At 36.6% G+C, this 144,179-nt stretch overlaps 1 protein-coding gene and 1 long non-coding RNA gene across 2 annotated transcripts; one reads left to right on the top strand and one right to left on the bottom strand.

Moving 5' to 3' along the window:
• Positions 1 to 72,501: 72,501 nt before the first annotated feature.
• MDFIC (MyoD family inhibitor domain containing) lies at positions 72,502 to 123,050 on the bottom strand. The gene is made up of 5 exons (XM_032106083.1): positions 122,663 to 123,050; positions 122,060 to 122,215; positions 110,670 to 110,801; positions 88,351 to 88,626; positions 72,502 to 76,001 (listed from the first exon to the last, which is right to left on the bottom strand). Exons 1-5 carry the CDS (start codon positions 123,033 to 123,035, stop codon positions 75,754 to 75,756), a joined length of 1,185 nt encoding a protein of 394 aa, XP_031961974.1. The 5' UTR covers positions 123,036 to 123,050; the 3' UTR covers positions 72,502 to 75,753.
• Positions 123,051 to 133,261: 10,211 nt separating this feature from the next.
• LOC116443603 lies at positions 133,262 to 143,686 on the top strand. Its single transcript, XR_004239998.1, has 2 exons — positions 133,262 to 133,396; positions 138,139 to 143,686. It is a non-coding gene; the product is annotated as an uncharacterized LOC116443603 (long non-coding RNA).
• Positions 143,687 to 144,179: the final 493 nt, after the last annotated feature.

Genomic DNA, 144,179 nt, shown 5'->3' with positions numbered 1-144,179 from the left:
TCTGGTGTGCAGTGTGCTGAGTATTCCCAGGTGCTGGTATATTTTTATGCCTTAGTCCCTATTTACAGTTTTTCTAAGGGTTGCTTTGAAGTCTGAACAATCGTGATGCAGTGCACTACAAAGTTCTTTCCACATCCAGCAATCTTTTCATGTTGCCTTAAGTTAAGCCATTTCTAAATGAGAAAATACAAAGATGAGCACTAATAAATTGCAAAAGAAAAGAGCCTATTTCTTGCATAAAATTAATAATTTCAGTGTACCAGAAGCTATGTGAGCAATCACAGCACAAGATTAATAACTTAAAATCATCATTCACTCCATCTTCCTAAAACTCTTTCACAATGGCTACTAATACAGTACTACTTTCAACTTTATAGCTCCCCTTTTTACCAGCCCTACTATTATAACACTTGACATGCTTGGCTGCCATGGTGTAATATAGAGGGGTAAAATGATGCATTAAAGGTCCCTGGTGCAAATCCTATTCAAAATTTTTCAGTCTGCAATAGGTGGTACAAAAAGGCAATACTGGGAGTTTAAGGGTCATAAAGTAGTACAGGCACTCAGCTCTCCAAGTTTCAGTTAACTTTCTAAAAGCCAAAGCAACAATAGCAAAAGCTGTAATGATACGTTCAACTTTCTTTTGGAGAACAGGCACCTAGAGAATTGTAAAGGAGGGCGAGCAGGGAAGCGGCCACATTATGCGGCAGTGTTAGCCAGCATCACTCATATGTGACTCTCGGCAGCTGTCTGATGCAAGTAACTGCTCAGTGCCTGGGCAAACAACATGGTATGGTAGCATGCTTCACACCGTGAGGCAAACAGCACTCTGTGGAACAAGAAAAATCAGAACAAAGCTCTGGAAAATCAATCCAGTGTTTTGGGGGTTTAGTGCATTCACTCCTCAAAATTAAATTCTAATTTCTTGCAGTTATTCTCACAGATTCTTTTCCTATTAAAAAAAATAAGTTTCTCAGTTTAGTGTATATTTTTTTCAATGCTTTATTCTAAAAATCCAAAAAAAATTAATTAAAAAACTCTATATAAGCATGTATTTGTGGCTCCAAAGTGGTTTAGTTACTTTGTAGAAAACACGTATACAAACTATAGGACTTTGGTCACCAGATATTAAATGTTTTTATACTCCAGTGGATTTGTGTTTTGGAAGGGGTGAAAAATTTGAGAAGGCAGCTCTGGTAAACCAAAGCACAGACAAGCCTATGGGTCTATGTCCAGGTACAGGGTTTCCAGCTATGGACAGACCTGAGACGCTTAGCAGGCTTTGCCTTACGTTTACCAGCTGATATGTTAAAGAACTGAAGAGGGCTCATATAAAGACAAATTATCTGTACAGTGTGATGTACATTATTATATTTTTGGGGAGAAATGTACTAGTGAGTAAACTGAGAAAGGGAACATGAGTGAGATTCAAAGCCCATTCAAGTTTCTAAAATGCTTCAGTTAACTTCTATAGTTTTCAGAGGAGACATGACACAATTTCTAACAGATAGTGGTGATGTATAAACTGAACAATACTTTCATCTGCCTCAAAAAGACATGGAGACTAAACCAGAGGAGAAATAACAGAGAATATGCTCTATTTTGCCATCACAGGAATGCATGTATAACAGATAAACATCCTCCCTTACACACTGGATCAAGAGCCAAGGGAGATCCTGCATACTCGAAGCCATCAACCACTTAAAACTGCTATTGTCAAAGCAATTTTTTACAGCAGACTGATTTGTATGCAGACCGTTTTTAATAGCACAGAAAGAGTTTGGGACCATGTGTTAGAGTACACAAGTGATTTCCAAAAGACATTTGAAATGTAAAAATTCTGGGGGCTGCCTCCTTCCTTTCTCCCCTTCCCTGCAACATGCATACACATGCACACACGCACCATCAACTTCCACTGACATTTCTTCATTACTATGAAGAAGCTCAGGCTCTCTTGAGGGATTTTGCAAAGCACTGCTCCTCTTTTTAAGTAAGGCTACACACTTACGTCTCTCAAAATGATTTCCATAAGTTTATATTCCATCAAAACACATGATTTCAGATCTTAAGGTGTAGAAGTAGTGTTAACAAGGTCCTCCTGTGAAGATTTTAAGCTCTTTTGAATGCAATTTCATTCTTTCTGGTGTCTTCTGCTTGTCAAATTTGCACAGGGCATTGGGAGATCCTTTGGCATCAGAAGGTGCAGCTGGGGAATAAAATGTCCTCAAATCCAGACTGCTGAACTGAAACCTTTGCTTCTTTGATCTAAGAAAAGGCCATACCCTGGGTTCAGTGTTATCAAATCATGATATCTGCAGGAGATGCTAACTTTCTGTACGAAGAGTAATGTTAAAATAAATTTAATTTAATTTAAAAACAACAACAAAAAAAAATACTGAAATGCTCCCCTCTGGTATCAAACCCTATCAACTATTTTAGGGTTCCATTTGGTCACCACAGTATTTGGGGTAGATGCAGTGATTTGTCTTTAAAAACTAGCATATTAAGACAGAGCCCCACTTCCCTAAATAGCTGAGCACTGACAGAGGGTTAATATTACAGTAGGTTAGGATTTTAGTGGGGATGAACAACATCTTTTTTTTTTCTACTGTAACGCTACTTAGAACCATGCAGTCCAGCTGTAAGCATGTTCATCAAAAGAGGAACCCAAGAAACCAGACACTTTGCAATTCCATTTCACTGCACTTTCAAGGTACAGTAGCAAAGGTAACAAAAGGATGTTTATTTCCTTTGTATAATAGACAAAGGAAGCTGCAGTAGCACTTACTGTTTAAGTTTCAAGATAAGCACAATACATTCACACCAGTGACAAGATAAAACAGAGATGCTGTGAATTGTAGGGTGGCCTGTACAAAAAAATCAATATTATGGTAATATGGAGTAATTCAGCATTTCTGCAACAAGCTACTATTTCAACTGTGGTATAAACTAATAAAATCTTAAAAATATTTTGTGAACCTTACTTGTTCCATCTACAGTCACACTTTGAAAAAAATTAATTTATAAAAAATCATCTTAGTTATTTTTAGGTAGCAGCATGGTAGGAAAGAAAAAATAGAAATTAGTTCATCTTCCCTTTATGTGGTGCTGTAAGACAGCAAAATCTAGTGGGATGAATAGAAGAATGGAAATTGGGACTTAGAAGTTTTATTTCTTGCTCTTAAAATGATACACAGTTTGTACCTCAGTGAACCGCTAAACTCTCTGTCTCATCTTCACCAACTGTATCAGGAGAATAATGATGGTATGGAGAAGTTCTGCAAAGCTTTGGACACGAGATCTGTAGTATAAGGCACTCCATACTGGGAAACAAGTCCTACTCTTGCCTGGCTCCACAGAACAGAGTCCCAGACTAGCACCATCAGGTAGCATTTGCCTAGGCTCTGCTAGTCCTCATATATATTCCTTATGGCCCTCATTTGCTGTGCAAAAACATGGGGTGCCAAAGCACCATGTGGTGAACATGAAACTAGAAATATGTGTGTAGCCCTGCTTCTTTGTTTCTTTTTGATTCTCTGAATTTACCTATTTTTATGCAGAATATTCTTTCAAATTTTCATCGTTTTCCAGGGTTTTAAACTCCACTTTTGCTATGGTTTTTAAGAGTAGAATTTTGTAATGGAAACGTATTTCTGTTTGGGGGACTAACTGAATTCCATTTAAACACATTTTCAATCTCTCCTGTTAAGCAAAAAATATCCTTTGCGAATAACAATATAATTTAAAAGAGTTAAATGCAGAAGCACCTTAAATATACACAGTATGCCCATTATGAAGATTTTAGAAAAGATGTCTTCATGTCTAAAAGACATGGTTTGAACACTGGAGCGTGTATATGAGTTCCAATGAATACAGACTGAAGCCACAAAAGTTTCTTAGCATTTAGGCATTATTTCCTAAAATTAAGTTGAAATTTTGAAAGAAAGAGATATGGTTTTGTGGTGGACTTAGCAGTGCTAGGTTAACAGTTGGACTTGGTGATCTTAAAGGTCTTTTCATACCTAAAGAATTCTATGAGTCTGTGAATCCTCCCTCCCTTGGGCTTGACCGTTTTGCAGGAAGAAAGAGTAGCTGCAGCAGCACCTTCCATATGACTACTCCAACATTCATTCACTCAACATGACTCCGTTTTTGATTTTTCTCCTGTCTCCACCACTTAATGAAGAGAGCACAATTCACAGTCACAAAAGATACAGAAACACTTCTACAAAAGGAACTTCAGTATTCTCTGAGTGCTCTACCATGGTTCATTAGGAAAAATGTTGTGGGATAACCACCCACTTCATGACAAATGCAATCAAACAACCAGTGTCTCCCTAAGCCTCCGTTCTCAAATATGCCCTAAATAGGTCTATTTACACACAAGGCACAGTAACATTGAGTAACTGCCATAAGCCAGGAAAAATATACTGAAAAAGAATTACCCTGTACTTGCATGTTTTGTAAGTCACAGATTTAATATATTCACACATCATTCTCAAATGACTCAGATATATTTCTGAAGAGTGGCCTAGATAACTAAAATAGGTCTTCACTGCAATAGAAACTAGAAAATCTGCTAATGTTTACAGATACAAAAAAATCAGGGTGCTGGGCTATTTGCAAAAATTTCCCCAGTTAAGCATGCTGGTCAGTCCTGTAAGATCATCTCAGAGAAGTGCCAAGCTGCCAGATGTAATTTAAAATACTAACTCTTCGACATTCAGATGCTGCAAACTGAGGTTTAACATAAAATCCTGGAGTTGTAGGAGAGGACCTTGTAAGGTGAAGTGGATTGCAGGATCAAAAAAGGGATTTAAGTGTCCTTCAGTAAACAAACAGATGTAATTCTTAAATGCATCTGCACTCTAAGCAATTTCCATCACATTTGAGGAAAAAGCTTCTTCTCTGCTGTCCTTGTCTCTCTTTGTTACTCATTGTCTCATCTTAAAAACATCTTTCTTCCCTCTGAATGTTGCTCAACCTATGCTTGTCTTCATATGAATAAACTGTATTACTGATAAGTTTTTACGGATGTAAATTCATCATGTAATCAAAGGATAGTGATTTAAAAAATTCTAATACCCATAAAAATAGTAAAAGTTGTCTTGAAACTATGTATTTAACAAAAAAACTTAATGGAAAATCAAAATTCTGTAATATTTTTCCACCCGGCTCTGTGTCAGACTGATGAGTTCTCTACATTAAATTCAGTTTTGCAATGTTTATGCCAACACTTTGTTAATAAACCTTGCATGTATATTCTACCATTTCAGATCAAGTTATATTCCCATGTTAACCGGAATTGTGAATTACAAACTTTCTTTCTTTTATTACACAAACTTCCTGAGCTTTGCCTCACTTAAATTCACAGCTACTCTTCCACTTTTTGTCTGGGGATAATTTACATTATTTTAAGATAGATGATATTTTAGAACTGAACACCGTTTCTCATTATTAAAGTAATATTCAAATTGACACTAAACATTACAGCCCACTCTCCAGTTAACACTGTATAGGCATAATGTCTTTTGGTGCTCTAAGTCAAGTTTTATCACTAAGCAATCCACATGAGGGGAAGAAAGAGATAAATGCCAATAGATTCAATTTCTGTGGTCCAGCTGGGCATTCTGACCACATTTCAGGATGAAATGCAGACGCTGATGGCTTCCTCTCCCTTCATCCTGACAGTGATTTCCATCATGAAAAGCTAAAGCTGTGGAGAAGGAGGCTCTGGTTCACCCCAGCTGGTCCTACAGCCCAGACCCTGACTACAGCAGTGCTTCTTGAGCTGTCATAGAGCTGACAGCCTGGGGGAGCTCCCTCTTTCACTTTGTTCTCCAAATTAACCTCTAAAAAAAAGCAAAACCAATATAAGTTTCCCTTTTTGCCACAGCAAATCTGTTTGATAGATACAATGGCAGGAGGAATTCAAAAAGCCCTGCTACCATAATTTAAAAATGTACTCTATAATATTCAAAGCTGTCTTGAACAGATGAAATCTCTTTGGAAACTGGATTGAGGAAATACTAGTGCTCAAGAGCTCAGTCCATCAGAGCACATAGCCATGCACACATTCTGTTCTCAGGCATGTGCTCCAATGCCATCCTGGATCAAGCCCTTTTATTCCTCATTTAGGACAAAATTTGAAAATACATGCCACCATGCAGTGTTATATAATTCAGCTCTATTTGAGAGGGCTAAGGCAAGAGAAAGTCATTGTTGGCAAAAAAAAGCAACTAGAAAAGAACAGAACAGCCTTTGTATTATCCTGTCCTGTCTATTTTATATTTTAGACTGAAATATACTTGTTTCTAAGATACTTTCAAACATATTCCTTTGGTTTCCTTTGATATGGCTACTGCAATCTGATGCAGCGTTTCATATGGAATACATATGGAAATCACTTGATTGGATCCTTGGTTTAGGGTTTTTTACTTTATTTTAAAAAAAAATAGGGAAGAAAATATTAAAAGACTAAAATCCTGGTAGCCAAACCTGATAGAAATATATGGATAGTCAAGTTGTACTTTCACTTAATGGCAGAAAAACAAGGCAACATAAAATATTAACTCATTCACTCAAAAAAATGAAATAATCTACTCAGCCATGATCAGTTGAAAAAATGGTTTTGCTTACTCATCTATTGTGTCTTAATGCTTAGAAAACTTTCCAAATGCCTTGCTGTACTTCTGCTCAAGGTAACATGTTTTACAAATCAACAAAAACCTTTCAGCAAGGAATGTGAGTATAAGTTGCTCTATCAGTTCATGTGAATTACCAAGACTAATTTAAAGATAATTCATCTAGTCTTTGATCTTGGCTTACCAGTGGCACCATTACCATAAAGCATGAGAAAGAGAAGGAACTTCTGTGCAATTAGCTGTGTGGGTACTACTTGGAGTAGCAAACTGAATCCTGCAGATCAGAAATTATCAGCAGAAACCTAACTCAGAGCAATTTAACCAGCTCCTTTTAGGTACCACAGCGTAAAGACATAAAATCATATACCATAGGAGCCAGCAGAGGGTGCTTCCATTGTAGGGCTGGAATAGGAGTGGATCTCAGGCACAGGAGCAAAAAAAGCCTTTGCCTATCTTTCATTTGCTATAATATTTGCCCCTACTTCAGGTACCCTTCATTTCTTTGTGAAAACAGAGTGGTTGCAGAGTCAATCGTATGCATATTTTAAAATGCACCACCTTTCCCAAATCTACATGTGTTGTGTCATAAGGTAAAGAGTGCAGAGTTTGCATGTAACTTTTTTGGCTTTTAGCGGAAACAATTTCCCTTGCTTAAATCAAGGCAAGCTTCATCTAGGCTATGTTTTCACTGCAGCAGCTCTCACTCTGAGAAGCAATATGAAATGTCACTGACATTCTTTAAACTGCTGTTTGCCTTTGAACAGTTTTTTCAGATTTCCTCAGGAACTCTCTATAATGAATATAACACTTTACCGTCTCTACATCACCACTAGGGATGCTTAGACCAGGTGACTGAGTAAACTCACCAGCAAAAAATCCCCAGAGCGATAAGGCTTCCAAAATAGCATATTGTCTAGTTCAAGGTGAGCTGCACAGATAAATACTATGACCTTAGACTTCCCAGTATGTGCCACTATTACCCCAGATTCCCTTCCCTAGGGAAGATCAATGTCTTTAATTAATAACAATAAAAAAAAAAAAAAAAAAAGCAGTCAAAGTTGAAATTTGTAAAAGCAGCTTTTATTTAGCAGCCTAAATGAAAATTTGCCTGGCAGTGCTGGCCCTGATAGCCTGACTGCCAGCTCTGAGAGCCTCATGTTGACAGGAATCACAGCTCTCAGAAGAGCAAACCACGAGTACTAGAAAGGATTAGAGGTTTGAGCCATGAAGCTATCTTCAAGATTTTTCTTTCCTCTTTATTTTCATGTTTGATAGCACGCTTAAATTAAATACTTGGAAGATTACATTTCACTAAATATGTTGCAAGCACCTACATTCTGCAATCCCATCATTCTTTCACCCAGGAACATTTATCTTGAAAAGGTAGCACATTTCCTTGGACAGAAGCCATTCCTGGCAGTAGATCTCAGCACTCAGTAGGAAACCCATGTCTTTGAGTTCTGAACTAGCCCATACTGGAATTAAAACACAACACTAACAGTCAGAGTCAGTTGTTCTTGGTGGGTAAGTGTTTTATAACTGCATGGGGATATAAGAGCAGAGCTTCGAGTTTAAATCCTTTTTTAGAAAATGCTGTGATTAACTGCATGACTTCACTTATTGTTAAGGTAACAGATGGAAGTGCCACAGTGAAATATTTCCTTTTTATTTACAAACAATAGAAAGTCTTTCTGCTGATAGGAATTAAACCATTACAGGAGCATTTGTTCCACAAGCTTAAATTCTTTCATGCTACCACATGCATTTTTCATGGAAAGTCAACATCTTTAACATTTTTGCACTGAATTTATCATCCATAACTTTTTTCTGATTCCTGTTCAAATGAATTTGCTTAAAGAATTATGTACCTACAGTATAATGAGCTAATTAACTAAAGAACAAAAGGTGCCTTCTGTTATATATGAGACATAACTAGGTCTCAGACTGAGGCAACACATTCTTTATTTTTAAAGGCAATCTGTATTGCTGATTTTGATGTCAGACACCCTGTATCATTTTGTATAGTGACACAAAAGGACTGATAAAACATTAAAATGAAAATTGGCTTTAAAAAAACCCACGAACCACATCTTACCACCAGTATTATGAATTTTGAGACGTTTGTAAAAGATGTGCACTTTGATCAATTGCAGGGCTTCTTAGAAAAAATCACTTTTATGCTCTTTGACTGGCAATAGCAACGAGCAATGGACAAAACTGACAGAGACAGAAGCTGCATAAACAAAATAAGTCAGGGATTTTATTAAATATTAATTCTATTAATTCACAGCAAAAATCTGTGTTTATTATTTTATATTAAAAATATATTTTCTTTATTCTAAATCATTTCTCCACAGACACAGTACAACTTGTCAATGCCTGTAAAGATCTCTTAGCTTGCTAGAAATGCCTCAAGCACGAAGAGCAATAAAATATTTTTAACACCATAGACTTAGATCTCACCACATTTAACAAAATATATTAAAATAATGATTTACAATGTGGTTAAAAGAGAATGGTAAAGAACACATTTACTTTTAACCAGCAGTAATTGTCACTGTACCATTGAAAGACATCCAAAGAATTAAAAACATTGTGCAAGGAAACTTGGCGGATTCTGTGAGCTGTTGTAAGAGGATATTACCTGTGCCCAGTGCTCACAAATAGGTATGTGAAGCAGAAGGATGCTGGAAATATACTTCTGCATACACAGAAATGGAAAACTCTCTTATTACAAGGTTCCTATAGGAATTACAATAATAATTGCATTGTCAGTATACAACTTGTGTGGATTAGAGTTGCAAACACAACAATGACCACACTACCCATGGCTTCCTGGCTCCTTTTTACACCCACTGTGTGAGGCACAGGGTTTGGGCTCATCTTCTGTGCTATGGGTCGGCTCAGCCCAAAGGACTGCAGTCAGCTGCACTGCAAAATCACAGACTGTAACTGTTTGTTGCTTTCTCTTCTAGGTGTCTCCAGAAATCAATAAAAAAAGTAATCTTCCTACTTTAGGGACATTCATCTCTAGCCATGTATTTCTATTAAACCTAATCTTTATACCTGCATCATCAAACATCTAAACAGATCCCATATAGTCAATAAGATACCATCCTCATGGGATAGACTTTCTGCTATCCCTAAGAAAAGCTCATATTTATGGTACCTCCTGCCTGTGTTGTGACAGCAAAAGGCTTGAACACCTCTTACATATAATTTCATAGTAATTCCCCCTTTTAAAGTTGTCTTGCAAAAGAGATCCAAGCATCACGCAGAGAGGTATTTGATTTTCAGCTGTGGGCATACGCTATTTTAAAAAATGTAAAATGGAAGCTATCCACCATTTTAATTTCTGATTGAAGAGGAACTAAAATGGTGATTAATACATACCATTAGAACTAAGGAAGAGTTTCCTATCATCATTAATAACTGCCTGCCTTCTCTATGGACACTCATTCACTTGGGGCAATACGAGTACACACACAGAACCAGAAACTCCCTTCCCACTGTCATCTAAGTTTCACAAAAGTTCTTATCCAAAGGTCAGCTGCCAATCAGTATATACATATATACACACATGGGTCCTTGGTGGGAATAAATTCCAAGTTAGTTGGCTACAAGAGCATATAGATACTACTACTTGAGGTAAAGAAGAATCAATCTTTTTTATTTGTTCTTTTGTCCTTCCTGGATGATGGGATGCTCATATATCCTGAGTGCCTGTACATTTCAACAATAAGTAGTGGCATATAAAAGATAGAGATAAATTTTCATCAGAATATCTAAAAATTATTAAAATGCCTCTGCATAGCAGTCACCAACCTCTATTATACCTTGACAGTCAGGTCTTCTGACAGGTCTTAAAATCAACCAAAGCAGTAAAAGAGGAGGTTTTGCAAGCTAACTTCAAAGCTATGAATCTGTGCTCCTTGGAAATCACCAGCAACCTCTTCATCTTTATGAAATCATCTCTAGAAGGTTGTGTTTGGCTGAGATAACAATTATACAAACTTTTTCTGCTGCTCCTTGTCCATACAGAAAGAACAAAATACAGTAAGTGCTTCATGGCCTTCATTACCAAGCTGGAACTGTTTTGAAAGGAGAAGCTGTACAATACTTCAGAAGAGTGGAAAGGCTGAGATGGGCAGCTATGAACGTCCCAAAGGCTGAAGGAACAAGCAAAGTGCACCTACTTGGGATCTGAGGCCATTGTTTAGGATGATTTCCCCTAAAGAATTTTGATTTTCTGTCTCAGGAAATTACAAATTTATTGGTAATTTTACAAATAATTTCTAATAAAAATCAGAAGCTGTTTCTCTTTTTCAGTGAATCTACAAAGTGGTGAAGGCTTTTTCTAGCAATGCTATAGTCTGCCCAGATTTTTCCAGGAAGATGTCTGAAAAAAAGAAAGAAGGTGGGGATTCAGTCCTTTTACAAAATCAGAGAGTACTGGTTTGGGAGCACTTGTAGAGAGTAACATCTGCTCTTGGAACAGGAAAGGAAAAGCATTCCAAATTAATAGTATGTCAATATCTTGGCTCTTATACCCTTATTATTCTTGCAGTGATTTCTGCAGGAGACTGCTTACAATAATGAGAAGATATTTATTCCCTTGAAAAAGCTGAAAGTACAAGAAATGGTTTCACTTGGTAAGCTTGCTATTCCTGTCCTAAAGAACATGTTTTCTGTGGAAACTTTTCCTGCTGCACAATCAATCTAAAAAAACCAAAATAAACAAAAATCTGTACAATCTTACATTTCAAGAGTCATATATAACCCAATTAATAATTTTCCAGCTGTAGAGACATATAATAAAGAAAGGTTGATGTTTCTCTCACTGGAGTGCATTAGGAACACCTATACAACAGACATCGAACATAAATATTCTATGAGAATAGAATCAGAAACTTTAATAATCTGGATTAAAAATCTGTCATTTTTTGCATTGCCACGCACTTCTATTAAGGGTATATGAAAGCATAGATTTTTACAAGCAAAATTATCTGAAAAATTCTTCTTTCTTAAGGAAGTTAAATAGCTGATCGATTTTTCTATTTATTACCAATTTTAGTATGCAGATTTTTTGTTAAATTAACATAAAATTACTTGAATCACGGTATAACTTAATGAAAAACCTTTTTTACCCATAATGATATTAAAAGGCATCTAATTATGTACTGGCAGCAGAATCGTATACTTCAGTCACCGATATCAGATTACTAATTTTAATAATCAGCAATGATTCTAACCCATTTAATGAATTCCTTAGTAGTAGATATAACAAAGTTTAATCCATGTTGCAACTACTTGAAAAATAAACCCAATAGTACTATAATTTGATATGACAGTCAGGACTGCAAGTGTAAGATCATTAACACTTCACAGGTTATACCCTGAAGTAAATCTTACAAGAAGTTCACATAAATAAGGACAGATTTACACAATTATGTAGTTATGAGTATCGCTGCATTTCTAACCATAAGTGAATTCTTCTCAATTTGCTGTTCATTTGACTTTGATATGCATAAAAAACGCAATCCAACAAAAAACAAGTCAACCCATTTTTCCTTTTTTCTTTTTTGGTTTCAGGACATTTATATATCAGGTAGAGGTATACGAACCCAGACGGTTTCATCTTAGAGAATTTTTGCTTGTGAAAGAATTCAGGAAAGTTTCATTTGTTCCACTTAGGTTTGCATTTTTGCCTATTGTTTGACTAGAATGATACAAAAGGCTTACAAGGAGTTAAAGAAAAATAAAATTTGGCAAATATAAGACCCCTCTCTGGAAAAAAAAAAAAGGAAAATAAAAAAGAATAAACTGCTGAGAGTAATGATAAAAAAATTTAGACAACCCCTGTGGTGGTAATGTCAGTATTTTGGAATGCTTTTAAAATAAAAAATGCAAAGACAAGGGACCTCTCTACTTTGTCAAGGAGCTTTTCATTGGTATTTGAAACTGAACAACTCAGAAATGATACAGTAGCACACCATACTGATGTTGTAATTTACATTAGCTTGTAAAATTTCTCACCTCTGTGGAACCACTGATGACATTGTTTGGTTTTTATCTGATAGGGAGAGAAGGGATTTGGAAAGATATTATTTCAGGATATTATAAATAACTCTCCATTAAAGACATAGCCTTGAAAGATGGAGGGGGGGGAAGTTAAATTTGCAGTGATACTGATTTTGTCACACTCAGACTTTGAGAACTAGTAGATTTCTTCTCATTTTCTTTGAAATACACACATACACACTCAAATAGTATTTTATACAACTGTTTTAATTCTTGTGGTTATCACCATTCTGAACTGTTTGACCTCACCATTTTTTAATACAGCTCTTTCTTATGAAATATAAGAGGAATAAATTGCTCAGAACTGCTGTATGTGAAACTGTGAGAGACTGTGTTTTTGCTAATCAGAACTGAAAGTTATTTATTTTTTACACTCTGCTTTCAGAGGGTTCACATCTAGAGCAGTTTGGTACAGTACACAAAACTACTTAAATACTGCTTTCAACATTTTGGAGCCTTTTGCTTTACAGACAAACTTCATGTTATTTCACTGCACAATATACTGAAGGCTAGTAATTATTAGGACATGTGGTAGGCGTTTATCACCACTAACATCACAAAATCCACTCTGTGATCAAGATAAAATAGGGCAAATGGTACAATTAGAGGCACATTCTTTGGTGCACAACAATAGAAGGCTCGTGACATGGAAAGATTAAGAAAAGACTCAAACATCTTTAAAACTACTCATTACCACCAGTTAAAACGTGCATGTCTGACCTTTATGGTAATCAGTAATACTCCATTTGCACACTATAGGACTAAATAAGCTTTATTTTAGATGCAGAGTTCTTTGTGCCGGCCTGCAGTTAACTTGGCTGATCTCGGAGCTGATGCTTGCAATGAATCAATGGCCATAATGATAGGCCATCATATTTATCAACCCGTTTATGATGACAGGCAGAAAACAGTACGGCAGATTTTCCTGACAAGTGGAGTAGTATTTAAATGTTGACTGCTACATACATCAGATTAACAAGGTTGCAAAGTTACTGAGAATCCCATTCCCTGAGGTACAGATTCACCCTGTGGTGCTATTATACCATAAGGTATATCAAAGATAATTGCTTAGTTTATTATCCTGTTGTCTTTTATGTCAACCCTTAATTGTGAATTCAGAAGCCTCTTGATCTCCCAGTTCCTTATGGACCTGTTATTAACCCCAATCATTTTCTTTAGGATTTATTACTGTTTTTATTATTAAAGTGCAGATTTTTTTTAAAATAATGTTTCAAAATAACCCACAACTCTTTCATATCACTTCAGTAAAAGAGAAATTGATGAGACATTCAGTCAGCATTGTAAATACAGGTCTCTCAAGCTCTTTTCCTTCCTCTGAAAAAATTTTGCCTATCAAAGTTCAGATTGTTTTATTCAGTTACTTCAGCATTCAGTTAAATAGCTTGTAAACATACAAAGATTTCTGTGGTAAAATCAGATTATTATAGTTCTATGTGACTTTATAGAATCCTCCCAACAGGAAAGCGCAAAGGTGGCAATGTCACTGCTGCTGTCTTTCCCCACAGTCCTGAAATATGGTGGTCAAGCTTTCATACTTCTTGTGCTGCACTTCCAGAGAACAATTTAAGCGCATTCCCATAAAATACCGCATGAAACCTACAGAACCTAGAAACAGTTAAAAAACTATGGCCTGGCTAGTACAGATAAGTAGTCATTCATAATTCCTCCTAATGTATACAATATTAATCTGTATGTACCTAGAAAATCTGACTACTTCCTATACTTCAAAGTCATTGCCTTTGCTACGAGGCCTAGAAAGTGCTTCAGGATTCATTATGACATGTGGAATATATAAGCAATAAGGCATGACAGGGAGTGTGGTTATCATAAGATAATCACACCCCTGGGTCATTACAAAGCATGAGGTGCAGCCGAGCACCTCTCATTCCCCCTGGGGTGTGATTATATCATGATAAGCACACTTCATGCAGTTACCTTATTGCTTTTATAAAAAGTCTTTGTTGGGAAGAAAAACTGTATTTTTTACTTAAAGATGATAAAGTTGGCAGTTTACAATGTTGAGCAGTACTTTCTGCTAAGCTCAATGGTTTATATGTATTCATCTACTCCTTTTTAATGTGCATCTGCCAAAGCTGATCCAATCTCATCAATCAAAGGGAGTCTCTGTAATTCAGTATGTGTTCGACTGATCCATCTGGAAAAGAACAACTGCAGGTCCCAGACAATCTCATAGTCATTGACTGTTCACTGGACACTTACTTCTTTTCTCAGAATATTAAACAAAAAAAAGAAAAAATAAAAAAACCAACAAAATTGCTTAATTGTCAGTTAAGTGATAATTTAAACACATACATTATAAGTAAGAGAGTTCAGCAACTGTAATACTTGAACCTGCAAAAGGAGAAAAAGTTTCTAACTTGTTTTTGCCCCTGGTAGATGTTATCCCACAAATTAAGGGTGACAACTTAATTTAGGGTCCTAGATAAACTACAAAATCCCACTGCTGTCATTCAGATGGTAGCCTAAGGGGTCTAATGTGATCTTTTGGATTTACAAACACCTGCCTTGCATTATGCCATATGTCTTCTGAGTGGCTCCAGGGGTGTGTGCTCTGTCCAGTACTCGGCTCATTTTGTGCTTTAAGAATGCATAACTGAACACAGAATATGAAGGTTTGCATCCATTTACAATTTATCAAGTGTGATGGCCATGTTCTGATTTTAGAGGCATTCAGTGGTCTGGAAAGGGGCATATGTATGGGCTGAATTTGGCCCTGGGCCATTTATGAATATAGGTAACACTTTTCACCTAACATGAGCAAGTCACAAATTCAACTGTTTAATTTAAATAGGTCGTTGTCACCACATCTTCCAGATTTAAGAGGCAGGACTAGGAACACTGTCAGTATCCTGCATGAAAAGGAAAAATTCCACTAGCCTTCTGTCTTCCAATATTTGGTTTGACACAGTGCTCTCACTACACAAAGATGCATAAAATTTTGCTTCTTCCAACAACTGTTTGAACTCTACCATTTTGCCGTTACATTTTAATCATATAGTGGTTCTTTTTTTTTTCTCTCTGAAATGTTGCTAGTTTGTCTTTCAACTAGAAATTTCTTTCTTTATGCAAAATGGTATGTTAAAAGTATTATATAAAAAAAATTTTAATATAAATATATGTAGATACATATATTAAGTTTATTACCAAAAAAGGGAAATTTAATCAAAATATGTATTTCTGATCCATTTCCTTAGAGGTCTATATACTTATAAAAAAGAAAGAGTCTAGTCTTTCAAAAAACAGTGATACTAATTACAAGTTAATTTAAAAACCATAACAGAAAGCAGTTTAAAAAAAAGAAGTATGGTTGCAAAAAAATAATATTAAGCTAGTAATTTTTTAGCCAACTTTACAATTTTCTCAGATGACACTTTTTATATAACAAATATGAAGTGATTTCACAAATAACTTTGGAAACGGGATGGGTTAAAGGTGAGAGTTGTGGCTACTCACTTCATTACAATTAAATGGAAAGAGTAAGATGTTAAAACAGTAAAGGAGAAGTAAACTTTAGCCACTTTGTCCTTATAGCTATTATTTTAAAAATTGCAGCTGGAAAAATTACTGTCTGATGGTTCCTAAAAGTATTCCTAGTATTTTCTAACACTAGAGGTACCAACATATAAATACTGACCTCTGTCAATATATCTGTGTTCAGAAAAGAAAATTTTCCTTCCAAAATGTTACTCCACGTTTTAGATTAATTCTTCATTAATTAAATGAGAACCTGAGTGTGCAAGGGATACCAACCTGGATCAGACTAATTTGGAGCAATACTGTTTAGGGGTTTCCAGTTTATTTGAAGATATAGAAAAGGTTATATGATGCTTATGTATGCAGAGTCAACCTTAATTGCACTAATGTCTACTTTGAGTTTTACTTATGGATTGTAAGTATATTAATATAGAATTATTGTGTATGGTATAAAATATACCATATGCACCTCAAAATATTATTCATAACAGTGTCATGAAGCTTGTGTTGATGAATTCCAGGATAGAAAGGATGGCATGAAGAAGGAAAATCAGGAGGTGGGAATTTGGGAAGAAACATGGTTTGTATTAATGAAGTACTACACAAAATAAATGCAGTACGAGTGAAATTTATTTATTAATGCACTTCTACATAATCAGTTTGCTCAAGTCCTTATCCGCAACAAGGACCTTCCATAGAGGAATGAAAATACTGGTATTACACAGCATAAGTGGAGGTACATGCAAGGAACTCTCAATGGATAGGTGAGTACCATCTTGGGAGAACTGGCTATTAGAATGCATTTGCCCAAAAGATTTCTCAGTAATTTCTGCATAAAAGCATCAGTGGGTATTAGCATATTTAAAATCTGTTCATTCCCTGGACTGGTAACCATGGCTGCACTTGCCCAGACTTTCTCTCCTCCTCTGCAGTTGGAGCCCAGAACAGCTGGGGGTAGGTAGGCTTAGAAGTGGCTAGTAATGGCTAGCCAGGGCATCCTTACTCCGAGGAGCCCAGGGAAGGCTTGTCAACTAGAAAGGATTTAGCAGGAACACAGGAAATGTCTTACTAGAGAATAGTTTGCCAAAAAATTCCCTTCATTTATTGTAGCAACTGCTACCCTGACACTTGTCAGCACTACAGGCCTCCTCAGAAAGTGGAGCAAGAAACTCCACTCTAGTGAGAAAGCAGACCATCTGTCCCCAGGAAAGCAGGCCAAAGTTTGGTATAATATCTGAATTTGAAGAGTTTATATTATTTCCAGGATTGGATTTTTTTCTGATGAGTGAGGTTCTGTGTTTCAGGGGTTTTTAAGTTCTTTTAGGATTATCTGGATACATTTGTTAATTTGATAAATTTCCATTCCCTACTGGATTTCTGTCAAACTTGTGAACTCCCTGACACCAGTTCCTTGGCTTAATCTATGTGTGAAGATATATTTCTATTTACAAGATTTGGATTCACTGCCCTTCAATTTTGGCCATCCTTCTCCATTGCAAGGCAAGAACAGATCATTGCCATCTGTTTTTCTTTTATCTGATTCTAAATTGGCCTTTGTTATTCTTTTCTCTAAAGCAAATAACACTAAATTCCCATTGCACAGTTTTAAGATGCCACTCTTGTTCCTTGGTGCTTTCCCCCACATCTCTCAAAGGGCAACAATGACCCTGCACAGTATCTTGTATGAAATCACAGCTTCATTTTATATCTTGACACTAGAAATTTTAAATTCTTTCTCAGTCTTGTTAATATATGAATATTTAATTCCCTTTTTAACAACAATCATACACTGAGTAGATAAGTTCTCTGAAGAGCCCATAAAGTTTTCAAGGTCTCTGAAATTATTATGTTTGTTTTGTTTGTCATGGTGTTTCCTATCACCTACTTTAAGCAGGTCCTCTTGAAATTCCTCACAAGCTTTACTAATTTTCTGCAAATTTTGATTACTTGCTTTACTCTACCCCCGAGCCAAACACATCCTGATTCTATAGTAGTCTTCTGTTCATTTATAATATATTTTCAAATGTAGTTTATTAAAAACTATATTACATTACAGGACCACAGATTAATCCATGAACCATTGCTAGCCTTTCTTACGGAAAAAAACCCCTCTATTTCTTCCTATCCCTTTTTCTTGTCGTGAAGGCTTTTTTTCCTAAAATAATTCTTGTCCGTTATCCAACAGCTACTTAAGAGACTTTAATAGCCTACCTCAAGGAAGGCTTGTAAAAGCCTTTTTAAATACAGAATTTAGAATATAAAAATTGGTTCTCCTTTTGAAAAATCTATGAGTTTTGCTTTGTAAAGCTTGCCCTACTAGAATCTTCTTACTATCTTCCAGTGACTTTGCTACTCTTTTCTACATTATGCCAAGCAATTAGGGTCATGAAACTTTTTCTGGCCTTTAATTATTTTTCTAAACACAAATATAACTTCTGATGCATTTCAAATTTTAGTCCCATACTTTCTTCCTAACAAGAAAAGAAGACAATATAAGCTCTAGCCATTTGTCCAGTTCATATTAAAACTCTTTCCAGCTTTAAAAGATTCCTCCAGATACAGGGCATGGCATTTACACATATGACAACTTCAGGTCTTCAAGATATTAACAGGTGTTGCACTTTTTGTAAGTAGAGACAATAGGTTCCACACATAGAACAAACGTAGCTGGAATAAAATGTCTAGAATGAGTAAATACTCATCTAGCAAGCAAATAAAAGATACATCAACAATTAAACAAACAAATAATAAATATATAAGTAAATTCAGGTTACTGGTTCAAATAAAAAATGTCTGGCTAGACCCCACTGTGGCCCACTTGCTCCCAGGGACAGAGTCCAGAGTCATTCTGTCTCACCAGCAATGTGACTGAGAACAAAATATTTTTTTCTTCTCTCTGACACAGTGTTGCTGACATATAAAATATATTCAGATTAGAGCAGAATTGTAATTAGGATAAATATTTGATGTCCAAAGTGCTATCATGCTGATATAGGTGGGGAAGATAGAGATTTGTACATAAGTAGTGTATTGTTGCAGTCTTACACATCTGCTGTGTTTTTAAAGATTAAACAGATAAGAAAGATGGACAGAAGCAGGCAATATCAAAACAGCTTTACTTGAGCTGAGTTGTTAAGAGAGTCTTTCAGAAAATGGAAGCAGCAAACCAAATAATTACACCTTGGAAACGATACAGTATTGCAATCTATCGGTAATGATGGAATTAGGCACAGTAGAAACAAATTCCTGCTTTTTTACTGAGATCTCATCTATTTGGAACATCTGGGCTTATTACAGGGGATGATGTAGAAAACATCAAAAGGCCAGAAAGGCTCCTGTAATGCTAGGGCTAATTTGATGTATCTTGCTTTAGTTTGAAAACTGAGCACTGCTTCTCTAACTCAATACTGGATCGGTTTGGCATTCCCTATATACTCAAATTTACATCTTAAATTAATAGCATCTTCAACTAAATGTGAAGAAAAGGTTTAGTAAACAAGTGAAGGTTATTTTTTTTCCTGAATATAGATATATTATCAAAAACATATATCTGTGCTTTTTCATGTCCATGATTATAAAATCTCAATAATGATTATATATAACACAATTATATAAGTGTTATTAGTGGTAATTTTAGAGGCAAAAGCCTGCAAAATAAAAGGGTATACATTTCTCTTTTTACAGGGATTTACAGTACTCATCAACTTGTATAGTTCACATTAGCATCCAGTGACATTGCTTTGTCTGTATATATTTCTAGCTGTCAACAGAATGTCCTGAGGCAATCGCATCCTGATTCTATAGCTATCTTCTATTCTTTTATAATACACAGGGGTCTAATTTTCCATCAGCAAAGCATGAAATCATGTAAGAATGCCACATAACCAGCATGTGCAAACAAGTAGCACTTTTTCTACACATAAAAATGCTTCATAAAATAACAAATAAATTAAATCTTCTTGTTCAAGTAAAGTGCTTGAAAACCTAGACCCTTTTTAGAAATTAGAGTACTCTGTGCATAATTGGCCATGCCACACTGTTTCTCTAAACATGTGCACCACCTTGCAGCATTATTTTTGTGGTAAAAATCATTTCACTCAGGCTGATGGAGGAGCTTTTTATTTCCTGGATACATCATACAGTTGCAAATATCAAGCATATTAATTAAATTAATATAAATATTAATCAGCTAGGAAGTTAAAAAAAGAAGTGCATTTCAATTTGATGATGCCAGCTTATTGTTCCAACAGTAACAGCCTTGCCCTATACCTCTGCAGGTTTCTACAGAGTGCTTTTAACAGAATTCACAGGAGCAAAATGGGTACAGTGACTCTGTCATTTGCTACTTCCAGCATATTTCTGTGGATTTGCCAGAGGAACCGCTAAAGCTCAGCATTTAAATGATTTTAAAAGGTACCAGAACATATGTGCATATACGGCAAGCGGACTCTAGCTCCCTGTCTGGAACTTATGCCTAGCTCTGCAGCACCGTCTGCCAACAGCAATGGCCTCTGTATCAGCTTGTGTTTGCAATATACTCAAATCACATTCAAGACATACGTCTTTTTTCTTAGAAGGACCATGTAAGCAAAGCTCAGTTCAGCCTCAATGTATTGACTGCAACTGCCAGAATCATATTCTTCTTCTTTGCCTCTCATATTTCTACAACTTCAGGGGATTTTTAACACCCTTCTCTACATAATGTACAGTTTATTTAGCACATGGCTTTCAGATGTCTGGCTGCAAAGTAATTTATTGTAATTTAAGTCAAACATGTTTTGAATAAAGCAGCTAGTGTTTTTAATCTCTACTTCATCTAGCACAATGGAAGCTTTCAGAAAAAGTGGATTTTTCAGGAGGAATAGAACCACATAGTCTCTCCTCATGAAAAGAACCAACCTAGAATTTACATACGTAACTTTCAATAAATTTGTCTTTGCCAACTCTTCACCTTTTTAGCAATACCTTTGAGAAATGAGCCTGCACGTGATAAAGTCAGACAACACACACCTGTTTTTCCAACACACTCTTCGTTTATGGAAACATTTCCTAAACAGTACAAAATAAAACAGGATTGATTTTATTTACCTCTTAAGTACAGGAGATAGGAACAAGGCTATCGGTTGCCAAAGCATAATGGCCACGACCGAAGGGCTCGCTGATGACTCACTGCAAGCAAACAGCACTAAGCTTGCAGGAAAAGTCTTGACCCCTCTCCACAGCTGGGCAGCCCTGCCCACACTGGAACTAATGAGCTTGTGAGGCTGCTGGCCCACACAGGTGCAAGGATTAGCTCTGAAATCAATCCTACAGAGCAGGAGTACTGAGAGTTGGCATCACCACAACCACAGTGAGACTATGTGCTCATTAATCAGGGACAGTTTTCAGCAAGTTTTTGCTGTTGCTGGTCCACAGAGGCCAAGGAAAAAAAGACCATCTGCAACATCTGAAAATCTGCCCCTCCAATGTTCCTCTCATTAAAAACAGAATTAAAGGAAATAATGATGTAGCACACAAATACCCTTCAGGAAAGAGAACTAGCCCCATAGAACTGAAATAATCTTGGATTTGAGTATATTCACTTCAGCACTAGATCTTTTCTAGGCTATATATGTGACTTTGTAGTCTACAGTGAGGGAGCATCTGTGTAAGCAGATGCTGGGCAAATAGTGAAGCTAGCCTGTGTCCCAGACACGTGCTGTTGCTGTGCATCAAGACAGTCCCCACTCAGTTCAGCTGTGCCTATCAGAACTGAGTCAGAGGGATACCTCTGTTTTCACAGTCATGTTGTCTGCACTGTAAAAAAAGACACTATAGTATCTCCCTTTCTCCCAGTAGTACTACAGGACCTGAAACATGGAAGCTGAAAAGTTCAGCCACTCTACCTGTAGCTTACCTACCTGAGATACAGATAAATCCTCCAAGTGTGGTAAGGCATGGTAACTCCTCCAAGCAAAGAAGAGACACCATGCCTTATATATGTTTAACTTTCCTGCAAGTTATAAATAATCTCAGCAACAACAGCTAATGTAACCCTCGTTCACGCAGATCAACAGCAAGAAAATCAGAAAACTTGTGGTAGTAATAAGTTGGAAAAAACAATCAAAGACAATATAATCACCTATGCAATCCTGCCTCTACTACTTTTCTATGGTTTAGCAGCTCTTGAATTATTTTACCTCAGTCTTTAGACTGTGTTGACGGGCATGCATATTCAGAATATGCTCCTTTTCAGGAGCAAGGTTTTCATCCATCTATCTATCTATCTATCTATCTATCTATTTATCTATCACATTGCTTCTGCAGCTAAATAAATCATAATAATGTAGAATTTTTATGGTTGGAAAAGACCTGTAAGATGACCAAGTTCAACTGTTAACCTAACACTTCAATCTTCACCACTAAACTGTGTCCCCAAGTGCCACATCTGGACGTTTTTTGAACACTTCCAGGGATGGTGATTCCACCATTCCCCGAAGAGGTTGTCCCAATGCCTAGCCACCCTTTCAATGAAGAAAAATATGATCTTAAAAGCACATAATCAAATTTTAAATTTCTCATTTAACCTACAATACAGATGATGACTCAACTGCATGATTTACATCACTGCTTGTGCTCTAATGGTGTCAACAGACCAGTTGAGCTTTAAGGCAATAGGCCAAATTGACTTGCTTCATATACTCTATAGCGCACATGTTACATTGAAGTTCTCCATATTCTAAACTTTCATGTAAAATCTTTCCCATGAAAAGGAAAATATTATTTCTTCCTTTTAAAGTTGTGAAGTAAACCTGCAATTGCTAACAGACCGTAAATGGATGCAATGCTTAAGGCTGGAAACAGATGGAAAACTGGGTTTGGGAAGGTGACAACACTACTTCTCTTATTAAGCTGCCCCAATGCTGATACTAAAACCTAATTATGTCTCTTTAAAACTTAACACTGTGTGTTTTGGTGAACATTCAAATACACAAGGAAAAAAGTGGAAATTAAGCCCTCTTAAGTCATAATGGCAAGCAGAAGAGATACAAGACTGGAAAAAGAGAAAAAAATATTGTGGGAATGCTTGTGTTTATGTAATGCATGAGGAGAAAATAAGAAATGAATTACACATTTTAAAAGTTAAAAGAATGACAGGATTGGGAAATACTATAATGAGGACAAATGGTAGCCATAAATTTACATCTCAAAATAAGAAACTTAAAATAGTTTAGATAAGCACATTATTTTAAAACATCTGATTTTAATTGTAGCTTCTTTTAAGAATATTCACTGAATAACCTATTTTTTTTAAATGGTGTTTGTTGAAATTGGCTATTTCTGACATATTTTCAATAAACAGGCTTCTAAAACAGTAGGATGGATAAGTTCACCCAAAAGCAAAGATCAGCTATACCTGTTGAAGGAGTGCACAACTTGGCAAGAGTGGATTTGTGGAATGACACCACTGATATGTGGAATCAATGTCAAATTCTTTGTGGTTTGGAGTTTTTATTCTGGCTGGCTGTAATGGGATCCCAGGGCCTGGATGCCTATTATCAGGTGAACAGAAGAACATCAGTTCCAGCATTGTTTATCTCAAAGGAGCAGAGACTGTGATCCCTGAGATATTCCACAAAGTGAATGAAAGCTCAGTAAAATGGGGTTATCAGGAAATTTGCTCTTTAGCTCAACTAAAACACAAGAGTAGGTATGTCTTTGATTTGGTTGTGCAATACTGTGCATGTCTGTACCAAAAGCTGGGTGGAAAGTAAGGGTTGTTGTGCTGTGTACTTGTGTGTGGTATTGCTACCAGCCAACTCTTCCCATCTGTTCTTTCCTGGCTGAGGAACTACTGGAAGAACCTTAGAAGGATGCCTAACCACTTGGCTTACCCAGATCTTCCTGGGGCAAAACTAGAGGGTGAAACTGAATGCAGATATTTACTGCCTTGCTGCAGCATGACTGGACAAAGCCATGCACCCTTGAAACACTAAGGCACATGGTTCTTCTGTGCATGCCTGCATCATTTAACATCCATTTACCCCTGCTTCGGTATCTTCTTTCACTCTTTTCCTGCACTGTCATCTGCTAAGACATAACTACACCTATGATAGTCTTTGCACTTCCACAGGAGACACCTGGGAGCAGCAAACTAGGGTTGCTGGACCTTCACTGACCTCTTTTCTCACAACTTTCCCTCTTTCTTTTTCTTTGGCTGCTGGATGCACCTCCCTGGCAGCAAGTCGGTACAGTGAGTGGCAAGGGAGGCTTCCCACTCAATTAGTACTAAAAGTGGTCTCTGGTAGGTAGGAGAAATCATGGTAAAACTTTATTAGATCCAAGTCTCCACATGTTTCTATATCTGTATCTCAGATAGATAGAGCTTGGGAGCAGAGGGTAAAGAATAAGGAACAAGTGTATAAACAAAGGGCAAAATGCTTGACAGGTATTTAGGGGTTAGCTGCCTCTCAGAAGAGCTCCTCAGCAGCCTCCTCAGCAAAGGCATGTTATCTGCTCACCTGAAGAAATCACATGTGCTACAAGAAAGGGAGAGGGAGTACAGTTAGATTCCCAGAAGAGCTGAAAGATTATAGACTCACTTCTTCATTTCAGTACAACATGCTCCCATCTCATCCTTTCCAGATGCGCCACCACACAGCTGGTGGTTTTGCAGGAGGAGAATAAACCTCTTCTCCTGTACATTTACTGGGACTCTGTCTGCTCAAACCACTCACACAGAAATTCTCAAGGGTAGAATATGCAGGCAGATGCAATTTTGAGAATTACTTAATTTTAGAATTAGATCTGGCCAGAAAACAGATTACATGTCCCAGGAAAATGATGGCATTTGAGACATTAAATTTTTTTTAAAAACCAAGAAACCCTCAGTGAAAACTAAGGCAGGAAAAAAGAGCTTTCAGCTTGCTCTCTAAGTATCATTACAAAGAATATGTTTTAATATTTTGAAATAAATTGAAATATCTTTTTAAAATTTGTATCTATTTCTCCAGAAAACCAAATTAAATTTCAAAACAAAACTTCTTGAAAGTAAATAATTGCTGAGTTGGGAAAGAGAAAAAGGTAGCTCCACCATTTCAAAAAGTTTTCCTTACTGTCCCTATCAGCCTGCATTCTTATAAGAAAATGATCTAAAATTTATTATGACATGAAAGCATTAGTCTGTGTGTCTACAAGTCTGTCTGTCTGTTTATGGCTATCCATCTATGTTTTTATTTGGCCCACAAGCTTTCTTAACATTTGCTTGCCTAACAAAAGTAAATGTGAACTGAAATCCAAACTAGCTAGTTATCACACCTCTAGTTTTGGGATAATCTAAAAAGGTTTCATTCAGTTGCAGGGATTATTAAGTCTCTTGAATATAACAGTAGCTGAGGACAATTCATAATTTCAAGCTGTTCGGGATTTTATATCAGAAAGGAGCACAACATATTTATAAACCAGCAGTGACAGGTTTCACTTGCTCTGAGTAATAATGTAATTAAGAGTGCTAATAAAGCCTAAGGAGAGTCTTTTCCCTAAAACCATCATATTTTCAAACAGCCTTAATGACTTTTTTATATTTGATTGTTATTATTATTCCTGAGACAGTCTGAAAGTTTATCAATACTTCCACCTTTTTAAGATATATAGCAAAAATTAGCACCATGCCACCTCCAAACAGATTTATTAAATGCAGTGCTAAGCTGACAAGACACCAACAATATAAGCAGATGTTCATTTCTCACCAGGCCTATCCCATTCAAACCATTCATCCAGAGCCAGAACAGCACCAGTTTTCAAGACAGAACCTTTTAAAGATATATTATGTACTTTTTCTCAGAATGGGCTAAAACCTCATTGCATGATTTTTTATTATATGCAAATAATCAGCATCTGATTAGGTCCTGAGGCAGCTTCACCTAGGTGTTCATGGGAACAGCAATGGGAGCGGGGGAAGAATATTTCATAACTGAAGTATATTTTCCCTTGGGGGACACCACTATTTGATTTTGACATTTATTTGTCCTGTGCTGTTAAGGACAAAACTACAATTACACTTTTTTTTCTACTGTGCAGTGGGCACAGTGTCAGAAAAAATTAAATCAAAGGTAATGTGTTCTCACAAAAAAAAAAAAAACAAGCTTTAAAACCAAATTTAAAGAACATATTCAGAGTTAAGTCACACTACATTAGAACAGCTTAAGTGATTGAAAATATGTCTCATAAATATATTTTACAAAATTCCAGTAAGCATAAAATTAATATATAGCCCTGCACTTGATTTTTCTTATTAATTAATATTAACCTGTTCAACATCTTACTTTATTAAAATTTTTCATTGACAGCTTTACAAACAAGACATAAAAAATAAATAGGTTGTTTGAGTTCATTTCTATTTTAATTGCTACAATCTTTTTCATGTTTGGAGAAAGTTGATGAAAATTAATTGAGTACAAGATTAATTGAATGATATACATTATGACTCTTGCATCCTGCATTTCAACTGTAGACAAATCTATTTTTATTATGTATATTTTCATACAAAAAATAGTTTTTCTTTTTTGAATTCCACTGGCAAAATTCACAGAACCTGCAAAGAAATTTGTTCATATTTCATACAGAGCATGCCTGGAATTTACCAATACTGAAAACAACTTATAAGTTACCATTGCATGTTTTACTTCAAGGGTTCCCAAACACATTGCACATAATTTTCCCAAATGAACCTAATGTTTCCAGAAAAATTATACAATAAAAGAGTTAGAGAGCTAGTCAGAAAGTAACACTTGATCCTCAAATTAGTAATATGTGCTTATTTGCAAATCTCATCTAAATCCCAGTCCAAAATAGAACAGTCAAACATGTCATCATTTCTTTCTTGCCACTGAATTTAAATGCAGTTGAACATGAAGAGTTCCTAACAGATCTCTAGTACGTGAAATTAACGTCTTATAATCTTATTGAACTCCATTAGTTGGAATAAATAACAACAAACAGGAAAAAAATAGATACCTCTTGGCAAAAATGTGAAAAGTAGCCCATTAAGCAAAATTTAGGAAAATGTAAACCTGCATTTGGGGTAGAGATAGGCTGAATTACAATAGCAAGATGTCTGCAAAAAGCAGACATGGTCACTTTGATCTGAATACAGATAAAATCTGATAGGAAAAATAGGATGAGTTGAAAAAAAAATACAATACATAAAAACTGGAAAGCTTTTTTTCCCATTTCATTTAATTTGGTTTTGAATCTTTCATCCACTGCTGATTTAAACAGTGGTGTTTGGTCAGTAGATCAGAGTGATGACTCATCTACTAGAACATTTGCTTTCCTCCTGCATTGGACTTAATTCAAGTAAGAATTGCAGAAAATCACTTTAAACACACAAATAGTCCTGTTACAGAAAGAATATTATTTGTATGCTTGCATTGCACACTCGCATTGCAGACACATAATTTAACCAGGTCACAAAAAAGAAAACAACTTATTAGTATGCAAGAATCTAAGATCTGGAATATGTGTTTTTTTATGAACTGCGTATACAAGAGACATTACATTCAAGTCATTCAAAGTGGATTCTCTCTATTTCTAGAAAGGATTTGTAGTAATAACCGTCCTGGAAGTTCTCTATGCCAGTTGTGTCTTTAGTCTGAAAAGAGGCCACCCCTCAAAAGGTGGAAGTCCAGGTGATCTTTATATCCACTTACTGCTTACCCTCTGACACTCACTCTGATGACATTGTTAATAGGAGCACTAACAGATTCTAAGGAAAAGCATTTTTTTGCAAAAGTTTTATCAGTGAAGTTCCTTATGTTTTGGTTGGATGCATGTTTAATTGGTTTGGTAATAAATAAGCAATTTTTGAAAGGCCATAAAAAAGTTCTTCTGATTAACATTAGCCTTAGTTTTTCTCTCAGCAGTGCAATAGTGTGGAAAGTTTCCTTACCTGGATAGCTCTAAGTATGGCACAACATACTGTGTGATAGATTGAAGTACAATCACCTTCAGTTCTGGAATTGGGGAGAGGGAATATTGCTTGTTATATACAATTATTTCTTTAAAATCTTGATACTGAAAGTATTATTATAATTTTTTTTTCCACAACAGTCCATGCTTTCTACTGAAGTTTTTGAAATTTCACTGGATCTCCTGAAAAGTGAAAGCTACATACTGATATGATTTTGTATCGCAAATTTTAATAAAATCCCCACACTGCTCTTTAAAATGCAGTGGTTTATAATAGTATATTATAATATTTAGGATTTTAATACCAATGCTTCAGTGTAATAAAACTTTTAGTGATTCCCTGGCATGTCTTGTTCAGACTTAAGTTCCTCATTTACATATCTGATGTCCCCCAAGAGACAGACAAGCTTCAAGTTAATTATCCATGTAGCTGTAAGAACTCCTGCTTCCTTGGTAAGAACTCTCTAAAAGAAAACTAACAGTTATTAAATATTACTTTGAGTTTTAAAAAGTAATCAATTTGCATTTAAAGAGACACTAAAGAGATACTTAAATTTAATACTCTTTGCAGACTAAATAATATATAAGCCATGTACAACTCTCACACAATTCACAAATAAAACAACTGTTAAAAACTAACAACAAGCCCAACCTTCAGTAATTTCAAGCACTACAAATACTTGGAAGCTAAAGGGCTCTTCAGCAGACCCCTCATTGCTCCATAACAGTCATTTTACATGAAGGCAAGACAGCACCTGTTGAAAGCAGTGACACATTCTTGACTTCTTCTAGTGGAGCAAGATTACATTACTAATAGTTCATAAAAATTATGAGCCAATTATGCTTTTTACAGAAAATAACAAGTGAGAGAATACATGCTTCTGAAATTAAATGAAACTATTGTAAATACACCAACATATCTTTTATCTCACCAAACTACAGTTACAGGGAGGAGTAGCAGAGAAATATTGTAGAGTGTATGTTGTCACTTGTGACCAAAAAGCATCTTTAAAAAACTAGTTTGATGTAGCATGGAAAAGAGGAACACAGTAACTGGCAAGCATAAAATGGGCTTTAATTCTAACTGTTCTACACTGCTTCCACTCATGTAGTACCAAATGCCTTCAGCAGAGTGTTAGACCACACCCAATATATGTCATCCATGACTCATTGTCATCCTCAGCTTCAGCTGGCAGTTTACAAGTACAGATATCAGGTGAAATAATTAATCTGAGTATTTTACAATAAATGAACATGTGCATCTATTTCCCAGAGTCCCGTGATGCCTTACATGAGAGGCAAATTCATTGACTGTCTCCAAATTATTACATGCATCCTATAATTAAGTTACAATAAATGAATAGAGTGTGGATGCTCTTCTGTACACAGAAGACAACAATCTCATTCCACAAAGACCTTGGAGGTCATTCAAGAAACAATTAGATGTCCTGCTACATATACTAAAAAGAAAGAAGGTTGAAGGCAGAATAGTCTTTCTTCTGTTTCCTACATCTTCAGTGCTTACACATTCAAATGAAGCCAAACAATATTAAGACACAGAGCAACACACACAGAATACAAATGCCTTGGAAAAAGTTTGTATTCTTCTCAGCAAAATGAGGTGGGAAGAATAATGTCTGACATTTTACAGAAAGGCATTTGTTAACAGATTTCTGTTATTTTAGTTTGTCAGCATTACTGAGTACAAAGTGAAAAACACTAAATAAAACTATTGTCATCATTCTGTTAGGTTAAGACAGAAGAGGATACATACTGATGTCAGCTGTGCATACATTCAGCTCTGGGGTAAAGGCATTATGAGAACAGAAAGAGGTAAGACCTAACTTTCACATGTCAACCAGGAGTCTTCTATAGTATGTAGAAAGCATATCTGATATTTTCTGGCACTTTACATTTGATCAGAGTTTTTATCTAATGTGATAAAGACAGTTAAAACTCAGTAATGCTCACAGACTTTGGGAATGCAAAATCTTTCAATCCTTAGGCAGACAGTGCTGCCACTGACTTCAAAGAAGACAAAAGAAGAAGACTTCAAACAGACAAAGTCTATTGTCACTCTGGGATGATGCCTTCTGGCTGAAACACAAAACAATATTGATAGACAACTGCAAAATAGCAATTTCCAGGTCTCCTCAGTCAAAAAGAGGGTCACTGAGTAGTAGACCTTTAAGGGTGCTTGCAGGACCATATGGAGCTGGTTCCTCCAGGAGCCTCTTCTGAATTGGGGAAATCTTAGCCTGTGAAGCTTGCTTCTGTAGGATTGAAATACAATGCAAAAATTTACAGAAAATACCTTGTAAGATACAAATGGTACACAACTCAATACCCTGAAATATTTCAACCTTTCCTTCCTTTTTTTTCAATTTTTTCCCTCAGCCTTCCTATTTCTAGTGGAACCAAGAAATAATTACAGGGTGAGTGGAGCAAGTATCAGTAATGAGGTAGGCTTTGCAGTTTGATCTGAACAGTTGCCTAGGTGAAGTTCAAAGAACAATGCAGACCACTAGAAGATTTGTCAGTAGAAGATTTGCCAGTAGAACATTTGTCTCAGAAATAATGGCTTGTTTAATGTACATCTTTAGATCAGAGATACACAAAATATTAAGAAGATGGAATAGTCCTGGACTCTCACTAGAGTGAGATTTTTGCGAAAAAACCCATAACTCTAACCACAGAAATAAACGAAATTAATAAAGAAAAATGCTTCCAGGTTGTCTTTTATTTTTCAAATGTAAGCATTAGCATTTCTTCTCTTTTCATATTCAAGTCCACTGATAAAAAGTCAAACTTTGCAGGACCTGAGTACTGAATTAACTAGGGAAACACAGAGAAATTGAACAATATAGAGCCATGTTAAGAGATGCTTTAAAACAAACAAAAAATATAGAAAAGGAAATTAAATTGCTACTCCTTAAAAGAAGGTATGAAATTAAGAGCCTTTTTTCTCCTGGTCTGGATGAGGACCAAGAGTGATTGCACCCAGCACTCCCATTATCTAGAATACAGATCCAGTGACTCGCAAGAGAGAATCCATGCTAAAGAGTAGATGGGAAATAATGTGCTTTTCAAAGAAGGTGAAGCTGCCTACTTTCTATGAAGATCGAAGCTGGATTTTCCCTCATCAGAACAGTGTGTAATTGCCTTTGGATTCTTGCCATTGTTTTCAGTCCATGCAGTAGTTATTTCACAAGAAGAAACTGAAGCTAAACAGAGCTCTCTCTGCTATTGATCCTATTTATGACAGTCTTGATCCTGCAGTGAAATGAGTTCAGACAGACAGAGCACATTCTTGGATCTGCAACTAAATATATATTATGAAGGCTCCTGATTAATAGGTGCTAGGTTCCATATTTGTACCCTTCCATCATTCTCAAGACCATATCCCATCACATCATTCACAGCAAAACAAGATTAAGATCTGAATTCATTCCACAGCACTGCATTTAGTATTTGCAACCTATTGAGTTTGTGTGGTACAGAATACCCAAATTTACTGTTTTGTACTTAACGAGAATTGGAACATTTTGTGTTGTATTTAAATTTACACAAGTGTTGATGGCATAAATTTTCTCACCCTTCATTATAGTAGATGAGATTATTTGGACATGCAAAAGGCAAAGAATATATCCTGTCTCCTCCTTGTGGCACAGAGAGAGGAGATCAATCAAAAAGGTGCTCAGAGTCAGACAAAATGGCCGTATGGTGCTTCAGTGTTCAAATTATGTGTGTTCTTTAAAAAATTGAATGCTGGATAATGATTTTCCACACTGCTATACTACAGGTAAGTTCAAAAGCAGTCATTGTCAGTATGCTGATTGATGTAAAGCTTTCAGTCTCTGGGGGGAAGAGTATAGCACTTCCTACTGCTTGATCCATAAAGCAGCATTTACTGCAGCCCACCTTCCTGGTCTGCGCTGCATAATACATTGCCAGATTATGGGAGTTAGGGAATTAAAAGGCAAAGAAAAGAATGGATGAAAAAGCCCTGACCCCCTCCTCCACAGGTGAAATATTTGAGTCCCTGCCTCAGGGTATTGGAAGTTGACACTAATTGCCATCCAGATACCCACTACTCACATTCACCTAAATATTTCCCACTTCTGGCTGATCAACCAATGTAAAATTTAATTGAAAAAGTTTTCATTTAACGTTTGCATCCTGTGATGACTAGCTGGGACTGGAAGCATTCACTATCAGAGTTACAGTATAAAAAGGGAGAATAGCGCTGTGTGAAGGAGCCCAAGTAAAAGGGAAGAAATGAGAAGGTGGGGAAAAAGGCTCTTAAGGATACACACTTCAAGTTTCTTTTACTACGAACCAACAACTTGCACTTCAAGTGATACTTCATGTGTGCCAGGTACTGTGCCAGTTGTTTGATTCTGTATTTGCTACTTGGTGATCACTATCTGGATTTTTGTTGGCATTTTCCTATGCCTGTTGAACAGAAACCTGCAACACTATCCACAGATAGGAAGGGGAAAGTATTATTGATCTGTGTCTGCTTTGATGTGCTGCTTTCTGGGAATGAAAACCAATCTGTTACAATCAGATGCTGCACAGCCTGAATTACATTGAGGTTCCCATCAATATATAGAATATGTGGGAGCAAATAAACAGTAGTCACAAAAGAAGGACTTGACCAGGTTATTAACCAACTCTGGGTGTTGAAAAAAAGAAATTCATGTGGAATCCAGACAGGTCTCATTCTTAAAGACCTTTTGGGGACAAAAGTACAAGAAAGGAAGTGTTTGATACGGGAGAACATGCAGAGAAGTCAAAGAAGAGGATTTGTGCTTTATGAAGCATTAAAGTTACTTCTGTAATGACAGTCTATTTGGAACAGAAATGCCCCATATAAAAAAAAAAGGGAATGAAAGCAACCGACATTTAGAACGTGCAAACCTTGTTGGCAGCCTTAGAGATATTTTCTATGTTAGATTTTTACCTAAAAGGGATAAATGGAGTACAGAGCACCAAACCCCCAAATCCTTGCTCAAAATTATTTACAATCCAAGAGAAGGAACATAAGCATAACCAGCCATCAGAAATACTCAAAGGCAATGATTGGAAACAAGGCGAACAAGATCTGAAAGAGAAAAGAGTAAAGAGATTGATAGCGTTGAGCAGATAACATTCTCTCTACCTCCTCAGAACTTGCCACCATCTGCATATCAGCCTCCAGGAAGGGCAAGCAGGCAAAAGGAAATATTGGTTACAAACAGGGATGGATGCCAAAATAATATTGGCCGGAGTAGGAGGAAGAAGTGACACAATGAAATTTTTTCAGAAACAAAGCATTCCTGGTAATGATTAACAGTTTAACAACAAAATTGAAACACAAGTGTGTATGTGTCTTACAGAAGTAAAATATGTTTGGATATGATTACACAATATTTTGCATTTTGTTTTCTTCCTTAAAAATCATCTGCAAATCAAAACAATATGAATTTTTGCAGAGATCTAACTACAAAAAGTTTAAGTGTTAGCCTTGTGCAGAAATAACTTTCAGCTGCCTCTCCACACAGAGATTTCTTGTAGGTATCTCGCTTCAAATGCAGAGATGTTAATGCTTTGCCAAGGCAAAAGTGTTCTTAACAGTGGTAAACTGTGGCATGAAGGCTGAATTCATCAGTGAAACAGGTAAAATGGCCAAATATGTTAATGACAATAGCTGAATAGAAGCAGAATTACATAGGCCTAAGGGAATGATGAAAATATTGGAGAATGGAGTCCAAGGGAGCTTAATGAATATCACTTGCATGGCAAGCATATGTACTAGAGCGACACAGTATTATAAGTAACAACCTTTCATTTTGCTTAACTCATTCGATGCGTTGTTTCAGTGTGCAACGGTAGAAAACACAGATAACTGGAAAAAACTTTAAAGGCAACTTAGGTACCCTAACTACTGCCAATGCATTACAATATCTGGGACAATGGGTCTTCTTCTATCAGAAGACTCCTAAGCTTGGAGCCAAACAGATTACCTTAGAATGAATAAAATGGCACTTGACATCTGCAATGAGGCACCAGAAATATTCTCAAAGAGCCAAAACCAAATATTTTATCCCCAGAAGTACCAGGTAAACATTTTTCTAAATACAACCACCAACACAAGATGCCTTTATTCTTTTTATTCCACCTATTTAACTCTATCAAAATATCTTTAAGTGGAGTTCTTAGAAGAAAAGACAGGTTCCAGAGATTGGGTTGATGCCTCTGTACACAGGTTATTTCTCCTGCAAATGTATGTGGTCATGACCTAATGACATGTAGAGCAATATACTGCATGATAAAGACAGAGAACTCTGAAACAGAATCTTAACTTTAATTATTTGGAGAAGTTTATGAGAATTTTCTATTCTTGGGGCTTCAATTTTTCTTTGAAAGAGTAAATAAAATTAACTCAATTTCCAGCTGTGGACAGATTGTGAGCAGATAAAAAATTACCCTGCCATACCTGTGGGTAGCCAACTTCCCCCATTGTCCAGTAGCATCTGAATTGTTTGCCTTATATCTCACTGGTTTGGACTTTGTTGAGAAGAATGCAGGGAACATTTATCTCTTAACGCAAACATATATTAGCAAGCTGTTTTTAGAGATGCAGTTTAAGTGAGGGACCATAAGGCACACATATGGGCAGACATAGTACAGCAATTTTAGTAACAACAAAGATCAGAAGAGAATTGTTACATTTGGAGAGAATGTGATTGAAAGTTTAAGGATAAATTCAGGTATGTGTCACTATTCTCTCAATGCTAAAAGAAAGCAGGAAAATAATGACCTGTAATTCCAACAGGGAGCAAAAAAGAATTAGACCTTCTACAGCCATTAGGGGTGCTTCACCCCATACTCCTCCTTTGATTTCCACATGAAGCCATACACTGTGTAAATTCCTGGCATAGTTCTGTCAAATTTCCTATCACTGTAGCCAGTTATTAAATACCTGGGCTCAACAAGAGAAGGTACAAATGACAATTACATGAAAAGGAAGTATTTTGGTAGTTTCTTGACACACCATCTATAACCAATAAGAGCCAGATTAATCCAGATGGCAATGACTTAATGTTAAGACTTTACATTAACACTTAAAGTGCTACAAAAATCAGGTAACTGATCCCAATCAGGAGATCCAGAATGTGTTACCCTGGTACCAAAGTGCTCTACAATCAACAGACAGAGTGAAAATACTCAGAAGAGAGATCAAAAAAACTCAGGGTTGGCTGGAGTTGGCCAGGATCAGGTCCGTGTCTGAACTTTGGCCCCTCACAAAAGCTCAGGTGTGGCTCCACCTTGAGCCTCCAGGCCCAGACCTGATGAATGCATTTTTGCAAAATATCCTAATGACCAGAGCACGCAGAGAAGCAATATCTGCGTTCCAGCTTCTCCTCAGCTTAAGGAGATTTGATCCCCAAAATGCCATGCCCAATAAGAGTGCCCTATGATCAACTAGAGCTAACTGTAAGACTAATAGAGGCTAATGAGAAGATTGTCTCTAACCTTTCTTTCCAGGCTGGGCCACTGTGCAGTCAAAAGGGAAAAAGTCTTGAAGTGACAAGACAACACAGAATTGAGAGTCTGTGGATAGGAGCAGATAGGTGCAGTCCACATGTGGATAGATAGGTAGAGTCTACTCCCTAGCCTTTTAACATGTAACATTTAAAGAAATTTATTTATGAGACATACCGTAGATAAAGACAGAAAAGATGATGTCCATTCTAGTAGCTTTCAATATTCTTCAAGATGGAAGATGACAGAAAGAAATGTATATGATTGGAAAGTTACTTAAACTGACTATTTTTTAATATTGAGTCATAAGTGATGATAGAAATCAACACCTGACATATTAATGCCTAGAGTTAGGGACAAATTCTTCTGAAAAATTCTTTGATTGCATTATAAATTCATAATATTTGGTAATTAAAAGGTTTTAAATTGTATAAAATTAGATAAAATTTCAGTATGCTATTTATACTTTTTTTTTTTTATTGTTTTCAATTGATAAATAACAGGGAGGCAAAAAAATGCCTTCACTCTCAACTCTAGACAAGAATATGGAGGTAGTTAAGAATGAATAGAGTAGAAAAATACCGTGACATCTGAGAACTGGTTTTGACAGAAATGTTTCTAGCATTAATTGGGGCATTGTAAGTAAAATGTGGCAGACTTTGCACAGATTCATAGTCAGTACCGCAGTAATAACCCTTGACACACATTATTTTTGAGCCACTGCTGCCCCGACGCAATGTGTTAAAAGGAACTTCCAAACCCAATCAGAAGATGTCACAAACATTACTGCTCCACTCCTCAGCACATGGTAGCGAGTCAGGGCAGGCCTCCGGGAGACTTGCAACGAGTGGTGAAGTACGGCAGCAAGGCAAGAGAGGCCCTCAGACATTTAAACTCTTACACTTCTGTAACTTGGTCTGACCTGGAACCAGTGAACACTGCAGCTGCTGCTCTTTCTCATACTCTCTGTAAACACATGTGCCCTGTGCATTTAGCAGGTTCTTGTTTAAATGAAAAAAATCCCATAACTAAACCCCCACATTTTTTTGTATTAGAAAAAACTATCTTTCTTGTATTCTTTTTTAACCACAAATTTTACTTCATCAGGCTTCTTTTTAAATTGCCTTACACTATTGTACTTCATCTCAGTTTAAAAGAAAGTGAAATTTTTATATATAAATATATATACATATACATATATATATATATATATATGTCCTATATGGACCACAGAATTTCTCTGCATGTGTTCTCTGCTACTCAGTTTACATGGGCAATAAGGATAATAGAATTTCCACAGCTTTTTCACCTTTCAGACCCATTCCAGATTCTTTAAGGGTCTCTGAGAGACTACTTTTAAGCATGCTATTTAATCATCCATAGAAAATACAAATCCACTAATCTGAATTCAAAAATGCCCACTTACTTTGGTACATAAAGCTATTTGAAAAGTATTTTTGTACCAGAACATATATAATACTATTTTGAATGATCACAGGGATTGTGAAAGCACAAATTCAGAATGTCTGTTGTGTATAAAATCCCTGAATAGATGGAGCCAGATATTGCTAACTGCTCCTTATTTAAAGTTGTCATTAACATAAACAAAAGGTAAATATTTTCCAATTACTCCATACCCCTTCTTTTCTTAGGGGGTCAGAGTCTGCAAGTACCTGATTCAGTTCCGGAGGGATACATTTTCCACCGGCACACAACTACAGCATCAAGTACTAGCACTGCAATATGTTGGATGGCTGAGGATGTCAAGGGGTGAGATTTAAGCCTGAAGCAAATCTCAATTTGCGGACTGAGTTCATCTCTAATATATGCTCAGGTTCAAATACTATTTATTTTAAAAATGGTTCCAGAGTAGATACACACTGAAAAAATCAAGGATGCACTGGTTTTGCTTTACCTGTCTTCTGAAGAATACAGTAGTGCTCTTCAATGGATGGGCATGTGGAGAGGATCAGTCATCTGTCTGATTACAGTTGCAAGGTATGGGGTGCCATAATCACAGTATATGAAATGCTGGACTGAAGAAAGTCCTGAATATATATCTGTGTATTAGTGGGCATTTATAACACAATATTATTTATCTCTAGTACAGTATTTCCTATATTTTAGTAAGAAAAACTACAAACATGATAGTAAACAAAATTAAATACAAGCCTCACTTTGTTGTTTTCATAAAAAAGGAGGTCCTAACAAATTAAACTTTTTGTGGTTCATTAGACCTAGACAACCACAACAAATCTTCAACAAGTGTTCTGTGGGCTAAAATCTGACGTAGTTACAGGCCCAAAAGTTTTATCACTTGCTGATTCATCTGAGGCTGAAACGATCATGACCAAATGTCTTGCTCTTCTACTGATGCCATGAAGATTTTTGCCTTTTCTTTTATACCCCTGTTATACCTTTTTACAACTTCTGTATTCCTAGTGCTTTTTGCCTACGTTCTTGGACTTGTTTGTCAAGCTAAGAGACTAAACATTTTAGAGGCTTCGTAGCTAGGGATCAGTGTGCCCCAGACCCCAAGGTCCTCTCCAGAACACACTCGGTAAACTAAGAACCATCCAGGGAAAGGTTCCTTGGGGAGGGGGGGCTCGCTTGAGCCTCTAACTGGGGAATCTTTGATAGATATGCTAATTAGTAAAACCTATAATGTTATACCCAATGTTGGGGGGAGGGAGAGACAGAGATAGACTCGGCAGGATGCATCTCGATGCATATGACTTGGACGTGTGCACCTAAGGATCCTTACAATAAATACCAAGGTAAAATCCCTTTTCCCCTTCTAACCGTGTATGACTCTTGATTTTAAGACCAGGAAAAGGCATCACTACCAGTCTCACCATAACTCAAAGGATCCGTTTTATACACTCAAAAAACCCCTCCTACCTTCAGAGGTCCAAACCCTTCAAGCCAACTCTTTTGACCTGGCCCTGATTGTCACAGATCAGGGCCAAATTGTGGACTTAAATTCAGGCATTCATAGTTTACGACAAAGCCATTCCTTGCTTCTCAGGGTGAGATTTGGGCAGAAACTATTTTATTCAAAACAAATCTGATAAAAGGGAGAATGACAGGAGTGAGACATGGCTCCTCCTTCCACAAAGGATGCTTCCTTACTAGCAGAATCCTCCTCTCCTTTTCCCTCCCTCAGTTTGACAATTGCAGAGTGCCAAGACACGGAAATCATCTTCCCACTGGTGACATCTGTCTCCCCAAAGAGCTCCGGAGGCAGTTATTGTGATAGCTTTGGAGTCTGTCATATGATTAGGTGAATATCGAACAATCTGGGACTTCATTTTCTTAATGCCAGTGGCTCACATTTGACTGTCTGGTGTCCTGATTTCAGCTGGGATAGATTTAATTTGCTTCCTAGTAGCTGGTACAGTGCTGTGTTTCGGATTTAGAATGAGAGTAATGTTGATAACACATTGATGTTTTAGTTGTTGCTAAGCAGTATTTATACTCAATCAAGGACTTACCTGCTTCTCACACCACCCCATCAATAAGGAGGCTGGGAGGGGACACAGCAGGGACGGATGACCCAAACTGGCCAAAGGGATACTTCAGATTATTTAACATTGTGCTCAGTGGAGGGGAGGGGAGGGGGTAGAGAGTGTCTGTGTGGTGTTTAGCTACCTGCTGAGTTAAAGTACAAGAGCTGGAATTAATACTATGTGTGATTTTGTTTTCATTTTTTGTGCTAAAAACAAGGAAATAAAAGCTTTTAAAGAAATGTATGTATTTATAGAGCTTGTAGTTTAGGAATGCCTTCTCTTTCATTTATTGTGTGGTATATATCTGTCATAACTATCAGTCAGCATTGTCCATTTATGCATCTACTAGAAATATTGAGTTCTCATTGTGGAAAGCATGATGCTTATGAACATGTTAGAAAGCTTTATCTGCCACTTCTTTGCAAACAGAGACTTCAGAACACTCTCATTAATGAAACGTAAGTGAAAAAGATTTTTTAAAGTAATAGCTCTCCTAAGAAATGGCATTTAAAAGGAGGAGTGATAAATATCAGAAACAAGTCAAAGAGTTGAAGAAGTTTTAAGCATTATCCTTTTCAGCATGTCTATCAATAGAAAGCTGACAATGGTATTATTGCTATTTACATATTGGTAACACACTGGTATGAATTTGCATAACGTATTGTAGTTCTGTGCTCTAGGGACTTGCATTGTAACATATTGGTGCTTAATGAACTCTGAAAAAATTGATTTTCCACAGAGTAAATTAAGGAATGCATTATAGCTGTTAAAGCAATCTTAAGGGAAATCTGAGGCTTCCACTGCAGCACCGTGCTTAGTAAGTAATAAATTACATGTTATACTTATTTGCCTTAATTCATGCTAATTTTGTCCAATTAATGTATCACAGTAATTCAGAAGCCTGTCACAGGAGAGCTAATTATTTATTGGATTTTGGTGTTCAGCTCCCTAGGAGTCTACTAGCAAACAAACTTGCGACTGTCTTTCTGTTAGGTCCACAATGACATTCTTATGTCTTACTGGGGAAAGAAAAAGAATGTTAATCTTTTTTTATTTCAGTTATATAAATGGATCATTATTCATTTAAGTTAGTTTTTTGTTTATAAATTGGTGTCACGTCATGACAGACTGCCATACTGTTAGAATGAAATCCAGTGTTTTTCCTCTTCCTGTAAATGCCTGAACATAACATAATTCTTCTTAAAGACCATGGCAGTACTTTTCACAATCTGAAAGCTTCTTCCTAGTGGTGTGTAAAGTTAAAGAAAAAAACGCTTCTCATTCTTTTCACTGCAACTTGCCTTTCAAAATCCACTGGCTTGAAAAATCACAACGTGCCTATAGCAATTGATACTGTTTCATAAAATTAGATTTTTAACTGTGGCAGAATGTTAATTCACAGCAAAAAATGAATTATTTATGAGATTAATTTGTGCAATTCATACCTATAAATAATATGGCAGTTGCTAAATAATTTGCACAGTGTGATAAGATGCAGACATCACAGTTAAACAATAAGAGAGTCACCAGCTGTGAAATACCCACTATCTGCTGGCATTCTGTCATGCACAAGCGTTTACAGAAAATTATTTGTTGGGGGTGGAAAGTATTAGATCTGATACTTGGCTTCTTCTCATGGGTAGCAGGAGAATACTTGTCAGTTGATTACTGTCTTCTACACTACGTGAAAAGAAGTGGTATTTCTTTAAATGTATAATGCAAAGTGATGTTACCAGCAGGCTACATAAAATCATGTGATGTAACCTGCCATAATATGATGCACATGACCGACTGTGTCACAAATTTAAAGAGACTTATTTTAGAAGAACTGTTGAGAAAAAAAATATTACCCCTTCTCCATTTCAGTCAGTTGCCATTGATCTGTGTTTGCCTATAGCCAAATGAATACCTGGTAGTTCAGTAAACGTCCCTGAGCAATATACAATCTTACATTGTAGCTATTATTATCACTTTAAAAGCATCTGTCAAGTACTTCATAGTTTTCTATCATTGTTCTTCAATCTCTGTCTTCTAGCAAGCACACAAAAGCTCATCAAGGAATTAATTATCCAGTCCCTGTTTCATGGAAAACAGTTGTTTAATTGTTTATGGCATTCAGAATTTGAAACTGTTTTCGTCATTTTCTTTCTTGATTTCTCCACTCTGGAAAATATAAAGCCTGCACTTAAGCACGTTTTAAGTCCCATCAAAGTCAGCAGAGACAATGACTGAGTTTTCCTCCTAACTAGGAGCTTTATTTTCAGACCTGCATTACTAGGACATTCTGGACAAGGGGACAGAGTATGTGCACACCTTCCAAGGGTGGGAGCACATGTGGCCAGCTGTACCATGCAAACATGATGGCTGCTCTACAAACGATTCAAAGGGGTGAACTATGCAAAAGAGTAGCAATCAATAAAGAAAACTCAAGAATCAGGAAGAAAAAAACCTTATGACAATGTCAGAAAATTCTTCCTGTCAGAAAATACATCAGTTTTGAAAGCACACTTGCCTGGAAGTGTTTATAACTTTTTTCACCTCTCAATCCTTTTCCCTTATGAGTAGTCTGCATCATTGCCTATATGGATAAGTGTAAATAGCCTCTTCTTGTGAGCCAAAACCCACACGATCTGACACTAAAAATCACCTTAAGCATTAATTATATGGAACAGGTGACAGAGGGTTTGCACTGTAAAGATGTCACACTGTGGATAGATAGAATAGGAAAAAGCCTAAAATTTAAAACAAGAACTGGAATCCCCAGCTGGGACGAAAGTTTAAAGTGCCCATGCTTATTTAAGCTACTATGTTTGCTCCTGCTAGATGTGGCAGAAGCTTATAAGCTAACTTTTGTGTTACTTTAACCTAGTATAGAAACTTCAAAAAAAACTCCCACAGTATCAAAAAACCCTTGGAGAGGGAAGGCTGGTGATGAGGAACTAGATATTCATTAGAAACACTGTCTGTAACAGAGACTATGTTTGCTCCTTCCTCCTCCAGGCCACCTTCCTGTAGAGCCCAGCTGCACAAGAAAGGTAGGGAGGAATCGTATTGTACTTTCCTTCTGCTTCTTTCTGGTTGTGCTGTCTAATAAGGACCTGTCTTTAGAATCCTCTTATTGCCATGGAGGCAGCTGCTTTTTTTCTAGCTATTTTGTTGGGTTCTTTCCTGGTCATTCAGAATATGACAAAAGAAATCAAATTTCAAACACCTTCTTGTACCTCAGAAATGTATGGGAATTTTGAGCCACACAGCAGCAAGCGGCAAGACTGCTGTGAACTTTAACAGCCCAAGAGCTCATCCACAGCCTCTGGTTACACCTGTAGATTCTGATTTTTGCATCTGTAATTTTCCCATTGGCAATGTATTTTTTCATTCCTCATGACACAAGACATTTCCTGACACACCATTTGTTTCCAATGCAAAGACAACACCTTCCTCTACACCTGGAATGTCTTTGTCTCCCTTCTTTTTCTCCCATGCTCTCCTGCCACCTCCGTAGCAAAGACCCATCAGCAAAGGGTTTCATATCTTTCTTTTCAGACTGCCAAGATTTCAGTGGTCTTTCATCATGCAACAAATTAAGAAAGGCTTCTCATGAAAGCATAAATATGTATTTAAGATAATGTTCACAGTGCAGATTATTTTTGTAATCAGTGCCTGTAGTGTTTCCTGCCACACAAAGTCTGTCATGTCAATAGGCTGTCTTTGTCAGAGCATAAAACATACCTTAAAAAAAATATTTTTTTACAAATTATAAATATTACTACAGATTATTAAAATAATTTTACAAATGATTGAGACCAAATCAGTCTTGGTCTCAGCGGTTTTAGCAAAGAGTGAAATGGTCCTTCAAAATAGCTGCATCATTCTAAGCCACAGCTGGATGCAGAGCATGCACAAAATGTCTTTTTGGCAGTTCATATTATCATGGACAAAATCAGTGCAAGTATCACTAGAGAGGGAGAAAGAAAGATGTGGATACTCTCATAAAACTGCAAGTTTATATAAACTGCTTTCATTTACTCACTGAGTTCAGAAACAGATTATTTAAAGAGATAAAGAACAATGACAGCAACACCTTTAAATTATAACTAAGCAGCACCTGGGCCTCAATTACAATACTAAATTAAAGCAGAAATCATATAAAGGAAAAGATGACCCAACTCAACATTAATTGTAGAATGACCAAACCATGCAGGCTAGAAGGAAGCTCCAGAACTCATCTGGTTTGACTTTCTGCTCAAAGCAGATCCAGTAAGTCAGGCTGCCCTCCTGGTGAATGATTATCTTACTGTGGCACAATGGAAATCAGAGATAGCTAGTCAAGTAAGGAAGTTAGTGGTTTGTTTTAGAGTGAATTGTAGCAATAGGGAAGACGAGAGAAAGGAACCTCAAAAGAAGATATAAAAATAAGGCAAACTATGGCTACAAATAGAAGTTGCAGGTGACCACACATCTACATCTTGCTTCCATGTTGCCTTACAATATAGGTGATGGAATGAATTGTGCTAAGAGACGCCCATTGCAGATCTTTGTTTTCCTGCCCACCAGCAGGAAAACAAGGTGAAGAATACCCAGAATCCTCCTTCCAGGACTCATTTATGACGGTATTCCTCATTCTGAGCACTATGAGCTCTTCAAGTTCCTATTGTGTATGAAACTATTGCATTCCTGTTTCATGTCCCCCAAAACACTATCAAAACAAACTATAATTATTTTTCTGTAATTTTAAAGGTGACTTTCCAACTATATACAGTTTGAAAACAAGGTTGTTTATTTCTTTCCTTTGATAAAATCAAGCTGGTTAGCAGAAACAGCAGGAATTCTGCTTGCTTATCAGGACTTTGTATTATTGTGGATTCCCTTTTTTCTATCTTGGCATTCTGGTATATATTTGAGTGCTTCCCCAAGAGAGAGGAGAGAAAACAGGCATTGATTCTACACTGCTTGCTGCTACAACTGCAATTGCCGACTTTCTACAAAACTGTTTCTTGCAAATGATGGTTCCATATGTAAATACAGGATGAGCAATAATCATCTTCAAAACTATAGTTCAATAAAACCACTTATGAAGAGGCCCATTACACAAGTCATGCCCCCTGATGTGCAGTTGACCCTGTAGTCTGTTGGAGGGTTGCACCTCACCTGCTGCTCATACAAAGCTCCTTTTTCCAGCATACTACTGCAGTTCACTGTTGTATTTTTAAAGTGCTTTATATTGTTCTGCTGGAATTAACAGAGGGACTGGCTTGAAATCTTCAGGTGAAATGTGTGATAGAAATGCAAATAAACTACTAGCTTACTATTTGATGCAGAGACTGCTATATAGCTCTACTTAGACATTACATTTACTTTCCATGCCTATCAGTATGCACTCAGAGATTGATATATGATGGTTTCATAATTCTTAAATACTTTTTTGATATCTTAAACCTATAGAGCCTTCAGACATTTTCTTCAGGAGATCTGGAATACTTTGCTACTTGAAATAAAGAGAGCTTCAATTGGCAGGGTTTTAAATCCAAACATTTAAGGCATTGATTTTACTTAGTTTTTCTAAAGTAACTCCTTTAGGAAATTGAGTGCTACATTGCTAATTTTAACTTTATTCATTTTAAAGTGCTCCGGGATACTAGCACAAAGGGCACTGTAAAAATTGCATTGTGCTGTATTAGGTTTGAATAGGATGAGTTATAGAACTGTTTGAGACTTTGAATTTCCCGAATGTAGTTATTACAATGCTTATAATACTAAAGGCTTCTTATGTGTGCATTTTATGTTTGGGGCTTTTTTTTTAAATAATCATAACTTCTAAGAAATGTCGACTATACATAGTCTGTAACTAAAGCTTTATAATAATTTCTATTGCAATACATCTATACAAGAGGATTTTATAGAACAGTTATTCACACCTACATAAATATAATTTAAAATGTAAATGTGCATGCTTAAATTACAGTGGAAATTTACTTTTTCATGCAATGAATCTTTACACTATTTCCAGTCTTGATTTATCTGCAATGGGATTTTTCTTTTGCAACACAATTAATATGCTCATGTTGTATAAATCTGAGTACAGCACACAAAAATCTATCTGAATATCACATAGTAAGTGATTGTGTATTCTGAATAAACAATGCAAAATGAAGCAAGTTGTAATGTATTTTGAATTCTAGGACATTTTTCCAAAAGAAGGTTAGGGGTTTATGACTTACAGCAGCACAATTAAATATACAATAAAAACAAAGATTGTATTCCTTTTCGTTTTATGATTATACAAATTTATTCTGAACTGTTTCATTGATTTCAGTAAAAACTGGTCCATAATACTTTAACTTTTAAAAGAATAATGTAATTTCATAGGTGTCTCTTTCCCATAAGAATTCCCTGAAAAAATAGATTATTATAAAAAATGTAAATGATGTTGCAGAGAGTCTCTTTTTTTCCAGGGATTCATCCCAATACATGTATAATCTAGCATTCACTGGAGGGGACAAATATCTAACACGAGAAAGCAAAAAATTACTTTAAAAGCAATGAAAAAAATCTGAAAAATACTGTGAGTTGAGAGAGAAAAATAAAAAATATCCAAACAGACAAATATTGGCTTTGGAAGAATAAATAAAACATCCCTTAATTGCTTTTTCAAGACCGGTGGAAAATATTTCTCACAGACACAGGATTTTTTTTTTTTCCTACTGCCTCTCAACGCTGGATAATTTGTGAAGGAATAACTTAGTGTAGAAAAACAAGGAAGATGAACTTAAGTAATGTTTTAATAGATATACCACCAAAGTTCAGCAGGTCATTGGGGAGACAGATCGATAGAATGTATGTTATCACTAACTTCAAAAAGAATAGATCTATCACAGAAAAAACACCCCAAACTATTTAAAAATTTAAAGCATTATCTATAGTATTTTTATTCAAAGGCTTTTTTGAACAACTGTGTTTCTTGCACACTTCTTTGACAATAGCAAGTTTCCACAAACCCTATCCTCATGGTCAAAATACCACATGGGGTTTTTAGATTTTGTGTGTAACTTGATTTGATAAGTACTTTAGTTCTGTTTAAAATATATATGCATTAGTGATTATAAGTTGTCTTTAAAAGAAAAGAGCTATACTGCTGTCATCCAACAGAAAAAAAAATACCCAAAACTAAACCAAAGTCAGAAAATGATAGACATTTTTGCTCTTATGTTCTCTATATTAAAATACATGTTTATCACAATAAATCATGTACTACATAGCATATTTTGTGTTATCTGCCTGAGTCATATCCAAAAGAGACTGAAATCCACAGGTACCTTCTCACTGGTCTTCATATTTCTTGGAGCATGTCTTTTGTGTATTTCAGTGTGTTCTTCATTCTGATACTATAGATCTGCCTTTATTCTTCCTCCCTGAGGCCCATGGATTTTGTGAGTATATCACTGCCCACTTGTTCAGTGCTGCAGTACAGTAGGCCCTTTCCTGATGAACTGAAAGTGCAGTGTTTGTGCTAAAAGGACCCATCGACTTGAATAGCACAGGGCCTCTAAAGACCTTCACCCTGCTACTCAGACATGGGGAAACACGGCCTCATAGGCCAAAGAGATTGTGGAGAAGAGCAGTCAGTAGCAACAAGGCAACACAAACAAGAAGCATCACCTGAAGGCATGAGCATGTGTGTAACATTCACATCCTCCTGGTAGGTTGGGGAGACCAGAGAATTCTCTTCCTCAGAGAAATAATAACTGCAAATTTGTTACAATGTTGTGAAAACCAGGAGGTGTGATTAAGATACGTGATGTGTTCTACAGCTTCTACTGCAAAATAGTCTGATTAATCTAAATTAATTTAATGTAATAAACTACTTACTTTTCCAGTGGTGAAATCTGCCTGGGGTTAGAGAAGAATAAAACAGTTTCACACTTCTCACAAGCTGTATAATGACTGCTATCTCATTTAGAAAATAGAAATTTACAAACAAGTGGGAAATGTTGCTCACCCCTGCAGAGAAAAATTTTCGTTAAAATATTCTGGGTGTGCAAATAAAACTCAAAACTTTGTCTGTCAAGCAGAAAATAAAGTTATTTTTTAAATGCCTTGCTTTTTCCATCAAATGAGTTTTAAGTAAGCATATTCAGTTTTATTTCTATGAGTTGCTCTGCTTGAACAAAATATTTGTACAAAACAATCAATGTTCAAAATAAAATCATTTATGTTGGCTGAATTCAGCATTTTTTTATGTCCTAGTTAGGCCTAAAGTTTCATTCATTGTGGTTATCTTGGACAACTCAAACTATTTTTCCCTTTGGGACTGGGAGAAAAAGTGGAATACTGGAACAAATTCATTGAAACATATTTGCAGTCAGAATTAACTGAAAATTTACCCCAAGGAAAATTTCAAATAGGAAGGAAAATGTAAGAAGTGGAAATATTTCCATATGGAAATCCTGCCATATTGCCTGCCAAGAGTTGTCCTCCAAGTCTCATTTGCCAGAGGAGTGTTGCACGATCAAGACATTATACATACAATAGTAGCCTTTCTTAGCTAATCTGACTGAAGAAAATCCCCAGAAGATGTAATGTAGCTAGGCAATCCAGCTATCCATTTATTAGTAGAGAGACAAGGAAGATGACCTACCACCCTTCTAAAAGTACTGGAGTAGCAGCCTTCCAGCTTTCTGACACATGGCTCTTACACTCTTTTTTAATACAAAAACCAGTTCTGATCCACGAATAAAGAAATGGGTTTAGGTCACAAACCCAGCTGGCCATTGAAAAAAACCCAAATAGTGAAATATAACTTCTCACGCTCCTCTGACCCAAGACTCTCTTAATAGTTAGTGGGAGCAGCAGACACCTCTGCGCCACAACTCCTCTAAAACAGGTCAGATAAATTTTACCCAAAAGTGCCTATTTCTCTCCATGGACTCCCAAAATTATTGAGTAACACATTCAGATATAGATCTACAGCACTAGGTGAGATTAGTCCTCATTCTGGTCTTCAGTCACATAGTGTTCTAGTGGAAGGAGAGAAAAGAAAGGGAAAAAAGACTTTACTTGAACTAGGAAGTTACTTTTACTGTCTTGTCTAAGCTCTTTTTGCCCAGGCCTTGATGCTATTTCACAGATCTCTTTCAGATGCCTTTTACACTTTGTCCTGAAGAATGGTGAAACAGAAATTTTCAGTCTCAGCTCCTCTCTGTACTTCCATGTAGCTCCCACAAAATTTCAGCAATCAAAACTACACTAATATTTTGTAAAAGAAAACAAAACCTCTTTGTTCTGAATAGCGTTTTTGGTTCAACTTCCCTATTCAGCTTAGTGAAGTAAATAATAACATTATGTATGTACCTTTTGATATATTTCTGCAATGCTAATTAATTTAACTGTATTAATATTTTGAATTAATAGTTTCAAGAAACGCCAGTTTTGTGGTCTGTATTCGCATCTCAAGAGGAATATTTTAAATTTCCATGGACTTCATTGAAGACAGTGAACTCAGTCCACTGTAAGTGACAACAAAGCCTACTCTGTGGCTGTAACTTTCTCCTAGTAGGACTCCATCTGTAATCATACTTTATGGCATATTACACTGGAGGACAAAACTTTGCTGCAGAAATCCAGTCTTGAACTTTGAATTTTTTCCCTTAAACTGCTAGCTTAATGGAAGAATTTAAGGATATTTTGCCAGCAAAGTATGGATAAAAGAGATGAATAAATAAAAAATAAAGAGCATAATGAGTGCATATATTTTAAATCCTTTCACCACTAATCAGCTATTCTTACACTTATACAATTAAAACAGAAAACAAGCATGAAGATCTGGAGAGGTTACTCAACTCATCCTCTACTCCAAAAGAGGGTCAGCATTTAGGAGGTTAACTAGGATATACAATATAGCCTTCTTTTTGCCTACCACAACATGAGGGTATCAAGAAAGTCAGATTTTCAATATTTTTCAGGAGTGCAGTCCAGGAGCCTAGACATATAAAGGCAAATGAAAAACTAGTTACCTCAATGTTTGTATATTCTAGTTCCAGTGGGCAATTATCTAAATCTGTGCATAAGGACTGACCTAACATCCATTGAAATCAATGTGGATTACTTTACCATTAACTTCCATGAACTTCAGAGCAAGCCCCTATCCAGGCCCCCACATGGAAAAATTACATGCACAACTGTAAATGTGCAATGTTTCAAACAAATTTGACTACTTAAAATTTTTTTTCTGGAAGTTTAATCCATAAACAAACACAAATCAGCTTGTTAGAAGAAAATCTTGCCTGCCAAATTGAAACATCATTTTTAAAATCAGAATAGATTAATTAATAAAATCACTAATGAATGTAAGGGTATTTTCCTCTCTTCTCACATATTTTTGCTGCATATGGCTTCATATACCTGAATAACTTGGAGTTTCTTCATGCAGCTCTAATAACAGCTCTTAGTAACAGCTCTTAACAAAGCAACAAAGACACTCACATGAAAAATTTAGATATCTACAGAGAACCTTTAAAAAACACTAAAGCTCTGTTTTACTTCGTGTTTCTTGAACAACAACCTTTTACTATTCTGAGTACTTGCTGTACAATGGAGATGTTAATAGTTACCCTCAGACTGTACCTTATCTTTTACTGTAAACCTCTTAGGCAGTGCATTCACATTTCATGTCCTTTCACAGTGCAGCTCACTTGGAGACAAAAGCAAGAGGAATTTGTTTCAGTTGAAATATTCCTTTTTAACAGACACTTTCCAGCTCCCTTGCAGAAGCTGCTAAAAGGAAAATCAAGGATTGGGATTAGCTTTTTTTTTCCTCAGGATCTGAAAGATCTGTAAAGTCATGGGGATTTTTAAAACTTATTTGTTATTGATTAAAATGTCATTAAAGTATTTGCTAGTTGATGGGCTGTCAACTATGAGAGTCCTACACCTCTAATACTCTAATTGTAGAGTCTTTTAAGATGTTATCCTCAAATCTTAAATTTGTCCAGTTGGAAACTGCTCCAAAGTTTTACACTTTTCCAAACACTGCTATTGATTTTTTTTTTTTCTACAAGAACAATAAAAGACTAATCATGTTGATCATATATTTGTCTCAGGCTGGGCATTCTAGACACAGTGCTGAACTTTCATTTGTTTACATGTTCAAATCTAATGCTATTACAGATGTGTATGAGTAGGAAATATTCTGTTCAGGTATTTTTAAATATACTACTAAAAATTACAATAGTAAATTTTTTATAAGCTTTTCTACTTTCATATGTATATTGCTTATACATAAAAAAGAATGAAGTCTCATTCATTCAGAATTTAACTGACTTAGAAGCATAAATTTTTGTTATTTATGTTACACAGAACATAACAGAAAAATATGTATTGCCTAAAGACTTTAAAGATGATTATGACCTTGTAATACAAAATATTATTCTAAGCAGAGGTGTACCCAGTCACTAATTCAAAGCTTCATTATAAGGGAACTTATTTCATTAAGAATTTGTGATGAACCTTTTGGCTACCACTTTCCTCTGCAGAAATGCTGGAAATCATATAATAATGCTCCTATCCATCTTTCTACTCTATTTGCAGACCCTGCACAAAAATCTCAAGAAAGAGGGACTGCTGGTGTTCATGGACCCTAAAGATTCAACAATTTTTCTTGTCTCTAAATGGAGAAGTGAAGGTTATCTCCAACATACGTCTTAGCACCAGGCAAGCAGTAGAAAAACCACTGTATCAACACCCAGAATGGTGCCACAGCTGTTTTCATGCTATGTGCTCTAAAGCTCCAACAGAGAGACCTGTCTCCAGCCCCCTTGATAACAAGATCTGGTGCCCTGGCTAAAAACTGCAGCAAGGTCATAACTAACAAAAGGACTTTAGTATTTCTTGTATTAAAACATACGACATAAATGTACAAAATTTTCAAAATTATTAAGCAACAGAAACAGCAGAAATAGAATATACTGTAAGTAACAAATACAGTATGTTTCAATAATTTATTTTAAGATTTGCAACCAGATCATGCAAGGTGGATTTCTTCAGTGTAAATACTATCATTTGGTATTTTCTATGTATCTTCTAAATTGGGGCGCTGGTTTTTTCTCCATCAGAGGTCTGCACTGAGAACTACTGTCAACATTCCCACCAAGAAAAATATGACCAAAACTGGTTCATAATGTCTAAGACCTACACAAGGGACATGGCTGCTTTTGGGAGTCTTTACCTTAATACAGGCATTGGACATAAGCCTTGATTTAAGTTCCCTGGCAACAGATCTATTAAAGCTATATTACTAAGGTTCACACTGCCCCTGAAAGCTTTATTAAATGATTATTTCATAGCATGGAGGGAAATGTATTGAAAATTAATATGCAGCATCAGCCAGTCATGGCTCATAGCTGAGATATGCTCTTTGTATCAAAAAGTAGGAATTTCCAAATAAGACAGGGTAAGTGAAATTCCTCTCATTAACTTTACTTTTCTAATCTGACTTCTAGGGCTACAGTGAGTGGGAGGAATGGCCATTTCTAGAGCTGATTCCATTTTTCTTCTGTCTTAGGAGCCCAATTTCATGTAGGATGCACTGCCCTCTTGGAGTGCCCCTCTGCTTCTGCATATCATAGAAGGAGCCCAGCTGCCTCACTTTAATGGCTGAAGTGAAACAACATGAACCTCAACTTGTATGAAAAGAGTAAGATTTGATGTATCCATCCAGCCCATGGGATTCTGACAGACTCAAAGACGCATCTTGAATATTTACAGAATTCAGTGCATTAGGCCATTCTTTTTGTAGAAAACAATCCGAGACAACTAATGCCAAGTAAAATCATGCCCACATACATCTCTTCAAAAGGATTTTTCAGAAAAAGCTAATTAGCTGAACTTCTACAGTGTTGCCACACTCAGAATATACATAATTTCTTCTATAAAAACACAATTACATGTTTTATGGAAGTGATTTTTAATGAATAGTAAGACCTCTAAATAATTTAAAGACACAATTTAAACCTAACAAAGTTTGTCATTTTACATTATTATATTGCTAAGAAATGTATTAACTCAGATCATGCAGTTCTAAAGCTGTGAACAATTAAGAAAATGGGCAAGTTCTCTTGTTGTCTTCAATTGATTTGGAAGGTGAGGGCTAGGAAAAGCCCAGGCAGGCAGCTCCTACCCTACGAGCACCAGGTGGCAGTCCAGCGTTGACTGACAGGTCTTCATGTTCTCCTGCACTCCCCAGGCCAAAGGCTTTCCTTGTTACAGTATTTGTCTGCCTAACCCAGTTCTGAAAGTCTTCCACGCTTTTCTATATGCTAAATAAGATACATTTACCCTGGGATTTAAGGGCAGAGAATAAGAATAATGTTTTTCATAAACTTGCCCATACTGCCTTACTGATGCTGAAACGCCAAGGAATTATTACTTACAGCGTATTTCCACAAATTGGGTTCTGAATTTTCCTGGTTGGACAGACCATACTAGTACACCCCAAAAGTTTAAACAACTATAAAACCATGTACAAGAAGTATGAGGCATATAAGTCTATTAGAGCATGATGTTTTTCCCAGAACATATAGCAAAGGTAATTTCAAATCTCCGTTACTCAAAGTAAAATAATAACAAAACCAGAAAATCTTCACATCTTCAAATTAACACTGAAAAATCTTGCAAAATTGTGCTCACATATACAGATAGCTGTAGTTTCTAAGATGGAACAATAGCAATAATAATTTAAGTAATTTCGATGTTTACTGGGATGGTCATACTCCTAAAATGCAAACCTGCACTGTCTTATGAGGACATAAATTTTGTAGGCTTTTCTTTCCTATTTTGAGATAAATACAAACAGACCTTTACCAGAGCTGTGAAATGGCTCTCGCTACACATTTCAGGGTCATGTTTACCTATCTGTTTTCAGGCATGTATAGTTTTTACTAGTTTAATTACAGTTTATCATTTGGTATCAACATACTCAAATACTATTCAATAAAGTTCAAATAAATTAAAAAAAAAAAAAAGGAAATAAAAGAAATTAAAGTCATACATTCTATAAAATATCACTAGTGATGACCAAAGGAATAAGAATTTGACAAGCTACACTGGCTAACATCAGTGAGCCACAGGAAAAATGGAGTAGTCCTGCACTTCTCAAGTCTTTTTTTTCTCTTCTATCCCAAAGTGGTACAATTTCTGAGTAATAATAGCATGGTTTTATTCCACAGAGCCAGTCCTTTTGAGCATTCTGAGCGGGATCTGCTGACTTCAGTAAGGAAAAAAAAGAAAGTTTTAATGCTTTTTAATGCAGCTAGACCTGCAAAACCATCACAGCTGAGAAAGATGGATTCTGTTCCTTCCTGTTCATCTTCAATAGAATTCTTTAAAATTACGATGAAAAAATGCCTGGTTGACATAGGTCATTAAATGTGGATGTTCCCAGTCATGAACTGTGCTAAAGAAGGAGGATTCTGTGCCTGCAAATAGGCTTGCAGGACAGGTGCCTCATAAATGACTTGGAAGCAATACATATTTTCTCTGAATCAAACAGAGAAGGGGACACACATGCTCTGAAAAACAGCTCACATTCCTAAAGTTACTTAAGGATAATCACAGAACTTTTCCAACCAGAATCCCACTGGCTCTGAAGCAGCTGAGGCAACCCCATATCAAGTCATGTATGCACCACTCTAGATCCGGCTTTTGTGTCCAGGCTGCCCCCACCATCTCCATACCAATCCTGTTTCTGTATAATCCAGAATGCTGACTCCCCTTAGTATCAAAGGGAGAGAACTGCTGGCAGAATGCTTTTTCCAAAGATATGTTGACACGGCAACATTTTGCTGCCAATCTGCCCCAGCCTTGAGTTCCTAACAAAGCCTGCTTTTCTCTTGGATCGTTTTTAGCACAACTCTCAGCTTCATTTGGAGGGATGGATTTTTGTTATTAACTATTTTCTATTACAGTTGTCTTCAAATTTTATCCATAGTACAAACTGACACAATGACTATTAACATGGCCATGGAGCAAGTAGTGCATTATATGTACTACTTGCATAAAAAAGGCACCTATTGAGACCTTTTCATCAATCAGAAATAAACATTTTTTTAACCACACATGCAACACTTGATTTGCTGTGTCTTTTATAATATTAACTATTTGCCTGTCAATTTAAGAAACAACTTTAATTGATTTTCAGATTTCAGGCATCATTACAAAGAACTATTTTTATTTTATTGCAGTGGTTTCTACTTTATTGTTTCCTTTTATGTTAGTCTGTTGAGGCCTATTTATATGAGGTATTTTCTTCTTAACCATATTATAGTACCAGGGAGCTTTCCATAGTTCTTTTGAAACTTAGAAATAGCGTGGCACTTACATGATACTTTCATAATGTTGCCAATCCTCTGATAAGTGGTTCACATCAGATATTTAGCCTCAATACCTACTGCTTGAGAATCTACACTGATTCTCTTCACGTTTTGCCTCTGCATTTCAAGATTTATGAATATTAAGTTGTGCTTGCCCCAAAGCAAAAGTATACTCACTAAGATATTTGCTGAGATCAGGAGTCTCTCTGCCCCATTTTTAAAACAAAGGCATTAATAAGGAAGCACTATAAAATGTACGACATTGAAAAAATAAGGAAAATTCAGTATTTTTAATAAAGTGAGAAAAAAACTCTAGTTCAAAGCACCCTATCTGAGCTACCCTAAATAATGCAAAAGAGTAACAATTCATGGCACTTGAACAGAACTATTTCTGCTAAGAATATACCCTGATTTCTAAAACTATGACCATTATTTTTTTAACAATGGTCACCTATGGTAAAAAATATAACTGTCTATAATTTTAACCCTTAGAAACACATGGGCAGATACTATATACAGCGTCTATGTAGGTCAATTAGACCCAGTGGCAGTGGTTGCATCATTACCCAGCACACACATAATTACTTTGTGTACCAAGCACAGAAGTCATGGACGCATTCAGAGAGTACACACCTACATATTCCAATACTGAAACCCTTTCATAAGGACTAACACAACTTCAGAATTTAAAATGCATACATAAACATGTGAACTTAAAAAAATTCCTGAAATTAAAAAAACTCCTGAAATACCTTTTTTTTTTTTAATTATTACATTTCTTAAATTCTATTCCAAATGCTCTCAGCTTCCTTTGTGATTTGATCTGTTTTTATGTGTACATGAAAATAAGTAACTTGTTTAAAGCAAGATGAAACTGGTCCATATCGAAACAAAAAAAAAATCACAGAAGAATAGGAATTAAGAGGTTTATAGGTTTACAAACAGGTGGAATAAACGTGCTATGGCAAAAACATCCCATTGAGATAAATGCTGAAGCAAACTAATGGAGACTTGGTTTCTAAACTGTGACTACACAATATTAATTCTGCCCCTCTGTTTGTAATTACATTGCTTTCCATTCTATATATTAAACAGTTCCCCAGCTCCTCTTCAGAAAATAATAAATTGTTTAATTCTAAGAGAAACCACATATGGTTAAGATAATTCAAGAGAGACAACTGAGTAATGCAATTCATATCTTTTTTTTTTTTTTACACAAATCTTTATATTAAACTGAAAATAGAGGTCTATTCTGTTTATTACAGTAGATATTCTTACTGAAGTCAATAGTATATGGGTATTCACAGCGGGTTCTGTATAAGTCACTATTGAAATATCTTATTGCAATTATTTTTCAGCAATTTCCTCCCACTGTTTTTTCTATATATTATAGCATATCGAGCACAAAATAAGATGTTGATATCTCGCAGTATAGCTTCTATTGGATTATAAATTAAGATAAATTGGATTGTCAATTAAGAAACTCAAAAAGTCAAGACACCCCTTGGATTTAGAATGCTCACTCTGCAACAGAGCCCTCACCTCCCCACCAGCATCAGGGCTGAAACTCGAGCCACTTCAGGATAATTCTCTCACTCAGCATACCTGCAGAAAGAAGAAATTCCCTGGCTTCAAGAAATAGTGTTACAGAAATTTTTTTTTTCCCTTTACTGGCAATTGCTATGTAGGACATTATATGGATTCCCAGATAGCATTAATGGTTCTGTTTTCTGCATGCCTCAGGCCACAGGGCTGTGATTACTTTTAATCAGTTTCAAGACTCCCCACCCTCAGCTGTGCTTTGGTTATCTTCAGACTGGATCAGTACTTTGTAGCCTACCTACCATAACACTTGGAAGTTTCCCTGAGGCTTTCAGGCTATGTAGAATGCAGCCAAAATGAAAGTTTAGGTCCCTTTCCTTCCACTTTCTTTCCCTACAGGAACTTTTCTGGCTGCTCCCTGTTTCCCATCACTAGTCCCAAGTACTATACAGCAAGCAGAAATCCTACCCTTTTTTCTGTAAGGCAATACCATAAAACAAAACCAAAACCAAGACAACCAAAGCAAACAAAAACAAAAGGAAAATAAAAACATAATTGGTAAAATAAAATTTTCCAGGAAGCATGCAATGCTTATTTATATTACTCTTAAATTTCTTCTGATTAAACATGCAAATACACATAAATTCACTTCACACATATTCCTCATAAAAAATAGTTCCAAAATACACTTGACAAGTCAACAACCTCTAAAGCTCAGTGGAATGGGTGGAATGGGGAGACAGTGTGTGGTACCTCCCCAAAAACATAATGAAAAAGATTCTGTCACACACACACTTGTTCCTCACTCATTAGCCTTCTTCATTTCAGTCAAACTTATAACTTAAGTGTAATTGAGCTCTACCAATATAACAAGCATGCTTTCTTTTTCATATGATCTCTAAGATAAAGAGATGCCAAAACTTAACACAAGTGCTTAAAGAGAGTGAATACTACTGACAACGGTAATTTTCACTATCATATGCTAACTATCAGTAGCATAACAAACACTAATTTTTCTATCATTGCAGCAAAATCATGTCAGTGTATGGGGTGGGAAAAAAATGGGAAGATGTAGTGACAGTACTCTGTGTATATCCAACTCTTATTATTCAGAAAAGCTAGGGAAGGGTGGAGGAAATTTATTTATAAAAATCCCCATTGAATAATATATTAATTATCAAAAGTGTTTTGCTCAGCAAAACACTCAGACAATTTATACAGGACATAGACAAAATACAGCAGCCATTCAGAAAACCGAGGCAGATGAGATTAGGCTTGTGCAGGTTGTGTCACTGACATGCAGCCTTCTAGACAAGCAAGTGAACATGCTACTAGACAAGCAAGTGAACATATTACACAAGGACCTACGCAAACTACAAAACGATCAAAGACTGCTTCAATATCATAATGTAAAATTGTAATGGGAATGCAGACAGGATGATAAAAAGAACCAAATCTCTTTGAAATGTGAATCAAGAGGAAAAAAAGTGACAGGCTCATAACATTTTCAGATGAGGGTTTAAGATTATGGCACTTTCTGCAAGAGCAACATAGTAAGTGAACACTAACACATGCAGCTGTTAAAACAACAAGATTAACATATTTTTTACAAGCTGTATAACTCCACCATTAGAGAACTCTTCAAATTTCAGAAAGGAAGATATCCCAGGACAGGGGAATGGAAGGTCTAGTTAAATGGAGAGCAGTGCTGCTAAATAAAGTCGAGTGGTTTTTAACCTTCAGTACAGAAACTGCATCTCCTATAAAATAACCAGACTGGCCTTCACTGATTTTCCAGCATTTTCCAAAAGGAAATGCAGCAAAACAGTAGCAAACTACTCTTTTGGTAGTTTTGTGATAACAGCCATAAACTCAAATTTAGCCAAAAGGAGAGTTTTGCAACTGCGTACCAGCAGTGTTCAAAAGCTGCCTCTTGCAGCTCTGGTTGTGGGAAGCCTAATGCAAGACTAAGACTCCAGCTGCAGGAAACCATGTGTTTTTATTTAATGTTGACTACAATACTTCACTTTATTCATTATTGAAATATGGGTTGCAGGAACAGTTTTGTCCTTTAACTGGAAAAATACCCAAGTCCCAGTTAACTTCTCTGTGAAAGACTGGCTGACTGGCTATGCTGTGACAAAAAGAGCAAGGGCAGAAGCTCTGTACAAAGACAGGAGACTGTCATGAACAGCCATGAAAAAGATAGGCCTAAACACAGTGTAATAAATGCGAAAGAAAAATAAATAAATAAAGAGAATTAAGATAAAGACCCAGCAAAGGTACACTTTTTTTTTTTGGGAAAAAGAAATCCCAAAATCACTGTTAAACCATCTGTGGGAAAACATGCTTTTCCAATTATGGGAGAAGGTGTACTTGGCTGCCCCAAGTAAAATGTTGCAACTGTCTGGTTTCAAAATAGCACAAATATTTCTGTTAAATTCACCTGTAAAATAAAAGGAGAATTGGAACAATTTGACAGTTTTTGATGGATTTGTAATTTGACTGCCTCTTGTAGTAATTCTACAACATAAATCTTCATCTTGAGGCATAACAAAACACCAGGCAGCAGGTTGAAAATGCTTCTTGAAGTAGCAGTCAGTTTGGTCCTACCAAATTGAGACAGTCTAATATATAAACACAACACTATAGAAAAAGAAACAGCAAAAAAATGTTGCAGGTTTAGTTTAAGGTTCAAATAATTTCATGAAAAGTAGGAAGCACTTGCTAGTAACCAGAAAACAAAGTGAACAATTTATGATCAAGCTTACAGTGACAGCCCTGCACATAGATGTAGGAGCATAAGCTGCTTCTGCAAGGTCTTTTGTGGCCTCAAGCACAGGATTCAAATACTTAAGGATAAGCATTGGTTACTTTTCAAGATGAAATATTATCTATGTGATAACCTCTTGGAATATCTCTTTCTTTGCTATGGAACACTGGCTCAAGCCCAAAGTAGCTATAATAAGAAATCAAAGCGACATAAAAAATAAATATTTACAAGCATGTATACCAGGGAAGCCAAAATGGGAGGAAGATCAGAAGCAGTAGATTTTCTCTGAGTGCCAGCTGGTAGGATGCATGTTGCAAGCCCCATGAGGAGGCATGTTTGGCCCACAGGAGCTCCAGTACCCACAACTGTGATTTAAAGCAGGGAGTAAACTCCAAAAAACTTAAATCAAGAGGACCAAATTCAGCAATTCACACAGTACCAGTAACTGAAAAACAGATTAAACCCCCCACAACTGGATATTTATTCAAAAATTAAATATCTTTTTTTTCCAAGGAGAAGAGCATTTTACTCCAGCTATGTATTGCTTTCTACTAAGGGTGGTGATTTGCTGGTGCATGCAGGGAGAGGGAGAAAAGGTGTTCAAGTTTTTAAAATACATGTTTATGAACAAACATGTGGCTTTGGTCCAAGTCTTTTTGTTTACTCATTTTGACCTTAATAACTTAATACCTTAATAACTACTACGCAAAGTATTTTCTACAGAACTAGAAGAACACTGCATTTAGAAGGGGTACAAGTTTTGTTGGCTCGACAGGTCAAGGTGGAGGGCTTTTTGGAGGCTTGTGGGACCTTCACTTCTCATTTTGAGCTTAAAAAAAAGACAAATATTCATAATTCTTCATTTCTGTTGAATCCTTAGAAATGTTTTTCTGCAGTTTAGCTACTATTGTGAATGATTCCTTTACATAGCTCCACAAACTACCCTCATACAAGGAATAGAAGAGCAAGTTAAGAAAATGTCAAGAGAAATGCCTAGGGAAGACAGCACTGCGCTGTACATTACAAAGATCAGAGGCAGCCCAGAAGCAGAACTAGAAAAAAAACCTCTGTTCACAACTTGCATCACAATGCAGAAATTCCCAGAAATCTCAAACATCGTAATTCTCATTTCTGAAATCAAGAAAGCTGGAGGAAAAAAATTGCAGGAGGGACCTGATAAAAGTACAAGTTAATGAGTCACTTTTGTGGAAGGTTTTACTGAGACATTTGACCTTAAATAACAGATACAGTAGATTTTTAAGTCAAGTCAAAAGACTATCAGTCCTTGAATCCAAACCACTTTCATATCTGGTGAAGAAAGCTACTAAAAATGAAAGTTTTCTTTGCTTTTTTGGAAGGAATTCACTGAAACAACAAACCAAACAAAAGGCTTTCAGCCTAAGCAAACAAAGTGAAATTGTGTTAGGAAGAGTTCTGAGAAGCATATTCTTCCTAAAGTGTCAATCATGACAGAGTAATATACGATAGGGGAAAGAACTTAAGGATCTGTTCAAAACATAGAATGTGACAGGAAACAACACTGAAATTTGTACATACACAACAATATTAATCCCTCAGTTTCCTTTGCTCTCACCTCTGACTGGCAACCTCAGTTCATAGAAGTAGTGATAGAATATATTTTTGTGATATGTTTACATATCATATCTATTTCCATGACTGTAAGAGAGAGCACCGAAAATAGAAAGGAAGTGACTGGTTTCTCAGAAATAGAAATAAAATTTTAGAGAAATTGTGTTAGTGCTCTTAATAGCTAACTGTAAGAAAACTGGAACAATTGAGGAATTTTCAAAGCAACAGAGAGAAATCAGAAATCTTCATGGTCATTTAGTGGACTAAATGACTTGGAAGACCTTTCAGAAAAGCTGAAACATGGAGATCCATGCTGAACTTTATCCTACTCTACATGAATTATAAATCAATAAACTAAGATATACAGAGGCTTTTTATTTTGCAATATTTACAACACTTCTCTGAGAAGCATGCTGTGAGTTTATCATGTTCAAGAGGCATCTGGATCTGACACTGGGTGATGTTGGTCAGTGGTTTAGGGGTTACAGTGATAATGCTGGGTGGATGGTTGGACTGGGTGATCCTAGAGGTCTCTTCCAGCCATGAGGATTCTATGAGTTTGTGCAAAGTTTGCTTGTCAGCATAAGAAGGAGAAAGAAGAGGCCCCAGCTAGTGCAAACATTGCTAATGAAATAAAGATAAGTCTTTGTGCTGATGCCTGGTATATCACTGCAATTTGTATTGTATCTTGTACTGTCTTTTAAATGTCAGGTATTGCAATAAGCGGTTCACAGAAACACAGACTTTGTCTAGACTGAAAAAGACTTCGAGATCATCAGGTCCAACCTATGACTGAACACCATGTCAACTAGACCATGGCACTAAGTGCAATGTCCAGTCTTTCCCTAAACTCCTCTAGGGATGGTGGGCAGCCCATTCCAGTATCTAATCACCCTTTCTGTGATGGATTTCTTTCTAATGTCTAACCTAAACCTCCCCCAGCACAGCTTAAGACCATGTCCCCTCGTCCTATCGCTTGTTGTCTGGCAGAAAAGGCCAATCCCCACCTGGATACAACCTCCTTTCATATGAAAATCTTTGTTTTCTTGACTTTTTCTTTAAAATGATTTTTGCTACAGCTTTTAAAGGAAGTATTAATCTCTGGGTTCCAAAGAAAAGATTGAAAATAAAAGTTGTGTTCTCGGGCATCCAGCTAGTCTGTCACCCAAAATCTGAATAGTTGTAGATCATACAGTCACAGATCAATGATCTCTGTTGTTTAAGATATTCTAATATAGAGTAGTTAATGAACATTAATACATATGGATTTGTTTTTCTACATTAAAAAAATCTAGACATAATTCTAGTTGTGATATTCTGACATTTTGTTTATTTGATGAAGGAAAAATAACCCCAAACCAAACATGAATTATGGTATGGCTCAGTTGGGAATTAGAAGCTCTGCAGGAAGGATGATGAAGTCTCTATCTGTGTCAACTGGGAAGCACACATTAGCATAAATTTTGCTCTTTCCTGGATGGCTAGACTTGCAATGCTACTACCAACCAGAGAAGCCCAACTTGCACATGCTTACATGGGATATTCCCTTGATGCAGTCTCCACTAATCTTCTAAGTGTTGTATGTGATTTCTTCTGTGTGCAAAAGCTACAGGGCAAACAGCAATCAATGTGTAATTTGACTTGATGCCCTTTGAGTTTCCCAGTACTCTGAAACAGGCAAAATCACTTAGAGCAGATGATTCAATTTGTCAGTCAGCACTGTGGGTAATGTGCATCAGCCCTAATTCAGCTGTAGCAGAAGAGGGTGTCTTGTCAGTCCATCAGCATATTGGGCTGGTAATTCACAGGAGCAAGGCAGATTAGGATGTGAGCCATAAGCAATCCAAGCAAGAATATTTAGTTAGAGAGGAACTCATGTGCATGTACAAATATTAACATTTATAGTCACATAGCAATACATTTTATAGACATAAATACAGTGATTATAGGTATTGAAAGGAAAGTTCACAGACAGGTGCTTTCCCACATACCTCACCAAAGCTCATCGAAGGAACAAAGAAATTCTCCCTTTGGCTGTTTTTGAACATGCTTTCCAGTTTTCCAGGCCTCTCAGGAGGTTTTTGTTTTGGTTTCACTTTGGTTTTGGGTTTTTTTGCTCTCAAACTGCCTGGCTCCATCTGTCCTAGAACTCTGGGGCACAATTCTGGGAAGGGAAAGGTAAGAGGGAAATGCAGGTTCCTTCATTTAATATTCATTTCAATGGTGAAGTTTTTTTATAGGTATCAGCAAAGACAGAAGGACCCCTTGCTACACTTCTGTCAGGCCTTTATACATGGTGTTTGAAATCACCTAAACAATAGAAAATGATAACAGAGCAAGCAATGCATGTCCACTGTTTAGTATATTAATGTCAGGAAATAATCGTTTACGCTAATTGTATCTACATATGAACAATCAGTTCTGCTGTCTAGGGTTTAAAAGTCCTTTAAAGAAGACTATGTATTGATATAATACCCTTAATTCCGGGACTTACCTGAAGGTTATAGTAATATTCATACAGGTAGGCAGACAGTAGGCCTGTGCAGATGCAGATTTATAATTCTCTTTCATAAATAATAGTTTTATAAAATATATAAATATGGTGTTTGAGAACATCCCAGTATCGTATCTTAGCTTCTATTTGAAATATGCTAGAATACCTTTGGCCTCTATTGAAAATACAAAAGACCTGAGAAAAAAGTAAGATATCCTACATTTATTTAAACCACATAAGACACCGAAGAATCTTTTATCAAAGATGCAGGAGTACTTACCTTTCCTGTTAGACTATTTCTTGAAATGTCAGGATCCTGGAGAATTACCATTAAGCCTCCAGAGGACATGTACTTTTCCTTATTGTCTCTTCTATTGTTTATCTGAGCTCAAATTTGGCCCAAATCATTCAGACACAAGATTTCAACAAGCATATTAACCCAAGCAGCGCTGGATAGAGTGTTTCATACATAATTAGTAAAAATCAGACATCTGAAATACAATCACCACGGAGGATATTGCAAACAAGTGTGCCCTTCCCATTTTAATTTTAACAAGAGGCCTCAAAAAGCCCTTACACTTTTGCGCAAATTGCCTGCCCTTTGTGCGGCACTGTCCTCGCTGGGACGCTGATAACCTACGCAGGGCACCTACAGTCAACACGACTTTGCCTTTCACTACCCTGATTAAGTAAGTAATGTTCACTTTCCAGGAATCCCCCATGGAGCAGCAGCATTCCTATGTGCCTGGCCGTAACAGCAGTAATGACTGGATTCTGAGAGAATTTGAAAACCTTCCTCAACACACTTATTTCTGGTTTTCAACCTATATTCAAAGCGATACTTTGGCATTGCTATGTAATTTTTGACAGGGTTACAGTAAATTCATCATGCTAAACTGAAATGTTTCTGGCAGATGTCTGCTCTGCAACAATCAAGCTATGTGTACAGTAAAATATGACAACCACAGAGATACTTCTAGTTGTAAAAATTACACATATAACACTTTATTAATGATAACTTGGAGTACGATTATGCAGTATATTATTTATTGTTTTAATTAGGAAATATTTATTTCAAAAACTTGCTTCAGCATGTTATATGGATAAAAAATTTTTAAAATTTAGTCTTGAGTCAAAAACTGTTATTGGTAAAAAGGAAATAAGCAAATATGTTAATAATAACAGAGATTCTTTTTCAATCTTTCAGTCTTTTCTTTCTTGGCTACTAGCAAATTACTTTTTCAGTCATTTCTAGTTTTCTTCCTCAAGACTTCCTTGGAGCAATGGATTTAGAAAGCTATATAGGGGGAAGGGGGGGGAACCCTGAATCATTAAAGGGGAATACCATAACTTTTCCAAAAGTAAACCTTACAAAACAGGAGACAAAGAAGTAGGATTTATTTTGAAAGTAATTTAAACTATTCATATGTATGAGAGTCAAGCTTAAACCATGCCAAATATCTAGTTCCATGAGCAGAAGAATTAATTTTCATTTGTGTGATTTCAGTTTCTCAGCTTGAGTTCCATGCATTTAATAAAATGGGAACTTCAACTGTAGGTTTTTCCACTATTAAACATTTTTAGTAAGTCTCCCTTCTGTGGATTCCTTGACAGCTTACAGGAGCTGACCAAATTCTGCCAGTGTCCTCTCACTGGGGTAAGAAAAAGATCTGTCTCCTTTGTTTTTGTTTGGCTTTTTAAAATTGCTCTAACTTTTCATTTCATTTTAACGAGACCAAAAGGCTTAAAAGTTCTTAGTAGGGAGTAAGAAAATGGATAAACACACATGCAGGCATATACATCACAGTAGATTATTAAACCCTTTTCTCTCTAGAAACCAGGAAAAGAAAAGGGTAAAATTCATTTGGTCATTGGAGAAATCCCCTTGTCACATAATACAGCCTTACAAACTACTAATGATTTCCATAGGGGTCAATTTTCATTTTATCATTTGACTCCCTTAAGAATAACACAGGACCAAGGAAGCCTAAGGGAAATAAATAAATAAATAAACCTAATGGTATAGTTTGCAAGCTAAATTTCTCCTGGAGTAGAGGAATGCAAAATTATAGCTGAATCAATGTAACACAGCATTTTATTAACCTGTAACTAAGGAGTAGGGAAGTGAAATATGCAGTAAAGTCTCTACACACGCCTGACCTCTCCACCTGCTCTATAATTTCCTGCATTGCAAGGTGTGGAAGGATAGTGTACAAAGAACAGTCAGTATCCACTTCCTTTTCTCAGCCCAGAGGAATTGGACCTTGTAGCTCTGTATTTTTGCTCTTTTAACATTTCAGAGTAGATTTGTAATGGTTATGATGAGCCTACTGGCAGCTCACAACACATGAATCCCATTGGTCCTTTGTTTAATACACTGGAATGCATTTTGTCTTGTAAATTTTCCATAAACTTCTGTATCATAGATGAACTTCGATGCTTTATTTCACCATGAGTGAACTATTTATCTTAACACTGCTGCTTATCTTCCTTTCACAGCCCATTTTATTAAATTTTTTTATATTAAGCAAATTCACTTTTTATCTATGATGTTTGTTTTACAGGTAATTCATCCAATTTAAGGTATTATCTTAGGGACTCCAATTTCATTTTGCCCTTGAAATTAACATTTAATGTGTTTTACATTTTTGAAATAGAAATTAATCTTTATTTGAATTATTAGTCCAGAACTATAACCTACATTCACCATATTTGAATGCTGGTATGGGAATCATCTGTGACCACGTATTATCTCAGACAACTACTGTGAGAGAAGACATACATATTTGTGTTGTGGAGATCCTGCAGTGGTTAAAAACATATGTCTTTTATTTTAATGTTTGACAAAAGTAAGAATGCTATAAACCCCATTCACACAGGGTAATTTATTCCTGCCACTAGACAAATCCATGAGGTAGTACTGTGCCATCTCATCTAACCTCTCTAAGATGAAAGGAAATAAAATTCTGTCCAGTTCAGCATTTATCGACTCCTTTTTTCTCTGTATACGCTATACATATAAATATGCATTCATATACTCACACAGCCTTTTAAAGGTAAGCCTATCTCTGAGAAAAGCATCAGTTTTGGACCAAGACTACCAGGAGGTGGGTAATCAAATGCTGGGTTAGATGGTTTGTTCAACTCATTACTATCTGCACAGCTACATTCAGGTGGGAAATTGGACATCAATTTTTGTTTGCCTTTAGAGTTTAGTTCTTTCTGTATCTCTCTGGCAAATAAGAAAAGTTTCAAAGCACTGTAATTTGTGCCTGTGAAGATACCAGTACAGCATGATGAAGACACAGCTCAGTCTTCTGCTGGATAAACTTGAGTAGAATAAGCTCTGAAATTCTCTCTTTTTAAAGTGATTTTATATCTGTAAGTGATTTCTGATGTTCTGTTTTGAACTTTCTGTTTTTCAAAATGTGAAAGACTGAAAGCATGTTCTGAAACTGATTTCCTTAGCACACTCACTCTTCCTTGCTTCCACTCACTGCATTATCCTTTGAAATACTGAAAGGTCGCCATGAAAGGCTGCAGGATTTCAGCTGAAACTCATTGTTCAGTACCTTCTTCACCATGATGCTCAAGTCTTTTCAAAGTGTTTAAAATTAATCTTTTTTATATGAAGTATATTCTGAATATTTCCTTTCCCTTTCATAGCATGGAAAAACATTTTTTCAGAAGAGATCCATCCTATCGGGCTCAGTTTGCTCTAAATAAGCACCTTGTAACTGTATGTATTTAATTTACTGTTCCATCAACTATTGACTCATCTACAAATTCTGCTAGAAATGTTTCCAGATCATTGGTTAAAATGTTGAAGAGTGGCAGGCACAGTGCCAGTTTCCTCAGAACCTCTCTAAAATCACCCTTTTAATATGTTTTCATTTGACAACTACTGTTTTGAGACCTTTCAGTTACGTGGTTTCAGTCTACATCACCTGTACATATTAAAGAATAATATTGCAAATCAGGATGTCATATAAGTCCTAAATCAAGTGTTAAGAACTCAGATATATTATGGCTACATAATTATTTTTATAAAACTTTTATTCTCATTAGTGAATAATAATCGAGAAGTATTTTCCATAAAACTACACTGAAAATTATATTTTCTCTGTGAATAAAATGATTCCAATTACTATTTTTGAACATGAAGAGTAGTAAGGGAGCACCAACCTTTTGAAACAGTTTGTTTATGTTAAAATCCACTCTCACCTATGATCTTAAAAACAAATTGATAGGTTACTACAAGATTACAGGTAAATTCAATAAGAAAAAACATCACTCTTCAGTAGTTTTTCCTTCATAAATATGTATTAAGCATCAAAGAAGCAATGAGACCCAACAGAACTGGACAGGAAGTTTCAGTGAAAACAGAGGATGCTGGATTAGTAAACCAAGTGCCCAAAAGAGTGGCAAGAAGCTGAAAGCTGAGATGGAGTGAAAACACAGAACTAACAAACATAGATATGCGTTAATGACATGGTCAATTCATCTTCTCAGTTTGTCTGCTAATACAACACTTGCAGGTCTCCATCCTGGAAATTTTAAAAAGTGTTCTGCAAATCCCATGGAAATCTTTCAAGGGATTATGTAGATGATCATAATGCTGATTCTTTGGACCATTTCCTTTACAGAAGTTAAGGTGCAAGTGAAATGCTCTCAACTTTCATGCTACAGAAATCCATGCATATTATAGACATGAATGTATCTCTTATCTCAATACACTTTCCAACATCTGTGTTTCTTATTAGCAGAAAAAAAAATTCCTTCATGAGTTGCTCCCTCAGTCTTGTCATAGTTTGAAATGAGAAGCACAGCTCATACAGTTTATAACGCCTGAAATGAATGTTGCACTGAAAACAACAAGTTGAGACCAGATTTGATTGGACTAGGCAAGAGAAACTAGGCAGGGGCATACAAGCTATATGAAAGGTTAATACAGGAAAGGTTATGACAAGAGAATGGTGATCGTTCTACACATCCACTGGGAATAGAACATGGGTACATCAGTTTTATTTGCAGAAATGAAAATGAGATTAAATGGGATGAAAGAAAAAAGCTTTCTATCTGTAAGACTCTACTGTAGCACCAGTGAGAACCATCTCTGGTGTCCAAAACTCCCTTCATCAGAGGTTTCCAAGAACATGTTTTTAGACACCATTTCAGCTTAGACTGCTGAACTCAAAGCTCTCTAGAAGTTTCTTCCAATCATGTACTTCTGTGTTTCCACAAGATTTGTATGCACATTTTGGGATTAATATCTTTCAGCATTAGCCTTATTTATACAAGTGATTATGCAAAGTAATGTCCTGAAAAGTTGTAAGTTAATATTACTCAGAAACACAATATAATTTTGTCCTTTCCAAACAATGTGTAAGATAGGAATTCAATACGAAATAACCTTTTTTTCATTTACAAGTCCATATACTACAAAAATATTATGGTTCTGCTTTCAGATGTTATAAAAATTAGTATCAGCTTCAAAAGGATGTGATACATGTAAAAATACCATTTTAACACCAAAAAGTAAATTTTCACCACAGACTTTTGTAACAAGACTTGCATATGCTATACATGGAACAATTTAAAAATCATTTTGATGCATTATGAATCACCTGTAAAATAAGTAAGTGAGGACAGTCTCAATTTTGGTAAATATTTATAGAGCCAAACAATATGAAGTATATGTAACAATCAAATTTCTAGTGAAAATGTGTGCAAGAAGGTTTATTTTGAAAGGAAAATTCCTACTCCCAGTGTCATACCCAATTAAATTCTCCAGGTAATGACCCCATTTGCATAGAGAGCTGAACCCACAAGTGGGAATTTTAATGGGCACACCACCTGAGTACATTAATTGAGAGTGACACTACTTGAACTAGTTTTGTGCTTACCCCACTGAAAATTCTACTCATATTATTTTTAATGTCAAGCTACAAGTCAAATTTCAAGATGATGGATTTGTTCTTTTTTAAGCATTGAATTTGAATAAAAGGCGGCTTTAATTCTGTTATGCATTGCATGGCTTTAACTAATCTGTAGTTCTGATTCTTACCATTGCTTCATTTTTTCAGTGGTTGGAATTTAATTTTATTCATTAATTTGCAAATAATTAGATAGAAAATAATGCCTTCAGCAGCTAAATTACTTCTGGATTGCTGTTTAATGTACTTTTACCAGAATATGTGTTACAGTTAAGCTGACATAATAGTTTACTACAATCCAATTGTGTAAATATGTCTAATTACTCTTTCTGAAGAAACAAGCGTGAATATAAAATTTCAGTCATGGATACCTTAATTTTCTTAAACTTAACCCCATGAAAGCTTGGTAGTTGCAAAGCTGATTAGGCAGGCAGGGACAGCAGTTGTCAAGAGTAGTGGGATCCTTGCAACACATTTCCCTTTATCCTTCACACACTACTTCTAATGACCTTGAAGTTATTGTGGATTCTAAGCCACTGCTGTTAGTCTACATTAAATATGTAATCAAGGTGTCTCCTCCTTATGTGAAGAAACAGACACATGGAGTTGCATTTCCTAGGGAAGAAAGGAAATCTGCGTTGTTTAATACATTTATTCTCCCCAGCTTGTTCTTATTAGTCCTCAGTAACTCAAAGTAGCTCAGAATCAAAAAACTGGTGCATATATATATACATATGTACACACACACACACATATATATGTGCTACTGTAAAATGTACTAATTTGAAACTAATGTGCTAATCTTATTCTTGTAAGCAGAACTATTTTGAAGGTTGCCAGTTTGCAAGATTCTGCAGAATCCATCTTGATAGAACTTCTGGTGCTTTATTTGAGCAAGAAAGACATGACCAATACGTTTTCATTTTCAAATATTTCAACACTGTTGAGCTTCAGTTATTTAGATGCTAAGTTCAAAGTTCCAAAGACATCACTCTTACAAGTCTCTTTGACTAGAAGTTGCATATAGCAGAGCACATAAAAAGATGAAGAAATAACTTACAATGTAACATATATCTTGGTATTGTCCCAGACCGCCGTAATGAAGACCCTTTCAATTCTCTTTGAACCAAAATTTAAAAGCAAAACAAAACCAAACATACTACCTTGCAATAAAGCTAAGGAAACAAAGGTAGGCGCTGTGAATCTGGTGCCTAAAAAAGTAGGATTGTAACATGAAACGTAGTGGAGTACAGCACATTCACAGTGTGGTCACTTTGTGCAACTTGGAGATGAGACAAATTTCTGAATCCTACATCAGTGATTGAAGAGGAATTGTGTAGTGCTTGGGCACCAATTACATACCCTACTGAGATGATATAAAGAGCTCCAATTATAGTGGAGTATTTTGTCAGTTAAAATACCATACGCATACCTGAATAAAAATCAGTAAGGTACTATTAAATGTATAAAAGGTATTATACAGTCTTTCATCTTACATTCCATTTTTATGAGTACTGAATGGTAAAGTACTAACAATTGCTATAATATGCATCTATAAAATAAGCAAACAGGATTGTACGCAGTGTTTTATTGAGCGTGGTGAACCAATAGGAGAATTGGAATTGTTCAGCCTGGAAAAAAGACCTTTTGGGTGGCCTAACTGAAGCTTTCCAGTTACCTGAAGGGAGCCTAAAAGGAAAAAGGTCATGTAGTGATAGGACAAGGGAGAATGGCTTTAAGCTGAAAGAGGGGAGGCTTAGATTAGATACTGGGAAGCAATTCCCAGTATGAGGGTGATGAGGCACTAGAAAAAGGTTGTCCAGAGAAGTTGTGGATGCCCCATCCTGGAAGTGTTCAAAGCCAGGTTGGATGGGGCTCTGAGCAACATGATCTAGTTGAAGTTGTCCCTGCCCATGGCAAGTGGGTTAAGGTCCCTCCCAACCCAAGCCATTCTATGAACCTTTGGTTAAAACCCATAAAAACATTAAGAACTTCTAATCAAATTCAACATCTGCCTGTTTGGCAGAATGGTAATTCAGAGAACATTCTCTTTCCAACTATACCAGAAACAGCCCAGCATATTAAAGATTTCTATGGGAGAGAAAACCCATCCTTCTATGACACTAGCACCAAATCACTGGTAAATAGCATAAGCAAGTGTTTAAGAGAAGGCTAAACTTCGTACAAGCAACCAACTTCACATCAAGTGCACTGAGCACACTCAGCAAGTGCTTCTTGGAAGTGAGTGCAGAGTATTATTTTTACTGAACTTCTTTCAATGTTAAAATTGAGTTAAGGTCTCCCTGCTCTCTTTGGAAGTGCGAAGAACTGGCAAAAAGTTTGGAAGGTAAGGAAAAAAGTAAGGTTAATGTCTGTAGGATTCTAGAGTTACTACTGTCACCATCAACACCATGTGGGGTTTTCCAGTACATAGTGTATGCACTCAATTAAAGACTAAGACTAGGGCAGTATTTCTTTAATATTTCAATCATCTGTTTAACTTAATTTTGGTGCCAAGAGTAAGATTTCAGCTACATGATTCATTCTATGATCTATCTGTTGCCTTTAAGAAAGTTACAAGACTGGAGACAATAAGAGCTTTATCATCGAGATACATCAATACAACTGGCATTGCTCTCCAAGAACATACATCAAATATTGCAACCATTAAGATAATGTGAAAAAAGCCTAAATGTGTGAAGAGCTCAGAAAAGTTTCTCATTTAGAATGTTATAAAATCAGTGATTCATCAAAGTCAACAAACAGTTTTTAACATGAGGACTATGGCTGAAATAGAGCCATCATTCAATCCAAAAGCTCCTGAATGTTCCTGATCCTTCTTCACAGGAGCCATTTTTTCTAGAAATATGTAGTATGGATACTGGCTAAACCAACTAAAATAGGTGTCAAATGGTGCTGTTTGTCTGTGTTTATAAGTTCTTTTACTAAAACAATTATTTTCATGCACAGTCTCAATGCAAGACTTCATTATACCCACTCAAACACAATTTCTGCCGGTTTTAACATCTTTCCTCTGTAATGGCCAGAAAAGCAATTTTATTTTACCCTCTACAGGGGTATAGATGTAGAAAAATTAGTGTGAAAGACTGTAGACATGCAGTTTCTGCAGTTTTAAAGTAGTATAAGGATTCATACTTAGCTTAGGTCAACATGAAAAAAAAAAATTGAATACTAAAAGCCAATTACACTCTTGGATCAGCTTGTTTTTAGTAAACTGAAGACTTGCTGTGGATATATTAAAATAATTTTCATATTGATAAAATTTAATCATTACTGGAATTTCACCTAATTAATCCAATTTCACCAAGGAACGGATTTGCCCTCTTAATAATAAACTTTTTTACTGCTGGAGGTTCATGCTAGCACAGCTTCTAGTGCCAAAACTGGCTTAGCTCTATCTGTAGGACAACTTGGTACACTGGTTCACCCTCTGTGTAAATCACCCAAAGGCCAACACCTTTCGGAATTGTTAAAGAAGAAGAAAAAACACAAAAAGACATGAAATTATTCTTCAGAGGAGTAACAGGGCAAGACTAGAAGACAATGATATCCCAAAGTTTCAAAATAAAGATCTTTATTTCAAAATAGTGTTCGCAAGTAGTACATCCAATTGATAGAAAATACAAACAGCATGTTTTTTAAATGGACCAGTTTGCAGAACTATAAACTGAAACACTGTACAAGTTCAGAAGAACTATTATAAAACAGACAGTTAAGCTCTAATGTTTTAATTTCATTTAAACTCTACTTTCACATTTGACTTCTAATTCTGCTTGTTTTCATTACACAAGGTGCTTACAAGATTGCTTATAGAGTGAAAATTACAAAACAGAATTTAAGAATATAAAAAGGAATTCCTTAAACTACATGCTAATATTCTCTGCTACAAAGATACATTTTTCAAAAGTGCTAATATCTCTATGTCAAACAGTAGCAGATTACATTTAAATGTCAAACAAAATACACAAGTTTTTATTTTTTCAATTGTCTGTAATACTTTGATACATCTAATCAATATGAGGTTTAATAACACTATTTTCACTTCTTAGTATTTCACAAATAAAGAGGGAAAAGACATACCTGTGTGTCCATGTGTGTGAGAAAAGGTATATACACATATGCATATATGCATGAACAAAGTTCTTGTAATTATTGTTTTCATAATTTCAATAAATCAAAAACCCACTGAGTTCCAGTAAGTATAAACAAGGGCTTGCCCAGGGGAAACTGTATAGATAACTTTTACACAGGAAGAGAACTCCCTAGATTGGTTTTTTGTTTTAGTTGGTTTTTTTTAAACCATATCAACCTGTGGTAAAAGTAATTTTTAGTAAGATCTAGCATTCACTAAAAGCATGATATATAAATGTGCAGTTTTCCAAGCACAGAACTGGAACTGTTCCAGCAGGTCATGGATACTGGGGCAGGACAAGAGACTGAAAGTCATCTTCTCTGTCCCAAAAGCACAATCAGATAAGGAACAGCCATAATTCACCTCTCTGTGACCAGAAGGACATGAGGAAAGACAGTTCATGGTGCTGTCTAGCCCCAGAGAACATGTTCCCACAACCATGGTGTCAACCATAGACCCACAATGGACAAAGCACTGTCTAGACTTTTTCCAAGGTGCATTGAGTCCCAATGCTCAATGTGATGCCCCCAGTTTCCCCAGAGGCATTATGCTTTACAAAGACAAAATGCCTCCAGGCAATGCCACTCAACCAAGGCACTTCTTCCCCCTTCCCAATGTGGTTCAGCCCTTTAGGAGTCATAATTGAGCCCCATGGGCCTGATTCTGAGCACTGGGAATTTATCATTTTAACTATATGATTCCTTATTAACCTGCCTATTACCATAATATTTTTGTGCTCTCTAACTGGAAATTAACCAAAGGAAAATTCTGACATGAATGGAAATGCGCTCAGTTTACGCAACACAGATCAGAATCTGGCCCAATTTATGGAAAAAAAAAAAAACATAATAAGAATAATACTTGTAGCAACTATCAGAAAACAGATTAGGAAACCCTCTGAGGGTGAATCTGCATTGCATCAGAATACACCACAATATTGCATATGTTAAAGCAAAACACTTCCCAGCTCCTATAGTTAAGGATTTGGCTTCAGTGATAACTTGCAGTAGTAGGCACTACTAATCAGTGTTCACAAGAAGAAGCTTTGGTTAATATCAGACCATTTGTTGACTTAGCTTCACACTCCTGTGATCTTTAGCTTGTCACATTTGCATAAACTGAATTCACTGTAGTAGAAAGAGACATTTATGGCCAAGTCACTCAACACATGCTATTGGCTATTGATGACTCTTGTAACAAGGACTAGATTTAGGAGATCTACAAATGTACAATCTACAAATGGGATATCCTGGGTAAACAGGAAAGTTTAAGTATGTGAGATCAAGATGTGTAGGTGGTTTACACAGAAAACTTCATGAGCTACAGACATGGAGGGGAGAAATTAGCACATGGTAAAGAAGAAAATTGGTACTTTGATTCCCTAAATCTGGGAATGCCATAAACCCCTATGTGTTCCACAATTACAATTACAGAAGAGACGTATTTCTTGGAAAACCTTAATGGCGTAACAGGGAATACAGTTAGGTCCAACAGATCCTAACTGTATTTTTCAAACATTTTAAACCCCAATGCTTTTATTTTTAAAGCATATCATATACTTTTTAAATGATCTTTTTTTACACAGTTATTTAAAAATAACACTTAAAATGTATCTGAGAATAAACATTTTTTCATTTACTTTTTGCATTTAATGACAGAATTCCTCGGTCAAGTCGGTTCTAATTTGGTTTTTATACCCTGTTTAAATTCTGCTACCCTCTGCAGATCTTTCTCACACCGTAAAGAAACAAATTCTAGGTTACGTGCACTGGCTCTGCCACGTAACACTGACCAGACCACTTAATGTACAGGTTTAGATTCTTGAGTAAACTTCTAATAATTTTCCTGTTATAGACAAACTTTGAAGATTTGTTAGTCTATCAGTTTGTTACTCTAAGGATATATTTCATGTCTACACAGATTTCCAAAGTCTCTTTCTGAGACGAAGCATTTCAAGTAATAATAGTACTGAAGTAAAATGATAAGTTCTCTATTCTGTCTTGATTGATAACAAAGAAATCCTGGTACTCTTCTAGTTCAGGGCAAAAATTATATTTCACTTTAGTTTGTCAGATAATCTCAGCAATGGAATACCAGGAATTGCTCTCTAATCAATTACATATTCAAAACAAAGGACATATTGCCAACATGACCACTGTAGCAAAACCAACGGTAGATTTCTGATGCTGGCTTTTGAATTAAGTTTAAAACAATAGAGCAAAGTTGCTTTCAGCCCAAAGAGAGAGAAATAAAGACATTTTGATTTTCAGAATGCCTGTAAATGTGTGCAGGCATTTGAGTGTTTAAACACTAAAGTAGGTAAAGGCAAATACTTAAGGCTTTGCCTTGCAGTCTGTTCTCTGACCAAAACCTATCACTTGATTCAAACAGCAATTTTGCCTTCATATGGCCTGCAGTATCAGGCCTATAATTCACTTTCAATAAACTCTTCCATTTGCAAAGCCAAAAGGAAGATGGAATGTAGCTTTAGTCTCACATACAAAACTATACATTTGGTGTTAGAATACAGATTTGAGGATTGCTTTTTAAAAAAATATTTATATAAAGGGAATTAACAGTGCAAGTGTGAAAATCTTACCTTGTCTTTCTTCAAATGTATTTAAAGAAAAGCTCTCCAGTTTTATAGAGAATAAAATAGAAAGGGATAAATATTTCATGATGGGAAGCAGATCCCACAGCATTCCATGCAGATCTCCAAGCAATCTGAAGATTCACAACATGCGTCCATTATGCCACAGTCCATATCACACGGGCAGTTACAGTCATCCCCCATCTCATCCCCGCAGCAACAGCAGCAGGCTTCTGACGTGCAGATGCCACAGGATGCTTGTCCCAGAACAATGTTACAGAGGGTGAGAAATTCACAGAACAAGCAAGCCAGGATACAGTGAACACAGCAATCTTCATATGTAATAGTTCAGTAGCATGTCAGGAACAAACAAAACAAACAAAAAAAAAAAGCAAAGAAGAAAAGAGAAAATCATTAATGTGTCATTCTAAATCCAGATATATCACAATGGCAAATAAGTAGCTAGAGGAAAATGGTTCAGAGTTGACATAATCTACCACAAAAAATGTGTTTCCCATCTTCACAGTCACTTCTGCAGCTTAACTCATCTCCAACTCAGTGCAAGTTTCCCGTCACCACTTCATGCAAATCCTAAGTACTAACTGCTCAGATCTGCTTAGATCAATCTCCTCAGTCATTTATTATGCAAAATATCCATATATATTATTTTCAGTTATACATTCCTACACAAACTGATTAAAAAAAAAAACAACCAAACAAACAACTAATCAGGGAAATTACCTAAAATTATTCCCAACCTTTCCCAATTCATCACACCTTTCTGAATCTGTTTTGTTGGCTTGATACTTATGAAGAAAAGTAAAGGAGTTGCCTCAGCATCGTTGCTTTCTTTATTGTTTTACGCACATGTTAAAACCAGCTTAACAGCATCTTATATGCACTTCTTACTTTCAACAATATGTAAGATATTCAGTCAAAACACAGATTTTTTTCTACTGCTTTTCTACACAAATCTATGGGCAATCCTTTTAATGTACCACTTCAAGAGAGTTCATAACTACACCTGAACATCAATATCCAGCTTTTAGAAGTACTATTAAATTATATGAGATAATTAAGGTGTCGCACAAACTATCTGCAAAAAATACGGCACCCAAAGAGTAAATAAATAGAATAACTTCAAACAATTAATACATCCATGAGACATGACAGGAAAACAAAGATTGGAACTAAACATGTGCCAGTGAAAAGGAGGCTACAGGAGTGAGGGATGTACTCAATTGTACGTAATATGTATAAACACATTTAATTTGTAAGAGGCAGTGAATAGTCATTCAGAAACAAAATGAAAACTTAAAAATACAAGAAGTGTTCAGGATGGAGAAATATTTTTCTTTCCTAGCCCCAGCTTTCTTTCTTTTTACTGCTTGCAAACTTTGAACTCTTGAGCCACAGACAGGTGAAGATAGGGAAAATGTTCTGGGGAAAACATCCTGCACAACCTCACCCTTTCCCTCTCGCTACAGTCTATCACAAGTATCCTCTATGAGAGGCTGCTAGGAATGACAGGATATTGAGCAATACGGACAACTGGTCTGACCACCTACAGACATTATGTTCTATACATGTTATGTTCTTACAGTTCACAGGCTGAAGTTTGTTTTCATAGGGAAAAATTTGCAATTACTTGCAACAGTAATACTATTATCAGGCTTTCTAAACAAATTTATAAATGTAAAAAATTATGCAGTAGCCATGGCAAGTATCTTGATTGATTCCAAATACCTCTACCATTGCAGAAACTCTGACTGCATGACAGTGCAGCAATGACTTACACAAGCAAGAGTGAATACTTACAGCAGTGCAGCGACAGAAGCTCAGACCTGCCAAATCTGTTCCAAGAAGCCAAGGAATTACTTGAACTCTTAGGGCATTCCTACTTACTATAGTACTTAGACACAAACTTAGCATGCACATTCCTGTACTGAAATGTGGCCACAGTCATAATCTACTAATGAACCCTTATGCCTAAAAGGAAACAATGGAAACATCAGGAAAAGCAAGATGGGGGAAAAAAATCCCAAAACCCTAACCTTAAAATTTCCCTACTACTGTGCAGGAAGCAAAACCGAGAGGAAACCACAGGTACATTTAGGGTGCTTTAAAGAAAGTTGTTTCTTGTATTAAAAGGTTTCTTTTCCCAATGACATAATGTCGCTAAATAAATGACCTTCATAGAAAACACAGAAGGTATGTGAAAAAAAGCTGGGGAGTATCAATTCACTGAAGAGGACCAAAGCCAGACTGATAGTGATTAATTAGCTGGTTGTCATGGAGATGGTGTTAAATATGCTCAGGTAAAATCTCCTTTCAGACTTTCTTTGAATATGAAGGAAAAAGATAAAGAAGCTAAGAGTTTTATCTAAGAAACCTTCATATTTGAGGAACTAAGGTTTTAGTATATTGCATCTTTAAAATACAGCTTGAAGAAGCTAATACAACAACAAATGTTGTTCTACAATTTTTTTTTAGTACAAAACATAATAAAACTTTGTGTGTATAGGTATTGTGAGTAAGATGTTCAAAAAATCTTTCCTGCTTCATGCAGGGATATGTAAAACTGCAGGGAGAGAAATACACATTCACAGACATTATAATATGTTTTTATTCATGGACAAGGAACAGAGTTCATAGGTTAAAAAAAAGGAACTGTACTCAGAAAGCATTTTCAGGACCCACAAAAGAACTTTCCCCTCCTAATCTAAAAAACCCACCAAATCAAGACTTAAAAGAAGAGGCTGTGTTGGTTTAAATAAAGGTATTTCAAAGGTAAAAGCTATCAAAAATGGTCCAAGACACTGTAATAAATTTTGGCCATTAGTGTTATTATGGAAACTCTGTAGAGGGTCTTTCTTTTCATCTCTTCTTCCCTGACTGAAACACTAAAAGGATTTATTTACCTACCCTTTATTTTTATTTCCTTCTCCCCAGATGGCAAACCTAATACTCGATTCAGAAAATCTTTATATAACAAATTTACTTAACCTCCACAAACAATTAACAGAAAGCAGAGATACCCTTTAGTGCTCTGTTCATTCTTGCAATGACTCATTTGTACAATGAACATATACTTTGATCCACATTTCAAGGACAAACCTGAAATAATCATGCTTTTATGTTCTTCATGTTATTGACTTTTAATAGCTATCCAGGTAGCAATTATTCAACACATGACAAAGCATGCTGTTACCTAGTCCTACCTAACTTGCTGAATTCAGAATCGTGACTCTAAAAGGCTGTAATACATTTCGATAAAACAGGTGGAAGAATAATTTCTTCCACGTATGACCCCCATTTCCTGGCTTCTTATCTACAGATGCAATTATAGGACAAAGATAGTTACACTGTATTTTTGTAGTAATAACAAACCTACATGCCACACAAAACTCATCCTTCTCCAGTATCTACATTCCTACAGCAACCTGTCCATTCCACAGAAAACATTATACAGCTAAAACTGACTTCCTTTGACTGCTGTTACGATCAGCGGAATGCAGCCATGAAGGTGCTATACAAAGCTCACTCCAAAAGAGAGGACCACAAGTTTTTCATTACCATGTTGGAGACCACTACAATATATTTCATTGCTTGCACAAGACACCCCAGTAATTTTTTCCTGCTTAAAAGATCAAGGAGACTATTTTAAGTTACATATTATTCTAAATTTCAAAACTTTTTAGTATATTAAGAATAAAGACTATACTTAACCTCCACTCTTTAACCTTACCCCATCAAAAGCCTAATTTTTTTTCAGATGATTGAGGAGTGGAACACTTTAATCCAACTAGAACTAAACATATTTTGTGTATTTGTAAAGTCAGTGATTTTAATGTCTGATAATGTGTTTTCTGGCAACTTTTAGTATATTCTAGTCTTTCTAATAAGGAAATGATACAGTAATACCAGTTATGACACTGGCTCTTTTTTGTTTGTTTGTTTTTTTTGAGAATTAGAGGTTCTCATTCTTCTTTTTCCATTAGATACATTAATGCAATCAAGAATTAGGGGCATGTCTTTATTGTGGACAAAACTCCATCAGCCTTGACGTTCATGAGGCACTACTGTTGATAGTAAGTTAACTCCCAAGTTCCTTGAGGTTTAAGTTTTCATTAAACCAGTTTCCCTCTCTGTGGAAGTATTTAAGTCTCATCACACAGGCAAATCATTAATGAAGATAAACTTTTTCTTAGGACTTCTATACTACTCCACACCAATCTCAAATTTCCATTGCTTTTCAATTCTTACATTACACACTTCTCTAATTGAAAAATGCTGCAGTAGAGACTGTCACTATACAAAAGTGAGGATGTGAGGTACAAACATTCTCTAGAGGCATACTTTAAAAGAAAAAATAAATATTCCAAACCAGTACATCTACCTTAGTTCTTCTACCAAATGCTCCTGATTTCACTGAAGCACTATATCACATTTGTTGACTGGATCCAAGCTCCCATAAGCTAGGCTGAGTGGCATAAATTACAACAGTCTTGGTCTGTCAGCAGTGCTAGTACATTTTATTAGACCAACTCGCATTTGGGGATAAAAGATGAACTTTCAGATACTCAAGCTTATCTTCAATTATTCTCTCATTTTGTCTGGGATAAAAGCTAGACCTCAAGTTAAAAGGGTCATTCCATCTGACATTTTTTAAAACCAATTTAAGTAAAGGTGTTTCCTTAATCCTTTGGCATGTCCCCAAAAGGCAAAGATTTGTTACAGAACTTCATCAAAACTGTTAAACAATGCCAAGGCAAGTAGAACCCAACCAACACGTTCAAGTTTTTGCTGCTTTATATCACACACACACCCCTCCCCCACTATGTGCTGATTTAACCAAAGAGTGTGTACAGTACACGTAACATCTACTTTAACTGGACTCTAAATGTTACCACAGACAATATCCAGACAAGAAATAGGCTTAAGATCCCTTCAAACTGTTTACACACTGTTATTCAAAGCCCAGAAGGCCCCCCTTCTAACTTACCCCACTTATAACAGCTATGCTCATTAAAGGAAAAGAAACAATATCAACAATAAAACTCTTTTAATGTTTGTCCATGTCTTTAAACATCTGCATGTGCACACCACTTTTTACTTCTAAAAGCTCTGCATACAGATATTACCATGGTATCCAATTCCTTTCAAATACTGAAATATATATTTATTTTACTTCAATTTCCCTTGCATCATCTCCTCTTCATTTTTATGAAAAGGTGCCACTCTACTTAAGAAACAGATTTTTAAGAGAGCTTTATATAAACCATCAAAACTGTACAGGAAATGCAGAAGGTGAACTGAAAAATGTACAGAGAAATGCATGTGTAGGCTGGTATATCCTGCTTTTATAATGTTTGACACTAACCTGTCACAAACTGACTCAAAAAGCTTTCATACCAAGCAGGCAGGTCATATATGATAAAAGTTTTTCATGTCTACAGCGGTAAATAAGCTCACTTACAGGACGGCGACCTTGGTCAGCTTCTTACTAACTATATTCACCAAGTTCAGACAACTCAAAACACATCTCCAGGCACTCTGCTGTCTCACAGAGAGAATCAAAAAGGGCAAACCCACAATCAAAGTGACAGCTGAGGTCTTCAGCAGGGGTTTACTGCGGGCCCCCGCAGAGCCCTGAACAGAAGCCCCAGCAGGTGCTACAGGCGTCCCACAGTCCGGCAGCGCGGGCTGGCAGTGGCAGGAATGAACACACAGCCCACAGCCAGAGCGGCACAGCACCAGCCAGAAACCACTCCAGCACAAGGTTCTTAAACAGCTGCAGAGGCAAGGAGCAAAATTCCCAAGCAGAGGCACAGACGCCATCACACCTCCCACCGCTCTGCAACGCACGGGGCCCATGGGCGGCCTCTGTGACCCATTCCCTTTCTTTTGAGAAAACCCACTGCACCCAGGAAAATGCTCACAGGAAAATAAGAAAAGGCAGAAAGAACAAACTGACACGTATGGAGTATGGTTATTTCTAAATATAGAGTGACATTTATTTAGATGGGGGAAAACATAGTTACAAAGCCTAGCATATGTGATATTTCACCATTTAAAAAATAAAACTATTATCTCTATTGAACAAGAAAATGAAAATGTTGCCTGCACAGGCAAATCACACTGAACACATGGAAACTTTCATCAAAGCTTAGATTCTCAGCTCTCAATACAGATATAACCTCAGAGTAAAATGATCCATTTCAAACATACAGATATACTAAGAAATATGCTAATTTCCAATACCTAAGACTTCCTTAGAATATGAAGCCTTCATTGCACTGCTCATCATTGCAAACACTGAGAGAAGTTAGCTGCTAGTTAGCCCATGTCCTTATAAAACAGATGCTGTTGGAAGGCCCTTATTTTTGTTACAGGCCCTGCTTTCCACTCAATCCAGTTAAAGAACATGTAAATTACCTTTCAAGACTTCTGTACAAAAAACGATGTAAACCATGCTTAAAACACATCATGCTTCAAAATGCATTCTTAAAAAACACACATTTGACCATATGATAGTTATTTGCCCACTGCCTGATTGACAACTGTGTCCTGATACAACCTTGTCTAACAAAACCCCCTGTTTAGCACTTCATGCTCAGACACAAATCCACTTTGAACCAATTTCTAAAACACAACAAATAAAATGTTGGCTAAAGTACAAAGATTGCAGGATATTAACAAGTAGCTGCCTAAATACTACCTAACACTAGGGGATGGATTTCAGAAGTGTATGTATGCTTAAAAAAAAAAAAGCCTGGTTGAGAGATGGCGAACATATTTCTGCAGTGTTAGTCTATTGATGCACACTCTTACCGAATTTCAGGAAATAATACTGATCAAATGACTGAACACTATACAAAAGAAAACTTACTGCTGCTCTGGTGTCCCTCAAGAGGAAAAAAACCCAACACAATCCTATTGAAAATCATGTACACTAAAGGAAAGTTTCCTGGAAACCATTTTCCATATATTAAGTTATATAAACCAAAGTAAAACACTCCTACTTTAAACAGAAGTCTGCTAGCATCTAAGACAACTATTCACTCACTATTTCCCATGTATATATGCACCTAGTGGCTCTTAAGACCCTGGCTTAACACAAAGGCTATTTGTTGGACTTGTTTTGTCTTCAGTTAAGCCATCGGTATCACTTGGGATATTCTAATAAATTAATGTAGTCAGCAGCATCAGTTAAATAGTGTCCACCAACCCCATGCGTTGACTCAAAATCTAGAACAGATGAAGTTGCATTATACTAAAAAGGGGGAGGGGGAGAGGGATATCTCATTTAAATGCACCCTGAAATGTTAAATTCAAACATTGAATTTAAAAGAACACCCACACTTTGGGTGAAATAGTTCATCGCATCTCTAAGCTCAGTACCACAAGAAGCACAGTCCAGAAAGCTGAGGAAGGCTGCTTCAGGCTTTGCTTCTGGAAAAGTATGAGTGGTAACCTAAATGTGGTGGCAAGTCTGCACTGACTGTCCTTCCCCAGAGTCTTGTCCCCATGCCACAGGCTTTCCTTATCTAGCTCACTGCTGCATCTAGCCTTCCTACACTTCCTAAAGACCTCTCCTGAAAGAAACCCATTGAAAAAACATGTTCTGGTTTAGAGATCCTGGGAAGGAAGGAATAAAGAGTAGATCTCACTGTCCATACAGGAGGCAGGCTCATGATCTGTTCACCATATCTACTGTTTCCAAATGAATACATACAATTGTGTGTGCTCAAAGCCTTTTGAGTATGTGAAGTACGACATTAAACTCAAATTATCGAGTCATTGGAGTTGTGGGAACTTCCCTGCCAAACACAGTAACTTCTGAGGTCACAACTTGATCAGAAGCGAGAGCTCCATGTTAAAAATTAATTAAAACCCGTATTCCCTCTCTCCATCCTTAACTTTTCATAAATGATTGCTTTGATTCAAAAAATGTGTAACATCAAGCTTCATAAAGATTTGGTAGGAAAACTTGGTTTGTATTTTAGAAAATAATAAGCACATACCTTGGCCCTTCACTCCCTTAATTAAATTCCTCTTCCACCCTTCCCCCGTCCAACTTCTTTCCTTTCCTCCTCCAACTCTGCATGTCATTATTACTTACCTTCCACCACTCTGATACACGTATGTATGTATGAATGTATGTATGTATTCAGTTACTCATCTGTCTTCATTTCCTGACATCTAGATCTACTGTTCTGCTGCCTCACTGCTGTCTCCCTTAGACCTCCTCTCTTTTAAGTTGCTCTGGACAGGTACCGATGCATCTGATCACAGCAGCTAGACTGCCTTCCTTTTTACTCATTTACATTGCTTTTTCATGTTTCCAAGGTGTTTTTCTCCACTGCTCATAACAAACAGGTGCAAGACAGTAACAATTCTCTTTGCTAGTGGCCTACCAACCAGAGTTTTGGAAGTACTGTGACACCTCTGGCATAAATAATTCAAAATATTATTAAAATTTCTTTGAGCTAAAAAATTTTTTATTCCCAATATTCACTGAAACCTATCCAATCCCTTTGAAAAATCTTTAGAACTGAAACAGTGTTTAAAAACTGCTTTTTAGGAGTGACACTCCAACTATTTCATAATTCCTTTGGTTTTTTGTAGTGTAAGTTATGGAGCTGAGTAAGATTTCTTCAGGGACAATATGGATTAATAATAGATGTGGAGGAAAAGCAGAACTGGTGAGTGCACTCACACCCTCCTAAGTCTCACTGGATGTGAAAGTATTTCTAACCAGCATATTCTGGAATGCTGACACGACTACATGTACTACAGACTCATTTAAAAAAGAAGTTTTTAAAGCTTTTATACTACTGCTACCAAAATGTCTGTTACATTTTAAGCATTTCCTACACATATTCAGTTCCGAAAGCTCACAACGTGTGACCCACAGAACAAGTGAAATTTGCTGCTGGAACAATTGACAGAAGAGTTCTTAACTGTGGTGGGTGGATTTTTGAGGGGTGGCAGACCGGGAGGCTTCATAGCTTGTGTTAGGATTGCCTAGTAGCTTGGAGCAGTACTGACCGTCATGGGAAGACATGCTACCCAGGGTAAAGTAATACTGAGCTTCATTTAGCTTTCTATTAAATATACTGGAATCTGCTGTATATGAAGCAGCATGCTACATTTCAAATAAGCATGAGCATGAATATATTCCTGGGCAGGATGGTGGGCAAGCCCATCATGTTTCTTGATTCTATCCTGCTTCAAGCCTTTCCAGGTTCTCTGTTCTGTCAACAGATACAATATTCTAGAGCAAATTACCAGACCTGAACAAACTTTGCATTACAACCAAGTGTGGTGGTCCAAATATTCACATCTTGTCTTTTAGGAAGAATCAAGAAGAAGGCAGCTTTTGAGAGGGAATAAGAAAAAAATAAAAAGTATTTTTCTCTTTTCTGTAGTTTAAACTCAGCTTGACAGACAGAATTTTCACTTCTCTTCCTTTTTTCTTTTCTCTGGCCACTTTCCTTCACTTAATTCAGTTAGTCTCCTGACTGACAAAAGAACAGAACACTTAAGGAGGAAGACAAGGCAGATGAAGTAAAAACACAAGGTGTGTATTTTCAGGTGTGAAAAAACAAACAAGGCTAGCAACTAGATTATAAAATCCAAGGGACTACATAAGGAATAGCAAAATTAAAGTGAATTGAAATATCTGAAAGTTTACCTTATTTCTTTCTACTAAAACTTTCTGGATGCTATAGTAAACAAAGTAGGTGAGTTAATTCAGGTGATTCATTACTCACAGTACAAAATAAATATAGTTTGTCTCTTTCTGCATAAGACCCTTTAAAAAACTGCCTAGAATTCATATTAGTACACTACATAGATGTGCCCAAATACAAATACACATCTTCAAGTAAATTCAAACCCAGCCATTCTTCAGCAGTAACTACTGGCTTATGAGGTTAACACGGTACAAGTTAAAGCAAAGCCAAGTAGTTGAGCAATGTTGCAAATAATTTTCAATAGTTTCCATAATAGTTTCCATCTTCCTGTAAGCCTTGTCAATAGCCTCTACAGAAATGTCATTGAATCAGAAGAGGCAACTGCTCAGAAAAACACCTCCTTGCCAAAAAATGTTTATTATACAAAGAAGCTGTAGAAGTTAGGTTCAAATCAAATTGTGTATACCATTTTGAAAGGGTGTATATGCAACTAATATACTCTTCTGACAGTATAGTCAGATGTATTTATCAAGCACATATATATATATATATGCATATATATGCATATATTCCTGATTTAAATGCAATTACAGTCCTTTGAACAAGTAACTGGGCTAATTTTATCAGGTTTTTATAGTGCAGCCTTCCAGAAGTAGTCATAAGGGGTTAACATAACTTGTAGTAATAACACAATTATTTTTAAGTTATCAGCAAATCATTTTTCCCTTAAATAGAGAGCTCTTCATTGTGTTAATTTAGATATTTCAAGTGACTGTTGCCAGACTTTCTGATTGTGCATCTTCCAAAAAACTGGGCTGATAGAACAAATAAAGTATGTATTGATACTTCCTGAAAGGCAACAGCTTGATAAGAATACTACTTATAGTTTATAGTTCTGTCATGCAGCCCCATAGGGTACCTTGCTGAAAAGCAGAAGAAGCTGTCAGAAGGCTTGTACATGTGTGCATGTAGATGTGTTTACACAAATATGAAACATGTCTGTCAGAAAACTGTAAAGCAAAATAAATTTCAAAACCAGAAAATCACTTTTACAAACAAATACTCCCTTACGGGCATATTCCAATACACCAGACATACTTTAATCACTGCACGATAAAACCTGTGCTTCACTGGGACTGGGTAACAGCAAACTGCAGAGCTGCAGACATTTGCAAAACGGGACACGCTATTCAGAGCATATATCCAAGTTCTCACATTCAAAATGAGAACATTACAATGTATCAGATGTACAATGTTGACTATATTTAACCTTAGCTATTAGGTGACTGGAGAAACAGCATGTGACAATAGGACTACCCTGTATTTCTGTGCTTTGAAAGAATGCAAGTTATACAATGTGACAACACTATTTAATTATCTAAATTCTAATCAGACATGCATTTAAGAATAATAACATTTCTGACTGTATATAAAAATATTATATAACGGCAGTTTCAGGCTACTAACAATTGTGTTGGATATTAAAATCAGACATTAGAATTTAAAGCTAAATCTGAAGGTATCATTAACTTTCTCCTCAATCATTTAGTCATTTGACATAATTATATTCAGTTATTAAACAAAAAAACCCTCAACAACTGTATTTATTACAGGATAATTTTAGAAGAAAAAGGAAATGTTTGCCATAATTAATGATATAGGAGAATGAACAGGGCAGGCACTGCCTCTTTGAAACTACATTTTTTTTTTTTTTATTCAGAGGTTGAATTTTTTAAAATTCAGAGGCCTGCACTTTCCTTCAGTCACATGAACAGATCTAAGACTTCAGATAGAGTCTTGCCGAAATGCACTAAGGAGAACCATATAAGAATATTTCACATAACAGAAAAGGGCATACAGGAAGTATGAAGTTGTGATTTTGGAAAGAAATGTTAGAGGACTAAAAGTGCAACAGAAAAATAACAGTAGATTCTTGAAGACAAATATGAAAATAAACAATAGCAAGGGGGACCAGCCCATGGAAGGGTCTGAGTGAAGCTGTTCTTGATATTACTACACATATTCACTGAGTAAGTTTGACTAAAGTAGTTGAAGTCAAAAGGAGTCACTCCACTGACATCAGTAGTCTTCGTTCAGGCCGCTACACGCGGTCCTTCTGATCCCTCTTCCTTTCATCTAGACTGACAATCCTCCCCATTTCACTGAACACTTACTGTCTCCCATTTCTCTAAGAATCTGTCTGTCCCCTCCCTCTGGAGGTGTTTTTTTAACCAGTCACATCTATGCTTGCCTCAAACCAATAAAATTTCTGGTGCCTCTACACTCTTCTTGTTAAGGGCAGTAGCAAAATCCATTGAGTATATTAGTGCTAATGGGAAGGCCATGGAGCTCTGGAACCCTGAGTGTAAATGCAAGCAATGAGAGCACAGAGACACAGCTAAAACATAAGAGAAATTATTTACTTTTGCTTATTTAAGCTATGCAGAAGGAGTACAAAGCTTTTTCATGCACATTATCTACATCCCAAATATAGCATAAGGCACACTGAAGCACAGGTCGATGTTTTATTATCTAGTGTCCAGACCTCATGGCTAAAAAGGATATCAGCTAACAGAACATTTCAAAAGCAAAGCCTACCCTCACAGAGCCTGCCATTACTGGATTTAAATATTTACTATGCTTTGAACTAGTAGTACTTTAATGGGGTTTTTTTTCTGGTGCATGTGTGACAATGTTGACAGGAGTTTCTCAGTTCAGGATACTAAGTACAGAGACTAAGACATTATCAGATCATGTTGGCCAAACATTTGAAAGCAAGAACTCTCCCATTCCTTCCCTTTCCTTCAAATACTTAACATTTTTCTTTGGGAAAGAAGCTTGTCTTTTATCTTAGTAACTTCTATTTGCTTCTGGAGCATGAGTCATGCTTTTCAATTATTTTCAGTTGATTGCATAATTTTTACTGAGGTTTGGTTGGTCTTTATTCGGTTTGGGTTTTTTAATAAGAATATCAGCTTACCTTCTGGTGAAGTACCTGGCTTTTGAGAAAATGCAGAGCTTATTTTACTCTTCTTGCTGCTGTTGCTGTTGACAGACAAGGTGGACTGAATTTTCCTGTGCATTTTTTCTGAAACGGGAGCCGAAAGCTTTCTGTTGTCTGCAGGCATGTGCTTGACCCCGTTGTGAATTCCACTTCCCTTACTCAGACCCACATGGCCATTTTGGATTTTGCCACTTTCTTCCTCACTCCTTTCCAGTGCTGAAGTATTTGGTTGAGGCAAACGTTGAGGTTGTGCTTAAAGTGCAAGAAAGAAAGAGTTAATTTAAATTGTAAATTGATAACTGAACACTTTAGGCTAGACTGGAAATGCAACTTTCCTGGCTCTTATTGATCTAAAAACAGACTGACAATTTAACCTTCCCCCATTAAGACAACAAAGCAAAAAAATATCTCTAGATTAACAATAACTATTAGGTATTCAAAAAGCACCTCACTTCTGCATGAGGCCTAGATTGCCCATTCAGCAGTGCAAGGAAAGGCTTGCAAGGCTCTGTGAACTACACAGAGAGAATAATGCAAGCCATTTGAAGAAAGGGAAAAAGTCAAGAGTGGGAACAAATGAACAAAACTGAGACAAACTTGTATTGAGGGAATGATGTATTGATGAAAAATGTGTGAAATATACCCAAATGAGAGAAAAAGTGTAGGAGTAAACATGCATACTAGTAACAGGCTAAGATGCAGGCTGGCCAACCTGCCAGCCTTCAGAAAATAACCCAGTGTCCCCCTGACACTCGGCAGTCACAGACCAGTATATTAGAGAAGAACAGGAATATCTAATAATAAACTAACAAGTTGGAGCTTAAATTCATAAAGATCATGGATTACTGAGAAGTACAAAACCTATCAAAATGTGGTTCTGTGGAGGAAGTAACCAGAAGGAGCATGCATTCAAACACCTATGGCAAGCCAGAGTCCCCCCTCCATATTCTTCAACTCAGAACCACAGTTTTAGAAATGGCTGTAATGGGCCAGTTAGGGATTAATGGCAATGCTAAAATGGTCAAAGGAAAAAAAAAACCCAACCCCATCAAGGCAAGAATCTGCAGTGATCTGACTAAGTCCCTGAGAGTACGTGTTATAAACTCATTCTAATGAGTAAGCATGAAACTTGACCATTCTGTGTTGAGCTACTGTATCATAAAGGAGAATATTTGTAACAACATGGAAAAGGGATTTCCCATGTATTCTTTAGTCTGTAACTAAAGAAAAGATGCGTGATTTTTTAATGTAAATCTTTGTAATTAAAAAAAAGTGGTCTCAATTTAACAATTCTTATTTAGAAAAAAAAAATGCAGATTTTGTGGCGGAAAACTAATTAAACTGTACACACAGTAACACAACAGGATTTCACAATCAAAAAGCATCAGCCCAATCACCTCTCCTAATCAAAACACTACTGCATCATGCTTGGACAAAAAGAGGTTTTCAGACAGTCCAATCTTCAACTATTTGAAAATGTTATGTCAAAGAAAAAGTTCAGAGTCTATTAGATACTCAGTGGACAAGGAATTAGCCCCAGCAGTAAGGAAAAACATTGCTGCAGTTCATTCTCTTTTCAGATGGCTCATATCAATTTTCTGATGATTTCACAGTATAGATTCACATATAGATTAAACTGTTTACAAGGTAAAAATACACATAGATAATTATGGTTAGCTTGCTCTAAAAGAAACATCTCCTCTGATCACTTCAGGTGCAAGTTAACAAATTTTGCAACAAATACTACTGGGAGACACAGACCAACATGGTCTCTAAAAGGACTCAGTTCTAAATTTGCCTAACGAATCCTCAATGCTTTCCTTTTATTCAGAACACTAACACCATTCTCAGACTGCTTTCTCCACTATCATAAACTTTTCCAGATTAAACTTCACACAAATCTTAAACTTTATATCCTGGTCACGCTCACAGGCAACAAAGGATTCTTTTTCGTAATAATTTAAATATCAACTGGTTCATGCTTTTCTTGCCACTTGATATTTTAGTCACTGCCACTAAGGTTTTTGGAAGATAGCTTTGACTGCCCACACCTATCTAGGTCAGCGTAACCCTGCTTGAACCTACTTGACCAAAGTGGTAATTTTCTGTTGCAGGAAAGAAACGACAGGTTGGGGGAAACATTTGTTTTAGACTCCCCAAAGATGTTACATGGAAGAGAAAGATCAAAGATCATTCCCTTCCATTACCAGTAGTAACTGCTCAGAAACCTCCAAGCCAAGAAAACGGGAGCACGTTATCTGAGACCTGAAGAACTAACTGTTGCCCAAAGACTTTTTTATTGACAATGCTGAAACTGCTTCTCCTTCAATTTTGTATTAGTGTTTGCAAAATCTGAGAACAGAAGCATAAGCAAGGCCCTTTCTTCACTTTGGAATTCAATTTGTGCTATGCATTTGGTTAACATTTCCAAACTCTCATAAAGGTCCCAAAACAAATTTTTAGTGAACTCTCTCCTATCTGAATAAGTATTATTGTAAGTATATTACCAGGAACCCTTTGCGTAGATTTGCTTTCCATGTATGTGCAAAATTAATTTCATTAAAAATCAAGAAATTCCTTCCATTTTAAAAATAGTCAATGTAGACGTAACCACAGTCAAAAATCTTTGCCTATGTCAGAAATTAAAATTTACTCTCTAAAAATTCAGTGTTTATGTCCACAGCACCTCATAATTTTATCTTCATTCGCCCACTTAAGTATACATTTTGTAATTAAGGAACAGTGTTTTTCATGTTTCATGTAATGAAGTTTCCTCACCCCGCACTGCCTATGATTCCCTGCTGTAGAGCAGTGCAGTTGTACCAATGAACTAGAATTGCTGGGGAGCAGTTAACCTTCCTCAATAAACACAAGCAATAGACTATTAAAAAAATTCTCTATGTCTGGATGCCAGTTTATAAAACTGACAGTTATGACCTTTTCTAAGCCAGTTAAATTGGTGGTGGCAGATTACAAATTGTTTGTATATTTTTGGGGCTTTGCTACAATACAGTAACTTGATAAAATATCCAAAATTCAATTTTCAAAATTAGGTGTGTTTCTGTCAAACTAGGGGTAAATGGAAAGTCTTGGAAATCTAAACAAGATGTTTATGTTTTCGCTTTTATTATTATTTTTAGTAAGGGTTTAGGGACTTTTCTATGGTTTTTTAATTTTAATTTTTTATTAAGTAATCCTGTTCCCAAAGTACTCTTACTTGAGTCTTTTAGCATTAACATACAACTTTTTAGCTGACTGGCTTTACAGTATTCACATGTGATACCCAGGTCAAATCAAAATGGAATAAAACCCCAAATGGATTAGTTATCTCAATTTAAATTTATTTTAACTTTATTGATAATTTTGCACTAGGGAGACTTGAATCTTATAGTTAAAACACACTTGAAACCAATTAGGAACCATATGACCGCATTCTAGCATAAAGAACAAAAGCAATTGACAGTTACAAGATTAAACCACAACCACTCAGTTTGTAACAGAAATATTTTTACCTTATTTTTTAAAGGTTGTGTATATCTTAAAAAAAAAAAAAAAAAAAAAAAAAAAAAAGGTGTAATATGGAGAACGACACAATGCTTCTTAAAACACAGTGATACCCAGGGACTCTCACTCTCTCTTTAATGATCCACTGCTCTCATTCAGCTGTCTTTCTTTTTTCAAATCTTTACATATGTGACAGCTCTCAAAAGTAGACCATAGACCATCTGGCATTTTCCGAGGTGTAACTTGTGCAAATTCAGCTCTACTGGGAACACAATGCTATCTTCTGCCTGCGTTATAAAAGATACAATAGAATGTAGAACTTATGAGTTGTTTTGAATTATTCATTTTTTGCCTGTATATTCAAGAAATTTTACAAACTCTGCATTTTGTACTACATAATCACATGCGTTAAAGGTACAAAGAAACTTTTTGACACCTCTTTTCTACAGAAAGATGGCATTTTGTTTGATATGTGAACATTCAGCGCCTGTTATATCATTCTAAACAGGCCATGTGCTGCTACAAAAGATCCCATTTTACACTCTATGTATGAGCAAAAATGTTATTCTTGATATTCACTAACTAATGCAATGCACATCAAAATTTCAAATGTGTGTTGGATGAACATTCAGCATCATCAAATCAGGATGGTACTGGTCACTTACTATATGTTAAAGATTTAAGAAAAAAATCATTCCTCAGACAACATAGAAAAATTGTCATTTCAAACATCTACAATGAGTAGTTTCAAAATGTCCTATGAAACTGCTTTTCAGGTTAATATGTTTTTAATCTTTAGCAAAACCAGTAGATTTAAGTCAATATTTTATACAGTGCTAACACTAGTGGATTTTCAATAAGAATGATAAATATTAGATTAATGATTCAATAGACTGAATCTTTTTTGATAGAAAACTAGCAGATAATATAGGTAGTAATAACTGCACATGAATCTGCTGCCTGTGGAAAAGCAATAAAAAGGCAATATATTGCTATAGCATATAATCTATTAGCGTGTTTCACACTTCCTTGTAGTTGGTTTCCCTGCAAAGTGGGCCTTAATACAATAACTTCTGCTGTTATTTAACTGACTTTACAGAATAATTTAATTGTAAGGTTACTATTTGGTGAATTCAAGTAGTAAATATTTATTATGGTTTTTGATGGTTTTGAAGTAACTATGCACATTCTCTTTCAGCCTGTAAAAGCCCTAGCACACTTTAAACGAATATGCATGTATATATGCACTCTGACCGTACACTGTTTTTACACCTTGCAAAGTCCTAGCTATTGTTAAAAGAAAAATCCTGACGCATGCATTTAGCAGAAAAATGTATGTCAACAGAGGGAAACTCTCAACCAAAAGAGGACAGTCTAAGCTATCATTAGGGATTTTAGACAAAACACAAAACCAAACACACACTGAATGCAGACTCCTCTGAGTCAAAGTGAATCAAAAGAAAACATCAGGAGGGAGAGAAGAATTGAGACAGTTAATTAGTAGCCTAATCACATCAAAAGCAATTCCAAGGCAGCTGATACAGACACCCGTGGAGTTCGCTATGCTGGCCAATGAGAGTGATGGAAAAAATACTTTCCAGTTTACAGCCTGGGTTATGACTACACACCCAGAGAGGTAAGAACTATTTTTTTCTTTATGTATGACACAATAGTTTACGATGACAAATCAGGCCACAGTAACAGTATTTTGCAGGTGGATGTGGGAAGAATAAAACGCACAACTCCTGGTTGTAAAAACTGTAATGGTATTTTCAAATATTGAGAAAATGCAACATATTGTTTCACTTGACAGTATTCTTAACACTTCTCTCTTCCCAAAACAGTTCCAAATACAGTAAGATGAGCTTTTTCAGAAATACAGAGGTCCTGATCGGGTCCTCTAACACTGAAAGCCAAGATTTACATGGTGATTTGAGCAGGAAGAACTGTTTGATCTCAGTGGTCACTGCTCCCTCTGCATGGATCACATGGACCATACAAAAGGAGGGTAAGCATCAGGCCTCCGGTTTTTATCAGTGCTTCTTCGTAACAACAATTTAAGCTTAAGGGAGAAAATAAAGCAGATGACAGTCAAGAATTGCACAGTAAAGCCAGGGGCTGCCTGAATTCTAGAGTAAAATTAAGGTGATTCTAAATTACTTCTGGAGAAAACATAAATTCTTTAGATATAAAAGGCAATATTTCCCACTGACTAGCAAAAAATCTTAACTTTTCAAAGGTATTATATATTGTACGTGTTATACGCTCAATAAGAATAACATTTTAGTGAAACTGGGAGAACTCAAGTATCTCAATCCTCCTCCATCCCCACTTTCTAACTAAAATCCTGACTAGTCTCTAATATGATCTTCTAACTACATCAATAATTTTCTCTGTCTAGCTATCCAGAATATTAACATTCAGATTACAAGATGTACCTCTGAGTCAACCTGTGAAGTGGCTTTTGTCAGCAATTATTTTTGAATATTTTCTGGGACATAAATAGCATATACTGCAGCTACCATATCAGAGAAGGCATACATTAACTAAATAACAAGGTACCATCAAGACACCATCTATCTTTTAAAATCATTTTTTTACACTGAATTTTTTATACCATGCTGACTTTACAAGGAAAACAAAGTATCAACTAACAGCATCAACCACCTTTTTAGAACTGCTTCTTGTAAGAAGTGAGGACATCTTCAAAATGAATACAATACATTACTATGAAACAGGATGTCCTTTGTAATGAAAATACTGTAGTGAAATTGCTGGTACGAGTTTTACAGGATCCACACTGAGAACACTTTGTTAGAGTACGTCTGAGAGCACATCCAGGGAACACCTGGTATAACAGAAACGAGGCTGCCAGGGGACAAAAGGAAAAGATATTTTATCCTGTCAGCTTTCACTTGGTGAAGGGTGGACAAGAATGGCAAGCACATGTGTGCATGTGTGGTAATGGGTTGAGAAGCAACAAAAGTGAACAAGACACTGCCCAAAGTACTCTTACACCTGTGCAAAGACACCTGCAGTGCCTTCCTTTGGAAGCACTGCAGGGCTTTACACACTGTTTGAAGGGTTGCAGGAATTGTATAAAGATGTCTTTGACATACCCAGAAAGACGCAGTTACCACAGGGAAGCATGAACACGGCTGGTAGCCAGGGTTTACAGAGTTGATAACCATTCCAACTGAAAATATGGAGTAAATTTCTCTATTTACAAATCCTTTATCCTGATATGATTTTGGAAAATGAAAAAATGCTCACTGCTTTTATTTAACAATCACAACAGCAAATTTTAAGCCTTTGCTAAACTGAGCAAATCCCTAACATTTTTAGTTACCTATCTTGTAACAATTATCTCAGAATCAAAATACCCTTTGGCTTCTAATTACCATTAGACTGTCTGTAAATTATTCTTCTTTATCAAACACACATCTTGTGACATTAGCAGTGTTTTTTCTGAGAATGCAAACATTGTCATCTATGATAAACTTTGCAGATGATCTGGCAATTCTTGGTAGATCACAATATAATTAAAAATAAAAATAATTCACATAATGCAATGATTGTTAAACTACACCTACATAAAGCTGAATATAGTCCTTACTGTAGCATAGTTTGTCACTTCTTGAAAATGGACACTTCTTGGTACACAAAATACCAAGAGCCAAACACAAACCAGGGCATTCTAGGTAAGAGACACCCATACACCTGGGGAATAAATCCCTATATAAAATTTCATTCAAAAGCAGGAAATTTTACTGCAAGCTTTCCACTTGTAACATTTCTGTATCCATTTTTCTTCTCACACATTCTGCTAGGACGAGAAGAGAATTGTACTGTATTTGCTCTTATGTTTCATAGCGTTACAACTATGTACTGAAGTGGTAACAGTTGCACAGACATGGAATGGCAGGTTTCCTCATGGTCACCATTCCAAGACTCCTAGGGCATATTTATGGAATTTAATAGATTCATTAATTACTACTGCAGCTAGTTTGTTGTTTGGTGGGTTGGTGGTTTTTTTAGTTGTTTTTGTTTGCTTATTCGGTTGGGGTTTTCGTTAAGATTTTTTTTCTTTACTTAAGGTGAGATGTTTAGTTATTTTGTCCTGTGTTTTCTACAGACATAATTTGTTAAGAGGCATCTTCATCTGCTTGGGGGGTTTTTTGTTTGATTAGTTATTATTAATTTTTCCTTTATAGGGCACAGTGGCTTGTAAAAACTGGATCTGAGAACTAAATGATCAATGCATTAAGAATCAGAGAATTAGCTTTTTGCTAATTCTTTAAGTAATGAAATCAACCTATTTCTTCAACACAAATAATTAGCAATTTCCTAAATGTGAAGACAGTCCCTGAAATGATGAAGGGCACTAGGAGTGCAATACAATCCATCTCACTGAGGAACAGAATGCTTTGCTTCTGGAGCTCCAATTTTAAAAGAAAGTTTATCAACCACTAAAGGTAATTCAAACTGTTGGCATGACATTACAATAGTTATGCTATTCATACCTGCTACAACATATAGTTATACCAATGCATAAAGACACACTGGTGTCCCATGGAATTTGAGACATTAAGTTTCAAATATTTGAAACAGTTTTGATGCCACTCACCATTGTGTTACTTGCTCCCAAATAAAATAAAAAACATCAAAGAGAAGCTACAAACAACAGGACATCGCTTGCTGGGTATCGCCTCATAAGCAGCACAGCAAGATGCACCAGACAGGAGAGATAACCTCAATGTCATTAAAAGCCGTAACCTGAGCAAGTGCACAAACAGGTCCTCTTGCCTCCAGCACCTCCCGCTCCCTTCCTCAAAACCCCAGCAACCACTGACAAACTAGACTGTGTTTCACTGCAGGAAAGAATGTGGGATGGTGAGGCAACAGCTTCTCGGCCAAGCCAATTCAGCATTCACCTCTCAGTGAGAAGATATTCGGAGGTCAGGTTTATTTTCCACTGACCATATCTAACAAGTGTCCAGATGTCAAGATTACAGTGGTGTCTTGGGTGACTTTATGATGTATATCCTGTATCGCTGCCGTATGCCCAGAAATTAAACTAAACTAAACTCAGCTAAACTCATACAAAAAAATGTATACAAACTGGCTGTACTGGGTTTTAAAAAGAACTTGAAGGGAAATGCTTGGAATGAGCAATTCCGTTAATGTTCACTGCTCCCTTGATTTCTAGCCCTCAACTCATGTGACAGAATTTCAGAAGCTTCTAGAAAGTGTTCCACCTCAAATGTGATTGCCCGCTCTCAGTGCACTATCTTTTGTAATCTCTACCATTTTAAGTAATAACCAATTACTTAACTACTATTAACAATACTAACTAATTGCAGAAATCAAAAATAGGAGTGAAAACATAGTAACAGCAATAAAGAGGATTATTTAAAAAGATGGCTGGGAAACACAGAACATGAGTATAAATATAGTAATATATACATTGATAACCAAGTTTTTGATTCCATTGCTGCACTTACTTTCTCTCTGCTATTCTTTCTCACAACCTATAGCTGATGCTAAGCTTGGCATCAGCTGATACAAACTACCCCAGAAAACCAAAGAAAAAAAGAAAAAAAGCACAGCTGCAAGAAAAATGTAACAGAGGAAGCAAACGGACAGTAACTACAAATAACAAGCTAAAACTTGGGATTTTACATTATTAAAACAATAGCAGGGCAAAAACATCAAAAGAAAAAGGAGCAGGTAGGAACTGCCCAGAAGAAGACAGCACTGGAGGGGAAGGAGATAAAGAGAAAAAATACATTGTGAGCTGAGCCACTTCACTTCTGTGAGGGCAGAAAAGAGTATGGGAGAAGAAACAAAAAAATTCACAAGTAAAATCCCAGTAGATCTGAAGTATTTGCTACAGATTTAACAAGTAAGAGGAGAATTAAATGATAGATTATTAGTTGATAATCAGTGAAATATAACAAAGATAAACACTTCATACTTATACAGTGATCTAGCACTGAAGCAATAGCTCCCCTTCTGCTCGAGGTCAGAGAGGATCCTGGAGCCCAGGCCAAAAATCAGCCATTTCAGTAACAGCAGCATAATGGAAAATGGAAATTCTGTGTCAGAAAGCAGGGTGAGGGCTTGAGGTCCACAACAATAACTCTTCATGATCCAGCTTTTCATAACTGCAGACTGCATAGTTAACAGAGAGACTGCCAGTAGGAGAAAAAAGATGTGTAAACATGGTAGAGAGAGCAGCAAATGTCCACCTATTTCCTGATCCTGAAAAAGCAAAGCGTGAGGAGAAAGAGAAACAGCATCTATCTGCACAGACAACACTAAACACACTGAGAAGATTTAGTCTCTGTTATGGATGTTCTTCAGCTGCAAGAATTCCCTTATGGCATGCAGGGTCTAGCAGATGGGTACAGGACCAATCCACCTGGCTCCCATGCCCATGGGCTGGATGAGTGGGGCTTCCCCACCCTAAAGCACTCTAGGTACCCCAGGTCACCCCAGGTCACACACGGAAAGTCCAGGCAGAGCTACCATCACCAGTGCTGTCTCATGGGCTGCTGTATGCCACTAATGGACCAGCTCGACATCAGGACGACCCGGAAATGAGAGCTCTTTTTCCTCTTTTGAACTGTTTTGCTGTGCCTTGAAGTGATAAGGCACCATCTAACCCAAAATGTTTTTGTGCAAGCTGTACAAGTAACATTCTTGAGCATATGCTTTGAAAAGTGTTCTTATCAGAGTCCTTGAAAAAGCTAAATTCTCTTTTTTTCTTCGCTAGATTCAAAGCCACAAGCAACCATGGACTAAAAGGCTGAACCTCTGTATCAGAACTGTCTTTTCCCTTCCTCACCCCACCCCACCAGCAGTTTAACTTTGACTCAAAAACAGTTGTTTTATATGCTAAGGGAAAAGGAATATTTCAGAATATAAACCTTTTTCAACTGAGAAGTTTGTGTGTTAAATTCAAAACGGAATGTACTCAACATGCAATCATTGTCACCAATACTAAGCAAAAAAGGCAAATATTTTTTAGTTAACTGCTTATTTACCATATTCTACCAAAATTATCTAGGAAGACCTCTTTCTGACTTGGCTGGAAAAACCCACACACCCTGGCCAAGTTTTCATAATGACCTCCATTACAGGAATTCAACATCGTTATTAAAAAAAAAAACTAAATGAACTTTTGCCTGTTGCTCATGGGTACATCCCTTAGAGTAGCACAAAAGTCAGACTGCTGACCATGCCCTGAAGACCGAACTTCCTGTAAAAATGGTGCACTTGGTTTCCTGAAAGGAAGCAAAGCATAAGCTGCTCAAACAATAGACAAGATAGCTCTGATATCTGAGTGACACAGTTACAAATCTGTCCTGTTAGAAAAATACAGTGCCACATCATTGACCAACAACTACAGGCACAAAAATTCAGAGAAACAAATGCACTAACTCAAAGGAGAAAGCATCAGATTAGCTGAAGAAATAGATAAATTGTCTTAATGGGATGAAATTACCTGTAAAACATTTTTCTTTCATTCCACAACGGAGCTAAAATTCTGATTCTCCACTCTGTTCATGAAGCAAGATATAATTCCCTATGAAACTGTTGCGTCCAAATGATATTAACAGTAAAATACTAGTTTTTATCTCTAACATGCAGATAGGGATTATTCTCATTCCAACATGTTTAAAAGCATTCAACATTACCTGTGGAATTATTTTCATTCTCTATTAAAAATATTTCTTTCAACTTACAAAACTATGCAATTTGACCCGCTGAAGTTTAATTGGTTCACCTTTTGTTTAAAAATATTTTTAAGTAGCATTTGAATTAGAATTTAGCTCCATGCTTTGAATCGTTGCTTCTTGCAACACAGATTTTTTTTTTAAACCATTTGTTTTATTTAGAAGGCATACTTCTCTTTATTCACAGAAAAAAAAAAAATCCTTCTGCCCACTAATCACAATTACTTTTTTTAATGGAGTGCAGAGACAGCAGTGAAATCTGTGCTATGTCAGTATTATTCACAATACTGAAAAATGCCCATTTATTGATTTTAAAAACGTTTTGTTACAAGGTTTTGCAACAAGCTGAAGGATTTCACAGAAAAGAAACAGCATTTTAAGTGAAAGCATTAGAATTTATCTACTTTTTTTTGTCATTTTACAGTTCAGGAGCTTTAAAAAGTCACAGCTGAGACAGCAAGCTTCTCTTACCCAAAAAGATCCAACATACAGCATAGCATAGATAGCAACTACATCAAACACAATCCTTGCTGCTTATGTAAGCCTTCAGCCACACAAAAGCACTCATGGCATCAGCAGCAACAGCAGCACCTGACCAGGCTGGTGATGGGTGAGCCAAACTGCTGCCTCCATCCCCCTGTGCTATGCAGCCATTCCCTGCAGGGTAAACATCTTGGCCTCACTTCTTGCATTTCTTGGCCCCAAACAAAAACACTTAGGAAACCAAACAACTTAAACAACAGCTACAGGGACAGAACGACACTGTTTTTAATACTACCTTATCCACTCTGCTGAAAAGCCTGCCAATCTGCCATTTTATTTGCCATTTGGAGTTAATTCCAGCACCCTTTTCTGTCATGTTCCTTCAGTATAACTAGCTACATTTTACTGTGCCATAATGTTTTCTGAGGCTGGTAGAACTAACAACTCACAATGGGAATATTTCCCTACCACCTTTTATTTAATTAGCATTATGATAATCTAGTCAGAATTCCCTGTTTCTGTACAGTGAGGTACTGAGTAGCCAGACTACTTGAAAATCATCAATATTTTATTTTTAAATACATCCTTTTTATTGGCATTCCCAATTTTCAGTCTTTAACTTTTTGCTTTTGTCGGTAGCTACAAACTAACACAGGTTAATTTTTTTTATTTTATGAAAATTTAAATCACATAATCACATGGCTCTAGAAGCTGATTTTCATAGTGTGTTGTAAAATTTAACAGCTGGGGTTTTTGCCTGAATTGCACAGCATCTTTACAAAATGTTTAATTCACTGTTAATTCTCCAATAGTCAGATTACTCATGCTAACAAGAAGGTTCATTGCTACTTAAAAACCAGCTTAAATGTTGATGTTAACACATAGATGCTGAAACAGGCTTTTGTACTGAAGCACTTTAAAATATTTCCAGTCAGCCTCTAAGCACAACCTTACTCATTGCTTACAGGTATGTCATTGTAATGGAGAAAGAAGCAGGGAAAAAAAGGACTGTTCAACAAACGTAAGAAAAATAGGAAAAGGGGGCACCAGAGAAAATGATGCTAACAGAAAAAATAAAAATGGCTTGGCGTCAGAATTATTATAGGGATGGGTCAGTCTTTTCTTTAGTCAGTCTTTTGCTTTATAAGACCAATATGGGAAAGAGGATACAGAATAATTTATTAAAAATGGGAACAAACCTTCAGCATTCTTCCAACTTTGACTCCACCATATCACTGATACACACCCTTTACTTTCTTCCAAAAGTACCCTAAATTCTAAAGAATTTTTTTTAAATCAATACTTTGAAGTGCCATTCCATTATAGCCATCATGAAATGCACTTCTAAGTTTTGAAAGCAAAGTGTATTATTCTATCAAAACCCTCCCTATTCTATCAAACATGCCTTCTCTCCTTTTCCATAAGGACCTGTTCCAGAAATATTCAACCAAATATTAATAATGAGACCTGAACTTCTTGCCCTATTCCAGCTATCACAGCAGAATCCCTGGTGTGGATGCAGATGTGATAACAAACAAAAGCTTTTGCCAGGCTGTTTTCTCTTGTTCAAGGAGGGAGCATAGCACAGCAAATGGGATCTTGCTGTTCTTCTCAAAATGTTAGAGTAGCAGATGCTCTGTAATAATGCAAACAGTCAAAACCAAATAGTGATTTACTTAAAATTGAGTCTGTCAACTAAATTGTAAGTAAAAGATTCCTCAGGCAAAACACTATGCTACAAATGAGAATCAGAAAATCAAGTGGACAGAGACAGGGACATCAAGAAGACAGTCAGAAGTACATCAAGAAGAAGTACATCAAGTAACAGTCAAAGGAGTGGAACAAGAGAAGTAACAGATAAAAAAAGGTACCTTTTACTAGAATTCCTCCTTTAAGAAGTGTTGTCTTTTTTCCCCTTCCATATTTCCAAAGTTAAACACTGTCTTATTTGTTGTAAATACAAAACTCACACTAGTTGCAAGTTTCCAGGATTTCATCCAGCACAGAACAGCTTACAGAAGGGCTGTACAGAAGAGTCTCATGAAGCACGGAGATCTTTACAGCTACTTCAGCTGCCTTAATGTACACTGCCAGTTACTTCATAGTGTGATTAGCTGAATGATCTATTACTATACAAAAATATTTACCAATACTGATTTTACATTATAAATATGATAGTGACTCATCACTAAAAAGTCATCACACATTAAAAAGAATATATATTGAGGTAGGGAAGTACTTCACAAAGTAATAGTTACAAAGTGACATGGGAAATACTAAATGAGATGGTGTAATTTGATAAAATCACCTGTAAGAAAACTAAATGTACATTATTCAAAGCTAGCTCTGTATCCCACCTCATCATCCAAATACTTTTCTGCATCACCTCTGTGAAAAACTGAGTTTGATCCCTCAGACAAGCTTTTCCAGGCAGGTTAATCCCAAATTTTCCACCAAAACTTGATTTCCTTCATTTTGAAATTTTAGCAAAAAGAGCATTGTTCACTGATCTCCTGTATTCCTGAATTGTACAGACCTAAAAGATGTTCCATTCTGGTTTGACACTGCCCTTACAGACAATTCTGGTCGGCATAATAATCTTTCACTGCTCTTCTGTCAAAACGTGCATTTTATTTCAACTCGCAACTTATGGAATACAGTCAAAATATGCACCTGTCCTACAAAAGGAGATGGGAAAATGTAGATATCTTCTAACTGGCTAAGAGGTTTGATTTTTGAAGCTGTATTTCAGAGTTACCCATACCTGAAGACAGGCTTGCCCGTGATCTGTCAAAGAATGGGCAAATAGTTTATGCTGTCAGTAGCAAAAACTTGCCCTGAAGGTCAAATCTGACTCATAGGCCATTTTTTATAGGTTTGCCTAACAGTTTGCTCTACTTGGCTTGTCTCAAAAGCAAACTTCTTAACATTTTATGCAAACATTATACAACCTTAAGTCTGAGCTATAAATCAATAAAACTCACTTAAACTTGAGGAACCTCTGCAAGAGGAAATAGCCTCTTAGTTGAAATTCTTCTGTAACTAACATTAGCATTGCTAAATTTTCTCCAAACATGTGTCATAATATTTATAGTTCAAAGCGAAAACATGATAATTGAGATACTGCATAGCACTTGAGGGAAGATAGTTTAGAAGCAAAATTTAAGCCTCTAAAATTCATGGGTCCAGACAAACTCAGAATTTCAAAAGTTGTTGGGTTAGAATGCATGAGTTTGCATTTTATATAATCACAAACTTCAAGAGCAGTCTCCACCCAAAAATATGTTTCTCACATGCCAGAACACTACAGTTCATTCAAAAAGAGTTAAGGCTCAGGTAGTAAATAATTAATCATTCTCTTAAATCAAGCTTCAATATATCTGGAGGCCTACTTCATCAGTAAAATGATTTAACAAAATTGGTATTAGAAATAGCCTGAGTGACCACAGCTGTTTGACATTTTAATGTTTTTCAAAAGGGTCCTCTGGGTTTGGATTATGAATAATTTTTTAGGGGAAAACAGCAAACCACACTACGCAACATACCAATAGGTCATAAGCTCCTGTCTTTCCTTGTCTTTTATAAAAATTCCTTCAGGGAAAGGTACTTGTGGGTACTTTTGCACTATAGATATCATATTGTCAGAATGCATAAGAAGGAAGCTGTATTCAGACCTCTCTTTCCTCCTGTGTAGCTATATAAAGAAGAAAAATGTTTAACCATGATTACTTAGCTAAGGCTGCTCCTGTGACCATGAGTCCCTCCTCCTCTTTCACTTTTTTATCAGTAAATAAAAAATTCAAAAAGATTTTAAAACTATTTTGACTCTTAAATTTTGAAGAATTCATTTAATTGTTTTGATGTAAACACAATATACAGTACTACTTTTGAGCTCTATAAACCTACTCCGTGCTTTTCACACCCATGACAATAAATACAAAATTAAATCTAAAATGGGAAAAAGAGAACTTTTGCCATGGTTTAAGTTCATGACATTTTTGCCAGCGGACAGGTTCCTAAAAGTATGTCTTAGATGATGATACTTTCTCACACTTTGTAATTTAGTGTTTTCTTTGCTAAATATGGCTAACTAAATCCTGTTAGTACTGAAAACAGAAGACTGAAACAATACTGACTCATTGGTTTGGTAGTATAGTATTTCACATACAATGCAGTCGAGTTTTATTATTCTTCCTCTTTAAGGAACTACTACAAGCATATTCTACTTTTTCCCCTATATGAGGAACTAATCAGAAAAAGAATGTAACTGTTCTTTCCCATATAGGCATAACAGCATGATTAATTCTGAGACAGTACCAATACAACACAGGAAAATATTCTGAAATTAAGATACAATTTACTTCAGGCCCAAACACAGCAAGCAGAGCAATCTTCACATTACTTAAAGAATTTCACCTTTGTCTGGTACTGATGATTACTGCCATCCAAACTTCCTCAGCCTCAGACCATAAATTCAGATAATGTTTTGAGAGTCAGAAGTAAAATAAAACAGAAACTAAAAGGCTGCAAGTAATTCTGGCTATTAGTGATATGCAGAATACATACATCTATCTTACGGCCATCTGGAATAGTTTAAAGTTCTCACTGAAGTTTGACTACTGTACTGTAAATGGATCAACAGCAGCAAGAAGTTCATTTCTTGACATGGAGTGACAACAGAATATAAAAATTCCTGATCTATCTCAGTCCATCATTAGCTGCATTTCCTTAGAGCAATCAACGTAGAGTTGAAGGGAAGACGCTACACAGAAAACACTTGCACCTCGCACCAGCTCTGTTTACAAGGGACTACTAATTTCAGCAACACTCACATCATTTCACAGTGACATCTGTAAACACAGAATTCACAGGACCAATTAGGTTGGAAAAGACTTCTGAGATCATTGAGTCCAACATATGACAGAACACCACTATATCAACTAGATCATGGCACTAAGTGCCATGTCCAGTCTTTCCTTAAACATCTCCAGGGATGGTGATTCCACCACCTCCCTGGGCAGTCCATTCCAACATCTGATCATAGTTTCTGTGAAGAAATTCTTCCTGATGACCAATCTAAACCTGCCCTGGTGCAGCTTGAGACTCTGTCCTGTTATCGTGGGAGAAGAGACCAACCCCCACTTGGCCACCACCTCCTTTCAGGTAGTTGCAGAGAGTGATAAGGTCTCCCCTGAGCCTCCTTTTCTCCAGGCTAACACCAAAGACTCAGTCAGACTCCGAAGACCGTAACTGTAATGGTACAGGTATCTGTGAAAATCCCTCTCTGCCCAGGAGAGGGTAAAATGAAAATCAAAGGGAAAGGCTTTGGTTGTGCAACTCACCAGGCCCCTAAACAGGCCTGAGAAATTTTTCAAAGACTTTTGGAGGAGCTGTAGTAAGAGAACTGCCAGGTCAGGGGAGAAACCGAAGCAACACAGGCTAGTTCTCTGATGGGGAGAGGATTAGAAAATCTCTGGGACAAGAGTTCTCAGGGAAGACCTCTACTCCTCTATTACTTCTACTAGCCAGATTTCTCAAAGATTAATCTTTTTTAAAAGAAGGTTCTAAATATCAAATACTGTGCTGCTGTATAAATATTGAACTGATTAAGTTTTGTTCATTCATAGGTTAACAGATTTTTATACTTGGGTGTGTTTGGAACACTGTGCATAAATCACTTCTTTAACTAATAGAATACACTTTTCAAACTCGGTAATATATTTTGCATAATTTCCATTAATCTATTCTGCACAATTTCTGTAGTCACACACTGTTATGCTGCAAGAAGACTGTATTTGTCATACTTTCTAGCTTTGAAAAGAACCATTGCAGTTAACTCAAGCACTTTGCACTATTTTATAGACAGAATAAACAGGACCATTTGAAATCACAGCAATTGTAAGATGACTGTGCATCATAGAACAGACAAGAAAAGGTATCTGGATTAATATAAAACAAAACAAAGAATTCTAACAGCAGATTATCTACTTCTTGTTGGAAAAAAAAAAAACAGTTCCAAACACAAACAGTGTAACTTAAACTATAGAAATCACTCACTTAGCCAGACAAAGAAAGGAATCTCCAAACCTTAAAATTAAATAAATAATAATGTAAAGTGAAAAGGTCAACATAAAAATATAGAAAACAAAAAGATAAAAAATCTAGGTTTATATTTCAGAAGAATATAGTAAATAAAATAGTTGCCACAAGAACACATAAAATTGTTTGATCCCCACAGAGCTGAAAGAAGCATCCCTTTCTCTGAAGAACCACTCTTATCAGGAGGGTGTTCCATGGACAAGAAAGAGGCAATTGAAGCTAGAAAATGATGGATAGCAATGACCTTTCTATCTGTAAAACATGGGCATATTTTAGGTATTTAATCTTGAGAATTGGATTATTATTAATCAATTATTCATGACAATTTGAATCTATGGTAGATGTTTTTTGTTTTCTTAAATATCACATAGCTAAGGTTCTGCTTGAGAACCAGAAAGGAGATTAAATCCTCACAAGCAAATAGTGTTGAAGACTGGCATTTTATTCCCTCCTAAACATTCCTTTCCCTGCATAGCAACACACATTGAAGATAACCTAGTACCCCCTGCAAAAATCCTGCCTAAATATTCTAAAATCCATCTTTACAGCCTTTTTTTCTCTAAGAGGCAAAAAATATCCCATACCACTTCAGAGAACAAAGCAGAGCATTGTAGTAATACAGAGCAGCAAAAACTGCTATGGCTTCATTCCCACAGCTACAGGTTACCCTGATGCATGTTTTAACATGCACTCCTCCTCACTTGCCAACAGTGAGTGATAACAGAAGCAGAACCACTCCATTATGGGCCACCAGACCATACAATGAAAATAAGCAGAAGGTGTTTGCAGATATTTAAAATGCACTGCCAAAAAAGACAGCAGATGGGGTTATTCTAAAGCTCTTTTGAAAAGCAGAACCTCTGCAGTCAGAAATAAAATAAAAAATACGTGTGCATCTGTGAAGGGAAGGAAACAGGTCTCAATATTTTCTTGAAGAATAACTGTACTGAAAAATAGATGTATTTCCAACTGGGGGAACCACTATGGAAAGACTCTCACTCAGATCCTAAAACTGAAGGATATGGATAGCAGTTGCCACCTTGTGATGACTAAAACCAATTTAACACACATAAAATCAGCAAGTAACTGGCAGTTTTTCCTGTTCTCAAATACTCTGTTAAAAAATGTACACCTTATTCCTAGTCTAACTGAACTTCTGGACATTATATTGAGTTCTCCCTTTGTCTTGCTATAGTTGAAGAACTGTCTTACTAAATTTCTGTTTGTTGTGGTATGCTTCTTAGGGACTAGGCAAAGCCCCTCTTTACTCCCCTTGTTAACACTAAACAGATTGAATTCCAGGAGGTTTTCCACAATAAGGCATGTTTTCAACTACTCCAGTCATTCCTGAGATATTTGTGGTTCTCCCCTGACCCTTCTCCAACTGAACAGCCTTCCAGTTAACAGTTATGCAAGTGTATTCACAATTACGACAGAAAGGTAATACAACTGCTTTCTTCTTCTATAGCCCTTCTTTGTTTGTATGTCAGTATACACTAATCTTTTGATTCTCAAGCTGTCTTCAAAAACAATAAATTCCTTGGTTGAGGCTTCTCGTAAGATTAACCACTTAGCCAGGATATTATGAACATTTTCATTAATGGGGAGAAGGGATGCTCCAAAGGAGGTGGGGAAAAGGCTAATTCGGAGAAAATCTCTGGAGGTTAAAAAAGGGAGCTTGCAAAAAGGACTGAAAGGGCAAAGCAAGGTGAATGTAAAACATCTTACTGTGGAAAACGGGGGCAGTGTTTTAGTTTATTGATGTTGCCTGGTAAACTGAGTTCACAAGTGCAAATGAGAAATCATACATAATGAAGTCATTACAGGGGCTCTAACAGTGGACTTCGTTGTTAGTGTGCCAGTAGAACTGACTGATTAATCTAATTCCATATAACAGCAGGATAAAACAGCTGCAAACAAGGAAAACCTTGGAAATTAAATGCTGGAAACATTTATAAAGTAAAAGCTAATGGTAAGACAAATGGAGTATGTATCAGCTGTGGGGATGGAAAACAATCTGTATGGGAAAAAAGGAAACTGAATCACTAAGATAGTGGTGAACAGTTGTGAAGTACGCGCTGTCTAAAACAATTTGAAGAAAGAGTTTTAAAATATAGTGTAATAATCAAAACACTGTTTATTCCAACCTCAAACTTCTTTCACTATGCAACAGTCTGCAAACTTTAGTTTGGTGGGGTAACAGATCTGGTTGAATCAAGACCATTCTGAGCTACAATACTTATTTTTTACATGAAATACCTAAGTAATGTTTCTGATAAGAAAGCTTCTCTTTGCTGCACTTGTTCTAGTTTTCAAACTTACATTACTAGGTATATTGCGTTGTAAAACGTCTGCAAACTACAAGACGTATAACTGAGTCAAGCACTGTTCCTCAATTTTTAAAAGAACAAACTTCCCTACTCATAAGTCCCTCCCCCCCCAAAAAGAAACCACCAAAAAAACCCCAAAAAAACCTGCTTTGATTTTTGATTTCGTAATTTTTGTTTCTTCCATCTGGAAGACTTTATACTATATATATATATGTAAAAGTTACCTGAAGCAAAGAGAGGTTTGCATCATAGCATCTAATCAAATATGACTCATAATAAAGCCTCTACTACACACTTATTAAGACTAAGTGTTTAAGAAACTTACAGCTTTCAGCTAAACTTGCTTTTCACAAACTCAGAGGTAAAGCTACTCGTGGCTCCAGGCTAAGGACGGTCATGCACACTGGAACAGTACCTTTTACCTCTACATTTTATCCGATCTTTGCCCTGCTCCCTGTTCCTTTTTTTATATATAATTCAGCAGCAAATAACCCTCCCATCACAGAGATATAACTACATATAATCATCAAGTCACTTTACCAGGGGTTTCCACTATCTGCTGCAATTTCTACTATATGTTGAAAAAAAGATATCATTTCCTCACACTCCCCAGTGCAGCCACTGCAGTATGTCTTGGTGAGGAACAGATTAGAGGATGTACAGCATCACTCTGCAGTCCTTGGTCCTTCCCTCCATAGCTCAGGCATGCTGCTAACTGCTATGAAATAAATCTGCTTTCTCATGGGTTTGGGAATAAAGAAGCTTCTATAGGAAGAAGGAATGAGAAGGAGGCCATTCCAGAAGCAGAAGATGCCATACACACCTTTCCATATCCTCAAGATAACCACAAAGCAATTGTTTGTCGAGGGACAGTTAGGTCTAAAATAATAATCTTTCGGAACTAAGTAAACTCTCAAGGTGTGCAGGACAATTCTCCCTGTTTGTGGTCCTTTAAAAATTATTTTAAATTGTCAGATAAATATCTGGTAAGGATCTAGGTAACTATTCAATACATTAGAGGTGTAAGTATTTACTGGGATTAATTACTTAGAAAAAAAAGGATTAACGAAGATTTGGAAAGAATTTTAAATGCTAACACAAAGTTCCAGAGAAGTTGAATGTAAAGATAAGACTAAAAAACAACTATGCAAACTAATAAAACTAACGAAAAAACAACCTAAAAAGAAACAGATAACTGCAGCAAAAAATCACCAGTTTTGACAACAGCAGGCTCAGAAATATGAATTTACCCCACTTTCTACAGTATAGTATGCACTGTAAAGAGAGACTAACCCTGAAATGTGTGATCAGATGCCCTCAAGAGAGCTGGAGCACCACTCTGCATTTAGTCCATTTTCTTTCTGAATACACCCTATAATTAGAGAACAGTTCCTCATGCTGCCCCTCCCTTGAGCAACTAACGTTCACGCACTCACAGAATTTTAGAGCAATATTACCTCTGGCAGTGGACAGAAATATTTTTGCCTTAGGAGAGTTCAATGGATAGCATATGATCTTCAGTCCAACACAGGACAATAGGAATAATCTTGCATACCTTTTTATGTTTTAAAGCATACAGGACATACACTAGAAATGTGGACCCAAAAAAACTAATTTAAAAACTCCACAGTTTTACAGCATAGGTCTAAAACCTTATCTTACAGCATTCTTCTAGTTTTGAAAAGAATAACTACTTTAGGATTCAAAACTCTTAAAAAACCTACAGCTGACCAGTACTCAGTGCATCTGGAAGCAACTGCTTTCAGCATAGTTTACTCTACTGCTTACATATATGTATAACCTGGGAAACTGAGGGTGATGACACCTAGCACAGCTGCATGCATGCAGTACTAACTATAGTACTATTAATGATAAGAGAAGAATGCAACACTAAGGCTTTGAAAGCGTAGATGCTACAGAGGTCTTTACCACACTGCACCACTCGAATCACACCTTTCTTTATACTCGTTGCTTGTGCATCCTGACAGGAGTCAATCTGGGAAATAAATTCAGTAGATGTGCATTATGGTTGCAACACAATTGCATTTGACACACATTTAACAGAGTCAACAGGCAGTATCCCATTACACTGTGAAAGCAAGCCTCAATGGCAGCAATTTGCTCTGGAAATACTTACTTCTGATGAGGTCACCATCAGTGCGATTTCCCCAGATGGACTGCTCTTGTATCTCTGCTTGTATACTTTGATTACTGCAAGGCTGGTTTATGTCTTTATCTCCTGCCACAGTAGTCTCTTGGTCAGTTTTTCCTAAGTCAAAAGAGATTTCAAGATATTAGTTTCTACAGTACTTTTTCTCTATGTCAGCAAAATGAATTTTTGAAAATTAAAAGTAAGAGGGCATAAAATATAACTTGTCCTAGCATCCCCTTTTGTTTCCTTAGAATTAACTTACAATAAAGTTGATTTTCCATTTGTTTGCTGGCCTAGATCAATATAATTTCTCTTTAAGAAAGACTTTTAGTCATACTGTACCCAACTGTGCAAAATAATAGCAGCTTCTGTAAGGAATTATAGTGGGGGGGGGGGTGTTTTCTTATTTAGTTAGCTTCCACGAAATTTTCATATAAAAATTTGAATAGCTTTGTCACACACAAAAAAAACATTATTTTTTACCCACATAGTAATTTTACAAAATTTTGTTCTCTATTTTTTTATAATTATACACATAATCAAAGACAAATATAGTTGGAACTTCAAAAGTGATTAGTACAAAAAATCAGAAAAAATTATTATAACACAATTACCTATTTTTCATTTTAAAAAATAGTTTTTAAAAGCCACTGCTGATTAAAAGTCAACATTTAGCCATTAATGAAAAGTATTTCTTCTCTCCAAGTATACATAAGATGCAAGGAAAATTCCATAGTAAGGTTATTTGAGAGATTCTTCAGCTTATTTCACAATGTAACAGATATTGTTGTTTTGATGATTTTGCCAGTTATCACAAGCAGACCAGAATTTCCTCAAACCAAGGTAAGTGACGGTTTACATCTTCACTGTCATTAATGTTTTAATAATCAAAGCCACACACAGAGATCTTTTTGTTCTTGATTGCCACAGATTTTTCCTAGTGGCATTCAAGGAAACATTTTCAAATCTGGCATTACTTTGTTCATTATTCACAGCAACAGATTATCAGTTTATATTATCTTACTCAAGGGATCTGTAAAACACTAAATGTTTTCAGTCTCATGTATTTCTTTTTAGTATACCTACATTTATTATTTACAGTAAATCTAAATGAGCAACTGCTGAAAAGTCTGTTAGCTCTATTTATTTGTTTCAAACAAGAACATGTTTATAAATCCCATATTACAATGAATCATACTGTATCCTCCAGTAAAGCAATTATTCCAGTCCTGAGACACAGAAAAATCACTTTTTGCTACTATGACATAGTAAAGGTTAGTTTTTCATGTAACCCACAGCACTTCGATTTTAAATCCTAACTTTCTGCCTTTGTTATCCACCCTATTAAACTGAGGCACTGAACATCACTCAAAATAATATATGCCATCTTGTGTGCATAGTAGCATATGCCTTCAAGCACTGCTGCTCCCCTTCTATCAGTTTCTACCTCTGAAATGTCTGACCTAGCTACCTCCATGGTACGTCGCCCTCAGTCCTCCCTCCCAACCACTTGTCCATTTTTCCTCAAGCCCATCCTGAGAGGAACTGTTTCTCTGGGATTGGCATAGTTATTGAAATGAATGGGAAGATATTGACTTTAATGAGTTTTGCCCCTTGCACTGATGACTTAATCTTACCTAGATACTCATCCTATTAACATTAAGAAAACAAAACCAAAACCACAAAACCCCCGACAAAAAAAACCAACCCCTCCCCCCCAAAAAAAACTCAAAAAAACAACACCAAACCAAACCAAAAACAACAACAAAACCAAACCAAAACACAGAGTTTTTCAACCTCTTTGACAGACATCAGATACAAATCATTTCTGCCTGGTATCTATCAAATACAAATTGACCATATTGAAGTATGATGATTTAGCCTCTGCAGTTAAGTATTAGGTGCAAATGTGTTTCAAAAGTGTTTGAAAAGTGTTCTGGAAGGGACTGAATAAAAATAAGTTGTGTCCTGACAGAGCTAGTGTAAAAGCAGTCTACTTTCCACAAACACTAAGCTTAAATGACCTATTTTAGGAGATTTTGCTCTTAAATTACTTTACTACAGCAATGACACCAAAATTATAATATGTACCCAGCAGTGCTAGTACAGACCCGCAGAGTAGCTGTATAGAATTCTCTTGTATAGGATATGACTTTGCAGAACCCTATTATTTCATGTAGTAAACAATGAACGGCTGTAAGGAAACAATAATGCTAATATTATGGGGCCGTCAGTGTTCCAGATTACATTTTTATCTAAGAAATCTGAAGGAGTGCAGAATAAAATCAGTCATCATTATTCATACAAATTTATTTTTCATCCCTCTGCTTGTTTTCAGTTCAGTATTTTTTTATTTTTTTCTCACTATGTAGGCTGTATGTGTATTTTTCATGTGCACTTCTATTATTCTAACTGGATATAGTAAACGGCCAGTCAAGACCATGTAAACAATAGTAGCAATTAACAAGAAAGAAGAAGCAATATTAAAAAGTTTAAAAGAAACAATGTTGCAATTAAACACCAAACAATTTTTATAGGACGTTCGAAACAACATTAATTATCTCTTCTTTGATCTATTGAATTCACATGAAGACTTCCCTGTAAATGTGCACAACAGAAACCTGCACCATTAATCATATGTTTGGTATCCTTCTTTGCATGCCAGAATCGCCCACTGGAGCAGCTGATCCTGGTAGATGCTGCTCTGTGGTGTGGTGAGCTCACCCTGGGCACCAGCTAAGGACCACCCAGCCTCTCCTTCCTTCCCCAGCCCCCAGCAGGACAAGGGGAGAGAACAGAAAGACCCAAGGGAGGAAACTCATGCGTCAAGATACAGTTTGTAAGTGAAGAAAAGAGGAAGGAAAAGTAGAACAGGAGATGCAAAGGCAATCACCCACCATCTCCCACAAGTAGACCGATGCCCAAGCCAGTCTCTAAGCAATGGCTACCTCCCCATAAACCTCCCCCTCTGATTTTATTGCAGAGCATGACATTCTATGGCATGGAATAGCCCTCTTGTCAACCTGAGCCAGCTGCCTGGATTATGTCCCCTCCCAACCCCATGCCTACCCACAGTCTAGTCACTGTAGAGAACAGTGGGAAAAGAGAGAACCTTGACTGATGCTGTGCAACTGCTGCTCAGCAATAGCCAACCCACTGGTGTGCTATCAACCCTGTTTGACTCACTGATCCCAAACACAGCACCACAGAGGTTGCATTGAAGAAAATTAAACCCATCACACCCAGACTTACTACAATGCGCCTTTAGAAATAGTAGATCTTACGATCTCTTTATTTGACCATTTTTTCATAAATGTTTCTGATGCATCAGACCACTGAAAACAGACAAACACTGGTGTCTTGATTCAGTTGCTTTTTCTTGAATACATACCACATCTCAGTTTTTGTACAAAGGAATTAACTGATTATTCCCTTATAATACACAGTTGATAATGGGATCGTATTTTCTTTAATACTAGAGGTCCCCCTAAAACATACCAATTACACCCAGTCACACACGAAGACAGCCTCAAGAACATTCCCATCTTTTGTTGATGCCATTACTTTTACATTAGGTGCCTAAGAATAGTCACAACAGTAGTTTATGAAGAATCAACACAAAGACCTTAGTCTGACAGAAATACTAATGGATCTGGCCATAGACAAGTATGACTTTTTTCCACTGCATCTTCAAGTAAATTTGTAACACTTTTCTGTTTCAATCAAGCTTACCTTTAAGAATTCTTTTTGTAAAACTTCCTTAGTATTTCAGCTTCTGCTTCCTTTAGCACACCCTTCCACTCTCATGTGGCTAACCTCCAATACTGACAGCCAAGAAGAAAAAGAGATGCTCCTCTTAACAGTTCAAATAATGGAAAGAAAAGACTCATTATGTTCTGAGTCTGGCAGTGCTAAAGTATAAATCCAATCTCTCTTCAAAACCACAGTAAGTTACTCTAGGTCATGCCACAAAAGAAACACAGACTTCTTACCTACCACAGTTCAGCCCCAAATCAGCAACTTGTGTGGCTCTGCACTTCCCCTAAACTAACAGCAGTGCCAGGGCTGAAGAGCTTCTAGTCAAAAGCCCCAGGGAGTGACACCCACACAAAACACCCTGTGGTTTATCCTGAAGGTAAGCATAGACAGAAACTCTACTTGTCCAGAGATTAATGCAAGTTTAAGATTTAAATAAGTAAGAGATATGACATGCTAACAAAGTATAGAATTGAGATGACTAACAGCCAAATAATATCTATGATACAGACAACTGGTAAGCCACTTAGTGAAAAAAAATTTTAATCACATCTCAAAATTATTGCTTCATTAAATAAGTGAATAAAGTGAATTATTGCTTTTTCTCTACAGAATTACTTAAGTATACCTAAATCATTTTTATAGTACATACATTCATTTTACCATAATCGTGTTATATTTATTTTTTAAATACACAGCAATATATATATATTCCATAGAGTAGAGACTTGTTTTCACCTTTGAGACTATTGTAATATTGAATGTTAACTTTTGTTTGAGTTTGGATAATATGCCTCTGGTTACACACACTTCTTTGCAACGTGACAAATACATTCTGCAGGACTCCACCAACTGAATGTCAGCAGTCTGGATTAGCAACAAGGCTACTATTACAACAGCCCTACCAAAAAGAAAACTTAACAAGTAGTCAAAGCTGTCAAGAAAGACCTCTGTAAATTAGGCAAAAAGGGTATACTGGGCAATCTCCCCCAATTTCTTCCAATTCTATGTCTTTGGGAAGTTGCTGGAACATACGTCAAACTAATTCCTGAAAAATTCTTAGACCATCCCAGTGACTTATCTCTCTTTTCACAGCTATATTTATGTATCTTTCTCTATAATGTAGAGGATATAAAGTGGAGGTGAAATTAATACACAAAACTGATAGAAAGTACAAAAAAGATAGGTAATGGATGCGTATTTGCAAGACACACTTCAAAGAGCTCAAGTATTTGACAAATAACCAACTCCTCTTCTTCAAGTGCTCATCCATTTGTACATCCATACTCCAGCTGCCCCCAAGAGCTCCACCACATCTTCTTATTCAGAAATGGGTCTCTGTGTGTTCATACAGATGGTATCATGTATCATGAAGTAAGTAACATACACAAAACAAAAATGCAAACAAGTTCCCACAATAAGTGGATTGCATGTCCCCAGAATGTGATTGGCAGCTGATTTCTGTTCTTTAGATGACACATAACCCTACACATTGACTCAGTCATCACTTCCAAGAATGTGAATCATAAGAGTGCATGACTAGCAAAATGACAAACTGGACTTGAGCAACAGGTTTAGAGCTTGTCTATAAAATGTACGAGTTTGTACATAAAATGAATTTAATGAATTCTGTTGCAACAACTGAAGGCTTTGCTGCTATGACACATCCATTTTCTGTTCACCAGCAATGTGGTGGACTGCATTTGGACTCCAAATAGTAAAGAAAAAACAACTGCTGAGAAAGGTTTCTGGAAACCTGAGTGCATCATTCCCATCAAGGAGAGAGAAATAAGCAAAATGCACTGGCACGGTGGTCACTGTGATCTCGAAAACTGCACTCACAAACAGTTCGACAGTTTTACGGCTTAGAGGCGGAGGAAAAATTTGGAAGCATGGGGCAAAGTTTACTTAGGCACCTAAAGTTGACCCAGTTGTTGGGATGAATCCTCAGAAGGCCTGAGTTTATCCTATAACAAGCAGATGCAAATTTAAAAATACATGTGCAAAGTTCAAATCATCCCAAATGAGATTTTGTCCTTCAAAGAAGAGAAAAATTACAAAAGAAAAACAATTGGCACAAAACATAAACACAAACGCATAAGAAGATCTATGAGGAATAAAAAAGTCAAAGAATGTTTCCAAAAGGAAATGTAACAATCAGTTCTCTGTCTCAAGCCTACAGTTGTTGGGAGGGACTGAAGAGCATGTGGCAAACACTGCACTTCTAACACTTCCTCTGTTCATTAATAACCTTGCTGGCAAGGAATGCTACTTCCTGCTGAAAATTCCACTGTTCACAACAATAACACAAAGAAATCCTAATAATACCACATTTTACAATGTAATCGTTAACAGTAACACCTACCATCTACTTCATGAAATGCCTAAAAGTTTTAGGCATTTTACATAACAAATAAGTTCAACAGTTTGTGTAACAGAATGCCTATTCCAGCATTTGCCTGAAACAATCTCACTTCATTAAGAACATCTAATAAACACTGATAATCCACAAATTATGGAGTTGGAAGCATCCAATTAGATGTTTGATTGTTTTAAAACTAAAAAAAAAATTATTTGGATTCAATTTAATTTCAGTGGCTTTCCCTTAAATGTCTTGTTGCAACTTTCAATGGCTTCAGAAGTGCCACAGAAAAAATTAGTTTCTCAAAATTAGAGCAATTTAACTGAGCAGTTTTTTGGGAAACTTACAAAGAATTTTGCAGGTGCAAGCTATGGTATAACTATGAAAGTACTAGAAGTTCGACAGCTCTGAACAAATTTGAGTCATGATAAAGTAAAAATGAACAGCAATGTGAAAATAGGTATTCTGCATTATTTTAAGTGTTACGAAGGTCAAACACATAAGTGAAAACTTTTCAAAAATAATCACACTAATTATGCAGTCAGTTATGAATGTATGCCATTCATCCAAAGAAGTTTCACATGTATACAAAACCAGTTTCATGGAAGTGCTAAGCAACACTTGGCAGCTGCGGCTGTATTAGTAAAAGCATGGGACAATAAAACTGGGCCTGTACAGCAAGAGTTAACTTTAAGGATATTCCATATTATACATGTTCCAGGGGCTTTCTACTTTGAACTAGTTCTCAGATTTAATCTCAAAGATTGAAGGCTTACTAGTGGCTGGAGTGTACTGGGCACATTCCTGCAACTTTCAGATTATTTTGAGCAAAAGGAATCCCATCCAGGTCACGCCCTAGGATCACTCCACAATGCAAATCAAAGTAGAGGCGAACAGATTTACTTCAAAACTGCATGGCTGATCCAAATAAAAACAGAAGGACAACACACTCATTGCTGGATGTTACTTATTAGGAAAAAAAAAAGAAGCGTTATGAAGCAAAGAGAAATCTAACTTCTGAGAGCCCAGAGCTGAACTGAAGAAGAATTACTGTGATATAAAATAAACCTGTGATACAAGATGGAACAAAAATATTTCAAACTCGACACAAGACCTTTACAGTCAACTCTATGAAATACAAGTCTATCACACCCATGTGGGCATGAATCACTTCACTGGAACGGTATGCACGTGAAACTGAAAGCAGACATATACTTTCATGACAACTAGAGTCAGACACCTATTTACCAAAGTCTTAGATATTTTAGCCAGTAATATTAAATAAATGCCTCAGTACTGCCACACAGCAATGAAACAACACAGATTCTCTCAACTCTTGTCAAATAGCAAGAGACAACACAATTACAGAGGAAATATTTGGTAAGTTTGAGCAATCTGAGCACACTGGTTAAACACTAAAATAAAAATACATTACTCATAACACTGAGGCGTTGCTGGTAAAGTGGAATAATTATTGTGATAGCAATCATTGTTGCCCCAAGAACGTCCAAACATTCCCTGCATTAAGTCTTTTGTCACCCAATCTCATGTAGCCATCAGATTCCTATAGTGCTCCTCATCATGAAAACAGTTAAGCACAGAAAACATGATGAGATTAGAATCACATTCTTGAAGAGGAGTACTTTGTACATTTTCTGAATGGAAGTATTAGTTGCTGCATATGGTTTCTTGAGATAGCAAATCAGAACTGCATCTCCATCCAGCAACAGTGAGATGATTTGCACCAGAGAGAACACTTACGGAATCTGACCCTTGATATTTCTACTAGATTTCTCCATCCTCCCCACCCCACTAAAATAAAAAATTAATGTGGATTTCCATCATGTAAAGAGTAATCATAGTGAAATTATCAGTCTCAATTTCATAATAAGTTAATTATCATAATAATTATTGTTTTGATTTTCTTTCTTAATTGAGAAAGCTAAACATTATTCCTTTGTTATTCTAGGTTACAGTTAGTTACCAAAAAGCAAAGATAAAAGCATTCCAAATAATTTATAGATGACAGTCCTGCATTTTCTAAAATGTGGCCTGATTCTCTAAATGTAGTTCCATGTCCACTGAATTTCTCTCTTGTATTCCATAGTTTATTCAAATGCAGAGGATTTAATCAAAAAAGTCTACCCATAGTCCAGGCAATAATCACACCATAGCCTCTGATATATGAAATATTTTCCTTAAAGCAAACAGTCCAATGGTCATGAATTGACACATTCCTTCCTCAGGGACATTATTTTGGTAGCTACGAGTTGAGAAATACCTGATCACAACCAAATTAAAGTGGTCTGAGCAGAGGCATGACACTATTTACTGACTACATAATACAACTAGATGTAATCATAATTTGGTTCCAAGGTCCATGAGCTACAGGACAAGAAAGAGGGCATCACCAGGATCTTGAACAAGGCTGCACAAGTAGAGCTACACTTTTGGAAGGATGTGGCAGAAATTAACATGATCACAGAAATGGTTAAACCTTCCACCCTGCAGCGTCTCTTAGAGCAGCAGACCCCACTGACACAGATAATGGTTTAAAGACTGAAGTTGAATTTTGACATTGTCAAAAAAGAAAATGCTAGGATTTCATCTGCTCTCTCTCACAGCACACTAATTGTATAGGGGTGGTGTCCAGATTCTCACTAATATTTATGCATTTATTCAAAAATGAACTAACAAGGAAGAACAGTGATGGGGGAGATGTTGAGAGAACATATTGGTCAAAGTAACACAGAAAAATTCTTTTAAATCATGAAAGCCAGAGCACACATCTGTAGGCCAAATTATGCCTCAACCCAGTTTTCACCGTCCACAACTGATGAATATCCCTGCATACTGCCTAAGCTTTATTGAGTTTGTCTGGTCTTTAACTAAGTTGTAGGATAGCCATTTTTGAATATGCAAAATTCAACTGAAATTTCTTTTCCCTTCATGGAAAAATACAATTAATCTTCAGCATCTGCATGTATAGGACAGCAAGCAAAAGGAGCACTTTGTATATCTGGATTTCTTGATGGTACCTCACAGAACTACAGAAGAGTGAAAGTTTGTTCCCAGGGTATAAGGTATCTGTATCAGTTAAACAAATACACAAAGCACATTAAAGTATGCTGTTAAAAATGAGAAATTCCTTCTCATTAGACTGCACTTAATACTTTATTATACATAGAAGATAAGCCATCTTTTCCTGATTAAGGAATCTTTAATTCTAGGTCAACCCAGATTTCAAGTATCTCACTGTAAATAGATGAAGTCATTTATAGGTCAATAATATGAACTTCAATCAAAGCTTTTAAAACTATCACCAAATTCTAGAGAAGTCAATGTCATTTTGGATGTCCTGGGGGTAGAATAGAAGGATAGGGGCTGTTGAAAGTCCCAGACATACTATCTTAGTTCCTCAGCCCTGGAATATCTGAATTACCTTACCCTGTAACCACACACTGCAAAGCTGACAACAGAAATGCTGGAATATAGACTGGAAATGTTATGAACTCACCTTTTCCTCTTTCCACCCCCACTTCCCCAACAGACTTAGACTAGAAAAAAGCAACAAATATCCACATTAAGAATCCATATTATCCTTAAATCTAAGTTCATTAGAATAAATTTATGTATTTGGCTGCTGAATTCTGTTACAAACCAGCTTTGTCTATATGTGGACTGTATATAAGCTTTAAAACCATGTGCCTTGATAGGTGTGGCCAGCGCGCAAACTATAATCATAATGTTTGTTTGTACCTTACTGATCCCTAAGAAAGCTGTGAGGTTTAATTGTGTCATTCGGATTTTCTGTGCATTACTTGTCAGGGACAGATCAGTATTTCTCTGCTTTTCATTACAAAAAAGGGCATGTATTTACAATCATACATAGGACTTTCACTTCACAGTGAAAATTCAGTTTGAAGTGGCACTGTGAGAACGAGACCCCTTTCCATGCTATTAGTTCACTGACTTATAACTTCAGCAACTTTGATGTATGGCCTACATGCAGAATTTAACCAGTGTGGCCAGCTGACCACCTAAAAGATAAAAACACCACACTGAAAATAAACACATATCACAGGTACTGATGGTTCTGGCAAAAATGTGATTCCAGCAGTTCAGTTCCGCATGCTTGATCTTCTGCATTTAATCTTTTTTATTATTATTTTTTACTGTTTAGAAGTAATGAGTCATTCTCTAGGACAAAAAAACCATCCAACAATAAGATAAGTATAAGCCAACTTGCTGTATCTCCCTGCCAAAACATTTTTTACTTAGCTACAGATACTTTCTGGTTTCTGAAAGGAGTCTTCAACTCTGATTACACATAGCTATTGATTTTCCTAGTTACAAAAACAAGGCTGCATCTTTAATCCACAGTTGCACAACTGTGTTACCAGGCTCTGCTCCAGTTAACCAGTTATGAATAAAGTTACAGTTCTTGAACAAGATTATTTGTCTGTTTTTCAGAGACTGTTCAAACTCCTGTGAGAATTATGGAAAACCATAGCTGTAAATGAATAAACAAAAAAAGTCTCATATTCACAGACCAGGACTTGACAGGCAAACAGACTTCTCAGTTTTGAGGATAATCTGCAATATACCTTGTCAAACTTCCCTACATGAAGGTGATCAGGGTATCAATGTATTTTGTCTTCAAATAAGACACTAAACTTAAATAATTTATCTTAAGATGAAAGTACTTTTAAACAACCTTCTGAACAGCTGATAGGAAACAAGTTATATTCTGAGAAACTGGTTTTAGCTGCAGCGTCACAGAGGAATCTAAGAAAAAACCAGCAAAGTGACCTCCAACCTCAACAATGCTCTTGCTATTGGATTCAAGCCTCCATAATTTACTTCAAGACCTGGAAGGACAGCTTCACAGGGAAAGAATTTCTAAACACAAACAAAAGCTGAGAAAACAAAGCAATTTTTAAGGAGCAACATCTGCCTCTGAATCACTGCAGTTTTTCAAGTACTGAAAATCAGTGCTGAGAGGTAGCGCATTTCTTCCTTCTTTTTTTGGGTTTTTTTTTGTTGTTGGTTTGTTTTGTTTTGTTTTGTTTTGCTTTTTCATTTTTTTATGGGGAATTTCAGATTAAAACAATAAAGTGGTGAAGTGAAAGTGCTACAGAGATACCCTAAAGAGGGGAGGGAAAGAAAAGAGGGGTTAAAACCACAAATCAAATCAGTAAATGTATCATTCAAATATAAGGCGTAACAATTACAGAGAAACTTTAAAGCAACTTACCTCGAGGGAGCGAGATCAAAGAGCTGTTTTCAGTCGGAGCTTGCTTTGGCCCTCCAGGCCCCGGAGGAAGAGGCTCTCTCACTTGGGACATCTGCCAGCTCTCTCCCCGAGTAACAGAGTGCCTGCACCCCCCTCCAACAAAACTAACACGCGACCCTGAAGGAAACAAGCAAACGAAAGAACTCGTTAATGTATTTTAAGCAGAAAACTCACGGCTCGGGGCGAGGGACTGAAGAGGGACAGTAGGGAAGCGGCGGCAACTTTGCGGCGCGGCGGCGGGCGCGCCCCCCGCCCCCTGCAGCGAGCACCCGCGGGGCCGGGGGGCGGCGGCCGCGGGGCGGGAACGGCCGCGGGGGGTGTCCGGGGGGGCCCGTCCGCCGCGGCGGAGCCGGCTGGCAGCGCGCCGCGCCTACCTCCGCATTTCCTCCCGCTCCGCCGCGCCGCCCGGCCCTGCGCCGCGCCCCGCCGCGGGAGCCTTCGCGCCGCTCCCGCTTTGCCGCCGCCGCGCCGCCTGTCCCGGCAGCCGCCTCCTCTCGGGCCGCGCCGCCCGCCCCGCGCCCGCGGGCCTTCCCCGGCAGTGGGCGCGCACAACCTGGCACTCACACCCCGCTGTCCCAACCGCCGCCACAGTCACTCCTTCTCCATCATTTCCGGACGACGAAACGTCCCACTCCGGCTGGCGGCGGCTGCGGCTCGGGGCGGCGGTTGTGCAGGTCCTGCCGCCCGCCAGCGACGGGCCCGCGGGCTGGGCAGGGCTGGGCTGCGCGGGGCCGGGTCTGCGAGGTCGGCCGGCCGCGGACGCCTCGCTGCCCGCAGCCGGGCCTCCAGCCATGGAAATTCCCCCAGGACGATCGTACCAGTCAGACAGAAGTAGGCAAGAAGGGGAAAAAACCCCAGGAGGATGTGAAAGTGAGGCTTTCCCGCCTGGGCAGCGTTTGCAGCCGCAAGCGCTGGCAGCGGTGCGGGGCACACGCATGGCGCAGCCGCCGGCTCCCAAGTTGGCCGCGGTGTTCTGGATCGGCCGCCACCAGTTGCGCCTCGGAGTGCGGAGCGGCACGTGGAGCGCCGCAGGCCCCGCTGCCCTCCGGCCTTTGCACGCTCCGCCGGGCCCTGCTGGCGCGGCCGACCTTGCTACCCCCTGCCCCTGGCTGGTAACATGCAGATATATCCATTAAAAGGGCTTCACAGCGGGCACATAGAAATACTCAAAGAACACGAAGAATAATAGAACAAGCAGTTTTTAAAAGTAGAACCCTAAAGTGCAAACTACTTCCTCTGCTACCGTCCGCCAAGCAGTGTTACCTGGACTTTCTCCATATAGGAAATACATTTCTTTCCCATGGCACAGTCTGATGTGATCATCAGTCTCATGCGCTGTTCTTGCCCACGACATGGGGTACTGCAGTTATTGCTTGCACATGTGCTGGTGTCCATAAGCTACATGCTTTGCCTTGCTTACGCTATCACAGTATGTCACCTTTCTCGACTGAAGTGTGCCCAGGCTTAAAATGCATTTTCCTTAAAATTTACAAGCAGATTTTTTTATTATGGTTTAGTAAATATGCCAGCTTTACTGGTACGTCTCATTACAGTGAGATATTTAGATATATTTTTTGGGAAACAAAAGTAGGAAGATAAAATATGCACTTGCAGACTATCAGCATCCTAGCATAAGAGACTATAATTGATAGATATTCATTTTGATATCACACATGCTAAGGAATATGCTCAGGTATTAAAAGTTAACTTTTTAAAGTTTAGCCTTTCCCTGACATGCCTGCAAAACAACCAGGATAAAGTGTAAATACCTGACTAGGAGCCAGTTCTGTGTGAACTCCACACCCTTCAGGGCTAACTTATTTCAGAAGTCATCAGTAATTTTGCACCAGTGTACAGCTTTATTGTTGTCATTGGTGGTGCAGAAGAGAAGTGTGGTGAAAGGTGCATATGCTTTACTCTGAAAAATACTATAATTTTAAAGTATTTTAGTAACCTAAGGTGTTCTTTGATGCAGCATAGTCTTTCTTTAAACATGTATATGGGAAAATGGGAAAAAAAAAGATGTTTTATGTAGGAAAGCAGCTGTATAAAAAAAAATCCATTTGGGGCACACAAAGCTATTATTTTACTGTGTAATAATAATATTGTTCTCAATATCTACACTTTTCATCTGTGCAAACATTGCATAACTTTCCATAGTCCCCTCCTTGCTGTCCTGGGAGCAGAGTGATCAAGACATAAGGTAGCATGACTTACCTCAAACTCCCAAGTGAGTCAGTGGCAGAAGAAAGGTTGTGACTCACTCTCAACGTACAAGCTTGTGTTTTTCCCTCTGAAACTGGAAACACAGCAGAGAGCTGTGGGAGGAGCGATAATTTAGCCAACCACACCCTGCTTCCAAAATATTTCATTGGATAATAAATGCCTATGAAGAGTTAATACCACCCAGGGTTGGTATTTTGGTGGGTTTTTTTAACCTTATCTGTGAAACCCACATGGTAACCTCCATGACGCTCAGTTTATCTTCTTTAAAAAGATGATGGGATGAGCTCACCCTGACATGCCTGAGTTGTAGAGTTAAAAGCAGCTAAGTGAGTTTACAGGATCTTCAGCAGACATTACAACTGATGCAGTCAGAGGTAGTCCTAAACAAAATCAGATTAAGAAAAGGTAAGAGAATTCAATACACCAAAAACACAATTCCATGAAACAGTACATTAAAAATACTGTGCAATGCACAACACATTGCATACCAAAGGCTGTGATTGTAAAAAGATGAGTCCAGATGCGGTGCCTCTTAATGAGATACCACAGATAGGCAAAGCTCATTGGCATAAGCACTTCTGACAGTACAACATACTTCTAACAAATACTCAGCAAATCTAAAATAAATGTTGTATTACTTTCCTGTAAAATACGTGTCATTCTAAAATATTATTAAAAATTCTTAGGAAGTGGGCAGTTCAGATACTAACACCAGCAGCCTTTCAAGTAGGCTTCAAATTTGAGATATACTGTATCTTACTATAGCAACTGAGTTACAGACTGTTGCAGATATGTGTTCCAATATAGTCTTCCATTGCTAAACCATAAAATTCAGGTCTTGTAGGCAATTAATGGCAGATTTTGGGATTGATGTGAAGAGAAATTCAAAAGCCTTGTAAATAGAAAATAAATACAGTTTGTAGGCAAGTTAAAATTTCATGGAAGAAAAAAATCACCAAAAAAGCCTTAACTAAAACAACCTAAAAAAAAAATCCACAAAAAACCCAACCAAAAAAAAAAAACAAAAAACCCACAAAACAAAGACACAAAACCACACCCCGTAAAAAAACCCATACACCACTGTCACCATGAAAATGCCCTCCAAGTTTCTTTCTCTATTAAAAAAGATTCTTTAAAGCACACTTATATTAAAAGTGCACAAAATGTAGAATATAATCATATTTCTTCAGGACAGAATTGTTTATCATCATTTCCTAGACTGAGCTCCTATGCAAGCCATACAAAAGATATTACCTGCAGTCAAAATAGACTTGTCACTGAACAAAATAAAGTGTTCTAGAAAGATGCAAGTTGTTTTTATAAAGTAAACCCACATCATTCCAAAATTAACAGCTGCAGAGGTTGTTTGCTCACATTATTAAAAACTGGAGCTATATTTCTAGCTTGAATTTTCCAAGGCAAACTTTTAGTGTTTGTAGGTTTTTGAATTTCAGATAGTTTGTGCTGGAGGAAGTTGTGGATAGCAGAGATGCCCATCTCAGAAATGCTGTAGTAAATTGTGCATAACTCTTCAAATTAAAAATATAGTCAGTAGCTATTATTTAAGGATCAATTAAAGTTTAGGTAGTCAAATTTTCCTACACCCTAATACTACCCTTTCCTTCCCCAGGCTATTTTTTACTGATGCTGATTTCCTTCTGTCATGAAAACATTTTACTTCCCGCTTAACACCCTTAAATAGCTCTGAATAATGGACAATAATGTTATTGAATCTTTTTGTGATTGATTGCTTGTACCTTAGTACCTGTGAGTTCAAGTTATTCTTCTTCTGTGTCTGACAACATGAACTTTGTGATATGTAATTCTACATATGTGTATTAATCTAAACTTCACCAGTCTTTCCAGTATTAGGATCATGGCAGGATCTCTGTCCTAAATATTTTATAGTGCAGCAATGCTGAAATGGAAAGACAGTTATAGTATAAAGGACTAAATAATAATAAACTAAATTTGGAGTTAAAACGAAATTATATTGTAAAATAACATAATTACAAGTGACACAATTTGGGGGGGTTTAATTTTTTTTTTTAATATAGATTAAAAGCAGAAATACCCACAATGTATGTATAAAAGGACAGTAAAAGAGAACTTGAAAATCACTGTCTTGCTTGGTTTGGAGTACTTTCGGTCTCTGGTGTTCACGACCTAGCTTGTACATTACCCCTCTGCAAAGCACCCTGTATAAAGCCATGTAAATTGTCAGGTGCTGGGGCAAAGCTGGTTGCAGCTGTGTTGTAGATAAGGATTTGTACTTCATAAAGAATGAAGTGCTGTGGGATTGATGGTGCCTTAGACACCAGATGGTCCTAACAGGGCAACCAACCCCTTTTAGGCCAAGGAAATCCACCTCAAAAGAGCACTAACATAGAAACAAATAAACAGTTGAATGTCTAAAATGAAACTAGAGACATGCCGGTTTAACTCCTTCCGTAACCATAACTGGAATAAAGATATACATTATTTTTTAGAGAAGCAACTCATTCCAGTAATACTGTACCTGGCAGCAAGGTGTTTTTCTACCATAAACAATCCTTATCCAGGTTTGATGTTTTTCTACCATGGGATGGACTCCACAGTGGGGGGAAAGGGAATATGAGGCTTAATGCTTTCTGCTGGCTCGAGGTATTTTTCTCCATTTTGTTTTTCTGTTTATACTAAATATAAGAAATATACTAGTATAAGAAATAGTTTGTTTCTGTAAAAAGTTGTCTACCACAGGTGGTAAAGATTTCAGTAAAATTGATAAATTAATAACTAAAACAAAGAAGATTCTCTGTGGTTAATTAGTTCTGATGTAACTCTAATGAAGTTCAAGGAGTTGCATGGAGATAATTCAGCTGAACAAGCTTTGTCCTGCTTAGGGCGAAGCACGTCACATGGCCTGGCTTATGGTAGTTTCAGCTATTCCTTAGCAAGCTCAAGCAAGTAGCTCACTCAAGCAGGTAATAGATCTCATGAAAAATAAGATAATATATTGAGGCATGCAAAATGATGTTTTATCACAACAAAATGTCAACTAGTCATTCACTACATTCCTACAAATAAGTCAAGAAGTGTTCGGTATACAATTACAGCTGTACAGGATTGCAACAGTTAAATTAATTTGCATATATTCCTTCAGTTATTCAGCTTTTCACTTTACAGTTAATAACTGCACCTGCATTAATAAAAAACTTATTTAGGGCATCAGAAGAAACTTAAAATTCAAAAAAAATTAATTTTTCAAATTCTGCACTGATTTTTAAGGCATTGAAGGTTATTTGGAACTTGTCTTGACATAAAAGATCATCGCAGCAAAGGCAAGTGATGGACAGCAGCATCTTTTGAGTTAACCAGGCAGGAATTTTAAGGGAATAGTGATTAAAAAGTGTAGCTATCTTAACACAGAATATTGTAATAGGAGCTATATAGAGACTTAGTAAATTTATAATCACATAATGAATTTACCTGAAACATTTAGTCCTAATAATCCTAGAGGCTGTATTTATAGATCCAAAAAAAAATTTTAAATATTTCTGATGCTTTTCAGGTTAATGAGGCTCCTTATGCTTTTGCAGCCCAAGAAGTATCTGGATCTGGCAATATTCTACATTAGTATTTCATGCACATTCCTTACAATTGTGAGTATTCATGAAATTTACATTACCTTTTCTCAGCAGTATCAAACTAATCGCCAATATCAAATGATGTTTAAAAAAATACCTTTTCTAGAATTCTACGAAACCAAAAGTATTTCCATGTGAAAAGAATATCTAATCATCTGTTCCCAAAAATTTAAAAACTGAAAATACTAAATCAAATATGTTTTACAAATAGAATAAATAATGCAGTGGAACAGAATAGTGTATGTTATATTGCTGTTTGAGATCACAATAACACATTCTATAAAAATTTAGTTAATTCTGGACATCTTTAATAGGAGTTCATAATACGGACTACAGATGCTCGTTTTGAGCTGCAAGAGAGTACTCTGTGAATGGGTATTAAAAATATTGTGCATTCTATCTTATATTTTCATAATATAGAATGCTCTTACATATTGTGTATTACTCCTCATACATATTCAGAGCATATATTGTAACAGCTCCTTTGGAATCACTAACATGTAAGCTGTGAACATGTATTAACAGCCAAATGCATTTGCATATTATGAGTCCATAATACTGAATGCACAACCAAATCATTGACAAAAAGTCATTGCTATACATAGAAACAGAATTTATTTTCTCATGCTTCTCACTCACAACTGTGCTGTCTTGCACAGTCATTTCTCACCTATATCTTAACAACTGAAAAAAGAAAAAAAATACCAGTACCACAACAATTCTGGGAGTTATAGTTTTCTTGAAGTAAAATATTTCGTGAAGGTTTTTGCTCTGTATCATAATCAATATTTCCTTTAATTGCCTGAATATATATGCTCCTGGTTTTTCATTTTGGTATCCATATAAATGACTGGACTAAAGTCTTAGCATCAAGTGCTCGTTCAGATAGTATATGTAAAATGCAGATCATAAAAAAAAAAACCATAAATATAAACCTCTGTCAGTTCCACTAGTACTTTTAACCATCATTATTTTGTTTATTTGTATATTTGCCTAAAATAAAGGGGGTTTTTGCAGCTAGGAACATGCAATTCTCTAGATTGAGCAGAACTACACTGACGAAATAATACTACACAACATAATTACAAAACTTCATTTGGATCAAAAAGTTATTGTTTGTCTAGGTTGACAGATGAGCACTGTGGCAACCCATGCAAGTAAGGATTGAAAAAGACACCCTTTTACTTTTCTAAGACAGGGAATGAGGGAAAATAGTCTTCTGCCTCAGTTTCTTACTTAGAAAAATGAAAGTTATACAAATCTTAGGTCCAGGTCTGAACTAATTCTGTGACTATGCTGCTAGGATGGGGATTTTCCCCAGGAAGAAAAAGAAAAGCTAAAGACCAATTGGTTTTGCCCGGTTCCCTTCCTCATCCCATAGAGTAGCTGGAATAACTGGAAAGACACAAGAAGAAATTACCTATACCATTTCAAGGACTTCATAGTCATCACACTGGCAATTAGTTTTAGAATAATTTCAGGTGTATTATTTTAATAAGCAATACTGAAAGTTACTTTATAGTTCTGATATTTGGGGATATTGGATAGTTCTGATTTTGTATTGGATATTGGATAGTTCTGATTTTGGAGATATTAACTCCAAAAAGTACTCAGTTATGCTTTTTGGCAATTAGTGGCAATTCTAAACTACCTACCATTCAAAAACAAAATATTTACACAAGACTATAATAAACCTCAGCTAAAATACTGACAAAATCAGAAAACACAAACTAGATTTAAAGTGAATCCCATATAGCTGGTATTTTTGGATCCCATCTATGGACATGCAGTCCTGCCCAGTGAATGATGGCACAATGATATTGCTCATTAATATGTGTAATATCTGCCACATATCATTGAGAGAGAAAGAATGTATGTATGTATGTTTGTATGTGGACATAAAATCACTGGAATTTTAGTGTTTTGCCTTTAAAAGAAGTTATTACATTTAAGTTTACTGTAGAAGCCTATCGCAGTGTAAAGATTCCTATATTTCCCTTTTACTTTTTCTGTGGTTTGTTTCAGGCATTTTAAAGTATTCATGAAAATGCTGTAAAAGTCATAACGTTGGAGTGTAATTTTATGTAACGTTGTTTTATATTTATAAGATCTATAAACAGGCTCTTGTAAACTTACAAAATCAGTTGTTTTGAGGTCAGAGCTGTGGGGTTTTTTCTTTCATTATTGTAAATAAAATAAGATAGTTTGTACTCAGTTGTATTATACTTCTAACATAATAGCTGCTCTCTCAGAGAATGTTTCAAGATATAAATCCCAGCAGACTAAGTTACCTTGATAATCAGTGATCAACATAAGCAAGTGAAATATTTTTCTGTAGTTTTCCAAAGTGAGATTTATATTTCCTCAATAAATTTTTTGAATTTTTGACGTAATGCAATTTATTATAGTTAAAGTAAAATTCTGATAACCATGAACTACAGCCAAGGAAAATTTAAGGAATTGTGCCATGGGTGCTTTCACTGTTAACTGTCTGGTGTTCCAGTCCTGGATCTCTGACCAGTTCCCTAGTTTTTTTGCCCAATTTTGCTATGTCAGTAACATATATATATATATATATTTTTTTTTTTTTTTTTTAAAGTCAGATTTGATTATATAATAGTGGTAACCAATCCTGACCTGATCTAATGCTCTCCAGTAGTTAGTTAAGCTTTCAAGCACTTTTAGTCTGCTCTTCAAGGAGATTTGACACCTGGATTTTAGAATAAAATGTACGTTGTTAATCAGTTTACACCATAAATATAATTAAGAAGTAAATTGAGTAGCACAAATGCTAGTGCCATTCTCTCTCATGATTTTGTCATTTGCAGTGGTGACAGGAGATTCCCCCCTACTCCACTTTTCCTCACCTCAGCATCTGTCTGTTCTGAAACTAGGAGTGGGAATGCTCCTCCTGTGATCGTCCCACACTGTCAGCCCAAAACAATAAATACTTCTCACCGGAATTGTAAATTTCTTCTTCAAATTGCCATTTGTGAGTAATGCTGAAGAGAATTATATAAAATTTAGAAAAGGTCTGTTGAAATGCTGTCTCAAAATGCCATATTATTAACAAGGTCTTATATTGTTGAAGAAAAAAACAAAATATACACCCAGAAATTTATGTGAAGGAGTACTCAAGGCATATATTCAATACGTATCTCTTTCTGCCTGCCATTGTATATGGGATCAAGTATGCTAGGAATTAAAAAAAAAATGAAATAATTTGTTACAATGGGGAAAAATATGGAAGTTAATCTTCAGAAACATAGAAGTTATCAGCCATTTAATTTTCTTGTTATAAAACTGTAGTTGGAAAAGACAAAACATGAGGGTAAGCAGAAACACAAAAAATGCTGATTTTCCCCTTTTAATACCAAAAAATAATTCTCTTTTATGGCATCCAAAGCTTCTAACATCTTACCACATATTAAGTTCTCCTCCTGTATAAGATTTGTTATTGAATGAGAACTGATGAATAGCACCAAGGTGTCATGACACAGGAGAACAGTATAATACTTCTTAAAATAAAGCAGAAGATATTTTGTCTTATTCTCAGTGTAAATGGTTGAACTTGGGAATAATAGAGTGATTTAGGCCTCACATTGATGAAAAAAAATCAGATTCTAGACCCATGGATACAGCAATTTGAAAACTACTACAGTAATTTCCTCTATAGTTTGCAGGGAAATACATGATTCGGAAATTTGGTAAAACAAAGTGAAGAAAATACACAACAGATTTCTATACATACCCATTAATGTTTGTGTAAGTATCTGTCTGGACACCCATAGTTAACTACACTCACAATGTGCATGCATAAAGGATATGCTACACTAGACCATGAGATTATACATTTATCCTCATTTGTGATGGTGCATGCCTAGAACTCATGAATGGAAAAAGATATGTTATCAAGTATTTAATCCTAATCAATTTTTATTAAAGGAGGCAAAGTAACAGTAGCACAAACCTACAGTACTTTACTAAAAAACCCAGCAAGCTGGACTTCTTATCATGCAATAATTAATGAAGTTTTATGATTTATTTTAACCCTGAAGTGTTTTTTTTTAAAACTCTAATTATATTAATGTACTTAAAGAAATGCCATTGTTACTTAGTTTCATTAAGCATGACAGGTAACAGTTTCAAAGACAAATGCTGAAACTTATGAAAATTGCAAGTTCAGGTTGAAGTGATGATATGGTATCAATGGGATGGAATTGTGCTTCTCACTGCATTATTCGATACTAAAATTTATTTTTTAACGTGTGAAGGATGTTTAGATTCATTAATTTATGACTAGATTCTTTCTGCTTAAGTCTTTCTGTCTTTGGATTTCTGTCTTTCATTTTAAAATATTCTGTCTGTTTATAAATCCACAGCCAATCTCATAAAATATTACTGTCGGAAAAGAATCCGTTTTCTGCATACCATGTGCAGTTCGTGATATTGATCATATAACTAAGTTAATTAAAGGAGACATGTCTCTGTTAAAACTGGAAAAGTTTTACTATTGTCACCTGTGCTATACTCTGTGCAAAATCAGGAGATTTACATTTGTTCAGTTCAGTTCTCACTCATCTTTGCAAACCACAGGCTACAGCTGTAATCCCCTAGCATAACCTAGATTTTTAATTTTCGATTGTGAATACATAAACTACTGAACCAAGCCAGCATTATATTTAGCTTAGCAGAGCCTGTATCATAGGTCACAGATCTGAAGCTCTTGAGCTGGAACTGAGAGGATCCTGCCATAAAATATTTTCATTACAGCTTTATGGTTCAAAACATAAACATGCACACACTCCATACTGTTGTCCATAGATGGGGTTTGCTTATGTTGTGCTTTGTAATAGCCCATGTAGTGGAATTTTAGTACTTTGGGATAAGTGAGCAGTTAAAAACTTTAATTTCCAATGCAGTTAATGAGCAGTGGTAAGGTGTGTGTACAGTAGACTTTTATGGATAGCAATTAGAAAGAATGCTTACAGCACCTGAACAGAATAGAATAAACAAATACTTGGACTATTTGGTAATTGATACATAAACTTAAATTTCAGAAATGACAAGAATGAAATCATTTAATCAATCTCTTTCACAGTACTGTAAAGTCAATACATGAAGGGTATCTAGAGCAAACCATTAGCTCTGTGTTGGGATAGAAGGGCCTTTCCAAGTAAAAATATAGTTAGTACTAAGTATCAGACAGTACTGAAACCTACCCCTGTCAACAGGTCTAAGCTTGCTAGGGGCAAGACATAATGTAAACATTTGCATGTTGAATGTAAATGACTATGAACCCATTGGTAGCTTTCTCTGCTAACATCACCTATTTCTGCTCTCTGCAGGCTGTGTAAGCTGTAGGTTATGGCCTGGCAATTTATATTGCTCTTTACATCTCCTGTACATCTGGCTCATTATTCTGCTAACCTGCCAAATTTCACATGTAAGTGGGTACTATCTCTTAAACTTATTAATCCAGTATGATTAAGAGACAGCATTCATAGTGGAGGAGTATATGGGGCAATTTATTGCTTTTGAGAATGATTAAATGCTGAAATGGAGCCAAGGCATTTGATAATCACCACAGCTATTTATTGTTGGAGTATTCCAGCCACATGACTGTTTTCCCATCAGCCAGTAAGAGAAGCACATTTAACAAACAACATTAAAAAGACAGATTTTTCTGGGTAAATGAGGGTTTGAGAGCCCCAGCTCATCTCCCATGAAGCGCAGGCATAGGTAAAATTTGTATAGAATTCAGGAGTATGTTCCTCTCCCTGAGAGCAGAGCTAACGGCAAATAATTGCCCAAGGGAGTTACCTGTATAGAAAATGAGGACTGAGACTGAGGTGTGAACATATGTGATTCGAGTTAGGATTTATGAATCATTTTCATATTGCCACTGTAAAAGTATTATCATCTGCCAGACTGGCCTTTTAGCACATGTTGGAAACAAGTCCAGAGTGGCAGCAATTGTCCAGTCTCATGGGAACAAGCCTGTTTCATTTATATCCCCAAAAGTATTGATGAAGTAAGGATCGACACCTTAGGAAGAGGCCACTACAGAATTAGAAGGGAGGTTTCTAAGTGGAAAAATCTCCTAAGAGCTTGGGGAGGAAGTTGAAGTTGAGTTTGGGTTTTGGTTTTTTTTCAGTTAGTTAGTGTTGTGAGTTATCAGTAAAAGGCCAATGCAAGGATATTAGTTCATATTTATTTATGCAGTGAATACCAAGAAACTCAAAACGTTCCCACACAGTAGCGTGCTATATACAAAACAGCCATGTTTGGTTAATGTGGGGGTTTTTACAAAGAAGGCATTACTGGTACTCAGGTCAAAAGGAGGTGGTGTCTTGTGCAGCTGAACTACTAAACCCAGGAATGTTAGTCTGTAACCTGGTGATTTCCAGAACAGGGTAAACTAATCTGAACGCACCTGGTGACATTTCTGATCCTCATTCTCCCTATTCCTCTGAACTCATATGCATCAGTCTAAAGCTGTATAAAATTCAACCCTCTTAATTTAATGGAAATGAAGAAGGAAAGTGGAAGACACTGAAGAGTTGTGCGGGCAGGTTTGGAGAGTCTCTCTAAGCAGGAAGCAGGTGCCTTAGCTTCCCCTGTCAAGCTGGCACTTCCTTGAGTATTAGTCAGAAAATAAATAAAACATGTTTGTCCTTTCCATTGACCATTACGGAAAAAAAGAATAGAAGGCCTCATTTACCCCAACAGTTTTCTGTCTTCAGCTTTCTGATATTCTCATTTCAAATGATTCGCAGAGATAACAGAGGAAGTCTGAATTGCTGAACATACTTAATAGTGTTTTTCAAACAGCATCCTGGCAAGGACAGGAGATGGCCTATGACTGCACAGTAAAATACATGAGTACCTTTATTTGCAGTTGCTAGTTGTCTGATTTCAGTGTCTAGTTTCTTCTCCCTAGTTAATTTCAGAAGGAGGAGAAAGAGGGAGGAAGACCGAGGAAGACAGCATTCCAGAGGGCACTGATTTTCACTCGTCTTTGCTCATAGATTTTTCACTCCTCTTTGCTCTATAATTCCCATTACTCACGTGGTCTCATGTGGTGAAAGGGTACGTCTGAGGAACTGCCACTCTGGAGATTCTCCTAGAGCAGCCTGTCTTAGAGAGCAGGAAACACCAGTGATTTCAGAGAAAGGTGCAAGAAAAATTCCATAGTAAAAGTGTGGAATAATTCCTTCACATCTACATGTGATGAGATATTATACTAATTTGCAAAGAGCTGCTTTTCTTTACCTTAGACATCAGACTTGGTCCATACAAGAGACCATCCCTACACATAAACAGTTTATCACGGCATTCTGTTTTGCACAAATAAATGCATAAAATTTCACTCTAATGTGATGACGGATTCCATTTTTGTTCTCTAAAAGTGACTCAAATCTCAAACTGATCTCAGTCCATAAAAAATCTGAGTCCCAGCTGCATTTCTTTAAATATAATTTCTTCTGCATCTTTTTTTTTTTCCTTTTAATGCAGGAAACCTCAACTCTTCTAAAATCTACCACAAACTTGCACTGCATCTATAAGCAAAGCACTCAATCTTTGCATGTCTCCTTTTAACTACCTATAAAATAAGAATGGCAGTATTTGCTTCCCAGGAAGGTTATATTCGCCTGGGATGCTGCAATGCCAGGTACCAGTGAATTCCAAGAAGTTACTATTTGTTAAAACTCTCAAGACAAGAATTTGCAAAATCAGTGAATACACCTGTAAATAATCTTCAGCAGGACCATGTCAGGGGTCTCCATTAGGAGGCACCATTACCAGATTTTTAGTCTTGCCTGACTGTCAGTGTTCCGGTTTGGCCGTTCTCACATGTGGTATTATTGACAGAGAAGGCTTTACACACTTTCTCTTTCTCAGGCAGTCAGAAAGGATGTGATGACAAAATCAGAGCTACCACCAAGATAGCAGGGTAGTTATCTCTGAAAGCATACTGGGCCACGGTTTCAGAACAATCCCACAACACGATTTAGAAGTTGACGGGCTTCTTGTCGAAGACATAACAAATCAGCTTGTTCATTCTTGGGATGATAATGCCATTTCAGTGAAGTACAGCTGAGTTCCTTTTACATTTTCTGTGTGCAGCAAAAAACTCCATAACAATACTATTGAGCCTTCTGAAATGAATACCTCTTGAAGCAATAAATCTCTTAAAGAAAATAAAGGGTTTCTGGGCACCTGGGCTATGTGTTTAAGGATTTGAACTTTCTTAATGCCTAAAATCTGGGGAAAAAGTCCAGAAAGGACACCCAATTAGAAGGATATTGACTCATCCTGACAAAGAGGTGGGGGGAGGGAGAAAGGGAGGAAGGAGGGAAGAGATCAAGGCTCAGAACAAAAGGCCTATTCATTTATAACAGCTTGGCTGTGGAACCATTCCATCATGCTTAAAAATACTTTATCCATTAGTTGGGAGCTCTTTCTAAATGACAACTTGCTGCCCATATCTGACCACAACCAGCTCCCTTTTCACACTGAACATAGTAAGGTTCACGTTGTCAAAAGCAGCTTGCCACCTCTTCTGGACGTTGTAAGGAGGTGAGGCAGAGTAAAGCAAAGGTGCCCTGAGAGAAACAAAAATCCCTGACCTCTATATAGCAAGGGGAAGAACAATGGCGTTCAGTTCCTCCCAGACTATTTTAAAAAAAGAGAACAAGTGAATACAGCATTTAACTAGAGTTCTCCTCGCACAAAAAACAGGAAGAGCATTTTAGGTCAATCAAGTTATTAAAAATAAGATAATTTAATACCTCAGTATATGAGCTCAACAATAGTCCTTTGCAATTTTTTATGAAGCTCTTTATGCTAAGCTCTGATCACACACCTGAATAAAATCATCAAACATATTTCACCAATGTTCCTACATATTAGCCAAGAGATATACATTTTTAATTACAAATACTAAATACTTGTTGAACAGCAGGATTTTTTAAATCAAATTATTCTCTCCTAGGAACACTTCCTCCTCAGTTATAAAGCAGTATAGCTGGAACTATTAATATTTTATGCAGGGGACTGTGGATACAACTTCATACAAAAGCTTTTCTTTATCTGAAACGTTGACTGTTGCTGTAAAATTGGTATTCCTATCTTTTCCCAGTATTTTGTTGCATACGCTTTCAGAGTGCAGTTTGAGGAAAATGAATGTCTGGTTTAATGTGTGTTTATTTCTCTTGACACATATGTTGCGTCCTTATGTTAGTTTGCATTGAGACTCTGGAGAAGATTCTGGGAGAATACTGTGCAGTTGATCTTCTCATCAAAGTATCAGCTTTTCTAAACGTGTCATTCAGCTACAGCAAAAAGTACTCTATATTACAATATATGCTATCTGATTCACCTTCTTACAAGGATCATCTTTGTAACCTTCTCTCATGTGGATATTCTTAATAACAGCAGCTTTATGTAAATGCAAAAAGACTACATCTGTATCTACATCATCTGTTTAAAGTAAAAATAAAGGGAAAAATACTTAGGTTCTTATAACAAAGTATTCAATAATTTATATTTGGGGTTTAGATTTTAGATATAGAACAGCAAGGTTTGTGAGAATTCCTTGCTTTCTTTTCTTTGTTTAGTTGATTACTTTCAAGCTGGCATGCAGAAGCAGTGGTGAAAGTTGGCATTGTAAATAAATATTCATATGTGTCCAGTTAGTTACTCCTGAACATGGTTGTAGTGTAAAGAACTAAATGAGTGTACAATAGCTGTCTTTTTAGTTTCCTGAGACAAGATAGCGCTTAACCTAGGTTTGCTGGTACCTTGAAATATTTATGAGCAATACAGTATGGATTCTAAAATATATTTCCTTTAATGAATACTGGTGTGTTTTAACCCACCTCTGCAGAAGGCCTAAGAAAAATGGCAGGGCAAGATCAAACATTGTTTACATCTCACCTCCAACAAAATATTTTACTTTGGCTGGCCTTTAAGTGAATGTAAAATTCCATAATGCAGCAAACCACAAGCCAAATAGAAAAGAGAGACCAGAGGTCACACTATCCCAAATGAAGAAACAAAGTCTGGGTATAGTTTTATCATGAGAAGTGCTATCTATGTTTTATGTGCAATGCTGGGCTCGTAAATGTTTCTAATTTAATGGGGCAATGTATCCAGATGTTAATAGCTCATTTCATTTTCTAGACTACATCAAAGAGCAAGATGACCTCTACGCAATAGCAGGAATGAAAAGACTTCCTAAATTCTGAGCCCAGATGCAAGGCAATTTCAGAAGCCTTCCTGTCACTGCCTGTCTCCTGTCTTCTGATGGGTTGGCTGGTTGGGGTTTTTTATTTAAGAGCAACTTCTACTTACTGCATAGGAATGCTCTGAAGATTAATTCATTTGCATGCCATGTGAAATATGAAATGTGATAGGAAACAGATTTCAGTTATGGAAGTTAGGGTGCTGCTATCAAGCTGTGCGGGAGAAGCTACCTGGTGGTGTCTGTTGACTTTAAGGTTCTTGCTCTGTCACTGCTCAGAAAACACATCAGGGCAGAAGGAAGGGGTCTCAGGGACAGCCTCATCTTTCCCATCCCCAGTGGGAAATGCCGTGTGGCCCTCAGCCAGCGAGCACCTGTGCAGACTGCTTCCATGTCCTTATAACAGGTGTGTGTTGAGCCTTGCATAAAGTTCTCATTCCCACCTGTGCTTCTCTGTCAAAAGTACTTTTAGCTGAAGTTGGATCTTAATGCATATGCATTTGTTAATCAGAAAAATTGGACCCTCAAGCAAAACAGAGGATGATCAGCTTGTCTATATGGGTGTAGCTCATATATCATGTTCCCCTTTATTATTGAATTCTAATTTGTGGGGCTAGTGGACTCCTTAAAACAAACACTAAGAAATCCCTGCCTCATCAAACACAAGCAGTCTTAAGCCAGATCTTAGTACCAAAAAAGGCTGGATATGAGAAAAAGTTTCTTCACACAGAGAGTGGATGGGCACTTCCCCAGGGAAATGGTCACAGCACCAAGCCTGATGGAATTCAAGATACATTTGGGCAATACTCTCAGGCATTTGGTGTGACTCTTGGGGACGGTCCTGTGCTGGACTGAGAGTTGGACTCAATAATCCTTTTGGGTATCTTCCAACTCGGCTTGCTTTGTGATTCTGTGATTCTGTGATTCTGTGATTTGTACCCATCATTCTTTGTTCTATCACAAAAGTTTCTGATGAAGCATCCCTTTCCAGTTTTCCCTTTAGGCTCCCTTCAGATACTGGAAGGTTGCTATGAGGTCTGCACACAAACTTCTCCAGGCTGAACAGTCCCAGCTTTCTCAGCTTGTCTTCATAGGGAAAGTGCTCCAGTCCTCTTATTGGCCTTGTGGCCCTCCTCTGGACTTGCTCCAACAGTTCCGTGTTCTTATGTAGGGATGCCAGAACTGTATGCAGTACTCCAGCGGGGGTGTCACAAGAGCAGAGTAGAGCAGGAGAATCACCTCTGATCTACCAGCCATGATGCTTTTAAAGCTGCCCAGGATTTGGTTGGCTTTCTGTGCTGCAACTACACACTGCCAGCTCATGTTGATTTTTTCATCAACCATCACCCCCAAGTCTTCCTCAACAGACTGTGGAGAACGTTATTAATTTATGTTTCCTAAGTCTATTCTACCAGGCCACACATATTTGCAGTTCATAACTAGCTGAACTTGGTAGTTGTTATTCAGTAGCTTTTCTGAGTAGCTCATTCTTCCAATTATTTTTCAAGCCTTTATCAACTTTTAATACCACAAATGTCCTGTATTAACTTAATGACGTGAAGAGGATTTCTTGTTGTTTCAAACCTGCCTTATTCAGATTTCGTCTGATAGCTGCTTTTTCTCTCTGGAAAAGACAGTACAGAATCAAAGACTAATATGACTCAGTGAAAGGGACCTTCACATCAGCTCCAGCCAGTGGCAGTGGGACAATGTCCCATGCGCATTGCTGAGCTGAGGACCATTGTCAGCATCAGTTTTCAATTCTCTGGCCCAGGGATGAACAGATGATTGCTTCCAGAGCAACCACTTGGATATTGCCTCACGTGACAACACATTCAGCTCTTTCCCAGAACTCCACTTGTTTTTGACACCTTCCTCTGATCGATATTGTCTTGCCACACTGTACTGGGGCAGTCAGGTCACTGTGGTGGTGAAGAGCAGTGACGGGCAGAGGCCCTGGACAGAGCTGCTTGCTGACGTGGTGGGCTGCACACAGTGCAGAAAATACAGCTACTAAAGAGAAGTAAAGAACAGCATGTTAGGGCTGCAGCTGTTGCATTGGGCCTTTCATAAGCACAGCCAACCTGCAGTCCAGATGTCAACATGATCCTAGAAGAATCTGTATGTGGTCTCTGACCCCCACAGATGGGACAATGAATAACCCCCACAGATTAAACTCTGTGAAAAAGCCCAAAATATTAAACTAGATACAGTAGGCAACACTGACTGTGAAGAGGAAATTTGGATTACACTGGCAAAACTAATGGTCAGAGATGGCCATTGACTTTTATTCAGAAAGGTTAAATAAAACTAAGGGGTGCTGCAGTAGGATTAGTATCTGACAAGGTGCTAAATTTTACTCACCTTATAGGTACACCAGAATTTGGACACAGATGTTTGGCTGATGTGATAGCATTCAATGCTCACTGCTACAGTGTCACTCCCTATTTAGGAGGACTGCCAAAGAGAAGTTTAGAATTTAGTCGGTCATGGAGTGTGTTTAACATTAACATTGGTTTACAATTTGAAGAATTCCAGCCAGGTCTGCAACAGTGGACTCTCGATGACTCATCCTTGTGGCTGTTACCTGCATCATTTGTAGTCTCAATCAGCTGCTAATGCTTCTCCTGTAAGATTATAAAATAATTGCAAATAGCTCAGATTAGGAGGTGTAAATGTCACTTAAAGCTCATTTCTGTTTCATGTTCTATCCAGCAATCTCTGTAGGCAGCAGATGAGGATCCACAGAAAAACAGGATCCTAGAAACAAACAACAATAACAAGACCTAATCAGAGTGTAATAATCTTTTGAATTGCACTTATGTTAGAAGGTAATCACTGATATTCACACGACGCTGAATAAGTAGCATTTCATATGGACTTCATAGTTACAGAAAGAAAATAAAGAATTTGATTTCCTAAAGAGCATCAGGAACAAAATATGAAGAAAACACAGGTCTGAAGTTTTAGCGCTGGCTTTCAGGAGAGCTGTTATTTTCTCAGTTATGGTATAAGATTCTGTGCATACTTAAGCAAATGTTGTGTCCATTCTTTACAAATGCTGTGCTTAAACACATTTTTCAGTTGCAATATTGCAGCAATGTCCACTGGGTCAACTGTATAGAGACAAGCCTATGTGAAAACAGGCATCTAGGTAACTTAGCTGGTGGAAACTTCTGTTAGACAGTATAAGCAACACTCAGGTTAGATGGCAGATGAGGGTGAAACGTGATAGGTTTCATGAAAAAGGGTCCTAAGAGACACCATCAACGTAAGGAGTTGCTGCCCTGTCTGTCTTGTTCCAGTGCCATCCAGAGGAGAGCTGCTATTGCCACAGCCTCCATATGTGAGCATTGAGAGGGCTTTCAACACAGACATGCAGTTAGACATGTTAATACCCCCAGTTAGATCTGGGGGTATTACAGTATTGCCCTGCAGTGTCTCACCTCTTGTGTTTTTAAAATACAGTAATAATACCTACTTCACCAGTGAGTGCAAAAATAAACTTCCAGTTTATGTGACGTACTTGAAGAAAGGGCATTGTTGAGAAAGAATTACTTTTTTGTTTATTTACCAAGTGCAAGGAAGATGTCATTCACTATTAAGATTTCTTCACAAAATTGAGATGCTTGAATAAAGTTAGACAGTAATAGCAGAAAATTTAACACTAATTCCAGATAAAGAAGACCAGCATTTTTCACAATATAAATACAGAAAGAAAATAAGATTTCAAACTTCTGCTTTATTTTTATACACATACACTAAAACAAGAAATCTACATTATGCACAGACATAATGCACATGTCCTAGCCACTTGGAAGCTTTTTATCTGCTTAAAAAAAATGTGTCTGCAACATGATACTGAATGTATACATTTTGTACAGGTTTATTTCTTGTTTTGATGAGGCTTATTTCTTTTATAAAATTAAGATAAAAGAATTGTGCTTTGGGGTCTAAAATGTAGCAATTAAATATCTGAAAGGAAAAAAGTATCCAGTATATTATTTAGATATTTATCATATTCCATCACATAATCTTTGCATTCATAAATATGGTAATCAAGGACTGTGGACTTTAAAATCAACCATATAGCAGAATGTGAAAAGTAGTATTTTAGTGGTTCATGATAACAACCATAGTGTGATATGAGATTCTTTATATACACAAATATGATCTTTAAAATGGCCTCTATCAGCTTAAAAATGGACAATATCATGAAACTTGTTAAAGCCAAGGTGAACTGTGGCACCATATCCAAATGCAGAAAAAGACAATCACATTTTTCGACATTTCTACTGCTGATGGCATTGAAATGTCAGCAAAGCTCAAAGCAAAAGTACACAATAAATTTGATATTACACCACATGTTTGATTAAGCCCAAGGGTGAAATTGTAACCTGCAATTTTATTCTGAGTCAGTAGATTTCTGACACATTTTGATTTTTAACAAAGGGAAGCTCAGTCTTAAGGCTTCACAGAATTCAGCAGGACTGTCATTGTTTTATTCAGACTCTGCTAGAAATTGGTCTTTACAAGCCCAGTGGACACAAGTACATTAATAAATTTTATTATTGTAAAAACTGCTTCCAAGGAATTGTTTCAAATAGCAAGGCTATGACTATACTCGAAATGCAGGCTATTAATTAATGGCACATGTGTGGAGAAACAGCAACAGTATTTTCTGATGAAAATTAGACTATTTTCTATTTCAGATTTTTAATACTTTAAAAAGAGTTTTATACATGTACCTGAAGTAGTTCACATTTAAAATGTAGGAGTGTTGATGAATGAAAAGATCAAGGAATTTCTGGACATACTTGTTTATTTTTAAAAATCCATTAATTCCCATTATAAAGTATAGGATAATTCCAATAACATTTAAAAATACCAACTCTGCCTCACCAGGAAGACAGGGGGAAATTGTATCAGTTATTGTGACAGGTCTTGAAGAAGAAACGGCTGACTACAGATAAAAGAAATACAAATGATGAAATCCGCTCTGGTTTATGGCCATGGGAGCATGGTAATTAACTCACACATATTCAAACACTTTTTAAGAAATACCCCATTCAAAAGCCACGTGTTGTTTTTGTTGTTTCCTAATTTTTAACACACTGCTGGATGGCTCAGAACTGATACTGTCAAAGCGACAGTCAAGGACCGAAGTAATTGGAACTGCTGGGCGAAAAGACAAGCTCCATACAGGAATTTCCTGCCACTCCAGTGACTGTGACAGAAAAGCTCTGAAAGTGCCGGTAGAGATTTAGAATGATGAATAGCTGCTATGGTTAGTGAGAAATCTTGGAAGTTCAGTTTTGTTTTATTTGCTGAAATATTACCAAAGGCTTGAAGCCTGTGACTTGTAAAATGTGACTCCAGAATGACCTCTGACAGTTGGGGCTCCTGTGGATGTTATGCTTCTATTTATCTGTGAGTATTGTCAGGTCCTTTGTCTCATTTCTCAAAATAAAAGCACAACCTTTGTTCCACTGTTTGTCATTATTTATAAACTACAAGGTCACTTCCTTTATTTTGAGACCTCCTAATTTTCCTGATGTTATTTTTTCAGGCTGTCTTTTCCACCATTCGTGATAATTATCCTTGTATGCCATTCTCCAGTTTTCAGAGATAAACTTACAAGGCTATGTCCACCTAATGGACTTCAAAGTAAATTGCTGCAATGTTGAACCTAATTACCCTGCTGCTCTGTGGAATCTGTAACCCTGTGACAGGCATGTGGGCTCCTGTTACCTTGAAGCTCCTGAAGAAATAGGCTAGTGAGAATAGCATCCACAGAAAGCAGGGAAATGACACAAAGTAGGAAATTCGTGAGGGTATCTACCAGCACTCCCAGGCAAGGGACCCACCTATCTCTATCAGGCTGGACACTGATTGCCTCTTTTCCCTGAGGTTCTCAGATGTGAACTCCCATCAGGTTTTTGCTTAACAGGCACCTAAACCTTAACAGGCTAATGCCTGT

This window comes from Corvus moneduloides, chromosome 4 (genome assembly GCF_009650955.1).
Source record: "Corvus moneduloides isolate bCorMon1 chromosome 4, bCorMon1.pri, whole genome shotgun sequence".
NCBI classification, from domain to species: Eukaryota; Metazoa; Chordata; class Aves; order Passeriformes; family Corvidae; genus Corvus; species Corvus moneduloides.
Note: the sequence above shows the minus strand (reverse complement) of the source record. Positions and strands in the feature narration are given on the sequence as shown.

Bases quoted from the DNA above. Each gene is read 5' to 3' on its own strand.
- MDFIC (XM_032106083.1), bottom strand. From the start codon at position 123,035: ATGCGTGTGCCCCGCACCGCTGCCAGCGCTTGCGGCTGCAAACGCTGC. The intron at 110,802-122,059 runs GTAAGTTGCTTT...CTTTTGACTTAG, and splicing joins TTTGATCTCGCTCCCTCGAG to GAAAAACTGACCAAGAGACT. The intron at 88,627-110,669 runs GTAAGTATTTCC...TTGCACTTTAAG, and splicing joins TGATGGTGACCTCATCAGAA to CACAACCTCAACGTTTGCCT.